The sequence below is a fragment of the Silene latifolia genome, chromosome Y, assembly GCF_048544455.1.
Source record: "Silene latifolia isolate original U9 population chromosome Y, ASM4854445v1, whole genome shotgun sequence".
In the NCBI taxonomy this organism is placed as follows: domain Eukaryota; kingdom Viridiplantae; phylum Streptophyta; class Magnoliopsida; order Caryophyllales; family Caryophyllaceae; genus Silene; species Silene latifolia.
The window spans coordinates 317760557-317901619 of NC_133538.1; the positions used below are offsets into that span (position 1 = coordinate 317760557).

Below are 141063 nucleotides of genomic sequence, written 5' to 3' on the forward strand. Positions count from 1 at the left end.
TCTTCATCATTGTCAGTCGATCGAGTAACATTGCCACTCGTTACTCGATCGACCAACTTCACCTTCCTGTTCACTCGATCGAGTAGGGAAACTACTCGATCGACTGTTTCTTCACCATTTCAACTCGATCGAACACCAAATTGATCGATCGAGTAATCGCTTGTCGTGAGTCCTTTTTCTTGACAAGACACTGCTTCACCACCTTGATCGATTTTTGCACTTCCGGTCCCTCATAAGAAAGACCGCTTCTCAATTCTATCAGGTTTACCGTCTCATGTGGATTCTTCTCATTTTGAGTCGGTAATTGACCCGGCTTTCTCGAGTATTGATTTGCAGCAAGTTGGGCAACTTGAGTCTCAAGTGCCTTATATGACGCGTTTTTCTTTGTTGATTTTGTTGATCATTCAAATTGCAATTGCTTCGATATGGCTTGCATCATGGACTTAAGCTCACCCATTTCACTCACCCCACTAGAAGATGATGTACCTTGGTTAGGAGGGTTGAAAGAAGGAGGCTTCTGATAGCCCTTTTGATTCTTGTGTGGAGGGATATACGGCTGATGCGGAGGGGCAGTGGGATTAAGTACATTCTGACTACTCCACCTCAAATTGGGGTGGACATTCGGCTCGTAGTAACTGTTGTTCTGCCTATAGTGTTGGAAGGCAGCGCATTGCTCAAAAGGACTTGGACAATGATCTGAGACATGCCCCTCTCCTCCACATCTTCTACGACGAAAGGACCGTCATCATAGCATTAACCTTTGATACATCCCTCCCTTGAAACTCCTCCTAGCTCATACTTGTCAAACCTTTCAAGAAGAGCTTCAAGTGCGCCGACAGAAGAAGATTCAGAAACTCTTCTTTGATTTCCTCTCGAGTTCCCATATTCAGCCTTATGGATGGCCAAATCATCTATGATCTTCCACCCTTTGGTTGCTCCCAAGTTTTCAGCGAATCGGCCATTGGCTGCAGCATCCAAAATAGCCCTCTAATCGTCGTACAGACCATTATAGAAATGATTGCACAAGCTCCATTTTTCGAAACCATGGTGCGGTATGGTACGCACTAGCTTCTTAAATCGAACCCATGCCTCGTGAAAGTTCTCGTCAGGACCTTGTTTGAAGCTCGTTATCTGAGCTCTAATGGCAATAGTCCTTGATGCGAAAAAATACTTCTTATAGAACGCTAAAGCCGGTGAATTCCGATCGGTTATGCCGTGAGCGGCTCGGTCCAAATCCTATACCACTCCCTCGCGATCGCGGAGTGAGAAGATGAACATGGTTTCTTTTATCGATCCGCATTGTCACGCCAGCAGTGGGGGTATGGAGCGCGAGTAATCAATAAAGGTCTCCATGTGCTTCGCTGCATCCTCGTTTGCAGCCCCACCGAATTGATTCTTCTCAACCATATTAAGGTAAGAAGGTTTCGGCTCGAATTTCCCCGGCATCCCCCGGTAGCTCGAACCCCTTGTAAAGATCCTCACTGTGGGTTCGAATGACTGGCAATGGTCGCTTCTTCGGCCATTTCGGGAAAGTCTGGAAAAATAACGGTTTTAACTGATGAGTGTGAGACTGGAGAAGAAGGTGGGTTATCCTCGAACAGTTCGTTCTCGTAATAGTTGGAACGAGAACTAGACTCTTCCTCTGACTGTTGGTCTTGAAATAATCTCCTCTTTACGTGCAAAGATCTTTTAATCTCGGGATCGAATGGTAGTAGTGGACCACCCCGCGACTGCGCATAAGAAGAAACTACAACAGAAAATAAGAATAGTCTAAGGAACGGGTGTCCCTTAGACTGAAAAGGACTAAAAATAAAGCAACTAATAAATTGAACAATTGCCTCCCCGGCAATGGCGCCAAAATTTGACACGGCTATCGCAACCCTATTAAAGATATAACCTAACGGTCTCAACTAAAATGTAGCGAGAGGCGGTCGAGTATCGAATCCACGGGAGGTAATGTAATTATAGTCATCTATTTCTAATCCTATGGTAACAATTGGGGGTCTGTTTGAAATTGGTTCTAAGCTACGAAGGTTGAAAAGAAGAGAAATAAAATAAAGAGCAGTAAAGAATAAAATACGATTAAACTATCAAGAAGAGAGGGACATGTCGGGATTTCGGTTCACTACGGTAGTCCAATAACTCAGCTGTAAATGACTCAGACGAACTAATGTGAGACGGATGTTAAAAGGTCCTTTCGGTCCACTTTCTATCCTAAAATACCACTAACTTAACTTTCGTCCTCATTAGGGTAGTTTACTGTTTATAGCAGGCCTATTTTAGTCCAATCTTTCGATCCAAGATTAATTTTAGCCAGATTAAAGGGTGACATAGAAGCGTGCACTCAACTACGTCGGTAATTACAGTTAAATTGCTATAGTGACAGAGTCTCGTGATCAATTCGTCTAATTCATCTACTAAATCGTCATCTTTCTACCGTAGATTCCCTAATCCCAACATGAAGGGAGTTTAGCTACTCATATCGGTAATTAAACTAACAGCAGATAAATTTCCAGCAGAAAACATAATGAATAAACAATAAATCGCAATAATGAAAATTAGGGCAGAGGAAAATAAGAACACAAATGAGAAATTAAAGCAACAAATCATTATTATTAATAAAAGGAGAGAAAGGATTACAATCAGTGCGAATCCGGCGTAAAGAACAACTGAATCCGATCAACAATAATCCCAAGGAAAAGTAACAGTGAAGGAAAGAAAAGCTACGTACTAAGGTTTTCAGTAAAAGACTTTGATAGATTAAAAAGTAATCCTAATTAGCCTAGTAATGTGCTTAAATAGCAAAAAGGAAATAATGTTTAGCGAGGTAACACAAAACACAGACTGATTAAAAGCCCATAATGATGAAAACCACTCGATCGAGTGGATTAAACCACTCGATCGACCAACTTCTCAGCAAAAGTTACTCGATCGACCAACAGGTTACTCGATCGAGGACTTGGTCTTGGTGCAGCTTACTCGATCGACTAGTAAACCTCTCGATCGACCAACAGGGGGTGTAGAAACCACTCGATCGACCAGTAAACTCCTCGATCGAGTGGTTATGTCTTCATTTCAGTTCACGTCTTCACCTAAGTGTCTCGAAATGCGTGCCGCGACGCTTCCAAATGCGTATCTCACTGGGACAATCCGTCTCCTCTAAATGCATGCAAAAGGACAAAAAGGAGTATGGTTCCACTACTTTCGCGATCATTCCTACAAAAAGGACAAAATACACCAAAGTAGCCAATTCGGGGCAAAATACCATAAAAACAGTATAGAAATGCATAGAAATACGTGCTGAAATAGGCTAGAAAGACTATACATTAAGCACGTATCATCCCTCTCCTTCTCTTAAATACTCTCCGCGTTAGTAGTCCTTGCTTAGTTGTTTAAAAGTCGTAGTTAGAGTTTGGTCATAGCTAGTGGAGTTATTATCCTTATTATAGAGTTTCGAACTAAAGATTTTTGGAAATGTTTTAATGTTTTCCACTGGTTTTAATGTCAATGAGTGGTAAAGCTCGTTATTGGAGACGTCCGATAATTGGTTTTCTCATTTGTTGGTGTAAAAATATATATTTTTATGTCTTTGATTTGGAATGTTGATGTTCTTGAACGGCCGACGAAGATATTCCGTTCCATTGAAAAGACACTTATATTTCATACATTCATATTCTGCAGATTTTGTTTACTTGATTTTAAAGAGATAGATCTACATATATACAATGTTCCTTCTTCTAAGTTTCGGGGACGAAACTTATTAAAAGGAGGGATGATTGTAACACCCCGTAAATTTGAAGACCTTTATTATATTTTAAGAGTAATATTTTAATCTATTTTAATTTAATATTAATTTATTTGAAATAAAATTTATTTGATAAAATATAACTTTATTTTATTTTGAAGAAATGTAATCATTTTTGATAGTTTAGAAATGTTTAAAAGTGATTTAAACTATATTTAAACCTTTTCCTTTGTTAAAATAGATTTCGGATAAAAGTCGTAAAATTGGGATTTTCCCATTTCTTACGGTCGTTGGGTAAAAGAGTTTGGATATTGGGCATATGAGTATTTAATCTTTTAGTAAAATCGTGTTTAAGAACTTTACTTTTCTCGGAAATCGCGTTCGACGAATATTTCTAATTTCCGTCGAAACGAACCAAAACGTAAACAAATGACCCATCTCCCCATGTCTTTGGCTGGCCACCTACCCTCCATTTGTCCCCTCTTCCAATTTTCATTTCCTCCATAACTCAATCTATCTCCTCATTCTCTCAAACACCAAAAACCCACTAAAAATCCTCCTTACAATCCCTAAATCCACCATAAATCCTTCATTTCTCCACCAATTTGCATAAAACTTATATATTTGGAATCCTCTTTTCATCCTTCATCTAATAGTAAGCTTTATTTTCATTTCCCCCAATTTTTTTTTAAGACACTTTTTTTTAGGGTTTCGAATTTAAGCTTAATAATTGTGTTTTTGTTGTTCTTATAGGTGAAGAATTTGAAGGTGAGTTAGGTGACTCATATGTTGTTGAAGATGAAGAGTACTTTTGGGTTTTAGAAGCTTTCTTAAGTTATTACTTGTCTCTTTGCTAGCTTAAGGTAACTATTCCGAGTTACTCGACGAATTAATGTCACATTAGTAGTTGTATTTGTTGTTTGTTGTTGTTTGTTGTTGTTTGAGACGATCTTGTTGATAAATGAATGAATGGAGTAAGATGAGTATGCTTATGTTTAATTTATGTTACCCATTTGTATATTATTGTTTGGAACAAATTTGGATGAGGAATTATGTGTTGTGACAAGTCCGTGTTTTGGCTGGAACGCGTCAGTACCAGACCGAGACGGTTTCCAATGTTTCCAAAAATATGACAGATTGAACGGCGTCGAAAAATTAGGTGGTTTAGCCACATGAATCACTCAATTCGGAGTCCGTATGAGTAAATGGCGTCGTTTTATCGATAAAATTTATAGAAAAGTTTACCCTTGTGTGAGACGGTTATTTATGCTATTTTATTATGCGAGAATTTTGTGGAATTAGTTATTTTGTAAGTTGGAATATATTTTCTTATGTTGATAGTCTTTCACATGATAGAAATTGGAATAGTGCATGAAAATGATATTGTAATGAATTTTGTGATTTGGGCCAAAGTAGGCCAAGACTCTGAGCTGGGCCAGATTGACCGAACGAGTTTGGTCAAATTAGGTTTAAACCGGTCAGCCTCGATTTGACCGATGACCCGTCGCGGGACTCGAGTCGAGGGTTTGTCTTTGAGGTGATATTGGTTGTCATTGGATGTTTTATGTTGATTCCTTGATATTTGTAATTATCATTCCACATGTTGGTTGTTGGATGTTTTGGATGCCTTATGCTTGAGTCTTGTTGCCTCTTTGCCATTTTAGCTTGTTCTCATGGATTATGGTACTAGTGGTTAGTTGGAATTTGGATTATTATTGATATTGGAGATATTGTTGGATTGTCAGCTAAATATGCTCTTGCGAAGCCTTTCATATGCTAGGGTGTGTATGATCATTTGTGTGTGCAAGTTTGGACTCTTTGCCCCTTTTTTTTGGTTAATTGGGTGTCCTACTTGTCTTGTGTGGTGTGGGCTAAAGTATTCAAGCTGGGACTAGGTCCTAGGTGAGTATTTCGGCCTTCATCATAGATAGGCCATTATAGTCTTTGACGAGTGTATGTTTGCGGCTTAATAGCCTTAGTGTCTTAGCTTGGTGGGTTTATATCCAAGTTAGGGCATGACCTCCTGACGTACTCGTAGAAGTATGTGGTCAGCTTAAGTACTAGCCAACCCTTTGGTGGACTCTTTAGGGGTACTCATGTGTGTGATCATGGGTCTTGGATGCGGTATTTTCCGCATGTCGCTAGGTCTGCGCAGGTTTAGGACTAGGGTGTTTACCTTACCTCGTGGTCTAGACTCGAGTTACAGAGTGACTATTGACCGTCCTAAGAACTTATGCCTGTCTCTAGATATATTGTCCTTTCTTGTTTGATGATTCTATGAATCATAGAAGTTGAGATGCAAGCCGGCTATGCTTGATAGAGTTTGGATTCCTGGATGTTATGTGATTCACATGATAGTGTAGTATGAGTCGGTCTAGTATTCACATGCTAGGACTATGTGTTGTTTTATTGTTGTTCACATGATAAGCACAATTGTCTAGCATCTATATACTAAGGCTATGTGTTATTCATATTCATATTTTTATGTTTACATGTTATATTAATTATGACATTTCGTGGCTGGGAGAACTCGGAGTTACTCCCCACTGACTGTGGCTTTCGTATTTGTATAAAATGCGATTGACAGGTAGGTGATGCATATATGGGGTACATGGACGAGCTAGAGAGCAAAGTAACCTTGGGACCTAGATTGGCTTTATTTTATTATGACCCTTAAACACTTTTTATGTTATATACTTTTTAGGGACATATGTCTCCCTTTATCATATTTGGGTTGTATAACTTTGTTTCGCGACTTTAGCGAAGTTTTGTTATGAGATTTATTTTAGACCTTGCATGTTTGACACCTTCCCATTTGGATACTTTTATAACAGGTTCAGGTTTTTAAAATTACAGGTTTTTACCCAAATGAACCTATTACAAACATATCCATGCAGTTTTATTCTAGAATTACGTGTTTATTTTTCCGCAATGAATGAGGGTGTCACAATCCCAAAGCAATGGTTCTACTCTTTAGAACACAAGAAGATCGCTACTTGGGAAGATGCCGCGATCGAGTTTGCTAAGCAATATGCGGATAATGCCGAGATCCAAGTTAACATGCGCACTCTAGAGGTTCTTACCCAAAATGACAAAGAAGGATTCACCGACTTCCTAAGTAGGTGGAGGAAGACTAGTACCCAACTAGTTGAACGCCCAGATGAGGCTACCCTTGTGGAGAAGTTTGTGGACAATCTCAAACCCATCTATGCCAATCATTTGAGATACCAAAACATCAAAACTTTCAAGGACTTAACCGTACTAGGAACAAGGATTGAAGATGACATCCGTAAAGGGCTCTTGTCCAAAATGGTAGGTCGAGGATATCAAGGCTCAACAAGTCGTTCATACGGCTCCACTAGCAAGACCGATGAAGTTAACCTTCTCGAGCCATCCAAGAAAAGTACCCCACCAAGGAAATTCTCAAATCTTGGGGACACTTACTCCAACGCTCTAAAAAGGTTAATGAAACAAGGCAAACTCCAACCCATAGGACCTACTCCCGAACCCGAAAAGAAATCCAAGTTCTGGGACGAGAACTCGTACTTTGAATACCATAGGGGCAGGGGGCATGACACAGAAAAATGCTACAAATTGAAAAATGTGCTTCAAGATATGATTGAATATGGTCGACTACCAATACCGCCGGGAGGTAAACCCAACAACACTCAGAACCCTCTTGGGATTCTAGTGATCACAAGTGAAGAATCTACCCTAGATTGTTCACACCTCATCTCTCCAATTGAATATGAGATCCACGCAATCGAGAATGAAGGGTTCTACTCTACTATCTCCCCTACCATTTACGACTTCATCACATGGGCAAGGAGTGTGGATAGGCAAGTTTGGGAATTGGAAAATGTGGTGACAAATTTACATAACCCCAACGCAACACCCAAAGAGCATGTGCCACTAATCTTCTCTCAAAATGCCACTATGCAAGAAATATTCGTCGTGGTTGATAAACTAGTCGACCAAATCACACGACTAGAAGACGAGATCATGAGAATGAGAGAAGTAACTACAATCAATGGAGTTTGGGCCGATGATGATGAGGATGAGTATCTCATTGAAAACTCCCTAGTCAAAGAAATAGTCCAAAATGGTGAAGACCAATATGTGGACCACCTAACTCGTTCGGGCCGTCCATATCAAAATACTACTCAAAACGGTCCAACCAACGTTGTCACACCAAATGATAACGAAGATAACTCCACCGATCACTTGCTCAAGCAATTACAGAAGACAAAGGCTGATCTTTCAGTCTAGCAACTAGTAGCAAGCTCTTTCCCACATCGCCAAGCTTTACTGCGAGCTTTGGCCAAGCTAGGTGTAGCACATAACTCCACACCCGAAGATGTAGTCAACTTGGTCTTCCAAGAATCACCAAAGCTAAGTAATCCTATTACTTTCTCAGACGAAGATTTGCCACCTTTTGGCGCTAGTCACAACTTGGCTCTTTATATCACCGTGATTTGTCTAAAGAAGAATGTGCCAATGACCTTGGTAGATGATGGCTCCGCGGTCAACGTCATACCCCTCAAAATGACATACAAATTAGGCATAAAAGAGTCGGATTGGACCCCTACCAATCAAGGTGTTCGCGCATATGATGGTACACGACGAAAGGTAGTAGGACTCGTTAACCTAACCATAGTCACAAGGCCAATCGAGCGAAAGGTTAACTTCCAAATAGTGGACATTGAAGCTTCCTTCAACATACTCCTAGGAAGACCTTGGATTCACGCTTCCAAAGCGGTAACATCAACCCTTCATCAAAAGATCAAAATCCCACTAAATGGCAAAGTGGTGACGATCACTTCGTCACCCATGAAGGCAATAATCGAAAAGAAGTCGAACAATCAAGTCCTTGCGGATCCAGTATATGAGTTTGGGGGCTTCCAAAGCATCAATGTCATAGAAAGTGAATTGGCACCCTTATACTACGATCCCTACTCCAACTTGGTGATTAACCACATACTCAAATCCCAGGGATACTTCCCAGGAATGCCTTTAAACCCTATCCGAAGAAACACCTTCGCGCCCTACAAGGAAGGCAACTCAAAAAGGATACCACTTGGACTAGGGTACAAACCCACTAAAGAGGAAGTTCTCGAGATGCTTGCTCAAGTTCAAAACCGTAAGTACGTAGGAGTCCAAATGCGACCCTATCTCCCTACCCTAAATGGGTACTTCGTTAAGGAAGGAAGTCTAGAACTCTTTCACGGATTTCCCGAGGCTTGCCATTATCTCGAAAGGAAGCTAGCCGGAATCGAGATCTTTCAAGATTGCTACTTCATCCCTCCAGAAACGGTTCCTACCGTCAAAACCCGTCAAGCACCTTGCTTAGACGAACAATCTGTTAGTCTATTGTTTAGAGAGGATCGATTCGTTAGAGCCGCGCAGGATGAGATCATTACCATGATACTTCAAGACGATCGCTTCAACCCTACCGCGTTAATCATAGAAACAAACGCGAGTCAGCAGAAAGGATGGAGAAAATCAATCAAGTGGACCAACAATCAAGGAAGACTCTTCAAGCTCACCACTGGAGAAGGAGAGATGTTCAAAGGAGAACCAGAAGACGATGAGTTCGAGTCAGAATCGGAGTCAGAGTCGGAGTCTAGAGAAGTCACTAAGGAGTCTCCTCCTGTCGTCATCCCCATTCCCTTTGTTTCTCCTAGCTTAGCCTCAAGTAGTAACAGTAGTTCGGGAAATGTCCCAACCACTGTCCCTTTAGCGCCACCGACCACGATCGATGGCTTCTTTGTTTCAACTTTTCTCAAACTTAAATATGAATAAATCAGGTTCTACTTACTCTTTGTGTTATCTTGAGTGCAATTCAGTTTACGATGATACTGAGGATGACCAAGACCCAGACTCAATTGAAATACCTCCCTACGTAGCCAAAGAAATACTACAGGAAGGGGAAGGGGGGCCAGTGATAGAGAATACCAAACCCATCAATGTAGGAACCGAACTAGAACCCCAAGAACTTAGGATAGGGACTACCTTGAGCTCTACCGAAAGGGCCGACTTCATAGACCTCCTACACGAATTCAAAGATGTTTTCGTGTGGTCCTACAAAGACATGCCAGGGAACGACAGGGATATCGCCGAGTATAGAATCCCAATTAAGCCAGGTTTCAAGCCTGTAAAACAGAAGCTTCGTCGAATGAGAACATAATGGGCTCTCAAGATTAAGGAAGAAGTCGATAAGCAATTCAAAGCCGGGTTCATCAAAGTTTTCGAGTATTCTGACTGGGTAGCCAACATAGTACCTGTACCCAAAAAGGATGGGAGAATACGTGTTTGTGTTGATTTTAGAGACTTAAACAAAGCAAGTCCTAAAGATGACTTCCCTCTACCGCACATCGACATATTAGTAGACAATACTGCAGACCACGCATTACTATCCTTTATGAATGGGTATGCGGGTTATAACCAAATCAAGATGGCCATAGAAGACATGCATAAGACCGTCTTTGTCACTCAATGGGGAAACTATTGCTATACGGTCATGCCGTTTGGGTTAATCAACGCTGGAGCTACATATCAACGCACCGCAACTACACTCTTACATGACATGATGCACAAAGAAGTTGAGGTATACGTAGACGACATGATTGTCAAGTCCAAGGATAGAGAGGGGCATATTGCGAACCTTCGCAAATTTTTCGCAAGGCTACGAAAGTACAACATGAGGCTCAATCCTCAGAAGTGCGCATTCGGAGTAACATCTGGCAAACTCCTGGGATACGTCGTTAGCCAACGAGGTATAGAAATAGACCCTTCCAAGATTAAGGCTCTGATCGAAATGCCACAACCTCAAACAGAAAAAGAAGTCAGAGGATTCCTAGGAAAAGTGCAATATATAAGTCGATTCATATCGAAACTCACCATAATTTGTGAGCCTATCTTCAAGAAGCTCAAGAAAACGGATCACACCATGTAGGATGATGATTGTCAAAAGGCATTTGATCGAATCAAGGAGATATTGGCTAAACCACCAGTGCTCATGCTACCTCAACGAGATCAACTTCTTGGTTTATATCTCACAGTAACCGAAACAGCCATGGGTGCCATGTTAGCTCAAACCGTAGGAAACGAAGAAAGGGCTATCTACTACCTTAGTAAGAAGTTCTTGGAGTACGAGTGCAAATACTCACAACTCGAAAAGACATGCCTCGCTCTTGTGTGGGCGACGAAGAAGCTACGCCATTACATGCTTAGCTACTCCGTCAAAATATACTCCAAAATGGATCCAGTCAAATACCTCTTCGAGAAACCCGTCCTCAACGGACGCCTAGCAAGGTGGACTTTGATGCTCTCCGAGTTCGACCTCAAATACGTGCCCCTGAAAGTTATAAAAGGGCGTGCCGTTGCCGAATTCTTTGCAGAAAATCCCATTAACGATGCACAAACGATAGACACTTGGTCATTTCCAGACGAGGATATACTCCAAACTCATGTAGAATCGTGGGACCTTTACTTTGATGAAGCATCAAACTTAAGAGGATTTGGAGTAGGAGCGTTGCTCATTTCTCCTGAAGGTGAGCATACACCAATATCTGTCAAACTCGACTTCGAGGTGACAAATAACGCGACAGAATATGAAGCTTGCCTCATTGGACTACAAGCGGCAGTGAGCTTGGGCATTAAAAACCTCCGAGTACATGGGGAGTCATCCCTGATCATCAATCAAGTTACGGGATCTTGGAAAATCCGAAGCGAAAGCCTAGCACCTTATCAAGCCAGAATAGACCAAGTTGCCCAATTCTTTGATCACGTGACCTATCTACACCTACCTCGGGAAGAAAATCAATTTGCGGATGCTCTTGCAAATCTCGCATCTTTGATTAATATGCCAGATGACATGGTGGAAATGCCTTTATGTATCGAGCGATGGTCAGAGCCAGCTTATGTCCACCAAATCACCGACGAAGAGAAAATCGCACAGGAACCCTGGTTCCAAGCAATCCTAAACTTTAAGCTCAATGGTACCTATCCACCCGATATGGACAAGAGGGGACAACATGCTATACGCCTACTAGCTGCCCAATACGTTCTCATGCAAGGAGAGTTATATAAAAGAACACCTCTTGGTGTAACCCTACGTTGCCTTGATCATTCACAGGCACGAAAAGTGATGGAAGAAGTCCACGATGGAGAATGAGGTCCTCACATGAGTGAGCCCATGATGGCAAAGAAAATCACACGTTTGGGGTATTATTGGACCACAATGGAATCCGATTGCATCAAGTATGTAAGACATTGCCACAATTGCCAAATCTTCGGGAATGTGCAACATGTCCCTCCTTCATTGCTCTACACGATGACATCTCCTTGGCCATTTTCTGCCTGGGGAATTGACATAATCGGGAAGATAACCCCAGCCGGAATAGGAGGTCACTGTTTCATCTTAGTAGCAATCGACTATTTCACCAAATGGGTAGAAGCGGCTTCCTACACTAGTCTTACGGCTAAGAACGTGGCAAAGTTCATACAAAACAACATCATCTGTCGATACGGTTGCCCACATGAGATCATTAGTGATAATGGATCACATTTCCAAGCTAAGACTGAGCAATTGCTAGCCAAGTACAAAATTAGGCATCACCACTCTTCGCCCTATAGACCACAGACTAATGGCGCGGTAGAGGCAGCAAACAAGAACATTGTCACAATTCTCAGGAAAATGATTGACAACTATCGAGATTGGCCAAGCAAGATACCCTTTGCTTTGTGGGGATATTATACATCTGTTAGGACGCCCACTGGGGCCACTCCTTTCTATTTGACCTACGACATGGAAGCTGTACAACCAGTCGAGCTAGAGATACCATCCTTGCGTATCTTACTCGAAAGTCAAATCCCGGAAGCTGATTGGAAGAGGGATAGATATGAAGAACTCATCCTCCTGGATGAACGTAGGCTACGCGCCCTGCATAACATCCAAACATATCAAGCACGTATCAAACGAGCCTTCAACAAAAGGGTTAAGCCAAGAAACATCAAGGAAGGAGACCTAGTGCTCAAATCGGTTAGAGCTCTTTTACCTGTTGACCCACGGGGAAAATTCAAACCTAATTGGGCCGGACCATTTCTAGTCAAATCCATACTTCCAGGGGGTGCGGTTAGAATCACAGACCTAGATGGGAATGAGTTTTCCAACCCGACAAACCTTGACCAACTAAAATGGTATTATGCCTAGAATAGGAACAAATACGCGCCTCGCATAACCTCACGTGTCGCTCTTGTGGCACTAAATAAACGGCCCCTGGCCAAGCCGAAATAAGCTAATGTCACTCTGCTCTTGCATTTTGACAAATTTGTCATCCTCATATCATCAAATAAACTAAACTGCACCTTCAGAGTAAGCAAAAGCTCATGCTTATTTTTCTAAAGTTCATTACAAGCTCTTGCTTAGAACAATTATTCTTTTACATTTACTCGAACTACGCGCAAGGGTTTGATTTCATTTTCTTAATGAATACGTAGGCAATCCTTCACAGGATACAACCCATTATTTTTAAATGTAAATAGAAGGACATTTGAATTGCATTTGGAATTCGACAAGAGTAATAAATAGAAAGTCACAACGGTTTCATAACCAATTAACCTTTTTTATTTCATTCATTTTCTAATAATAATACGCAACATAATAATAAAAAAAAATAAGTAATAGGCTAGGATTCTAAAAACCCCACCTTTTTATTACAACAAAAATAATAATAATAAATAATGATAAAGACTTGGGCTATTCCTCCATTTTCCCTTTGCCCTTGTCATTCTTGTAATACTTCTTGTCGCGACCTCGAGCCGGATGCTCCTGCGCCACTTCGGACCTAATCACCAACGGTCTTTCTCGAGGCCTAGACTTCCCGCTCTTGTCAATCACTGTATCCACGACAGTAGAGGTCTTCGGTTTCTTCGAAGGATGAACAACCCGAAACCCGGCTTCTTCCTTTCCCTCAGTCAAATGCTTCTCTTTCTCTTTTCCCACCTCGCGCACCTTGTAATCAATAGGCTCGCGCTTCCTCAATCTCTCGCGCTCTTCCGGAGTAGTAGCTTTCCTCCATCGCAGATAAGAATCTGACACCCATAAGGAATTAGTAGAAGAGTTCAAGAACCATACGTTTCTTTGGGCCCATTTAATGGCCCATTCCTTTCGGCTCTCTGTAGTAAGCGCCACGGCAGTCTGCGGGACGGTATCAAACTTTGGAATCGTCTGCTTTAGCCCAACCTGTCTCATCAGCCTTTCCGAGAAGATGCACACCATGAATTCCAAGCCAGGAATGCGCGCAGATCGAGTAGGATCCAGGGAAGATACTCCAGTGACAGATTTGAGGTGCCACCATGGTACAATCCACCTAATCAAGGGGCCATCATCGCTCTTCAGCTTGTTCTCCCAATAATTGCAGACTCGAGTGAAGTTCACCATGTACAGCCTAGACCTGATTGCAATCGAATGAGCATGATAAGAAGGAACATGAATTGGGGGCTCGATCAATCGGAGACGCTCCATATGCCAAACCTACCAAAAGCAGGTATTAGACATATATAAAAAAAAACGAAAAGAAAAAAAGACGAAAAAAATAAACGAAAAAAATAAAAGTTCTTTTACCTGCAGAATAACGAGACTTCCCAAGTAGGGTAGGTCACGGTTGGATTTCCTATTATCCAAGCACAACAGGATCTCTCCTAGACATAAACAAGCTGGCCTCCTGCGCAGCTCCATTTGCTGAACAAGGCCCAAAAGATGGGGATCACCTCTCAAGTCTTCATCAACATGCCATTGGAAGACATACACATGCAACAAGCAAAATCCAAATGCCCTTCGCCTCGCAACATAAGAAACGGTGGGGTCGGCCCTGTTAATGAATCGGTCAATGAAATCCAATATTCGCACTCCCTTCGAGGTCACTAAACGGTCCACCTCAAGTCTTGTTAACCCAAGCAAGTCTCTGAATTTGCTCTTATACCCTTGCGAAGTAGACGGAATGGCGGGCAAGTGTTCCGGATCCCACCCACCAATCGTGGCAATTTCTTCAGGAAATGGGCAAATGTCGCCTCCAGGGAAAGCAAAAACATTATAATTCGGGTCCCAATAATCAAGACAAGCATCCAAGAACGGTTTGACAACCTTGATAAGCTTCAAACTCAACAAATATCCAAGGTTATAGGCGCCCATGTCGTATTTCTCCATGTTGGAAAATTCGTTGGTCCATTCTTTAGACGAATCTCCAAAGTATTCATGATGAGTGATTATATTAAGAATTTTAGGTAATAAGACGAAGAAGAGACGGAAGAATTGTGCGAATAAAAGCTCTATCGACGTCTCTATTTATACTAAATTCTGTTTCCTAAAATCTGCCAGAACAGAAACACTTGGGAACAGGCGCAGCACTTGCTGCGCCTCTTCAAAGGGACGCAGCTCATGCTGCGCCTCTTCCGTAGCTAGGTTTCTGTGATTTTCCGCGTTGGAACTTTCCTAAATGCCTTGACAAATAATTTCTTATTCCTACGGGTTATTATTTTGGTAAATACGTGGAAGTTACCATATTTCGTGTTTCCTAACTCCGCGGGCACGCGTTTCGAGACGATATCAACATTTTCGTCATTTTGCCACACTTGTAGAATTCATTTTAGGAAATAATTTTCATTTGTAAATTAACTCATTTCAAAATTCATATATTTATTTCACTTATATATATTTATTTTATTTCTTTTTTAATCATTTCATTTCTAACTTATAGGTTTCTTTTTTTTTCTTTTTTTAGGGGTAACCCTCCCTACCATCCGGTCATTTCGGGCAAATTTTTTGCATTTTCGCATTTTCTCTTGCATTTTTTGCATTCTTTTGAGTCATTCGTTTTGCGCTAATTTAGGCCATATGTATATACAAGTGTATGTTTTGCGTAATTTCTATGTAAATTTCGGCAGCATGACGGCGTAAACCGTCATCTACCAAACCTGTTCAAAGCTAACCTGCAGATACAAGCAACGCAACCCAGCAGCAAAGGCACTCAGGCCATCATATATACAACATAAAGAGAAACATACAACAAACTGGGGGCTCGAGCCCCAAACAAAGTCCAAAATGTCCAAAATGAAGGTCCAAAATGTACAAATGTGCAAGATACAAACAACAACAAAACAAAACTACTGCCGGTCGTCCTCCAGCTCCGCAACTCTTGCCGCGAGAGCAGCAACCTCGGCGTCGCGAACCTCGAGCTCCCTCAACAAGCGAGCTGTCTCCTCCCGAGACTGAGCCAACTCTCGCTCTAGCTCACGGTCCCCCTGTAAACAACAAAATTGGCTCATGTCAATCATTTCAAGCAATTACAAGAGAAGTTTGGAAAATCAAGATTCAAAAATGAAATGGACACAAGGTTCGTACCTGACGACCTCGACCGCCGACAAGTGCCTCGAAGGCAGTAGCTCGCAGCCGGTTGGCCACCCTCCATAATGCCACAAACCGAGACGGCGCAACCTGCATTTTCAATAAGAAAGTTCTCAATAATTGAATAAGTTCAACCAAATGTGTTCTTACACAAAAATTATGCAAATTAGAGGCTCACCCTCCGAACCAGATGCTGCCAATCATCCAGGCCAGCATCCGTCACAACCACGTCAAAGTCACGTGGCTCGGAGATCGTCGTCCACCCGGTCACGTCAGTGTACTTGAGGGTCTCGGGGTACTCTGGGGGCTCGATGCCCGCCGCCTCAACCTCCTGCAAAGTAAAATATTTCTCATTAATCGATGATCTTTCATCTTATTCTCAAAATCAAATAAAGGAGAGTAAAGATTCTTACCACAACCGGCCAGTACGCCAACCTCCCGTAGAGGAACGTCGAGTAGTCCTCGCCAGGAAGCAGGAGGGCGTCACCACCAACACCAGCCAAGTCAGCCTCCCTCTCAACCTCAGAAGGCTCCCTGAACATCATCCTAGGAGGATCGATGGGAACCGTCAACACGTCCCGAGAGCACTGACGAGCCAAGCGCTCGCCCAAGTACCACACAGGACCCATCGACGTCCTCAATAGCAGCCGGCTCGATCTCCTAGGTCGAAGGACCTCAGCCACAAAAAGAGGTGCTTCAGCGTACTCCGCCCATGGCCTGGGCACCCACTGAGACATGACAAACAAGGAATCATTCTTATGATCGATTAAAGGCAATATAGAAGCAAATGAATATAAGTGAGATGCTCACGTTGTCCAGCTGAAGAGCGTTCACCTCCCGCCGGTAAACACCGTGAGAGGAACGCTTTCTCCTCGTCCTGCACATCACCCAATCCCTCACGACGGGATAAGCCCTCTCCAGCGGCCCCGTCCTCTTAGGCGAGAGGCTCGGAAAGTAGGAGTACACCCACGCCTGTAAAGCAAGATAGTCAATAACGATCTTTCGTAATTTGATAAAGAAAAGAATTGATTTTAGTCTCAATGAAGGTTCATACCTCCGGCGAGCGATCCGGTCGGCAACGGCACGGAGAAGTCCCCTTCTCCATCAACTCCCGACGAACCATGGCCCTCATGAAGCGAATGAGGACCGCAAAACCAGCAGTGACCCAGTCCCAACGCCCTAGGGAGCTCAAGTCAGAAAGGAAGGGAAGAAGCTTCGTCGAGAGCCTCTCTCCCTTGTCTCCGAGGTAGATCGAAGACAGAAACCACCAAAGCCACAACCGGGCCCTCTGCTCAGCAGTACAGGGAGGAGGAGCCGTCTCTCTCCCGTCAATCGTCACCAGCGCCGGGGTCTTCCCCGCAAAGTAGTCTCGGACATAGGAACTAGGCACCAAACCAGGCACTATAATAGCCTTCGGCGACAAGTTCCAGCCGATCAACCTCCTAGCCTCGGCCGAGTCCACCCTCATGGCGCTCTCGCCACTCCACGCCTCTCGGACCCACACGGCAGACCAGAAATCATGTCGTAGTCCTCCAGAGTGACTCCCACCTCACCGAAAGGCATGTGAAACATGGAAGTCGTGTCCCAGAATCGGTCCAAGAAAGCGCGGACTAAGCTAAGGTTAGCCCGCAGCTTCCTCTTCGCGATATCCCTCCACGCCTGCACCAAGGCACCAAACGCTCCACGCTCGATCATGGCGCGCTCCTCCGCCGACAGCCGCTGGTAGCATTCCATCGCCGTCGTGTAACCCGAGAAAGACCTGATGTTCCCGCCTCCTATTGTGATTTGAAACAAAAAGCTATCTTTAATTTTGAATGAAAATTGGAAAAGATATGAGCCAATGAAATGAATAAAAGAAGATGAGTGATGAGTAATGAATTCAAAATTACCAAGCTCTTCATCGTCCTGTAGGACAGGTGACCCTCTGCAGCCCAAAGCAGGTGGCTGCTCTCCCAGGTCTCAGCCCACGCGGGAGCTCCCCTCAGCTGACGACCTCCTCGTGGACGCCGTCCCCAGCAGCCATCACCGCAGCGGTAAAAGCCTGCTCCAAAGCCTCCTCGATAACAGCAGAGTCTATCTCCATGGGAGCCCTCCCAGAAGTAGAAGCCTCATCACCTGCAACATTAAAGTAATTTAGGCCGCGTCACGTGACGACAAGCCTGGATTAGGGGATTTTCGAGCCTTCGAAAGCCCTGAAATCACTCTTTTCGCGCCATCTTTGGCCATATTCTCACAAACCCGATCACTCATGTGGTAATTAGGGTCAAGTCAAGCCTAATTTGAAGCCTTGTCATGGGTTCGAGTCGAAATTTCGGCAGCATTTCGTTATAACGGCGATTATGCCCTAGAAAAGTGTCCTGAAAAAGCCGTCACGAACCAAAATTCCAAGATGGTAGGAAGTTTACCCATCATCCAAGGATCCCAAATATCAAGTTTCATCGCAAATGGGCAATCCTAAGGCTATTTTCGAAGCAATTTACGGTTTAGCTGTGAAACCGTCTCAAATTCGCCCAAATGCTCAAAAATCAACGAAAATTCGAAACAAATACATGGTTATGTTCCTTATACTACCAATTATCCGTTTCTAGTACCAATTTTACAAGGTAAATCCATTTGGGGGAAAAGCCCCAAATTTTCGAATTAATTGGGTTGAAAACCCTAATTTTTTCGATCCAAAAAGAGCAAATGCGGATGTTTAATGCAAGAATGGTATACATACCTCGATTAGTCAAATGCAAGCTTTTGGATCAAATCTTGGCGGAAATGGTAAAGATTTGAGAGAGAATTTGAGGGATTGTGTTTCGAACAAATGAACTAAAACCCTCTGTTTATCGCGTTTTTACGCAAAAAAGACACCCTCAGGAATAGACGCAGCAGGTGCTGCGCCTAGTCCAAGAGACGCAGCTCTTGCTGCGCCTCTTCCTTGTGTTCCCTCCATACGAGTTTTCAAAAATTCATTATGAGTTCGTTATTTGTGGGCCCATCTTTGGTGCGGCTCTTCCTCATTGCCATTTTTTATCTTTTTTGGCCCGTTTGGCGATTATCTTTCGTTCAGACCCACATTTCTAAGCCAACGGCAGACTATTACACGTTATTTATCGCTTCCAAGACTTTGCTTGTCACAACAAGCAGATATTCCTTCACAGGTGTTTCGACACGCCTTCATCATATTTCCCCAGCGAGAGTAAGCGGATAGACTATCCCTCTCGAGACATGGAGATTAGTTCCCGATTATGTTCCCCAACGAGAGTTCACGACCGATGGTCACTTCCTCTCGAGACATGGAGATCAACATCGACCCCGAATTCTTCCGAAGTTTGTTTGAAGCTGAACACAAACAGATTTCTCCCAGCAGTTCCAAACTGTGTCCTGCTGTCTTTCCTCAAAATCACCGTTTCCTTATAATTCTTCAGATACCCCTTTCAGGATCAACCTTCATGCCTTCAGACACCAAGTTATCTTCAGACCAAAGGGTTTTGCCGAAGCGTCTTCAGTCTCGTTTCGTCCAGAAGTCTCGGGTATGATCTCTTCTTATGGCTGGCGAGCCTCCTTACGTAGTCTAATGGACTTTAAACGACCCTCCCCGGAAGTCGATAGACTCTAAAATATTCCCGACGACAGGTCTTTGGTTCAGACCCCTTGAGCCGCCTCGCGTTGCCATAGTCGTCAGGTTGTAATCTTCGATTGACCTGATTGCTATACTTTGACTTTCGCCTTGTCCAAGCCTTAGTCAAAGTGGGGGCTCTGTAGATACCTCATTTACGCACCTCTCGCAAACCACCCGATGATGATTGGGCCGCATGTTTGGTACGCGGAACGATTTGTGACAGTTCGTAAGTTTATCGTCAAGTGATTTCTCAAACACTAATGTCTACCTCTTAGTTGTCATCTACGTGCCGATACGGTCGTTTTTACAGTAATTAGAGTACATTTGGAGTCCGGGCCTAAAACCGTCTTCATTTTCTGATAACCGTAAAATCCCGAGTCAGAATGTTCTGGAATGTTCCAGATATTTCTATTCCATATTTTATAAATATTTCACAATCTTTTATTCTTTGGTAAACAATTTCCCGTAATATTCATACAAAATATTAAGTAAAACCAAATTATCCCATTATTCCATAACTTAAACACGGAAATCTTTCTTCCGCAGGAGGAAACCACTTGGGAACAGACGCAGCAGGTGCTGCGCCTCTTCCCAGGTCCTTTTTTGCGTGTTTTTCGTATCTTTTTCATATCTTTCCGAGATTCACTTCCAAAGTCTCTCCGAAACCCTAATTCCTTCACGTGATTATTATAAATAGGAGCCTTGGCTCCTCATATTTCTCACGTGAGTGTCCGCCCTTCTCTTCTCCCTTTGCATTCTAGACCTTTGTTCTTACTTTTTGGCGTCTACGTGCTTGAACATTCGACCACATAAGCTCGGATCCTTCTGAGTACCAGCCTCGTTTGCATGACCGACCCATTTGACCAACTCCACCATAATCAACTTTAATCAATCTAATCATTTTCCTCTTACGAGGGCACTTTCGTCTACATTCGAGTCGAGCATCACTAATCGTAAACTTAGTTCTTCTCGTTTCGTCAAACATGTAAGTCTACGGGTGTAAATCTCTCTTTTATTTATTGTTATTTACCTTTTTGTATCATCATTAATGTAAGATTTATTTCGAAAATATCTTTTAAAACCGATTTCTAAAACCCCGTTTAAAATCTCTTTTACGGATTTCCAGAAGATAAACCGTCGAGAAAGGACGCAAAGAATCGCCGCGCCTCTTCGAAGGAGCGCAGTTCCTGCTGCGCCTCTTCGTGAGGCTGCCGCAGTTCCTGCTTCCTTTCTTCTTCCTTCGTCCTCTGTAAATTCGTTCGTTTTTGTTAGCTTCGTTTGTTTTCTTGTCAATTCTTTGTTACAATACCATCATAATTTCACATGTATATATTATTCATCATTAACACGTTTAATTCATCGTTAAACCCGACTTAAATCCCTTATAATCTCATATTTGTGGGTTTTTGTCATTAAATTCAATCCGGGTCGTAGGACTTCGATTTGTTCATATCAGGTTTCTGGGATTCGACCTTTGGTATATTTTCATCTATCTATTATGTTAATTCGTCATTAATTCATCATGTTTAGCTTATTTTGTTCACCCATGTCACTAATCAATCATTCATCCATATAAATAATTCGTTTGCATCCGTCTCATCCATGTTTTGTTGCATTTATGACCATTAATCACATGTAAATAACCTGTTAATCACTTTCATCCGAGTAAATATCATTAATTAATCATTAAATTCACCAATGAACATTAATGATTTGCAGTGCCGGCTTCACAGCCAGAACTCACCCTTGGAACAGACGCATCAACTGTTGCGCCTCTTCCAAAGGGTGCAGTCCTGCTGCGCCTGTTCCAGGATGAGTTCTGTCTCTGAACTTCCGTTGTTGTTTGACCTAGTTTAATTAGCTTGCGTATAATTGACTATTAACCGTATTATCGCCTACTGATTCATTCGCTAATTCCTTCTCTTATTCTTTTTCTCAAACTATCCATTTTAAAGGTATTTTTGACATAAATCGCTAAGCCCAAAGTAATTATTGTAATTTTCTTTATTGTAATTTTATTTATTGTATTTATCATATTTCTTGTATTATTTGTATGTCTTCACATGTAAATGAGCATTAAATTCTACTTCGACATTAATTGTATGTTAAATTACTTGTTCACCGACTTAGTCTAATTCTCACATGCTAGGATCAAAACTTGGATGTTGCATTGCATGCATATAATCGACGATATATCGAGTATAGATGATGTCCCTAATCATTAGTAGAGGCCGCTATCGAGGCGGGCGGGATTAGGTGTTCGATCAAAAGAGCTTCCTAATACGTACCCTCACCCCTTACTCCAGATCTCTGTGAACATCCGTATTCATTGGCATCCACGAGAGTCATTCTAGACATAGAATGCTAAGGGTAACGATTGCTTAGTGTTCATGTCACTACTTTGTGTCTTGACATGACACGAGGTATTCGAACGGTTCCAATTTCCCATAAAAATTGGTGGCGACTGATACGTGCCTAATGTATAGTCTTTTTAGCCTATTTCAGCACGTATTTCTATGCATATTTATACTGTTTTTATGGTATTTTGCCCCGAATTGGCTACTTTGGTGCATTTTGTCCTTTTTGTAGGAATGATCGCGAAAGTAGTAGATCCGTACTCTTTTTCGTCCTTTTTGCATGCATATAGATGAGGCAGGATTGTATGAGAGTGAGATACTGCATTTGGAAGCGTCGTGGCATGCATTACGAGGCACTTAGACGCAGACATGAGCTGAATTGGAGATGCAGTTACTCGATCGAGCAGTTTACTACTCGATCGAGTGGTTTTTGCTCCCTCTTATGATCGATCGAGTGATTTTTCACTCGACCCCTAGCCTGCACAAAGAGCTGTTGCTCGATCGAGCAGTTTTCCAGCCGATCGAGTAGTTGTTACTGAAGAGTTGGTCGATCGAGTGGTTTTAATCCACTCGATCGAGTGGTTTCGTTAGTTATGGGCTTTAAACAGCCCGTGAGTTGTTTTTTCTCGCTAAACTTATTTTGTTTGCTATTTAAGCACGCATTACTAGGTTAATCAGGATTATCTTTCATACTATCAAACTCTCTACTGTAAACTTAAGTACGTTGCTTTGTTTTTCTCTACTGTTACTTTTATTTCGGGATTGCTTCACTCGGATTTCATGTTCTTTATGCCGGATTCGCTTGGATTGTAATTCCTTTCTCCTTTTTATTAATAATAATCATTTGGTTGCTTTAATTTCTTGTTTGTGCTACTATTCCTTTTGCCCTAATTTTACTTATTGCAATTTATTGTTTATTCATTATGTTTTCGGCTGGGAATTTAATTGCTGTTAGTTTAATTAAGAATATGAGTAGCTAAACCCCTTTCATGTTGGGATTAGGGGATCTGCGGTAGAAATGTGACGATGTAGTGAATGAATTAGACGAATTAATTATGAGACCCTGTCACTATAGCAATTTAACTGTAATTTCCGATCTAGTTGAGTGCACGCTTCTATGTCACCCTTTAATCTGGCTAAAATTAATCATGGATCGAAAGATTGGACTAAATAGGCCTGCTATAAACAGTGGACTACCCTAATGAGGACGAAAGTTAATTTAGTGGTATTTTAGGATAGAAAGTGGACCGAAAGGACCTTTTAACATCCGTCTCACATCTAGTTAAATCCAATCATTTACAAATTTGAGTCACAGGACTACCGTAGTGAACCGAATTCCCGACATGTCCCTCTCTTCTTGATAGTTTAATCGTATTTTATTGCCTTTACTGCTCTTTATTTTACTTCTCTTTCTTTCAAACTTCGTAGTTTAGAACCAATTTCAAACAAACCCCCAATTGTTACCATAGGATTAGAATTAGACAGCTATAATTCCATTACCTCCCTGTGGATTCGATACTCGACTGCCTCTACTACATTTTAGTTGAGACCGTTAGGTTTTATCTTTGATATGATTGCGATAGCCGTGTCAAATTTTGGCGCCGTTGCCGGGGAGGCAATTGTTCAATTTATTAGTTGTTTTATTTTTAGTCCTTTTCCAGTTTAAGGAACACCCGTTCCTTAGACTATTCTTATATCCTGGTTGTAGTTTCCTCTTATGCGCAGGTCACAGGGCGGTGAATTATTGCCTTACAATCCTGAGCTTGAGAAATCTCTGCGCGAGTTGAGGCGATCACAAAGGGTATTACCGACAGAGGAAGAGCTAATTACTCTGTCAAGCTTTCACGAGAACGAGCTTTTCGAGGAAAATCCGCCTTCATCTCCAGTCTCCAATTCATCGACTGAGACAGTCACCTCTTCGGATTTTCTAGAAATGGCCGAAGAAGTAACCATTGCCAGTCATTCTGAACCGACAGCTGCAGATCTCTATAAGCGATTTGTACTACCGGGGGAGGCAAGAAAATTCGAGCCGAAGCCTGCTTATATCAACTTGATTGAGAGAAATCAATTCGGGGGAGCTGCAACTGAAGATGCAGCTCAGCACATGGAGACCTTTATTGATTACTGCTGCTCCATACCCCCTCCCACTGGCGTGACAGCGGATCAGATTAAAGAAACCATGTTTATTTTCTCACTCCGCGATGCTGCAAGGGAGTGGTATAGGGATTTGGACCGGGCTGCTCACGGTATCACTGACTGGAATTTACTGGCTTTAGCATTCTACAAGAAGTACTTTTCTGCATCAAAGACTATTGCCATTAGAGCTCAGATAACGAGCTTTAAGCAATGGCTCGACGAGAACTTTCACGAGGCATGGGTCCGTTTCAAGAAGTTGGTGCGAACCATTCCGCACCATGGGTTCGAAAAGTGGAGCTTGTGCAATCAGTTCTATAACGGGCTGTATGACGATCAGAGGGCTATTTTGGATGTTGCAGCTAATGGCCGGTTCGCTGAAAATCTAGGAGAGACTAAGGGGTGGAAGATCATAGATGATTTGGCCACCCATAAAGCTGAATATGGGAACTCGAGAGGAAATCAAAGAAGAGCTGTTGAATCTTCTTCTGCTGCTGCACTAGAGGCTCTCACGGCCCGATTTGATAAATATGAACTGGGAGGAGCCTCGAAGGGAGGAATTTACCATGTAAATGCCGTTACAGACGGTCCCTTCAGTTGTAAGAGATGTGAAGGAGAGGGGCATGTTTCAGACAACTGTCCCAATTCCTATGAGTCATGTGCTGCCTTCCAACACTACAGGCAGAACAACAGTTACTACGAGCCGAATGTCCATCCCAATTTGAGGTGGACTAGTCAGAATGTACTCAATCCCACTGCTCCTCCGAATCAGCAGCAGCCGTATATTCCTCCACACAAGAATCAACAGGGCTATCAGAAACCTCCTTCTTTCAACCCTCCTAACCAAGGTGCATCATCTTGAGTGAGCTAAAGTCTATGTTGCAGTCCATTTCGAAGCAATTGCAGCTAAATGATCAATAAAATCAACAGAAGGACGCGTCATTTAAGGCACTTGAGACTCAAGTTGCCTAACTTGCTGCAAATCAATCCTCCAGAAAGCAGGGTCATTTACCGACTCAAAATGAGAAGAACCCACATGAGACGGTAAACCTGATAGAATTGAGAAGCGGTCTTTCTTATGAGGGACCGGAAGTGCAAAAATCAGACCCTAGGGAAGCTATTACTGATGGTGAACAGTGTACTGTCGAGAAAAAAGGGCTCACGACAAAGCAGTTACTCGATCGGCTGAAGACTGGTGTTCGATCGAGCAGAATTGAGGATGATAGTGGTCGATCGAGTGATTTTTCCACTCGATCGAGTGAACAGGAGGAACAAACTGGTTGATCGAGTAGAATTTCTACTCGATCGAGTGAAGCAGATAATGAGGTTGGTCGATCGAGTGGAAAGTTTACTCGATCGACTGGTGTTGAAGAAGAAACTGCTCGACCGACTGAAGAAATTGGTCGATCGAGTAGTATTGATAACGGGAAGCTTATTCGAGAGCCTGCTAGTGCTCGTTAAAGCGAGAAATCACCGGAAAGACCTCGTTCGAGAGGTAAGAAGCGTCCAAAGGATACCGAACTTGCTCCGGAAGACACTTTGGAAGAGAGAAACAAGGGAGTCGAGATACCTATTACGGTTCCCTTCCCGAGGCGGCTGCAGAATACCAAAGTTAATCAACAGTTCGGCAAATTTGTCGAACTTTTGAAGAGCTTGGAAGTCACCATGCGGTTCACTGAATTGCTGACTAAGGTACCCTCTTATTTAAAGTTTATGAAGGAAATTTTAGCACGTAAGAGGACTATTAATGACAGTGAGACCGTAGCTTTGACTGAGGTAGGGTCAGCCCTATTTCAAAATAAGTTACCCCCTAAGCAATCAGACCCGGGTAGTTTTTCAATTCCGTGTCATATCGGTATGCATTTGATTGATAACGCGCTATGCGATTTAGGCGCTAGCGTAAGTGTCTTACCTTTGTCTCTGGCTACGAGACTTGGATTGACAAAGCTGAGTTGCACCAACATGACTGTTCAGATGGCCGACCGTAGTTTATCACGGCCATTAGGTGTAGTAGAAGACGTAGCTGTTCAGATCGGGAAGTTCTTTATTCCCGTTGATTTTGTTGTCTTAGACATCCCCGAAGATGCACACACCCCTATTATTTTAGGGAGACCATTTTTGTCTACTGCCCGTGCAGTGATAGACGTCGGGGGGAAGACTTTGACCTTTCAGGTAGGGGACGAGGAGCTGATTTTTCATCAGTCTAAGTTCCGGAGGGCTCCCCTGCAAGCTCAGCCTTGCAATGCCCTCTCTTATATTGACCCTATTATTGACACTCCAGATGGAAATTTGGAGAAATGTGCGGCTATTGTTAACCCTCTGCCTCAGACTGAGAGCAAAAAGGAGGAAAGTTCGTCTGTTTTCCATGTTGCAGGTACAGATGAAAGCTATAAAGGAGTTGTCAAAGGACGTTGTGCAACTGTTATCAATAAAACTGGAAGTAAGGATGCCAAAGAAGATGACAGAGGAGCAAGGACGAGTAAATTTCGAACCTACGTGGACTGGAACTACATTCCTCCTACTGTTGCAAATGGTAATTCAAGCTCATGGAAATTAAAGAGGTCGGTCAGTGTTGCTGAGGTGACGTCCTCCAGTCAGAAGCCCACAAAGGGGCTACTAAAATTTGATGAGAATTAAACGGGGAAATGCCCCGTGTAACACATTGTAATAGATAATTTATTTGAATTTCTTTCGAATTTGTTCTATTGCGTTTTAATTAGGACAAATAGTTTTAGACAATTTTTAGCATAGACGTAAGACTATAGACTGTGCTTTTGCGTATTTGGTATTTTGGGAAACTCTTGGATGTGTTTTTATGCAGGTTTGGGGAAGTTTCACGCAATTCAAGGAAGAAAAGACGAAAATTCAAGAGCCTACAAGAGGGAAGTCCTCGATCGAGTACTTTCTGCACTCGATCGAGTGAAAATATGGTCGATCGAGTAATTTATTTACTCGATCGAGTAAAGCAAAAAGAAGGATTGGTCGATCGAGTAACTTTTTACTCGACCAAGCAGCTGGACCATAAAAGGGCTCGATCGAGTGATTTAAAACCACTCGAACGAGTGAAATGAGCAATGGACACGGGAGTTTTCTATCTTAAACTCTTTATTTCATACTTCATTTCATTTCACCCTAATTTTCGTCTAACCCCTTCCCCTAATTGCGATTTAAACTCCCCCAAATCCCCATTTTCTTGCCCAAATCACCAAATCCGTCACCTACATTTCATTGCTTGCATATTAATCTTCAAAAGCCCCTTGATTTACCCTCTATTTGTGTCCATTATTGCGGTTTTAAAAGGGATTTAGGGTTTGCGGGTTTTTCGACTGAAATCCGCCATTGTTGCTTGTTTATTTGAGGATTATTTGCATTTGTAGGTTCATCATCATAAAGTAAGTGATTTCCATAACCTCTTGCATTTTAATTTCAATTACTTTGAATTTTATGAGGTGAAATTAAATTAGGGTTTCGAAAATCCATGTTTAGTCGAATTTCTCGACTTAATTGTGTTTGTATGCCTTAATTAGCTTGCCTGATGATCATATCCCAATTCCTCGCTGTTGTTGCTTGTTTAATTCGAAATTTGCGCAAGAATTCCGCGATTAGGGCTTCTAAGTCAAATTTTTCGACTGTCAGACGGTCTTTATGCTGCCATGCTTTGCTTAACTTCTTGCTTACTTACTTATTGCCGCGTTAATCGTTTTTCCGTCCCCTATCGCCATTACATGCTGTAAATTGTTGGGAATCCTGTACTGTGAGTCGGAATTTTCGACTGCTAGGAGTATTACATGCTTTCATATGCAGTTTCTCATGCTGTTTTTAGTCTCCATTAGCAGTCATTACATTGTCACATTATCACCATTCACGTACTGCTATTTCGAAATTTCTGAGGAATTGTTGGAAATTGTTGCTGTAGGTCGAAATTTTCGACTGATAGGGGAGTGTATATGGTTTCACATGCTACTTTTCTGTTGTTTTCGCCTCTGTTTACCATTGTTTTTCTCTCATACCCCCTCCCCTATGTTTTCAGGATGGAGTCGAGTACCTTACCTTCTGCCGCACCACCTCCAGGTCCACCTTTGAGCGAGTCGGTGGCCCCGCTTGTTGCCACTACCTCTGCCCTAGTCACCACTGCAGCTCCAGTTTTTCTTGTTTCAGCTGCGGGGACGGTTTCGCTCCGGCTAGCTCACCGGAAGCCCGATTCAGTTTGCCACTTCCACTTCCCCCCACCACGTGTACACCCGGCCTCTACTGCACCAGGATCGACTCACTGCGGGCCGCATCCGCCTTGAGCAAATTTAGTCCCTTACACAGTCCGAGAGCGGGCCGCTGCCTTGCGTTCCAGAGACGGACGTCGGGGTCGAAGACGGTCTAGAGCCACGCCAGCTCCTGTTGCCCCTACTCCAGCCCCAGTCACTTCCACAAATTGCACCGCTTCTACTTACTGAGACGGTCGAGTTCGAGGGGACACTTCCCTCGACTCTCACCCGGACTACCCGCAGGTATTATTCATCAATACTTTACACCGCGATAAATTTTATAACCTGCTGAAGTGTGAACATATGCCTTCCCGATTTTTAGACAAATCGGCATTAGAGAAACTCGGTATTTACGAGTCGATGCAGTACCTTGCTACGGGTCACGGGGATGCCTCGGCGTCATTACCATGAGGGGCCACACCTTCTTAGAGCCGAGCCTTGAGTTTCTCGGCTCTTTTACCTTCTCCCCAGTGACGCACATGAGACCGACCCCGACAATGTTCGGTCTCCTTCCTGGTTATTTAACCGACCTTCGATGCCTCGCGGCAGTTTGGTAGTTTACTTGACCTCACCTCCTCGGGCGTGAAATCAGACTCGAGGAAGGTTTACAAACAGGTTTGGCGGTGCTTGGCCTAGACCCGTTTCCAGGAGCGAAAGCTCCACCAGGTCCACCACCCCCCGTCCGTTGTTTTCTCAGACTCATGGGGAGCTCTATTTTCGGCCGAAAGGAGCCGAACAACATCACGAACCGCGAGCTCTCCATCCTGGGCGGTTACCTGAATGTCGATTGTGAGGGTCCTTTTACCTTCAACATTGCCTACCTCACCGCCCAGTACCTCCACGACCAGGGGAAGAAGGAGACGGGAACCATTGCCTGCGGTGGCATAGCCACCATTCTTGCCCATCGCCTTTTCCCCCGCCCGGCCACGTAACCTACGCACCTCACGGGAGAGAGGTTACTCGAGTCCGGATGCCATGCTCTCTCGATTGGCGACCCCGACCACAAGACTTGGAAGATTGACGGCTCCTTGTCCGTCGACTTACCCCCGCGACGCTCCCCCGTCTTGAGCCCTTACCTACAGTGGTAAAAGGCCACCGTCTGCATGCCTTGCCTCTACTTTACCTTTCACTCCAGCCTCTACCACCTACTGATGCACCATCCGCCAAGAAGCGGCGAGTTGAGACTGGAGAGGGGTCTACACCTGCAGGGAGTACCCAGCCTTCCACGGCTACTCCCGATCCGACCCCTACTCCCACTGTTACTACCACTCCCACTCCTGCCCCACCTCCCACTGACTAGACCCAGACTCAGACTGAGCCGGTCTTTCCGGCTACTTTTAGACCACCTCCTCCCTTTGTAGCGCCCGCGGTCCAGGACCATGGGGGCGCAGTTCTTTACTGGTCTGTTGATTGAGCTTGCGAGCGTCGGGCTCGTATGGAGAGGGACTTAGCTTTGACTCTACACCCTCCGTACGAGCACCACTTGAGACACAGACTGATCCCCGAGGGTTGGCCACACCCTTCCTTCTTCCGGTACCCAGCTGAGGGGTACCCGGTGTCAGAGGACGAGGAGGAGAGCGAGGACCCAAAGGTGGCGGTGGAGAGAGCTCGCGCTGAGGAGCGGGAGAGGAGAGAGGAGGAGAGAGACCCGTTGTACCGGGGGAAGGGAGATGGAGATGGCGACGACGACGACGAGTAGCTACTGGTCTACTCACTTCTCCAGTTTGTGGCTGGTTTGGGGAAGTTCGTGTTTTGTATGTTTTCTTACTCTTTTATTTTGTCTCCTTGATTTATTGCTTTTATTTTATTTATAGGTTGTATATTCCCGAGCCCCCATATTTCTGCTGGTGTATGCTGGAGGACAACGAGGGCGTTGTCCGTTTTGGTTTGGGGAGGGTATTGCATCCTTTTGAGTCTGCATCTGCATTTGTTTTGCATTCACGTTTACTTTTCAGCTTGCATTGTTCTTTATTTTCCATCAAAAATCCAAAAAAATTTCGAAAATTTCAAAAATTCAAAAAATTTCACGTTTATTTCTGCATATAGGTTGAGTCGGAACGGTAGATTCCCATGATTACAATGCACTATAACTTGTTAATTTACTTGAGCCTTGCACTTTATTGATAGTTTTTAGCTTTGTCATACGCATAATCTACGAATTTCTGTTCAAATATAAGCTGACTGTTTAGACTTGACCTATAAATTGGCAAACTACTTAAAAATTCTGAGTTTTTAGAGCCACAACTGGTGACATTCATGACCAGTTCATTAGGAATTTTGAGTAGTACTCCTTGCATAGCATGTTCATCTCATTTGCACATTTATAACATTCAATTTCTTGTCAAATGCACATATTCGGGTTTGTGGTTGGTGTCACATGCAGGGAGGGTCTTGCAAATTTCCCTTTCTTATTACTTTACACCCATTTAGCTCCACATAAGCCAAAATTGCCTTTTGACCCATTCGCTACATCCCAAACTGAGCCTGCCTAGTCAAGCTAGTTAGTATGTTCTTCTGCGGTATATTTTTCCTTTGCATTTTGGTCCGTGTTTCTTGTTTTGTTGTTGGTGTAAGTATAGAGGAAGAAAGAAAGAAAAAAAAAGAGTATTGAAAAAAAAAAGGAGAAAAACGTGAAAAAAAAAATGAAAAAAATGAGGAATTCACGTGTACAGTGAACAAAAAAAAGAAAAAGAAAGAAACAAAAAAAAAGAGATTGTGAAAATGAAAAAGAGTTGAGAAGATGTTCGAAGATGTACAATCGAAAAGGGTTGTTTGTTTCAGTTAGTTAATTCAGACGGTGTTTAAAAAAGGAAGATTTGTAACCGTCTAACTCCTCCGTTCTATCCCATATTTTTTGAGGAGATTGTGTTTTGAGTCTAGTGAGTTTTGTGCCAAACGAAGGGCACTTGTACTTAGTCTTTCAGTCAGTTGAGATCCGGATGGTTTCATTATGGTCCTGTTAGGAACTAGCTTGACGCTTTTACCTCCACATTTCCATAACTTATTTTGCCTTTTCTCACCTGAACCTCACTATTCCCATATTATTTGCAAACCCTCGGCTGTGACGGACATTATCGGTTGGAATTTGTGCATTAGTGCTTGAATTGTCTTTCATTTTTGTTGCATGCATGCTATGTAGGTCGCAGTTAGGTGAGTGACTGTCTTTTCTTATCTCTTTTACATATAACATTTGCCCTTTGTTTCATGAGAGAAGAGTGACCACGTGAGAGTCCATTTTTGTTGGTCTTGCAAGGTCGATAGGTCAGCTATATTTCTGAACAGCTCATAATTCGTTTGCGTATTGATTGTTTAGCTTTAACTGTTAATTTTTGTTGCATTAAATTGGTTCAAGTCGACAAGTTAAGCTAGCTCTGAGTTATCATTTCCGTTCCATTAGTTTAGTTTTGAGTTTACTCGAGGGCGAGTAAAGGTTCGGTTTGGGGAGATTTGATACGTGCCTAATGTATAGTCTTTTTAGCCTATTTTAGCACGTATTTCTATGCATAGTTATACTGTTTTTATGGTATTTTTCCCCGAATTGGCTACTTTGGTGCATTTTGTCCTTTTTGTAGGAATGATCGCGAAAGTAGTAGATCCGTACTCTTTCGTCCTTTTTGCATGCATTTAGAGGAGGCGGGATTGTATCAGAGTGAGATACTGCATTTGGAAGCGTCGTGGCACGCATTACGAGGCACTTAGACGCAGACATGAGCTGAATTGGAGATACAGTTACTCGATTGAGCAGTTTACTACTCGATCGAGTGGTTTTTGCTCCCTCTGATGATCGATCGAGTGATTTTTCACTCGACCCCTAGCCTGCACAAAGAGCTGTTGCTCGATCGAGCAGTTTTCCAGCCGATCGAGTAGTTGTTGCTGAAGAGTTGGTCGATCGAGTGGTTTTAATCCACTCGATCGAGTGGTTTCGTTAGTTATGGGCTTTAAACAGCCCGTGAGTTGTTTTTTCTCGCTAAACTTATTTTGTTTGCTATTTAAGCACGCATTACTAGGTTAATTAGGATTATCTTTCATACTATCAAACTCTCTACTGTAAACTTAAGTACGTTGCTTTGCTTTTCTCTACTTTTACTTTTATTTCGGGATTGCTTCACTCGGATTTCATGATCTTTACGCCGGATTCGCTTGGATTGTAATTCCTTTATCCTTTTTATTTATAATAATCATTTGGTTTCTTTAATTTCTTGTTTGTGCTACTATTCCTTTTGCCCTAATTTTCCTTATTGCGATTTATTGTTTATTCATTATGTTTTCTGCCGGGAATTTAATTGCTGTTAGTTTAATTAAGAATATGAGTAGCTAAACCCCTTTCATGTTGGGATTAGGGGATCTGCGGTAGAAATGTGACGATGTAGTGAATGAATTAGGCGAATTAATTATGAGACCCTGTCACTATAGCAATTTAACTGTAATTTCCGACCTAGTTGAGTGCACGCTTCTATGTCACCCTTTAATCTGGCTAAAATTAATCATGGATCGAAAGATTGGACTAAATAGGCCTGCTATAAACAGTGCACTACCCTAATGAGGACGAAAGTTAAGTTAGTGGTATTTTAGGATAGAAAGTGGGCCGAAAGGACCTTTTAACATCCGTCTCACATCTAGTTCGTCTGAATCATTTACAGCTGAGTCACAGGACTACCGTAGTGAACCGAATTCCCAACATGTCCCTCTCTTCTTGATAGTTTAATCGTATTTTATTGCCTTTACTGCTCTTTATTTTACTTCTCTTCCTTTCAAACTTCGTAGTTTAGAACCAATTTCAAACAAACCCCCAATTGTTACCATAGGATTAGAATTAGACAGCTATAATTACATTACCTCCCTGTGGATTCGATACTCGACTGCCTCTACTACATTTTAGTTGAGACCGTTAGGCTTTATCTTTGATAGGGTTGCGATAGCCGTGTCAGCGACTCCACAAAATGCAAACGCTTGTTCTCTCTCCCAAGCGCCCCCGTGGGCCCCATTGTCCACAGGCGGTTGTACAACCGCCACTATAAGTTACCTACGGTGGCGGATTTTAAACAAAACCGCCATTATAGGTTTATATAAAACGACGGTTGTTAGACAAAAACCGCCACTATAACTCATCTATAGTGGCGGTTATTGTTTGGAAAACCGCCACCATAGAGATTTCAGTAATATCATTGCACCACTACATGTTCTCTATAGCGACAGTTGTTTTAGCAGAACCGTCGTAAAAGGTTATAGCATAACGACGATTGTTGTTAAAAAACCGCCACCGTAATTAGGTATTTTTTTTTTAAAAAATTGCTACCCACAAAACATCCTATAAATATGACAATCTAAATATCTAAATGAACAAACAATACATACGAAAGAATGCAACCGCCAATTAACTACCAAAAACGAACCTTGCATATCATTCGGCACAACAATAATGTCGGGTATCCAAAAAATACATCCAAGTTTATAAATAATTACATACACATCATAGTTAATAGAATAATCAACATTACATATTCCCGAAACAGCTCTTTAACGCCCTTAATTCATCCTTCATCTCGTCAATTGACACTCTTAAATCTGCAATGATACATTTAACAAAACTAATGCTCCCTCCTAGTCTGAGTGTTGGTTCCCTTTCTTTTGGGCATCAAAATTAAGGAAATGAATTTGGACCACACAAAACACCCTACCCCACATGAAATTGAATTTGGACCACACAAAACTTACCAAAAAAGGAAAGAGGAACCAACACCCGACTAGCATGATAACGGAAAGAGGAACCAACACTCAGACTAGGAGGGAATAGTAAGAAAATCAAACTAAACATTATTAAGCCAACGTATAGGGAATTAGTAAAGCAAATTCAAGTAACTATGTCGACTAATGAGCCCGTTACTCCCGAAGAGGTTCAATCATAAGAAGCGGCAACAATTAGTAAAACAGAGGAACTGTTACATATTCGAAAGAGTGATCAAGATTAACCTTAATGTTAGGGTGAACAAACCTTTCTAGCAACAAGGATGCCATGACTCCAATCTGTATAGCATCCATCGCCTGCACCTAAGAGCATTAGAGGCCCAAAATAAGACTAGAAGTGGTTCAAGAAAGAAAAAATCCTAAACGAGTATAATATATGTTGAATTTTAAATTTCTCAATTTACTCGCACTTCCACAAAATATTGCCTTACACTCACCAACTGAAAACCTAAATATGCAACTGTCAAATATCAACAGCATACTATATCATACACAATATCAAAGCTTATTGATTGGACGCAATTGATTAAATGTAAATAAGCGGTATGTAAAGCTTTGATTTCATATTGGCTTACCACCCCAACTGTTGAAGTTCCAATCAATCCCAGAGATTTCACCCGACTTCAAAGCACTTTTGCGGACAACAAACTACAAAAAAAAAGACATTAATTAATTATATGTAGTTAGTGCTTAAGCATACCACGAGTTCATAAAAGAAACCTTCGTCATTTGAAATTTTCAATGGAAAAGGGTGAAAAGATAATGCTCACTAGTCCTGTATCACGAAATGAAGAATCATTCATAGACAACTTTACAGCCCTAATATTCAGGGGTAACTGGCTCTTTGCATTTTCCCACAGCATATTTCATACAGAATGATTTCATTGCACAACCAGGAATGGTACTTAGTATTTACCATTAAGATATTGCAAGAAGAGGTAAGAAATGTACCTGACCTGAGCTGGGGTAGCACAAACAATCACTCGTGGAATGCAACTACAACAAAAGGATCATTGAGATATTAACGGATTGGCTAAATGTTCCTCTAAAAAATACTGAAATTCTGCAGTGGAAGAGCAGGAACAAGATGAGGCTTCAGATAAGGGTCATAGGTGCTGCCATAAGTACTATTACAATTTACTACGTATTGAGGCAAAAAAAAAATAAGGGGAGGATGGATAAAAACATTAACAACCAGAGTGAGTGGCTTAGAAAATTTAAGAGGATGTTAAGATGAGGTGCAGGCCTCTTATACATCATCCTGTATCAGGAAAAGTAAAAGTTGAGTTACGGGTGAATAAAAGTCTGGATTCTATTGACTCCACAAACACATAATGTTGGTTTTGGCAAGCAAATCTCAAACTGAAGTTATGATCTAGTATGGTTGGATCCAGAGTTAGATGAGCACAGTAAATCATGTTACTAGCGTGTATCACAACATGACCAGAGACGATAATAACATAAATATTGATTAAAATAATTCAGTGAAGCCATGAATGAAAGGAACATAGAGCATATTGTGAATCCCAGTTGTAAAATATCTATTTACTCTCATATACAATTAGAAGCAATCATAATTGTATGAAAGCTTATAAAGCATCAACAATCAGAACGACAATAGCACGCGATACACCAGCAACTTACACCATAAACTAATAAAGAGTGAAAGGAGAGTCATGGGAAAGTCGTAATAACTGACACCATGATATCAAGTATAATGAGCACAAATTTAAAGAGAAAATCAGAATGTTTTTAATTAACAAATAAACACTTAAATCACAAATATACAACCAAAGATTATTCCATGTTCACATCAATTAATCCAACTCAAACAATAATCAACACATAAGATAATACTACATAGTAATTGGTCTTAGATATGTTTCAACAAACAGGTGCTGCACAGTCACAAATTAACATATACACCACGACCCATATGAAACCCGATAATGAAATGGAGATTACATTTAATGGGGTTAGATTGGGTGATGAAATTAGCTTGTGGAGATGGAAATTGAAGTGGAATTTGGTGATGATAAATCAATTGAAAGGGGTAGAAATTTACCTAGAATGTATTTAGATCTCCCAGGGAGATGAATATCGGTGGTCGACACTGATGGAGAAATTAACATTGCGGTGGTCGTCGTCTATGAGGAACCACGGTAGTCGAGTGGTCGAGAGGGTTAGGGTTGATAGTGTAAGAGCGATGGAGGTTGGAGGACTTCGTGACTTAAGGGTGAGCAGTGTCAGGGGTAGCTTGTTTTAAACGTATTTTGGGTAAATTAAATAGAACCGTCTGATTACTTTTCACTTCAATTTTAAATAAAACCGTCTCTAAATCCTTATAATTGCGGTTTTAAAGTAAAATCGCAACATCACTTTTCACGACGGTTGTAAATTAAACCACCACAAAAGCCCTATCATGACGGTTTTTAATAAAACCGCCACAAATAGTTTCTTTATTACGTCGGTTCTTAATTAAAACCGCCACAAATAGTTTCATTACTACGTCGGTTCTTAATTAAAACCGCCACCAATAATTTCTTAACTACTTTTTGTGTCGGTTTTTATTAGAACCGCCACTATAACAGCGTCGCGATAGGTGTTTTTTCTACTAGTGTAGTTTTACATTACCTTGTCTAATGTTTGGATGACATCTCTTTCCTAAAAAAAATAAGACCAACATAAACAAAACTGTTATAATGGAAGCAAGAAAGAACAAATAAAAGAACAATAAAGAGACAAACGCACAAATTTACGTGGTTCACTAACGGTGTGTTAGCTACGTCCACAGGGCATAAGGGAGAGAGTTTTATTGATATGTGAGGAGTTTTCAAATTACAGATTCAGATGGTATAATAAGCATGACTGCTAGGGAGAGTCTTAGAGAGTTTATATAATACTCTCTAAGACCTAATACAAAATGGCCTAATATAGCCGAAGATAGACCCCCGCATAGTCGTTTGAAGCGGCGACTAACAGAATCAAGGCATAAATCCAACAAATCTCCACCTTGACTTGATTTCTCTCACAAACAGACAGATGTACCAGATGCATTCCCATAAATGCCAGATGTACCAGAAAACTCTTTTCCCTTCCCCCTCGGACATTGCCCACAAGAGGACAATTACAGACTGCAGATATTTAGCAAGTCAAAACAATGTTGGAACTTGCTATGCAGAACTGGCTTGGTGAACATGTCAGCTGGGTTATCAGCAGTACCCACTTTGTTCACCTTAATCCTCTTCTCATTTCTCAGAAAGTGATATCTCACATCTATATGCTTAGTCCTCTCATGATGGACTTGATCTTTAGCCAAGCATATTGCACTAAGACAGTCACAGAATACAATAGCTTGCTCCTGATGTAGACCCAGATCACTAATCAGTCCTTTTAACCAGATACGCTATTTAACTGCTGCAGTCAAAGCCATATACTATGCTTCAGTAGTAGACAAAGTAACTGTAGGCTGCAATGTAGCCTTCCAACTGACGACTGAACCACCAAGAGTGAAACATAACCAGTCATTGATCGTCCACTGTCAACATCTCCTGCATAATCAGAATCTGAGTACCCTGACACAAGGCACTCTATATCACCTCCATAAATGAGACCAACATCAGATGTACCCTTAAGGTACCGGAAAATTCTCTTCACAGCTTGCCAATGCTCTTTACCTGGATCACCCATAAACCGGCTCACCACACTGACCGACTATGCTAGATCAGGTCTAGTGCAGACCATAGCATACATCAAGCTATCCACTGCACTAGAGTACGGAACTCGGGACATATACTCCCTTTCTTCAGCTGACTTGGGTGAGAAACCAACAGACAGATGTGTATTCGATGCACTAGGAGTATCTATGGATTTAGCAGTAGACATGCCAAACCTTGCTAGCACCTTCTGAATATAGCCTTTCTGAGATAAGAAAAACCTCTTCTTGCCCCTATCCCTGTAAATCTCCATTCCCAGAATTTTTCTTGCTGCACCCAAATCTTTCATCTCAAATTCAGCACTGAGAAGACCCATCAATTTCTGAACATCAGACTTGCTCTCTGTAGCTATTAACATATCGTCTACGTATAGGATCAGATAAATGAAAGACCCATTCTTCACCTTGTTGTAATAAACACAACAATCATACGGACTCCTATTGTAGCAAATCTCCAACATGTAGCTGTCGAACCTTTTATACCACTGCCTCGGAGACTGTTTTAGCCCATATAAGGACTTCTTCGGCTTACAAATATAGTCTTCTTTACCCGGAATCTGGAAACCGTCTGGCTGAGTCATGTATATCTCTTCTTCCAACTCTCCATGTAGGAAAGCTATCTTCACATCTAGCTGTTCGAGTTCTAAATCCTGATGTGCAACTATTGCTAGTAACACTCTGATGGAAGTATGTCGACCACTTTGAAAATATTTCATTGTAGTCTACCCCTCTTTCCCGATGAACCCACGAGCTACCAATCGAGCTTTATACCTTATACCCTCAGCAACAGTCTCTCCTTCTTTCTTCTTGAAGACCCATTTACAAGTAACAATCTTTCTCCCTTGAGGCTTCTTGGATAATTCCCAAGTGTGATTCTTTTGAAGTGACTCCATCTGTAATACCCCGTATTTTATTATCGATTGAGCGAGTTTTTATTATTTAATGGTAGCGTAAAGGTAATGGTAAAAGCGTAAAAGTAATTGATTAATTCATATCGTAAGATGAGTCGGGTTTATAGTTGAGTGGCATTTTTGGGTCAAGGTGTCATAGCCCATTTACCCACTTATTACCCACTTACCCATTTACCATCTTACCTCACCAAAACCCTAAATCAAACCCTAATGCTACTTTAAAACCCTATTCCCCCTCCCTACCGTCATTTTCACAATCACCAACATCAACCCCTTTTCTTTCACGTCTCAAACCTTCTATACAGCCAACGAGCGCACGCCGGTGAGTGTGGAGGGAGTAGGGTCTGCCGTGAGTCTAGGGAAGCCGTTGCTAGTGGTCGAGGGTGGTTGTATTGGCCGGAAAAGCACAGGTCGATGGCCGTCACAGGTAAGGTTCCCTGTTTTCATTTCTGTCACGCTGTTTTGATTTGAGTTGTGCGTCTTTTAGGGACTTTTGTAGCAGTCGTGGGGGTGTGGGATGTGTTGTTGGTGTTGAGTCGAGTCGGGTGGTGGTGGGTAGAGTGGTGGTCATCGCTGGTGGTGGTTGCAGTGGTGGTGTTTAGGTGTCGGGGTTGGTTGGGTGTTTTTGGTTGCATTTCAGACATAGGGTAAAGGGGTGGCACCACCGTGGACTCGGGGGAGGTCGAATCGGTGGTGCCACGTGTGTCAGGGTCACCTTGCGACGGTGGTGTCAAGGGTGGTGGTTGGTAAGCATGAGGGGTTGTGTCGTGGTGGCAGGCGAGTCAAAAAGGGGGGCTATTTGTGGCGTTTTGTGGCGGCTAGGTGTAAACAGGGGGTGTTGGTGGTGGTGGTTCTGACCGCCGGCGTGGGTCGACCACGTTGGTGGTGGTGGGAATTGACCAGGCCAGACCTGGTGTCAGGCCTGGTGGTCGACGGTGAGGACTGGTGGTTGTGGGTGAGAGTGTGACGGGTTGAAAGGGTGTGTGTGTGTGCGGGTGAGTTGGTGTTTTTGGGTAGTTCGTGTTACGATTCTATTTTTAGTAAGTCGCAAAATATATATATACATTTCTATTAATCCCATTATTTACACTATTTACGTTGTTAAGTCGATATTAAGTAGCGGTGACGGAATAATATATTTTAGTTTTTGAGTCGGGACTTTAGTTCGGGAAGGTTACTATTTTTAGTAACTTGTTATTTTTGGTAATTGCTATTTTGGGAACTTCCCATTTTAGGAAACTTTCTATTTTGGGTAACTTATATTTTTTTTTAGTAACTTCTAAATTGGGAAAGTTTCTACTTATAGTAACTCTTGTTTATGGGAACGGGAATAGTTAAGTGAATTAATTATGTTATATATATGTTTAGGTGGCGAGTTTCGGGTGGAGTACTTCTGATCTGCAGTTAGCTTATCACCGCTATTTGAGGTAGGGGAATACACTGGACTTGGTATAGTACTATGTGACTGGATTGACTAAATCGGTGATTTACATGTTATAATATGATTGTCTGATTTAATTCCGTTAAATCTCTTTTGAACTGTTTTATTATATTATTACATTGGAGTTGGTGGAGGTGGTGATGATGACGTTGTGATAAGGCCCAGGCGGGTTCTGCAGGACTTGCCCTGGTGTCCTCAGCTGCGAGCTGGCAGATCGGCTACGGTCGATATTTATAGTCTACCGGGGATCGTTATGGCTGGGTTGTCCGGGTTATAAGTTGTGATGGCGGTGGTGGTGATGGAGGAGCATGTGTTTTATGTTACTCATATCAGATTACCTACTCGCCTTCGTGGTCGACCCGTGTATTCGTGTACGCCCGTGATGATCCAATTATTGGGGAGCGATTGACAGGTATTCGAGACCGATGGGAGCTGGCCGGGAAGAGAGCTTGGATGACTGACTTAATGCCTAGCCCACCTTAGTCTTTTTAGTAGTTTTATCAGACTTATCTTTTGGTCGTATTTGGAGACTTTGTTTTAATTTCAGTTGTAACCTCACTATAAACATTATAATAAAGTCTTGTGTTTCTTTCCTTTGTTAACTACGCCTCGGGTTTCGAGATGGTAACACCATCATTTATCTGAGGAGTCCTAGTTCAGGCCCTTAAATAAATGGGGGTGTTACAAAGTGGTATCAGAGCCAACGATCCTCAGGCCTAAACCAATGAATCTAATGAATTTAGGAAGAGTCAAATAAAATGAACCCCGGGATAGAAATGTTAGGAGCACACTAAAGGTAAGGGATGAGTTAGGGGCCCCCTCACACCGAACCATTGGCCCTCTCGCTTTGACCCGGTACCTTGCGATCATATGAGAGAAAAAGGGTAGAGTAGGAAAGTTGTATGATATTGAACATGAAAACTATTTCACGATGTGATAAATCAGGCAAGGTGATATGTTGTTAGTATAAGTACCCATGTGTTTATTTGTGATTCGGAGGTAATAATTGGCATGATAATGAAGTAAGATATTTATATATATGATGCTTAAGATTTTAAGATGGATGTTATGTCTAGTGATATGCGGTTATGTGACCCCTGAACCATGTTAGCTAGATATGTAGGGTAGGAGATGATTAGAATTGACTAGTGTAGCTGATGTAATTCTAGTGTTGCAGGGAACATCTCTAACTCTCCTAATTCTTATAGACATGCCTCCGAGAAGGGATACCGCTGCTAATGACACCCAAGCAGAGTTGAATAGGCTCCGAGCTGAGAATGAGGCCTTAAAAGCCAAACGAATGGATCCGGGAAAGATGAGCACCATTGTGGCAAGGTATAATCCCACAATATTCACTGGAGAAGGGGAACCTCAATTGCTGGGAGAATGGTGTAGAGAATTCACCAACTGTTTGAGCCGATAGGATGTCCTAAGAGCTACGGGTGGATCAAGTCGCCCACTATCCGAGGGCCACAGCGGACTGGGAGTGGACCAGAATAAGGTGGAGATTCGACAGGTTGCTAGGGATCTTGAGACGGGACATGTGTCTTGGTTGGAATTCCAAGAGTTTCTGAAGAATAAGTTCATGCCCGAGTTCCAAAAAGCCAAACTACGGGAGGAGTTTGACACTTTCAAGATGACAAAGATATGACAAAGGAGGCTTATCATCGGAAATTTCGACGCTTATCCTCATACATTGATGACTTTGGGCAGAATGAAGCTATGTCAAGGCTATGAGGTTTGAGCGGGGGCTCACTATAGACATCAAGAAGAGGCTCACAGCAGCTCCACCCACTACATTCGGACATTTACTTGAGGGCTGGTGCTGGCCGAGAGACTCTCGGAATAGATCAAGGTCGATAAGAAAGGCAAGGCCGAGAAAAGGAAACTGGAGACCACAAGCGATAATCTTGGGGCAAAGAAGCGAGTTCGGGCAGATATGGTGGGTACTCCACTAACGGCCCCGGGGGTATGAGAGCTCGAGTGGAGGCGGCCGGGCACCGGCGGGGAGGTAGTTCTGCGGGGCTTACTTGTTTTGGCTGTGGAAAGACAGGACACAAGAGGTTTGAATGCCGATCATCCGGGGCGAATCGGTCCCGTGGATACAGGGCACCTATGTCTGGGTTCGGTGGCTCTCGTTCACGGGTCCTGGTATAGCGATTATCGCACACCTATGTCGGCTATGTGGGAGGTGCAAGGTCCGGAGCTAGTAACAAGCTTACCGGGGAAGCTACAACAACTACCGGAACCGTAACCAGCAGAGTCGGCCAGAGGGGGAGTACCAACTTTTAGAAGACTCGCAAATGAGGGGAACAAACAATGGGAGCAGCTTCTTCAAGTCGAGTGGGGCTAAGTCCGGTGGCAAGCTCTTTGCCATGGGCAAGGAGGCGACTAAGAATGACGCTCATGTGGTGACCGGTACATTTCTGTTAACTCTAAACCCACCTTTGTGTTATTTGATTCCGGAGCTACACATTCTTTTATATCTGCGGAACATGCCAGAGTCTTAAACCTTAAGTCATATGATAGGATTGTTGATTCGGTAGTGGTACCTTCGGGGGAGTCGGTGTCTTGTGATAGGGTCTACACTGGGGTACCAATCCAGATCGGAGAGGTTGTGTTTCACTGTGACCTTATAGAGTTTCCCTTGGGGGGTTTTGAGGTGATTCTGGGGATGGACTGGTTAGGGAAATACAAGGCTTTTATCGACTGCTATCAGAAGAAAATCTCTTTGAGGGGACCTAAGGGAACTAGGGTGTCTTATAAGGGGTATGTGGTCAAGCCAAGAGTCAAATTCATATCTGTTAACACCCTAAAGTCGAGTCTGAGGAAAGGGGATCAGTTAATCTTGTGCCAGATGTGGGATAGTGAGTCGGAGACCCCTAAGGTGTCTGAGATTCCAGTGGTGAGGGAGTTCGAGAGAGTATTTCCGGAGGACATTCTAGGGTTACCACCGAAAAGAGAAGTGGACTTTTCCATTGATCTGAAGCCAGGAACAGGGCCGATTTCTAAACCACCTTACCGTATGGGGCCGAAGGAGATGGAGGAATTGAAGAAGCAGTTGGATGAGCTAGCAGAGAAAGGTTACATACGGCCTAGCGTTTCACCTTGGGGAGCACCAGTGTTGTTTGTCAAGAAGAAAGATGGAAGCTTGAGACTTTGCGTGGATTACCGTGAGTTGAACAATGTGACCATCAAGAACCGTTATCCTTTGCCAAGGATCGATGATTTGTTCGATCAATTGAGTGGAGCCGGAGTTTTCTCTAAGATCGATCTGAGGTCGGGTTATCACTAGTTGAGAATTAAGAACGAGGATATACCTAAGACCGCTTTCAGAACAAGATATGGGCACTATGAGTTCGTGGTCATGCCATTCGGGTTGACTAATGCGCCAGCAGTGTTCATGGACTTGATGAATCGAGTGTTCAGTCCTTACCTGGACAAGTTCGTGGTTGTGTTCATCGATGATATCCTGGTATACTCCAAGAATGAGGAGGAACATGAGGAACATTTGAGGTTAGTCTTGAAAACCTTTGAGGAGAACCAGTTATATGCCAAGCTAAGCAAGTGCGAGTTCTGGTTGAAGAAAGTTGCTTTTCTGGGACATGTGATTTCCAAGGAAGGGGTGTCGGTTGATCCTAGTAAAATTGAGGCAGTGACAAGATGGCAGAGTCCTAAGAACGTGAGTGAGATCCGAAGCTTCTTGGGGCTAGCAGGTTATTATCGAAGATTTGTCAAGGACTTCTCAAAGATCGCAAAGCCATTGACGTCATTGATGCGGAAGGAGAACAGGTTTGTTTTGGATGAGAGTTATGAGGAGGCGTTTCTAACCCTCAAAGAACGACTTACTACAGCTCCTATCCTTGCTCTAAAAGATGGGAATGATAATTTCGAGGTGTATACTAATGCTTCCAACAAGGGTCTGGGGTGCGTATTGATGTAGAACGGGAAGGTAATCGCTTATGCTTCTCGACAACTGAAGACCTATGAGGAGAACTACCCTACTCATGATCTAGAGTTAGGGGCAGTGGTGTTTGCGCTCAAATTATGGCGACATTATCTTTATGGAGCTACCTTCAAAGTGTTTTCCGATCACAAGAGCTTAAAATACATCTACACACAAAAGGAGTTGAACATGAGACAGAGGAGATGGATCGAATTGATTGGCGACTATGACATGGAGATACTTTATCATGAGGGGAAAGCGAATGTCGTAGCGGATGCGTTGAGCAGGAAATCCATCCATGCTTTGAAAGCGAAAGGCGGATCTAGGGTGAGGTTGCATAATGAGCTGCGGGAGATGGAAATCCACATGATCCGGAGAGGAGAGACTCTTGGGGACTTGACCGTTGAGCCGGAGTTGTATGAGGAGATCAGAGAGTTACAGGAAGCCGATGCTAGAATTCGGAAGTGGCGCGACAAAGAGAACAGTGCGTGAAGTTTGGGGTTGACTCCAAGTTTGTTATCCATGCTGATGGTAGTCTGAGGTTTGGAGGACGGTGGTGTGTTCCGGATAATGAGGAGCTAAAGAGGAAGATTCTTACTGAGGCACATGCTACACCATACTCGGTTCATCCTGGGGGAGATAAGCTGTACAAGGATCTCAAGAAGACTTTTTGGTGGCCGAATATGAAGAGGGAAGTTGCTGAGTTCGTAGCTCGATGCTTGACGTGCCAGAGAGTGAAGGGGGAACATAAGAGACCGCAAGGGAAGGTTCAACCATTAGATGTGCCGGAGTGGAAGTGGGAGAGCATTTCTATGGATTTCATTGTGGGGTTGCCTCGAACTCAGAGAGGTAACAATATGATTTGGGTGATCGTAGATAGGCTAACCAAGTCGGCTCACTTTATCCCCATGAAGGATACTTGGAGTAAAGCTGAGTTGGCCAAGGCTTATGTTCAGTATGTGGTGAAGCTGCATGGTGTACGCAAGGACATCATTTCCGATAGAGACTCCAGGTTTCTATCCAAATTCTCGGCAGAGTTGCGATCATTAATGGGTACTCAGTTAAAGATGAGCACCGCTTTTCATCCAGCTACAGATGGCCAGACAGAGAGGACTATTCAGACACTCGAGGACATGTTGAGGGCTTGTGTTTTGGAGTTTGGAGGGACTTGGGAGGATAGACTGGGGTTGATTGAGTTTTCATACAATAACAGTTACCACGCTAGTATTGGGATGGCTCCATTTGAGGCTCTATATGGCAGGAAGTGTAGGAGTCCTGTGTGTTGGGATGATCGAGCTGATGCGGTAGTTTTGGGACCAGAGATGATTCAGGAGATGGTTGAACAGGTGCAGATCATTCGACAGAAGATGAGGGCTGCCCAGGACCGGCAGAAGAGCTATGCTGACGCTAGGAGAAGCGACATTTCCTTCCAGGTGGGAGAGAAGGTACTTCTTAGGGTGTCTCCGATTAAGGGAGTGATGAGGTTCGGGAAACGGGGAAAGTTGAGCCAGAAGTTTATTGGGCCATATGAGATCCTGGATAGAGTTGGAGAGGTGGCATATCGGCTAGCTCTACCACCAGCTTTAGCCAGGGTACATAATGTCTTCCATGTTTCTCAGTTGCGGAGATATTTGAGTGACCCTTCGCACATTTTGAGCCATGATGTGGTCGAGGTGGACGAGCAGTTGACCTACATCGAGACGCCTAAGGAGATCTTGGACAGGAAGGTTAGAAAGACCAGGCACGGAGAGACTGCTTTAGTGAAAGTGTTGTGGACTAATCATAAAGCAGAGGAGGCTACCTGGGAAACCGAGGCCGCGATGAGAGAGAGTTATCCACATCTGTTCACTTGAGGTAAGTTACGGGACGTAACTTTCTTTTTAGGAGGGTAGAATGTAACATTTCGTGTTTGTGTAGTCTAGTTGTGTGTTTGACTGTGTTAGTTATATGGGATGTCTTTATATTTTCGTATGACATGTTTGGTATGGGAGCGAACTTCGGGACGAAGTTCATTTTAAGGGGGGAAGACTGTAATACCCCGTATTTTATTATCGATTGAGCGAGTTTTTATTATTTAATGGTAGCGTAAAGGTAATGGTAAAAGCGTAAAAGTAATTGATTAATTCATATCGTAAGATGAGTCGGGTTTATAGTTGAGTGGCATTTTTGGGTCAAGGTGTCATAGCCCATTTACCCACTTATTACCCACTTACCCATTTACCATCTTACCTCACCAAAACCCTAAATCAAACCCTAATGCAACTTTAAAACCCTATTCCCCCTCCCTACCGTCATTTTCACAATCACCAACATCAACCCCTTTTCTTTCACGTCTCAAACCTTCTATACAGCCAACGAGCGCACGCCGGTGAGTGTGGAGGGAGTAGGGTCTGCCGTGAGTCTAGGGAAGCCATTGCTAGTGGTCGAGGGTGGTTGTATTAGCCGAAAAAGCACAGGTCAACGGCCGTCACAGGTAAGGTTCCCTGTTTTCATTTCTGTCACGCTGTTTTGATTTGAGTTGTGCGTCTTTTAGGGACTGTTGTAGCAGTCGTGGGGGTGTGGGGTGTGTTGTTGGTGTTGAGTCGAGTCGGGTGGTGGTGGGTAGAGTGGTGGTCGTCGCTGGTGGTGGTTGCAGTGGTGGTGTTTAGGTGTCGGGGTTGGTTGGGTGTTTTTCGTTGCATTTCAGACATAGGGTAAAGGGGTGGCACCACCGTGGACTCGGGGGAGGTCGAATCGGTGGTGCCACGTGTGTCAGGGTCACCTTGCGACGGTGGTGTCAAGGGTGGTGGTTGGTAAGCAGGAGGGGTTGTGTCGTGGTGGCAGGCGAGTCAAAAAGGGGGGCTGTTTGTGGCGTTTTGTGGCGGCTGGGTGTAAACAGGGGGTGTTGGTGGTGGTGGTTCTGACCGCCGGCGTGGGTCGACCACGTTGGTGGTGGTGGGAAGTGACCAGGCCAGACCTGGTGTCAGGCCTGGTGGTCGACGGTGAGGACTGGTGGTTGTGGGTGAGAGTGTGACGGGTTGAAAGGGGGTGTGTGTGTGCGGGTGAGTTGGTGTTTTTGGGTAGTTCGTGTTACGATTTCTATTTTTAGTAAGTCGCAAAATATATATATATATACATTTCTATTAATCCCATTATTTACACTATTTACGTTGTTAAGTCGATATTAAGTAGCGGTGACGGAATAATATATTTAAGTTTTTGAGTCGGGACTTTAGTTCGGGAAGGTTACTATTTTTAGTAACTTGCTATTTTTGGTAATTGCTATTTTGGGAACTTCCCATTTTAGGAAACTTTCTATTTTGGGTAACTTATATTTTTTTTTAGTAACTTCTAAATTGGGAAAGTTTCTACTTATAGTAACTCTTGTTTATGGGAACGGGAATAGTTAAGTGAATTAATTATGTTATATATATGTTTAGGTGGCGAGTTTCGGTGGAGTACTTCGATCTGCAGCTTAGCTTATCACCGCTATTTGAGGTAGGGAAATACACTGGACTTGGTATAGTACTATGTGACTGGATTGACTAAATCGGTGATTTACATGTTATAATATGATTGTCTCGATTTAATTCCGTTAAGTAAATCGTTGTTGAACTATTTTATTATATTATTACATTGGAGTTGGTGGAGGTGGTGATGATGACGTTGTGATAAGGCCCGGCGGGTTCTCGGGACTTGCCCCGATGTCCTCAATCGAGAGCCGCGGATCGGCTACGGTCGATATTAATAGTCTACCGGGGATCGGTATGGTCAAGGGTTGTCCGGGTTATGAGTTGTGATGGCGGTGGTGGTGATGGAGGAGCATGTGTTTTATGTTCTTTGTTATTGTATTACCTACTCGCCTTCGTGGTGACATCGTGTATTCGTATACGCCCGTGATGATCCAATTATTGGGGAGCGGTGATTGACGTATTTCGTAGGTCATGGGAGCTGGCCGGGAAGAGAGCTTGGATGACTGACTTAGTGCCTAGCCCACCTTAGTCTTTTTAGTAGTTTTATCAGACTTATCTTTTGGTCGTATTTGGAGACATTGTTTTAATTTCAGTTGTAACCTCACTATAAACATTATAATAAAGTATTGTGTTTCTTTCCTTTCTTAACTACTGCCTCGGGTTTCCGAGATGGTAACACCATCATTTATCTGAGGAGTCCTAGTTCAGGCCCTTAAATAAATGGGGGTGTTTCACCATCTCATCACCCATGGCAGCAAGCCATTGGGCAGATTCAGAACATGTAGCTGCTTCTTTGAAGTGGATGGCTCATGTAAGTTAGGATCCACCTCCTCAGCAACCTAAAGTGCATAACCCACCATATCTTCAAAACCAAGTCTATTCGGAGGCTTCCCAAAATTAGGCCTGATTGACCGCTCACGGGTCAAACTCTGCTGATTCGGAACTGGTAATGAAGAACCTGATGGCAAAGATTCGGATTCGGACTGTAGTGGTTGATCTTCTTCCTGTGGTACACTCTCATCAAGAGTGTCTTGTTGCTCCACCTGTTTATCAACACTACTACAACTACTACTATCTGATAAAATAAAAGACTTCACAGTAGGATTAACTATAGAATTTTCAAACAACATTTCTACCACTAGTATAAAAACATTGATTTGCGACTCTTCATTTGAGGCGTTTTTGCCATACAGCGGCAAATAAGAACTGAATTTAATTAATTTTTTTTAAATACGCAGGTTATTTGAGGCGTTTATTTAAAAAATGTCTCAAATCAATATATATATATATATATATATATATATATATATATATATATATATATATATATATATATATATAGTATTAGGATCATGTAAGTCCTCCTCTTACATGTGAGTCCATAAGTCTCATTGTGAGCCTTTGGATGGAGAAGATGAAGGGTTGAGATTGGAAGCAGGAAAAGGAGGATTAATGCATAATTAAACACTCCCCCTCTCTACTTTACTAATCTACACTAATCAATTATTAATCTACTATATAACATTTATTTTTCCACCTACTTCTCTCTCATTTTTTTTTTTTTTGGTGAAAATGTGAATATCATTAAAAGCAATCAAAATCCACCATACTTCTTTCCAACCTACAATCAGGCTAAGCTACTGAACCTATTACATTGATTTTTTGTAGCCAAGCCATACACTTCAATCTCCCCTTAGCAAAATCTCCTCTGTTCACTCTACATGTAACCAACTTCTGAACATTCTTCACAACACGAGTTGGTTGCGAAATGTACAGCTCCACTCTACACTTGTTCCTACATTCCCAAATGTGGTAAATAAGACCTGATATTGCTGCCATAACCACCTGCTTTTTCAGCAGAGAACAACATCTCCAACGAATGAGCCAAGCCAGCACATCTCCCTGCCACTGGATCTGTAACCACGCCTACAGTAGCAGCATGCACTGCAAGCTAAACGGGCATTCAAAAACCAGATGCCTGTGAGTTTCCAGTTGCAACCCACACAAGTAGCACAGTCCAGCAGTACAAATACCAAACTTATGCATCCTATCTTGAGTTAAGAACCGCTGTTGAACAAAAATCCAAGTACTAAAATTATGCTTGGGCACACAAACTCTATTCCAAACCATAGGAACCCAATCCTTCTTTTGATATGGACCAAGTAACCAAGTATAACCCTTCTGAATAGAGTAGTTGCCATCCCACGCACCATTCAAAAAACCAGGCTTAAGTAAATCCTTAATCTTATAGATTTGTCTCCATGTCTAGCTGGTATTCTGAGAAGGCTCATATAACCACCAATCACATCGCTTTATATAAATGTGACGTACCCATTGAACCCAGAGACTCTCCTTTTTACTATGAATCCACCACGCATATTTGCCAATTAGAGCAGCATTCCACAGATGACAATTAATTATACCCAAACCACCATGCTCCTTGGGTAAGCAGCGGGTCTCCCAAGCCACAGGAGGAGAATGCTTATACTCTGCACTCCCTGCCCATAAGTAATTTCTGCAGATACTCTCCACCTTGTGAAGCACTCCTTTTGGTAACAGGAAAATCCTAGCCCAATACACATGCATCTGAGTTAGGACAGCTTTAACCAACACTAGCCTCCCAGCATAGCTTAGGTGTTTAGCTCCCCATCCTCGAATCCTTGCTACAATCTTATCCACCACCCTACTGCAATCTGCAATACTCAGTCTTTTAGAAGAAATTGGCACACCCAAATATCTAAAAGGGAATTGCCCCAACTTAAACCCTGCAAGCCTGACAATTTTGGTAGCTAGATTGTCATTAACACCATTCAAATACACATCAGACTTAGTCTTATTCATGCATAATCCAGAAGCTTCAGAGAACGTCATAAAAGCTCTCAGCATAATAGTGACAGAAGGAATATCAGCTCTGCAGAATAATAAGAGATCATCTGCAAAGGCAAGGTGACTAAGCTTCAACCCCCTACAAAGAGAATGATATCTGAAATCAGGCTTCTCAGTAACAACCCTGAGAATCCTAGAAAAATACTCCAGGCAAAGAGTGAAAAACAAGGGAGACATAGGATCCCCTTGCTTCAACCCCCGTTTACCCTTAAAATACCCAAACTGTGACCCATTCAAAGAAATGGTGAATGAAGTTGTGGATACACACACCATAATCCACTGAATCATCTGCTCAGGGAACTCTAAGACAATCAACATATCCCTAAGAAAAGCCCACTCAATGGAGTCATAGGCTTTTTTGAGATCAATTTTAAGCATTGCCCTAGGTGTGCAAGTTTTCCTCCCATAAAGCCTCACTAAATCTTGACAAATAAGAATATTGTCAACAATCTCTCTATCTTTAATGAAGGCACTTTGATTCATGCTAACAATATCCATCAGAACTCCAGAAAGCCTGCTACAAATGATCTTGGAAATGCATTTGTATATGACATTACAGCAAGCAATGGGACGAAAGTCATGGACTGAGGAAGGACAATCCATCTTTGGAATAAGAGTGAGCACAGTGGCATTAACTTGCTGTAACAGTCTACCAGAACTAAAAAATTCCTTTACAGAATAAACCACATCACCTCCAATGATGTCATAAGCATCTCTGAAAAACCCAGCAGAGTAACCGTCTGGACCAAGAGCTTTCTCCACTGGAATAGAGAAGAGAGCTTCCCTAATCTCAGCATCAGTGACCTGCTTAACCATCCCTCTGACATGCTCAGAACTCACTACCCTGCCAGTTTTAACAACAGCTCTACATACAGGAGTAACCTTTGTAGAACTACCTAGCAAAGCCTGATAGTACTCTACAAAAGCTTGTTCAATGGTATTAACCTCAGTACAGTTCACCCCATGCATATCATTAATCTTAAGGACCTTATTCTGGGCACGTCTAGCTTTAATGGTACTATGAAAGTACCTAGTGTTATCATCAGCAAAATTGACCCACTGGGTTTTAGCTTTTTGAGCTAGGAAAAGAAGCCTGGCATCATCAAGCTCTTTGTAAGAGTCAGCTGCTATTCTCTCCTCATTTTGAAGTTGCACATTCCTAGGATCATTATGCAACTGATTTTGAATACTTTCCAGCAACATTTTAGCAACCAAGGCAGTGTTCTCAATGTCCCCATACCTTCCATTATTCAATTTTTTCAGAGGATGTTTCAGGTACTTAAGCATTTTGACCAACTGAAACATACAACACCCAGAAATAGGTTGTCTCCAAACATCATTGACAATGTTCTTAAACTCAGCATGCTTCCCCCACATATTAAAATACTTAAAGTTACCCTTCCTTCTCTCAATATTAGCTCCTAGCTCAATCAAGCAAGGACTATGATCATAAAGGCCCTCAGGCAGGAACGTAACAGACCCAGTATGACCAGTTAGAATCCACTAATCATTGGCCAATACCCTATCAATCCTACTGAATACCCTATCATCACCCTTCTGCTTATTGTTCCAGGTGAAGTAGGCACCAGTAGAGACTAAATCATACAAACCACACACATCCACACAATTCTGAAACCCCTTAACCTCAGCATCAGTCACCTGAGACCCAATTCTTTCATCCATATACAAAACATTATTAAAGTCTCCCATTACAAGCCAAGGTCCAGAGATATTACTTTTCATATCTATCAGAGAGTCCCAAAGAGCAGCTCTATCAGAGTCAGCATTACACCCATACACCAACGAGCATGTCCATCCAAACCCAGTCACCAAATTAGTAACCTGAGCATGTATGACCTGCAATTCCTTCTTAATGCACTGAACCAAAATCTGTGAAGAATCCCACAATAACCAAATTCTCCCACTATCCTTAATCTCACTATTATCAATTATTTGCCAGGGCCTACCAAACCCATCCTGAATTCTAGCTTTATTCTTTATTTTGACCCTGGTTTCAACCAGACCAAACAGGCCAATTTTATTGATATGCAAGAATCTCCTAATATCACCTTGCTTATTCCATTTATTAATACCTCGAACATTCCAAAATCCTATATTAACCATTTTGAATGATTGTTGTTCTCCCCTTCCCCATACTATTCAGTAGACTTTGCCTCAGGGATTGCTGTACAACTTCTAACACTGTAGGCCCCCCCTGACTGTTCCCCCTCCCAAATCTAGATAGACGATGGACCAAACTAGCTGGTGAAGCCATCTCCTTGCCTTTGAAGGGGATGGGGGTAAGCATCTCAGGAGGAGTAACCTGTGGCAGTACCACTGTCTCCTGCACAGACTCCACACAAGGAACAACCTGCACAGGAACAACAGCTGGTTGCACAACTGGTTTCACAGGAGCCTGAACTTTAGGCCTCCAAACTTTATGAGCAGGTTTCTTACGAACCTCATCTGCACGCTTCCTACACATAGCTGCATCATGTCCAATGCCAGTACATTGAGAGCACACAAGGGGTTTCCATTCATATGAAACTGCCTGCTTCTGTACCACATCTTTATCATCAATGAATTCTATCATATCAGGTAAATTATGTCCCATTTTCACTTCCACCATGAATCTAGCATATTCCAAGTATTCCTTCTTCTCGTGACGATCGATCGATTGATAGGAGTACCTATCATGCTAACAATCTTAGGTAAAGCTTTCCCCCAAAATTTAAGATCCAAATTATACAATATCACCCAAATTCGCACCAAATCAGGCTTATCCTTCACACATTTCACATCAGGTTGCCAATCTCTAATAATAAAAGGTTTATTATCAAAGAAAAGCTGTTCAGATTGAAGTACCGTATCCTTATCCTCTTGTTTAGCAAACCGAACAATACATACACCATTGTATTGAAAAGCAACTTTATCAATCGATAAATCCTTCCATACTCTTCTCACATAACCATCCATAACATGATTAGGAGGATTAGCACCCAAAACAAAGCAGAATACAGACGAAGACCAAAACTCAAGCTCACCTTGGACGTCCCCTGTTTCAATTTTAACGCGAGGTTGTTCCAATGGTGCTCCTGTTTTCGCGCCAACCGTTTCCCACTCCGTTTCAGTCGTAACAGTAATTTCAGGAACAACGCTCACCTCCTTGCTCAGATTGAACAAACGGAGGTCCGCTGTCTTAGAACTTTCAGCTGCACATGCAGTAGCAGCAATCTCTCGTAACTCTGTAATATGTGTCGTATTACTACTATTTTTGTGTTTATTAGTTGATGTACTAGTATTTTTGTGTTTTTGTGGAGTATTAGTATTATTTACATTTCGACGATTTCTCGCCATTGCTGAAGAAACTGCGAAAATGTAAGCTTTCTCTCTCTACTCGCTTTCTCTCTCTATAACCGAATATTAAAAAGCTTACTTCTCTCTCATTCACACAATTCATTTCTCTACTCCCTCTCTAAAAACCAAATTAATTCAAAACCCACATAATACTCTCATCCTAACAAAAAAAAAAAAAAAAAACAAATTAATTCACCAACCACCACCACCATCGACCTACCCATCAAGAGCCACCACCTCCCGACGCACCACCAACACCAGAACTACCCATCACGAGCCACCTCCTCGCCGCCCCTACAACCAGACCCACGCCCACCTACCCGCCTGCTGCCACCGACCACCCTTCCTTCCGCCTCCCTTCCTGCCCTGCCTACCGCCATCCACACCACCACTACTTCCTCCTGCCGCCACCGACACACCATTACCACCCTAACCATGGCCTTTTCTCTCCTCTTTCTTCTCCTCCTTTTTCGACTGTCAAGTTTCTTTTTTTTTTTTTTAATAAAAAATTAGTGTGATGGGGATGTTATTTGTTGTCGTTTTGTTTTTGTTTTTTTTTCCCTTTCTCCTCTTTCTTCTCCTCCTTTTTCGACTGTCAAGTTTCTTTCTTTTTTTTTTCTTTTTTTTTTTTAAAAAAAAAGAAGTGGGTTGGGGATGTTATTGTTGTGGTTTTTTTTTTCCTTTTGTTTTTCTCCTTCCTCTTTTTCCTTCTTTTTCTCCTTTTATTCTTCCTTCTTTTTTTCCTTACCCAGATCTGTTTTTTTTTTTATAAAAAAATAAGGTTTGATAGGTGGTGGTTGTTGGCTCGTTTATGTTTTATGTTTTTCATTTTCTTCAGATTTGGTGGTTTTTGATATCTCATTTCATTTTCTTCAGATTTGGTGGTTTCTTCATATTTGTGTTTGATTTGTTTTGATATTGGAAATTTGAATTTGTTTTTAAAAAAACAAATGAAAAACCTAGATCTATTTTTGAAAAGTTAAACCTAGATCTATTTTTTTCTGATTTTCTCTTTATTTGTTGATTTTTATGTTCTCCTAAAGTTATGATTTTATTAAAATTACACCATTAAAGTTACACTTTTCTCTATTAAAGTTACACTTATTAAAATTACAGTTTTCTCTATTAAAATTACATTTTTCTCTATTAACTTTAAACTTGTTAAAGTTACACTTTTCTTTCTTAAAATTACACTTTTTTCTATTAACATTACACTTTTTTCTGTTAAAATTACACTTTCTTCTGTTAAAATTACACTTTTCTCCATTAAAATTACACCTTTTTCTGTTAAAATTACACTTTTCTCCATTAAAATTGCACTTATTTCTGTTAAAATTACACTTTTTTTGTTGTTAGAATTACACTTTTTTCTGTTAAAATTACACTTTTCTCCATTAAAATTACACTTTCTGTTAAAATTATACTTTTTTCTGCTAGAATAACTCTTTTTTCGGCTAAAATTACACTTTTTCTGCTAGAATTACACTTACTTCTATTGGACTAATGTTACGCTCTCAATGGACTTGGTCATATTCTCATTGGACTAATGTTACACTCTCAATGGACTAAAATTACATTCTCAGTGGACTGAAATTATACTTTCCTGGACTAAAATTACACTTTTCTGGACTAAAATTACATTCTCCTTGACTAAAATAACAATCTCATTGGACTGAAATTACACTTACCTGGACTAAAATAACACTTTTTGTCGTTAAAATAATACTCGTAAAATGCTAAATTACAATAACTTCTGATAAAATTACAAAAATTCAAAATATTATTCGTTAAAATCACTCGAAAAAGACTGAAGTTAAACTTGTAAAAAGCAAAATTCTCGTAAATATTCCTTAAAATTACACTTTTTGCTGTTAGAATTACACTCGTAAAATCCTAAAATGTCGAAAACTTGTCTCGGAAAAAAAAAACGAAAAAAACCGAAACAGGAAAAATGTTAACAAAATTTTCATAAACTTTGAAGTATAAGACAAAAGGTGGTGTTAATTGTGTATGATAATGAATTAGTGAATGTAATACTAAAACTAGAGAGAGAAGTGAATTAATTAGTGTTAAGTGTGTTTCTTGCTTTCAATCTCAACCTTCCACCATGCATGATCCAAGGGTGGTGGAAAGGACTTATGGACTCAAAAGCATATGAAGGACTCATTTGAACTTTACACTATATATATATATATATACATATATATATATATATACATATATATATATATATATATATATATATATATATATATATATATATATATATATAGTGTGAAGTTCTCCTAAATCCCTTACATCTATTTAGTCCTTAAGTCCTTATAAGGGCTCTTGGATGAAGGGAATGAAGGATGAGATTACATCTCAATGGATGGCCACAAATCAATCTAGTCTAATTAGCACCTCATTGCAATTAAGTTACCCATTAATCCATTCATCCCTCATTATCACAAACTCCTTCCCTCTCTCTAAATCTCACAATCTCTCCTTTTTCTCTCTTCCTCTCATCACCAAACCACAAAAAAAAACCAACAAAAAAAACCAAAAACCAAAAACCAAAACAAACCAAAAACAAATATTTCAGAAAAACAAACCACCCTTCTCCGTACTCGCCTCCTCCACCACCGCACTAAACAACCATCACCCTACTCGCCTCCTCCACCACCGCACCATTCACGACCACCACCCTTCGTCCTCTGCGTCCTTCCTATCACCCGACATCTGGCGCACCACCCTTCGTCCTCTCCGTCCTTCCTATCACCCGACACCTAGCGCACCACTCAACAACCTCCTACACAACCACCCCCCTGTCGACACAACCGACCCACAACCACAACCAACCCACGACCACAACCAACCCATGACCACACTCCAGATCTGCCACCTGCCACCGTAAACCACCCGCCATTTGCTGTTTTAAAAAAAAAATTAAACCACCCGCCATTTGTTTTGGTTGTTTTGAGTATTGTTTTGTTTTGTTTTGAAATTTCAGTAAAAAAATTTGGTTGTGTTGAGTATTGTTTTGTTTTGTTTTGAAATTTCAGTAAAATTTCAGTATAATGTAAACCACCCGCCATTTGTTGTTTTGAGTCAAAAAATCGATCTGTTTGGGTTGTTATAATGTTTTGGTTGTTTTGAGTATTGTTGATAATTATTACCCGTGTAATGTTATAATAATTTCAGTATTTTTTTCGGTTTTTTATAATCTCATCTATTTTTTTCGCTTTTCAATTTATTATTTTAGATCTAGTATTGTTGATTTTTTTGCTAGCTTATACGGACTATATTTTTTCAGATTTATTATTTAAAATCTCGTCTTATTATTATATTGTCTTGTTTTATATTTTACAAATCACGCCTTGTTAATATCCGTCTTGTTAGTATATTAAAATTACACTTTTTTTTGTTAAAATTACATTTGTTTCTGTTACAATTATACTTTTGTCCGCTAAAATTACACTTTTTCCTATTAAAGTTACAATTACACTTTTTTTGGTTAAAATTACACTTATTGTTGTTACAATTACACTTATTTCTGTTATAATTACACTTTTTTTGGTTAAAATTACACTTATTGTTGTTATAATTACACTTTTTCCTATTAAAATTACACTTTTTTTTGTTAAAATTACACTTTTTCCTGCTAAAATTACAGTTTTTTCTGTTAAAATTACACTTTTTTTCGTTAAAATTACACTTTTTTGTTAAAATTACAGTTTTTTTCGTTAAAATTACACTTTTTTTCGTTAAAATTACACTTTTTTTCGTTAAAATTACACTTTTTTTCTGTTAAAATTACCCTTTTTTCTGTTAAAATTACACTTTTTTTCGTTAAAATTACACTTTTTCCAGTTAAAATTACACTTTTTTTCGTTAAAATTACCCTTTTTTTCGTCAAAATTACACTATTTTTGGTTAAAACTAAACTTTTTTTCGTTAAAATTACACTTTTTCCTGTTAAAGGTTATCCTCACAATGACTAAAGTTATACTCTTGGACTAACTAATTTCGACTAATTTGGACTATTTGGACTAATTTGGACAATTTGGACTAACTAATTTGGACTATTTGGACTAAAAATACACTATTTACGACTAAATTTGGACTAAAAATACAATTTTGGACTGAAAATAACACTATTTATGACTAAATTTGGACTAAAAATACACTATTTACGAATAAATTTGAATTTGTTTGAACTAATATAACACTATTTACGACTAAATTTAGAGTAGAAATAAACAATTTGGACTAAAGTTACCCAATTCATTTGTTTTGAGTCATTGAGATTGTGCAATTTCAATCATTGTCCACTAAAGTGTAAATTTAGTACATTGATAGTGTATATCTTTTATCGTTTTATGAGTGTAATTTTAGTCCATAAAAGTGTAATTTTAGTCCAAAAAAGTGTAATTTTAGTCCAAAAATGTGTAACTTTAATCCACAAATGTATAACTTTAGTCTATCAAAGTGGTAATTATGGTCCACGGAAGTGTAATTTTAGCCCATAAAAGTGTAATTTTAATCCAAATTTTATAACTATAGTCCAAATTTGTGTATCTTTAGTCCAAATTGTGTAATTTTAGTCCAAATTTGTGTAACTTCAGTCCAAATTGTTCTAGCTTTCGTCCAAAAGCGTACTTTAGTCATTGAGAGGGTAACCTTAGTAGAGATAAGTGTAACTTTCATAATAGAGATAAATGTAACTTTAATGAAGACAAGTGTAATTTTAACAGAAAAAAGTGTAATTTTAACGGGAAAAAGTGTAATTTTAACCGGAAAAGAAGTGTAATTTTAACGAAAAAATGTGTAATTTTAACGTTAAAAAGTATAATTTTAACAGAAAAAAGTGTAATTTTAACTTTAAAAAATGTAATTTTAACAGGAAAAAAACTGTGATTTAAACGGAAAAAAGTGTAATTTTAACGGAAAAAAGTGTAATTTTAACGGACAAAAGTGTAATTTTAACCAAAAAAGTGTAATTTTAACCGAACAAGTAAGTTTAATAGATCCTAAATCACACAATACCAAGACAAAATTTTAAATACGAAATTTGGCAAATATATATAACAAGACGGATATTAACAAAGTGATATCAATAAGAAAAAAGTAAAAAATGAGATTTCATAACTAATTGATTTAGTACTAAAATCACACTATAATTGATTAAGAATGTCAATAACCGGAAAAAAAAAACATCAAAATTGAAAAAAAAAAAAAAAACAAAACAAAAAAGGTCAAAACGGAAATGAAAAAAAAAACGGGTCAATGAAAATTGATCTATTTTAGTAGATCTAAGATTAAAATTAAAAAAAACTCACAAATTTAAAACAATATTATATAGCAAGACGATATAAAGAGGAAAAAAACAACAAAAAATATAAAAAGAACACCCAAACATCAAGTTTTAAAAAAAAAAAAAAAAAGGACCAATATAGGCTGCGATAATCAGATAGATATAGTTTAATTATAGCAATTGCATGTTATTCTAGATCTAAAGGGCATAATTGAATCGACTGATCTTGTGACCTTACATAATTTGATTAACCTTATAATTGACTAAATTATATCCCCGGATAATTGACTTAGTGAACCCGATCCCTGGACTTTTTAATGTTACTGAATACATCCGTTTATTTACATTGCAATTAGTTTATAGAAATCAAACAAACCCATCTTCAAGAAATTGTTACCCTTAAGACTCCTTAAATATTAACAAACTGAATAATTACCGCCTCCATGTGGATTGATACTTGTCTTGTCACTAGCTATTAGTTAGTAGTATCGTAGGTTTACTTTGATTTAGGTGATACGACTTTAGCTTATCAAATGTCTACTCCTATATGGCCTTAAACATGAAGATAGTTAAAGATGAGGAAGGTAAGTTGATTGATGAAACGACATATCGAGGTATGATCGGATTCTTACTTTATTTAACTGAGAGTAGACGTGACATAAAGTTTAGCGTATATATTTGTGCACAATTTCCATCATGCCATAAAGAATCACATAAGACCGCGGTTAAAAGGATCCTAAGGTATTTAATTGGTACATAAAAGTTATACCTTTGGTATACAATTGATTATAACTTTGATCTAAAAGGTTATTCAGATGCAGACTATGCAGGGTGTCAGTCGATAGAAAAAGTACATCCGGTATCGGAACTTTCGTTAGACCTTGTATTATATCTTGGGCCTCCAAAAAGCAAAATTCAGCGGCATTATCCACCGCAGAGAGTGAATACATTGCCACAGCTTTGGTACGTTCTCAACTTTTATGGCTTAAGCAACAATTACATGATTACGGTGTTACTTTTGGCTACATTCCGATTCATTGTGATAATACTAGCGCTATCATTTCTTCAAAATATCCAGCCCAATAATCCCGTACCAAACATATAGAAATTAGACACCATTTCTCACGCGACCATGTTGAAAAAGGGAATATAAAACTTGAATTTTGTAACTGTGAAACAATGGGCCGATATTTTCACTAAGCCTTTAGTTAGAGAACATTTTGAGACGTTACGATAGGAAATTGGTTTAATCGGTGGCACATAAAACTGTCAAAAATATTTATTTTCCTTATATGACTAGCTTGTTAAGACGAGATTGTATGACTGTGTCCGTATTTTTCGCTGGTAAATATAATTTTTTGTGACATGCATATTATATTATGAGATTGATGTATATGTTAATTGCTTTGCAAATTAATTACATTATATTATCTCATAACCTTTTTTTCAAAATTATTCATGTTTCACCCAAGTAGACAAATATTACTCCTACCCAAATAAAAAGTGATATAATTTATGTAAATTTTATCTTATGAGATAAAATTATGAGTTATCAATTCATCCTAGTCTACCTTAGTCACATACTTCCTCCATTCAGCTTCACTCTTCCTATTTTACTTTTGTACACTATTCACAATTGTGTATTCAATTTCGATTTTCTCTTGATACGTAAGTGGAAATATATTTATGTGAGATCTTGTTTGATTCGTCTTTACGAGTACATTAAAAATATCTAACTTTTATAATTTTTGCAAATACGTAGCTAATGATATTTAGCGCGTAAAACACGCGTTGACAAACTTGAAAAAGGAAAGTAGTAGAGTGGAGTTGAATGGCTGAAGTATTACTCTCCTTATCATATATAATATTAAAGCAGAAACCATCTGCCACATGTCATCGGTAGATGGCTTCTGCCACGTGTCATCTCCTTATTTCTTTTGCCAAGTTTAATCTAATAAGCTAATATTACTAACTAATAGTTAAACCATTAAGAAATGCATTACATAAATAATGTCAATAAAATGCAATATAAATGGTAGGAGATATGTAGAATGAAACAAATTTGTAAATTTTGAAAAACTTACCATAATCTCACTAGAATCACGACAAGATATCACAATAGTAGTATAAATTATATATTTAATATTTGTAATGATATTATGAAAAGAATATGAAGATACATGCTTTGATTTTGGATTTAGTTACCGCAAATTTTAGTTCCTATATTACATGTGCTCATCCCAATTTTCTACTCCGTATAACACTGATCATTTTTTAAGAAGAAGATGAACTTTCATGGTAACCATACAAATTCCATGACAAACGAGATTGTTCTTAACTTATATTTCGGTTTTGACCGTATTGCTTTAAGCAGTAAGTTAATAACTTTATTAATTTTAATTTACGTCAATATAATTTGTTTTAAAACTTTTCTTTTGTTATGTTAACTATTAATTTTACATAATTATTTATAAGTACATTTCATATCTTTTGCTGTTATCTTCCATTATTTTAGTAGATTCTTACATTTAAACATTTAGTTTGTTTCTTCTAAATCCTATGTTCATTATATCACACATAATAATATTAAGATGAATTGAATTATTATTTATGTTCTCACATTAAGTGCTACATCAATAGTATTGTATACGACTTTGTTATTTGTATAGAGTTACGAAAATTTTCAAGTCTACTGCTTTTGAAGTATTGTATTATCGTCATTAAGTTGTACAATGTGTGAGTTAATTCCTCTTATTGTAAAGTTCTTATTTGAAGGGTTGGATAAAATTGTGCAGTTTAATCCTTTTCAGATCATGATTATTGTTTTGGTACATTTAGATGGTGATTATTAAAGTTGTTATTTTAATGATGTTTTTTTTTATTTAATGCTATTATTTTTACTATGCATGATTTGTATTTATCTCTTAAATATAATTAACATAAATTATTACAGTCGCAACGAGTAGCATAGACAAACCTCCTGCTTACTAATGTCAGCTCTGGAGTCAGATGCTAGGGGACATCATTTCAGATATGGATAACCGAAGATTGTTATTTTAGTTTTAACAATATATGGCTTAAGAGTTTACGACGGGTTACTTCGTAATAATTTCACGAAAAAATAGTGTATTGTAAAGTCACATTATCTATAGGAAAGTGCGTACTAATTTTCCTAAGAGTTACTTATTTTGATGTAGTCATAACTTAATATGCAATAGTAAGTTTGAATTAAATTATTGTTTTAAGATATTTGAGTTATTAAAGGTAATTTTCAATTGTATAAAGTGCAAATCGATCGTATTGGGTTATTTATTAAACAATTAAACAGATAAAGTTCATATTGGCCGGATCGAGGCCGAGTTAGGCCAACATGTCTTTTAAACAAATTTTTAGCATACACAATTTTGTTTCTTTGTCCATCCTTATTGAATAGGGCCACTACTAACTAGATTATTACAGTAAAAAAGGTGTAAATTCTCACTTAAAAAGAAGGTTATTTATTAACTTGGATATAGTATACTATTTCACCTTAACCACCAAATTGACGTAAAACCTGTTAATGTATATATTTTGTTATTGTATTCAAAGTAAATTTAAACATTAGGAGGTAAATATGTAATGTTACAAACTATTGTCATACTCCATAGTAAATTATAAAGAATATTAAGAAGAGATGGTGGGGTGCCGTGTTTAGAAACTTTATAGTGAAGTGGGTCGATTGGATTAAATGACATTACGGAACGTTTAGATCGAGTGCGTCATTGTCAAAATCGAATATTCGTATTTCATAAATTACTATAATGAATAAGTTTGCTACTAATCATAATTAGTATTTGGCGACTTGAAAGGCAAATGATTGAGCGGTGTTAGCGAGAGATCGTGATATGGGAGGGGTCGCAATGGGTGAGGAGTCTCATAAGATTATGCGAAGGGTTATGGGTCATGTATGGGGTGGGGCTGCGATGATGGTGAGGCTGGGGGTACGAGAGATAGAAGATGATGGAGGCAAGGTGAGGTAGGATAGTTGGAAGACGTAGGATATATATTCTTGGGGAGTGGTTAGTTGTGTAGGGGCTGTTGAGACATGGGTTAGGATGAAAGTCGTGGTCCGAGGTGCACGTTGGGTGCGGTCACCGCTATGGTGGATGGTCTGCAGGTGGATCTCGAGGTAGTTGGTAAGTGATAACGAACGTTGTTTCCAGAAGTTCAGACAATGTGGTGGGAGAGAAAATGGGAAAGAAGGTAAAGAATTTAGAGAAGAAACAAGTGGGATAATATGATTAAAAAAAAGCGTATAACAATGAGTAAAATTAATTGTATATTGTGTAAATAAACATGTTATGAAATTTACAATAATTTTATATTTACTTTTCGGATTTCACCGCTTATAAATTAAAAAGTCGAGAAAAAAATTTAAATAGAGTACTTCGAATAAAAGGATGCAACATAAACTTATCAAAAGTGTATAGGTAAACAAAGTTAAGTTTTCTAAAATTTAGTTATTCACTATATCAAAAAATACATAAGTTGGTACTTTTAATAATATTTTTCGTTACCACCCGTGCAGTGCACGGGTTCAAAAACTAGTATTACTGCTATACGGCTTGTTATTCTCTTTCATGTTAAAACTACACTTCCTTTTCCTATCCTAATTAAAACCCAATCTCTACCTTCTTTAACCAAGTCTTTACCTCATATACTCACCATCATCAAATCTCCAATCTTTACCTTCAACATAAAAATTCACACAATCAACAATGTGTTCTCCTGCCAAACTAACCCCACAATCCAAGTCATCATCTTCTGCCTCCCATTCCATTGTTCCATGCCCAAATCCATCAAACTCGAACTCGATTGTCAACTTGTCGTCGTCTGTTTCTCAACCATCCGTCTCATATACCACATGAGCTCCCTACACCGTCCTACCACAAAGACTCCTACTGCCAAAATCGTAAGTAACAACGGTCAATCGAGCAAGAGTCGTAATTGGAAGAGAAAGAGGGATCTTGGTAAAGATGTTGTCGCTGATGTGAATGATAGTGATTAGGAGAACGTTGTTGCGGAGGGAATGTGTGACGGAGTTGTGCCAAGGCTACGGTTCAAATAGAAGATGATTACCGTAACTAGAGACGGAATTGATAAGGTAAAATTAACCACTCTAGCTGGGATTATCAAATCTCCATGGATCATTACGGGTCAAAGTTAGGGTCATAGTATAGATCAGTCTAAAGGGTAGATAAGGTCCTCTCGGATCGCTAATCACCCTAGAATGCTTCTAGTGAGCTCTTGCAAATTATCAAGGCATTCTAATGTTTGCAACAGGATTAATCCTTACCAGACTTTCGATCTTAAGTCGGAATTTACCAATTCAAAAACATAATCATGGCCATTAATCAATTACTCTCTAATTAAATGTTGAAGTTAATGATAAAAGACAAAAAAAATTAACCCATCTAATAACCCCAAATTATTCATATATCCCTAATTCCTAATGAATAATTTAGCTACTAATGGTTGGGATGATGATAATAACAATAATGGTAATAACGAGCGAATTCATGATTTGAACATAATAAAATCAGTTAAGCATAGACCAGTTTTAATACCCTGTATTTTAAGGCAAGGTTAATGGTTAGTCAAACGGTGAAAATATTAAAATGTATTTTCAAAAGTTATTTAATTAAGTATATTAATTAGAGAATTATATTGTGAGATGGAAATAAAATAATAAAATAATGAATGAGTCGGAATGTCGAGTTTGGCGTGGAAGGTAACCGTGTATGGCTCGTGTAAGACTAATGGTACGATGATACTAATACAAAATAATACTACAATAATAATAATTATATTGAAATAAGGAAGTTTCCTTCCGCCTACCTTATTACTACTATAAAAGCAAGGAAAGACCCATCAATAGACCTTATTCAATTCACAAACACAATAATTCACCAATAAAGGCTCACTTGGCATGAGAATAATTATTAAGGGAGTAATAGAGCTTAAATGAACTAGAAAATGGAGAAAAGTGATGGAGGATGGAGATAGAAATGGAGGAAGATAATGTAATAGTTTATCCATAAAATGGGTAATAATTACCCACCTCCCCCCTCAAGTAATGCATTACCTCCATATGGAGGTAATAATTCCTCCCTCGCCACCTCTTTCCACCCTCCACAACCACCACAAACCACCAATCTCCTTCCATTTCTTTTTAGTTTAGCCTCTATTACTCCCTTAATAATTACTCTCATTCCAAGCGAGTTCTAAAAGAGAGAGAAGAGATCTAAAGGGAGAAAATAAGGAGATTCATCTTGTATCATCGCCTCAAGGTAAGAAACCGTCTCATAATATAACTCATGCATTATTATTTCATTAAACTCGTAAATTAAAAACCGTAGGACTAAGCCATGATCGTGATTGCTACCGTCACCTGACCGGACCCACCCTTGACCGATGATTGACCGACTTAGGGTTGGTTTATGGGGTGTTAGTTGGGGTTGTTGTCGGGTTATGCCATGAGGGAGAAGACGGGTTTTTAACCTTTGTTTGTACTCGCCTTGGACCTGGGTTTGGTTGTATGGCTTGCTGGTGGTTGGTCGACCATGGTGGTGGCAGTGGGGTAGTTAAAGGCGACACCTTACACGGTGTTTGTTGGAATTTAGCAATTATTAGGGGTTATGTGTAGTTGGTTGTAAAACCGTGTTTAGCTAGCCATGGGACCATTGTGTCTTGACCTTGACTTAACCTAGGATGGGTGGGTGCTGGTGGGAGCACCGTGAGTCAAGGGAGATCACGGTGGTGGCCGCTAGTGGTGCGCGGTAACAGGTTTAATGGATGTTGAGTGTTGTTGGTTGTTGTTTGTGTTGTGTTGTAGGGTGCTAGGGCATAGCCTTAATAGGTCGTGGGTGATGGCTAGGTTGGTGTTTGGGGTAGGATTAGGTGCAAGGTGGTGGAGGCTAACGGTGTGTGTGAGGGTGGTGGTTGTCGGGACTGTAACTACGTGTTGAGGGCTGTTTTGGTGGGGGTTTTGTTCAAACGGTGTAACACGGTTGAAACTGTGTATGGTTGGGGGGAAGTGTGCGGGTTTTGAACATGGTTTGAAACGGGAATTGGTTGGTAATTGGGATTTGTTAAGACGGGTTTTGTTATTAATTATACGGAAAGATGTAATTAAAGTAATTGAATTATAATTAGTTTAATTTATTTAAATGAATTGATTAAGTTAGTAATTATAAATATTATTCCTATTAGGTGACAGATTTACGGAGGAATACTTTTAGTTAATTAATTGGATTGCTTGCTTTGCTGGATTGCTGAAAAGGTAGGATATCTACTCAACTGTATTTCTCTATGCTTATATCGTCTATTTGGCATGCTTAACTGATTGGTTGCAGCCTTTGGTTGAGTTACTGGTATTGGAATGTTCTTAAAGCTATATTATCATTGTTGTGATCATTGGCATGGCATATGCATATTGGTATCAGTTATTGTGATTTAGGCCTAGGCTGGTGCTGCATTTGCAGACTTGTCGCTAGTGTCCTCAGATTTATTCTTGTTTAAGGCCCAGGCTGGTTCTGCAGGCTTGTCTCTAGTGTCCTCAGGTCTATCCTGGTTTGCTCAACGATGGTTGAGGGTTTTCCCGATCCAGGTATTGGCGGGATGAATGGGTGTCTCGGGTGACAAGTGCTGTTGTATTGCATTTGCATATCTTGCATATTTATTATTGTGTTATACCGTTGTTTATTTATCCTAATCAACTGTTTGGTTGACAGTGTATTCGTTAAACACCTGTAATGAACCAATTATTGGGGAGTAGATTGACTAACAGGTACTTGAGTTGACTTAGATGGGAGCGCGGGCAGGCGTGAGGTTGGACAGACACTTAGAAATCTAGATCACTTAGCTTGGACAACTACTTTTGTTATTTTGTTTAATTTAGTTTTCGTTGCAGATGTATTTAATTACTTTACAGTTATTAAGTTTGAAACAATGTAATAAAGGCCTTTAATCGCTAAATTTATTTAAAGTACTGTGGATTTGTTTATCTCTATAATCACTACCTCGAGAAACTGAGATGGTAACACTTACATTTATTTAGGAATGGCTCGTAAAGGCTCTTAAATAAATGGAGGTGTTACAAAGTGGTATCAGAGCCGACGTTCCTGAGGCCTAAAACAAATGAACCCAGTGAATTTAGGACGTGTCTAATAAAATGAACCTGGGTTGAAACTGTTAGGAGCCCTCTTAGGCTTGGGATGAGAAATGGGGCCTCCTCACACCAAAGTTCTGGCCCTTTCACTTTCGAACCGGTCACCTTGAGAGAAATTGAACGAGTGGGGTAGTTAGAAAGTATTTTATATCTTAATGGTCAATTGTTTGTCTTAAGATAGACATTTATAACATTGTTGCAGGATGCGGATTGAGGTAAGTAATATGTGGTGATGTTTGGCCTAGGGTCGTGTGATATATGGTCCTATTATTGGAATTTTTGTAAATTGGATAATCATATGTATCAAGTGGTGAATTGAATTATTGAATTGAGTTTATATATATAAGCATGCATATGTTAATATCATGAGTTAAGTAATTTACATGAATGGATGTTATGTGAAGTAAAAACATCATGTCTACTCATATGCGGTTTATGTGATCCCAAAACCATGATTAATTGTACAAATTAATGATAAAAGTGATAGATTTTCTTTTTACGGATGGTGTATGTCACGGGGCTAGGCCGTGGGGGCGAAAGGTTATGTTGGTCGTGGATAAAGTTACCGTGGTTGGCTGGTCTTAGGTTAGACCAGTCAACCACATGTTGTTTTGTTGCAGGGATAAAATTTAAAAATCTTATGCCTAAATTCCTAAGCAGAAGCTTATATGTTTCATTTTATTTCTTATATCAAAATCATGCCTCTAAAGAAATCTACATCTACACCTACCACTATGTCTCAAGAGGAGATTGATCGTCTGATTGCTATGAATGAAGCTTTGACTGCTGGAGTAAAGTCAAAGGGGTCAGCTCAGGATCCAGCTAAGCTGAGTGCTTCTATTGCGAGGCACAACCCGATGAACTATGACCAATTAGGTGAACCATCTTTACTGGGAGATTGGCACAGGGAGTTTCACAACCTTTTCGAGCTGCTAAAGTGTCATGCGGAGCTGCAAGTAGATCAAGTTGTTTACTATTTGAGAGGGAAAGCTGGTTTGTGGTGGACTCGTAACAAGGAGGCCATAAGGAAAGCTAGTGAGGGGAATAATTCTCCTTATGTGAAGTGGCCGGGATTCAAGAAGGTGATGAGAGTTGTATTTGTTCTAGAGCATATCAGGAGGAAGATGAGGGCAAAATTTGATTCCTTTAAGATAACCGATGAGATGACAGTAGAGACTTATTATAACAGGTTTATGGAGTTGTCAGAATATCTAGTTGATTTGAATATTAGTGAAGAGATATTGGCACTCAGATTTGAAAAGGGATTAACAACTATCAAGAAGAGGCTGGGAGCTGGTCAGCCAAGTAACATGGATGATATTTATCAGTGAGTTGGGCATGATGAGAGGATTGTAAATATGTTGAAGGAGGAGAAAAAGGAGAAGGGTGAGAAAAGGAAGGGTGATGTCGCGGGTGAAGGAGGAAGCAAGAAGCAGAATGTCAATTAATTTCATAACTTTTTCTCAAACAGTGCACCGGCGGGGCCCTATAGCCATGGCAGTGGAGGCCGTTCAGGGCCGAGTGGAACAGGTGGATTAGCTTGTTTTTGATGTGGAAGGATGGGTCATAAAAAGGTGGATTGCAGAGTTAATTTGTCTAATCATGGAGGAGGATATGGAAATGGGAATCAAGGTTGAGGTTACCGTACTCTTACATCAGGCTATGGGAATAATCAAAGATCAGGAGGTTGGAGCAATCAGAGAAATTTCAACAATTATTCTAATCATAATCGCTTCAACTAACAACAACCAAGGCAATGGGAGTGAAAAATTTCAAAACATAATGAACAGTGGAAATCATCAGTATGGGTTAGCATCAGCTAGCCAAAGAGGAGCTAAGAGTAATGAGAAATTATTTATTATGGGGAAAGAAGCTGCAGAGGAGGATGCTCATGTTGTGACGGGTACTTTTCTTGTTAATTCTGAGCCTACCATTGTTTTATTTGATTCGGGGTCTACCCACTCTTTTATTTCTAGTGAGCATGCTAGAACTTTAAAATTAGAAGTATTTGATGAGATAAAAGACTTAGTTGATATACCACCGGCGGATTCTATACCTTGTAATCGTCTTTATAAAGATGTGTGTCAATGTAACACCCCCATATACCGAGGAGCCTTAACAAGACCTCCCCTAGCATATAAAGGCGTTACCATCTCGGTTACCCGAGACAAGTAATGATCAAAAGTCGATAAAAGAACATTTATAAATATTACAAGTGATTAAACCAAAACTACTGATACAGAAAATACAACTCGACAATCTTAGGTGAACTATCCTTTGACGTAATTTGTGAAAGACCCAGCCCTGTCAAGACTCCAGCCAACTTCCAAGACATCACCTGAAAGACCGATTGCTCACCATAAGGGTTTACGGCAGACACAACATAAACAAACAAGAGACAAAACCACACAAGGTCAGTAACTGAAGCAACACATTAACAACCACAGACACTACACAAGTACACAAAACACATACACACCACATCTTCGATCAATCACCGTCACCGAGTGTCCACTGGACCAGCCCTGCCAGTGGGGGACCACAACCATTTCCACCTAAGCCTCGCTCATCATACTGAGCGATAACCCTGTCCCATTAATGTGCACATCCCCTCCCGTGGCGGGTTCCAGGAGGGCGAAACTAGGGAGTGAAGCCACTCCCGCAAGTGACCCCACTCAGCAAAGGGTGCACCTCGAGAACCATAGATAATCATTCACAATCAGCTGCACCCCAACAACAACAAACGAAATAACACAACACCAACCGATTACCATAATCAATCAACTACACTGACACTACAATCAACACAACAACCGACACACTAAACAACCAACAGAAACTGAGTAGGCAAACCTACCTTTAGCCAACCGCATCGATTCCTTGATCAATCACATGTCATTAACCAAGCAAGCAAAACCCCTATACAAACAGTACAAACACCTATTACTATCGCAACCACCCTACAAGAAACAACAACGACAAAGATGATAATGATGACATACCTACGCATCGCATATCGGCGTCAAGACCGCTACCCGACTCAAGCTACCCCCAAGGCAAAAGCATCCTCAAAGGCTCCTATGGAAGGAATTATGGTGAAGGAAATGAGGTAGGGCGACATCTAGGTCTAAAGGTAGGAGGCAGAAATGATTTGTGATTCTATCAAAACACGATTATAAACCCTCACTGAAAAGACGCTACTCGATCGAGTACCCAAGCTACTCGATTGAGTAGCCTCGACTAGATCGAGTACCACTCGTCCCAAGGTCTATCACAACAGGAGACACCGCTTGTACGAATTCCCAAAGGCTACAACACGCCTCTAAGGTCGGTCAACATCGGTCAACGGGTCCTTAAAAGGACGGGTATTACAGTCTTCCCCCCTTAGAAATAACTTCGTCCCCGAAGTTCGACTCATCCTCCCCCAAACTACACCATAAGAGACCAAGGTCGACACCACCGTTTACCCGAAACAGGTCAACAACTCTCTAGAAGTATTATCCCACTACGTATGTCCGTCAAACATCATCATCGTCAATTGTCCAACACACACCACACACTCAAGTCTCGAAGAACCACTACTTGAATTACCGAACCCACAACATGCACCAACTCGACCATCGCTTACGCTACTACACCGAATTATGCAGACATACCTGAACGCAATTACCAGACTATGCTATCACTGGCCAACAATTACCAACACAAAACATGCAACATAGCGGTCCTATCATAGATTCACAACAATGTATGATTCATAGCCGCACAACGCAAAACTACTGATAACAACCCCGCTGCTGCTCATGACATCATATTCTCATGATAACATAACGAATGATTACTGAAAATAAGGTATAACGACATGCCATTTTGTTCGACAATTATTCACACTCACTCAATTATACAATTCCCACAACAAAACTATTAAAATAATTATAAACTCATACTTTAAATGTAACAAGATACTATAAAACATCACAAACATACTGCAAAACTGTGATAATTACGGCATTTTTCCTTTGCGACATTACTCTTCTCCTCTAAAAAGGAACTTCGTCCCCGAAGTTCACCATCAAACGACTTTTTGCCCCTTAACCCGACACCTATTACATTTTATTGATATTACTCATAAACCATCACTAACATCGATTCATATACACACGGTATTTTACTAATGGACACTATGCGATCACAACCCATACAAACGTAAACCATTGGAATTACACACTACTTCACGGACACATACATATATAGATATATCTTGTGACAAACTAGCAGCTTCTCAATAACTTTATATAATACAACCATACGGAAGAAGTGAGAGTATTAGAAACTTATTATTCGACCAAACCACGACAGACGGTACGTGCATGAAGTTTACATGGTAACACAAATGCTACTAAGACTGCGTGAATTGCTCAAGTCTCTATCCACACATGACATCCGACACCACATAACCATTACTCATACGCTATAGATATGTACATATGCAAATATGAACTTAACCAACATCACTCGCATGCCAAGTTTCCGCAACAATATGTGTCATTGTCCCGTCACACCTATATCTCACAAATTTCACTTATAACTCAAGCACAAGTCAAAACGTGACTAATAATGAGACTAAAACATGCTACGAACCATCAACAACCATGATTACTATCGAAACATCCAAAAATAAAAGGATTCAAACAATTTAAATCTCGAAAAGTGGCTGTAACAATGACACTCGATCGAGTTGGTCAGGCACTCGATTGAGCTGGCCCTACTCGATCGAGTATCTTAGCTACTCTATCGAGTAGCCCGAGATCAGAATACCCCTCAAATAGACACACCTGCAGCTACTCGATCCAGTGAGGGGCACTCGATCGAGGTTCTATAGGTCAAGAATTGCCCTGAAGTCCAAACACAAGCTATATAATCACATAACTATGAGTCGGGATGATAACCTGGCCACAAATCCTGTAACGCAAGTCCAGAAATAAGCAAGTATGGCCTTATGGCCACCGATACAAACCAAGTTCGAAAGAAAAGTACCAACCGAAACAACTAACATCCATTATAACCTACAAACATAACAGAAAGAAACGGAGTATCACTCCTGCTGCTGCTGCTCGTCCATCACGGCATCCTCATCTCCACCACCACCCGAAGTGCCTGCTCCTGACGCACCTATACCCGCATCACCACAGGCTCCAGCATCTGGTCTCACGTACCAAGGGGTCAAACCACCATAAGGGTACGCCTGAGGCTCTCCCCAAGTAGACATGTCCACCCCATAAGAGTGGAAAACCCCGCTGCTGTACCCGACTCCCCTCCACCAAACCGGATGAGGTCCCGAGGTCCCAATACCCTGAACATACTCCATCTCATGCAAGTTCCGGATCGTCAAGGTATAGGACACTCTCTCGGCCAAGTAGCTCTCACGCATCTCCGGGGTATCAAAAGAACGGTAACCAGGAAACGGATACTGTGGTGGTACCGGCTGTGGTGGCTGAGTCTCAGCCACTCTCTCTCGCACTCGGCGTGGCCCTCTCCCCATCTTAGGTCGATCCTCCTCAGCTCTCACGTTTTCCCTCTTCCTCGGCTCAGGCATGACTCGGAGGATCTGCAGGTCGATGAAATACGTCTGCCTCGCAAGACACACAGCCTCCTCCTCCTCCTCCTCCTCGTCAGAATCGGTAGATATAACTGCTGCGGGTAAAGGCTCTGTCGGTGGGAGGTGCTAGGAGCTGGTATCTTTATCCAACTCATGCCCCACACCCTCCATGCTAAACTGCCTTACTCCAAGGTTCTCAACCATTTCAGGTCGAGGAAGTAAGCTCTGTCCAAGGTAGGCACCGTGGTGGCTAAAGGGGTGTAAGCCGGAGAAGCCTCAAAGGAAGTTAGCTTCTCAGCTAACCGTGTGGTAATGGCACCACAACTCAGGATCCTAGCGTCAAACGAGGCCATCAAAGCTAGACTGGCACACACTATGGCGGGAGCACTAAAGGTCACTCTCTCAGTCCGCTCGGGGTTAAGGTACGCCATCAGAAGCATCAACTCATGTGAGTTCAACTTACTCACATCCGATCTCTCGTACAGAAGACACGACAAAGCACGAAGAAAGATCTTCAAAGTGACATGTTGCACATCATTGATCAACATGTTACTAGCAGTGGGAGTTGATTTCCCGGTGATACAAGGTATAAGACTGCAAACCCTCACACTCGGTCGATATGTCACGAAGGGCTCCCTTGGCAGGCTTAGCCAAGCCAAGGTGAGAAGCAAACAAGTCCATGGTCAAGACAAAGCTGGTATTCATGAGACGGAACTCCACCGTTTGTTCCACCGGCTCGTATTTAAACGAGCTCGTGAACTCGAGGGTCACAAAGGCATACGAATGATTTCGTAGGTGATATAGTCCGGTCAACCCCAAGGTCTCAAAGATGTGTCTGACATCAGTCTCAATACCCAGATCAGCCAAAAGGGTCGTGTCAATGCAGCGGGTTGATCTCATCTTACGAGACTGTAAAGCCACAAACCTTTTTCTTTGTGTGAAATCAACAAATACCACAGACGGGTACTCAGGTACAGCCGGGACTACCGGTCCACTCCCCTCCCCAATTTCGGGCTCAGAAGCCCTACCCCTCTTACTCTGTCTGGTCCTTACTGTCAGTCTCGGCATCTGTTTCAGCATACAATTTAAATATACCACCACATATACACTAAAACATACAAAAGCATACATGTTTGATCATAAAATAATCATCTAAGTACACACTATCACCAACAATCCAAAAATTACGAGTAAAATTCTCAATTCTTTGAAATCAGACGGTCTCTACAGCTTTAAAAATTTTGACATATTTAGCATGAATTAACTTAACCACTACTACTTTTAGGACTCCAACCTTCAAAACATCTTCACATGCAACCCAATTTCACAATAACATGAGACGAATTTCAGTTTGGGGCATTTTTAAGATGGAGTTTTTTTGACAAATGTTTGAGTGAAAATCGCAAAAATCAACCCTAAACATGACATATATAACATATACTACTCAATTTTCATCCTTCTACATACCATAGACAACCAAAAATCAATTCAATTTCTCAAACCCTAGAAATTTCGAGTCACATAACCCCCATTTTGATTCGATTTTTGCATAACTAACATCAATAATCAGCAAATTGAAGCAATTAGATCATATTACAACAATTACAAGCAAGATTTTATGCATATAGACCGGATTTCTCAACAAGCTTCAACTCTTATACATGCTTTTAATCAATTAAAACATAAAAAGAAGATGAATATTGTTAGCTTGATGAATTAGCAAGTAAAAAGGACAGATTAAGCAAGAGAAGCACCAAAAATCAAGCACCAAAATTACAAGAACAAGAGAACTTTGAGAGATATTAAGAATGTTAGGGTTTTTGGATGAATGAAGAATAAGAAAGAAAGAATTAGAGAAAAGAGTATAAAGATCCCGTGTTTCAGCGGTACTGTAGCAACTTACTCGATCGAGTAAGCAGGTTACTCGATCGAGTGGCCTCCACTCGATCGAGTTGGAGTTGCTCGATCGAGTTTTTCGTTGGCAGATCCAACTTTTCGATCTCATAACTCCTAAACTAGATCGAATGGGGTATACTCGGTAGGCACTCATACTCGGTCAAGGAAGGCTAGGTACATGATCGGAAATTATGAGCTTAACTAAAGGTTCCTGCAAAACAGCAACGCGTGTCGATTCTAAAATAAATTCGGAAATCGTCACAGATTATTATACTTATTCACAACGTATTAGTACTACACAAGTACAACGTATCAATTCTAACAAATATATTACTTCGTTCAACTCTCTCATTTCATTCTATAACAACCATTACGCAACCAAATGACTAAACTTTTAGCTTTGTCATGCATACTTTCAACACGTTTCTTTTACTCCTAATCATACAATTGTGACTACAACAAAATAACTTCTAATCATGCATTTGTAACTTCGACAATACAACTACTAATCATATCACTCTAAACATTAATCTAACATTTAACCTTTCTTTATCATCCACATTTACTAACAATTTAACCATGTCACAACAATTATCAACTAGCTTACTCAACTTAATTATGCCATATCACGGAAGCATTCAACCATTCATCTATCACATTTACCAAATTCTATTTTGATAACCATTACAACACATTCAAAACTTACTAATTATCATTATTACCACACACAAGACTCGCAAGTTCTTTAGATCAACCACTAATACTAACTATTTGGGAAAACATTACCATCACCACATCATACCCACTATCACGTACTATAAACGCTTCATCACTTCCACTACTTTCATACACATCTCTACCGAACCATATACTTTCACCATTTCCATCACCATCACACATACTAGCATCAACATAGACTTCAGCACAAACATTTCTAGCATAACCATTACACACATTAGGCACATACTTTCCGACTTGACATTCCCATACCCGGTGACTGGCTTAAGCATAATGGGGCCATGATTTTGAAATGAGGGCGCCTACTCACCCAAAATCTAGCATCAGCTGGGGCTCCTAATACACATACACCAGGTTCATTTTATTAGACCCACTACGTTCATTAGGCTCATTTGTTATAGGTTCCAAAATCGTCGCTCTCATACCACTTTGTAACACCCCCATATACCGAGGAGCCTTAACAAGACCTCCCCTAGCATATAAAGGCGTTACCATCTCGGTTACCCGAGGCAAGTAATGATCAAAAGTCGATAAAAGAACATTTATAAATATTACAAGTGATTAAACCAAAACTACTGATACAGAAATTACAACTCGACAGTCTTAGGTGAACTATCCTTTGACGTAACTTGTGAAAGACCCAGCCCTGTCAAGACTCCAACCAACTTCCAAGACATCACCTGAAAGACCGACTGCTCACCATAAGGGATCACGGCACACACAACAGAAACAAACAAGAGACAAAACAACACAAGGTCAGTAACTGAGGCAACACATCAAAAACCACAAACACTACACAAGTACACAAAACACATACACACCACATCTTCGATCAATCACCGTCACCGACTGACCACTGGACCAGCCCTGTCAGTGGGGGACCGCAGCCGTTCCCACCTAAGACCCGCTCACCATACATAGCGATAACCCTGTCCAATTGATGTGCACATCCCCTCCCGTGGCGGGTTCCACGGAGGGCGAAACTAGGGCGTGAAGCCACTCCCGCAAGTGACCCCACTCAGCCGAGGACGCACCTCGAGAACCCTAGATAATCATTCACAGTGAGCTGCACCCCAACAACAACAAACGAAACAACACAACACCAACCGATTACCATAATAAATCAACCACACTGACACAACAACCGACACACTAAATAACCAACAGAAACTGAGTAGGCGAACCTACCTTTAGCCAACCGCAGCGATTCCTTGATCAATCACATGACATCAACCTAGCAAGCAAAACCCCTATACAAACAGTACAAACACCTATTACTATCGCTACCACCCTACAAGAAACAACAACGACAAAGATGATGATGATGATGACATACCTACGCATTGCATATCGGCGTCAAGACCGCTACCCGACTCAAGCAACCTACCCCCAAGGCACAAGTATCCTCAAAGGCTCCCATGGAAGGAATTATGGTGAAGGAAATGAGGTAAGGCGACATCTAGGTCTAAAGGAAGGTTGCGGAAATGATTTGCGATTCTATAAAAACACGATTATAAACTCTCACTGAAAATACGCTACCCGATCGTGTAACCAACTCACTCGATCGAGTGGCCCCTACTCGATCTAGTGGCCCCTACTCGATCGAGTACCCAAGCTACTCGATCGAGTAGCCTCGACTAGATCGAGTACCACTTGTCCCAAGGTCTATCACAACACGAGACACCACTTATATGAATTCCCAAAGGCTACAACACGCCTCTAAGGTTGGTCAACGCCGGTCAACGGGTCCCTAAAAGGACGTGTATTACAGTCAAAATTGGGGAAATTGTCTTTCTTACCAACTTGATTAAGTTTCCCTTGGGAGATTTTGAGGTAATCTTAGAAATGGATTGGTTGGGTAAATATAAAGCTTTTATAGACTGTCATCAAAAGAAGGTCACCTTGAGTGGACCTAAGGGAGTAAAAGTGTCTTATAAGGGATTTGTGGTTAAACCTAAAATAAAACTTATTTCAACAATTACCTAAAAATCTTATCTCTGGTGTCCAGAGCTGTATCCTGGTTTGCTCAACAACGGTTGAGGGTTTTCCCCGAGCCAGGGATTGGCGGAATGAATGGGTGTCTTGGGTGATAAGCGATGTTATATTGCATTTGCATATCTTGCATATTTATTATTGTATTGTACCATTGTTTATATATCCTACTCAACCGTTTGGTTGACAGTGTATTTGTTAAACACCTGTGATTAACCAATTATTGGGAAACAGATTGACTGACTGGTACTTGAGTTGGCTTAGATGGGAGCACGGGCAAGCGTGAGGCTGGACGGCCACTTAGAAGTCTAGATCACTTAGCTTGGACAATTACTTTTGTTACTTTGTTTAATTTAGTTTCCGCTGCAGATGTATTTAATTATTTACAGTTATTAAGTTTAGAACAATGTAATAAAAGCCTTTACTCGCTAAATTTATTTAAAGTACTGTGGATTCGTTTATCTTTGTAATCACTACCTCAGGAAACTAAGATGGTAACACTTACATTTATCTAGGAATGCCTAGTAAAGGCTCTTAAATAAGAGGCCTGTAAAATGTCGTCAACGTTTTATAACAAATCATCGACGCTTTTCATAAAAAAGACGCCTCCTACCCTTCCTCTCCCTCTCTCTACCCTATTTTCTCCCAAACAAACAACACTTAAAAAAAATCGTTGTTCTAACAATTGAAGAACTACACGAGCAATCCACATCAACCAAACAACGATTCAATGTCAAACAACGAGCAATCCACATCAAACAATAACAACGATTATGAGGTAAGTAATTACACAATCTATTTTCATTTCAATCAAATTAGTATGATTATTGAATTACATGTTAAGTTGATATGAATCCAATTAGTATATATATTGAAATACATGTTAAGTCTTCATAGAAATAGTATATTGAATTACCTTGTGAATAGAATTAGGATGAATGGAACACAACACATCCAATAGCCATCGAAAATCTTTGTTTGTCGTCAATTGGGACGTGTACATTCATTGTCCCTCATGGACAGGGACGTGAACAATCAACGTCTGTCCTGGACAGGGACAATGAATGTCTACGTCCATTATGGAAGGGGACGATGAATTTCTACGTCCTCCATGGGCAGACGTTGAATTTCAACGTCCAGTGTGGGTTGGGACGTGCACTGTTCACGTCCATTGTGGGGAGGGACGTGTACTATTCACGTCTGTCCTGGTGATGGACGTGAATATTCATTGTCCGCTCATGGTTCGGACTATTAAATTGGATTTTCATCATTTTATTTAGTTTTTTTTCGTAAATTTAAGTCGTTATACATATTTTAGCATCTAATCATTATTAATTTTGCGTGTTAACTGATTCATTTGAGGTGTTTGGTGTAAACGGTGTTAATTACAACCACCTATTTGAGATGGTAACATGTTTTGCGAGTCGAGATGAGGCGTTTTACGGGGCTCAGAAAATAGCTTTTGATAACGGGTTTGCCTTAGTAAAAGCATTAAATGGGTCCAAAAATCGTAAACAACCCGAGTTGCAAGGCTCATACTTTCGTTGTTCAAAGTACGGCCGAACCAGAAAGAAGATCGATCCCGATATTCCCGAGAAGCCTAAGAAGAAAGGGACATCTAAGTGTGAGTGTTTGTTTCGCGTTCGAGCCGTGGAGAACCGGGCTAATGATATAAATGGGAAGGAGTTGATTGTTTGGAACATTTTGACCTCGGAGGAAGGTGGATATCACAACCACCAAGTAGCAAAGTACAAAGATGGTGATAGGCATTTTGCGGGTTTGGATGCCGAAGAGAAAGAGTTCGTGACGCAACAAGTCCGGGCATCGATTCCCCCGAGAGATATTAAAAATGGTCTTCATCAAAGAACTCCTGATAAAACCCAACCTACAAGCGCCCAATTTATATCGAGGCAAACAAGGTTCGGCGTGAAATTAGAGGAACACGGAATACCGCTCAAAAAATGTTGGCTCTAGCCGTTGCTGCTAAGTATGTGAAATGACACAAATCAGATCCCGAGACAAAGGAGCTCAGTCATGTTTTTATGGCTCATCCAGAAGCCGTTAAACTCTTCCGTGCTAATCCGCATGCGGTTCTTATTGACTCGACGTACACGACCAATGTTTACAAAATTGCTCTTAGTGAGGTTGTTGGTGTAACACCGTGTGGGTCTTCCTTCTTAATTGTTGCGGTGCTCCTTCCGTCAGAGTCAGAAAACGATTATGGGTGGATGTTGATGAGATTAGGGGAGCTACTCAGTTGTACGGGTTCATCTATTCCTGCCTTTGTCACTGATCGGGAGATGAGTTTGATCGCCGCTTTTGAGTTCCTTTATCCGAGCACTCCTCACCTTTTGTGTGCTGTGTCGTTGGCACATTAACCGTGCTATGGAGGAACAAGCACTCTCAATGGAGAAATTGATGTGGTACAAAGATATCATAATGCACAGTAAAGAAAGCGGTTGGTACCGCGTGATCAATGCATCCACCATTGATAAGTTTAGGAGCGCTTGGGAATCTTTTAGTGAAAAGTGGGAAGGGTTGGCGATTTATGTGATCAATATATGGGGTAAATACAGGAAGAAGTTCGTGAGCTGCTATACAAACCAATACTTACATCTTGGAAACACGGCCACTTCCCGGGTCGGGTCCTCCCATTCACTTTTAAAAGCTTGGTTGAAGAGTGCTAACCTAAACCTTGACACTATGTGGTCCCGTATTCATTCCATGCTTGAAGCGCAACACTCGAAGATTAGATATGAGCTAGAGGTTTCGAGGAGTAGGCCGCGAAATGGAGATCCTGTATTTTCATTGTTGCAAGGAAATGTGTCTATCAATGCCATTGAGATAATGGAAGAAGAGATTAAGAGAGGGATAAAGCTCGGGAATGTGTTGGAAGACCATTGTGGATGTGTGCTAAGGGTTACTCATGGGTTACCTTGTGCTTGTACATTGATCCATTTGCAAAGAACGGGTAAGAGGGTCCATTTTGAAGATGTTCACGCTTATTGGAGGACCTTGGGGTACGATAATGTCCAAACAATACCCAAGACCGATAATGATGAGTTGGAGGAGCTTATTGCGGAAGCTAGAGTTAGTGACCCGGCTAAGAAACGGGTAATCATTGAGAAAATGCGAGATGGTCATCACCCGGAAGACGAGGAAATTTTACCACCTCCTGTTAGAGAAAACCCCAAAGGGAGACCGAGGGGTTCTACTACTCGGAACAAGTCGGGATTTGAGCATGCAAAGAGGAAGGATGCGAAAGTTTCTACTCCTGCGACGACATTTGTTCAACATACGATGGGTGATTTTGATCAATGACCGGTTAGTGAACCGTTGGAGTCCGGCTACACTAAGGGACTTTTGTCAAATTGGACAAAAAAGTATGCGGTCCCTGAAGATGTACGGGATTTCTTTGATGGTTGGGTAGATGTCGGTAATGATGGTCATTGTGGTTATCGGGTAGTCTCGCATGCTGCGCGAGGTCGGTAAAGTGACCATTTAGTCATGAGAGATTGGTGTATTAGGGAGATTAAGGCATACGAGGTCTATAAGGAATTTTTTTATGATAGTTGTGCGTTGCCTACAGGTTTGACCAGATACCACGAGACATTGAGACGGATCAAGTTTACCGGCAGTGGAGGATGTGGGAGTCACCATTGGATGTACGGGGAATATTTGTTTGTCTTTGCATCGTTGTTTAACTGGACTATTTGTGTCATCACCCAATATAAAGTTGGAGAATCTCGTAGTTGGCAATGTAGCACATACTTACCCCTAAGGCCCACAACCCAAGTGTCGAGGCCATACGGTGTTTTATGGATCGTAAATTACCATCTCCATTGGATGAGATTGCATTGTCGAGTACCATCGAGAGATGCACCGATGCCACCGATCGATCCTTTCTGGCTAGGGTCACGAGACCCTTCGGTTGCACCATATGCTGATTTGTACAAGACAAACATCTAGAAATGGCATACGTTGATGGGAACTACACCTAAAGTTTTTGGCAAAAGACGGCGTTCCACACCGACCAACCTCGGCTCTGAAGAACGGCTCCTTCTCCTCCACCAATCTCCGCATATTGCCACTTCCTGTCCACGGTAGGCTGTCTATAGATCTGTGAGAAATGATGACTAATAGCTCGGGATAACTCGGGCTCCTCGGTGAAAGGGAGTGAGCGAAACTGAGTACGGCATGTAGGGTGGTAGAAGTGTGTGTTGGAGTATGTGTCCTCGACAAGAATGCGTTCACGCGTTTAAATCTCATGATGAGAAAACATGAGGGAAAGTTATACTTTATGGTCAACTGATCCACATTTATCGGTAATGGTTGGCTGACTAGAGTTTGACATTACTGTCGTGTGACGGTGGTGATCAGTTGATCCCTTAAGGTCATACCTTTAGCGTAACACTCTCAATCGATAAATTAATTAATTGTATGATGATACGAGTTAATTAATCCTTTTATTTAGATGATGTCTTTATTGTTTATGAGACAATTATTATTAGAATGAATAATGTATTATAATTACAAGATGTTGTGAATTATAATTAAATGGTCCATTTTAAGTATATTAAGTCATATATTGTTATTTATGTCATTGCAAGTGATTTATTTTATGTAATGATTTTAATATGTTAAAAATGCATTACATGAACATATGTCTAATAACATGTCACATATGTCACATCTACAATTGACAAAATAACAAAGTTAAAATGGAACACCATTTTATAAATGGAGAACCGGTTTCTCTATATAGTGGGAGACAATATTGCTTTTGTCTTAATTGTTTAAGACAACCTAATTATGATTAGGTTTAGGCATACAAACCTATTTTTCCTTGTGAAGAACAATTTGTAGAAATTAGAAGCATGCATTGGCCTTGGGTAAACCAAGGTACCGGCACCCCTCTCTCCCCCTTCACCTTATGAGAATTGTTTTCACAATTTTATTCATTCTAATCAAAAACATTTTATTTTGGTTCTCTAACATGATTTTTGAGAGAGAAAGAAAAATAAAAACATCATTCTAAAATACTAATATTAAGATCTAATTACTAGTAGTAGTAATAATTTATATTAGTAAAATTTAAAGGAACATCTACTAATTTCTAGTAATAAAATTAGTAAATGTATTGAGAGAGATTACCTTGGTACAATCCTTGGGGAGAGATTCTACAATTGAATCTTGTTCATCCATAAGGAAAGCTCAAGAACTAGGTAAGGTAGGTGACCTTACTAGTGCCCATATTGCCGAAACATCAAATGTAAGGAACTGTTTTTCTTTACTCATGTAATTGTTTTGCATGCATAAGATCTTGAATTAATTTTATGACTAAATTAATTATTCACATATTAAATATGTAAATAAATGAGATTAATGAATCCCTTCAAGTGGTATCAGAGCAAGATTTGTTGTATGCAAAATCGGGATTGTTTTTCCGAGTTACTTAGTTAACAAATAAAACTTGTTATGTAGGATTTATGAAGATAAATGCCACGAAAATTTTGCATGATAAATATTCTGGTCCAAAATTGACTTTAGGTCATTTTTGAAGATTTATGGTATTTTGTTGCTCTTTAATATGTTTTTGGTATTTTTATTACATTTTATTGATTAAAATGTCTCTTAAATTACTAAAATTAGTTAAACTTCGATTCTGCCCATGAAATTTTTATATGATGTCACATGTTATATTTACACATTTTATGTAAATTTTCAAATGAAATAGTTTTATTATGCATTATTTATGATTTTTAGATGTAAAAATCACATAAATAGTGACTATTTTAGCCAAAAATAGCTAAAGTAAATTTTATGGCTTGAAATTTTTTTCTAATGTTGTATATGTGATATGATCATCAGACCTAAAGTTTCATGTCAAATTTCGTTTAATTTGGATGGTTATTAATTTTTATGTGATATAAATTAATAAATAGCAACTTTAATAGTCATAATTGTAAATTCGAATTGTGAGCTTAAAAATTTATCATTTCCAGGTTCTAGAAACTTTTTAAGAATTTTCAAAAATTTTAATTTTGATTTATAGCATATTTTTATAATTAATTTGGAATTAATGGGTTAAAAGTTATGTTTAATATGATTTATTTGTGAAATAAATTGAAATAATCTAAAGACAAATTTTTATTAAAATATTGGGATGTTGAGAATTTTCCAGAATATACAAAATTATGATTTTAATTTTTCCAATTTTTATGACTTTTTGGGAATTATTTCCTTATTATTATGAATGATAGTGATTAAAGAGCAATTATATAATATCAAGTTGAATTTTTGTCAAATGTTTTGTGAAGACTAAATTTTAAGTCCTAAGAAGGTTCAGGTAATTAACTTGGACATAGATTTGATTTATGTAATATTGTGTGATTTTAAAAGGTTAAGTGTCACACTAATCCACAAAACCGGAACGAATGTACGATATTAGCTTAAATAAGGTGATTTAGCACATCACATGACATGTTACACATATATATTAATGCTGCATTTTTGGTATGATTGTCATATTTTATTTTATATAATTTTGAATTATGTAATTTGTACTTAGTATGGCCTTAGTTTTTAATTGGTATTTCCCGAAATGAATGGGGATATCAATTCGGTTGTAATTAATGTGATCTCGTATGACTTTTATTTTATTTAGTTTAGTTTTTTTTTATATTGTATAAAGTAGAAAAGCTATGTAATTTATTTATTCCGGAGTTCCTTGAAGACGGTGCCATTTGAAAAGGTGGTCCGACAAAGACGGTGTTACCTTGAAGTGCGTGCAAAATGAAGTTCAAGGGACCAAAGGAGTTGGTTTCCGAATTTATAAATAGTTTATTTGATTTACTATTTTAGGAAGGCCATACTAGGATTTTATCTTTATGCTTTGCATTTGTTTTATATGTTTGCATGCATAGCCAAATCGCCATAACTTCACATGCATATTTTTTTATCGAGTCATCGACCGTGTCAATTATAATTATCGTAGTTCACCGCTTTAGTTCACTTAAAAAGTGATAGATAATAAATTGACAAAGACCTCTCACTAAATAATAATTGAGAATTAGCCTTACCAAATAGTAGAAACCATGAGTCCCAATATCATGAGGAAGTAGGCTCGGCTCACCAGGGTGCTAAACTTGTTACGTTGGGTAAGTGGGTAGTAAAATATTATTACATCGAAATTTGGATTGAGCTCAACGGAAGTATTGGTGACCGTAGTCACATGTGTTCCGGGCTAAAGATAAATATTAGAGTAATTTTATCGATCGAGAGTTCTAGAAGTAGAATCGATTAAAGAGTTAGTCCACCGAGTTATATTGATAAGGGATGAATCGGCTCACCGTGCCCGAGGTAATATGAATTTGGATCTCGGGATCATTTATAATAGTTGGGTGGAGGTCACTATATAAATGTTTAAAACTTTTTTAAAATGTTTGCAAATATGATTAAAATGACAAATGTTAATATTTCCTTTACCTCCATGTTTGTAGTTTATAAATCGCAATGGATTCTACCAAAGCAACAAGACCTATTACTATTGAGTCTTGTCATAACTTATTTGACGATATTTGCTCCAACAACAATTTCAATACAACTAGAGAGCTTCATTTTGGGATCGGTTCCGATGGAAACCTTAATTTCGTTACTTCCTTCATTCCACCTACTATGACTAGATCTTTTGTGAATGTGTATCGGGAAGACCATCTCACTAAATCTATGGGATACTTATCTTTGGAAGAAAGGGATATCGAAACTAGTGGGAGTCCTAGCAAGCAAGCTCTTGCCACTAAAGGAAAATGGTTCAAAAGGAAAGGAAAGAAAGGTAGAAAATTCAACAATGGAAACAAGATGGCTAGTGGGACTACCAAAGGAGCCAAAGTTGATGATGAATGCCATTATTGTCATGGCATGGGACAGTGGATGAGGAATTGCCCCATATATTTGGGATGGACTTGTTATTCCACTTGGTAAAATTCCTTCTAAAATTTATGTTATTGATGTAAATTTTACTTCCACCACAACGTGGGTTAAGATACCGGTTGCGGTTCTCACCTTTGTAATCATTTACAGGGGCTAAGAAACATGGAAAAGCTGAGTATGGGCGATTTGGATCTCCAACTTGGGAATGGAGCTAGAGTAGCGGCCACCTCCAAGGGAACTTATGTACTTGTTTTGGAAAATGGATTTGAGTTGTATTTGCATAATTGCTTTTATGTACCTTCTCTTTCTAAGAACATTATTTCAATTGTTATGTTAGACATATAGGGTTTTAATTTTGCCATTAAAAACAATTGTTGTATTATTACTAGAAATGAGTTGGTTATAGGCCGAGGCTCTTCTATTAATGGCATTTATGTTCTAGAAACTTCAAATCCAAGTAAAGACATCTATAACATAGAATCCAAGAGACTCAAATCAAGTGATCCAAATGAATCGTACATTTGGCATTGTCGATTAGGTTATATTAACGAGAATCGCATAAAAAGATTAGTCTCAACTAATGTCATCAAACCGTTTGATTTCCAATCATATGGTATATGCGAATCTTGCCTCCTAGGAAAAATGACTCGTAATCCTTTTAGTGGTAAAAGGACTCGAGCTAGTGAACTATTGGGACTTATACATACCGATGTATGTGGACCAATGACTCTCACCGCTAGGCATAATTATGACTACTTCATTACCTTCACCGATGATTTAAGTAGATATGGGTATATCTACTTAATAAAGTACAAGAGTGAAGCTTTTGAGAAATTTAAAGAATTTCAAAATGAAGTAGAAAATCAATTGAACAAGAAGATAAAAGCACTACGATCCGATCGTGTTGGAGAGTACCTTAGTAATGAATTTGATTCACACTTGAAAAGTTGTGGAATTGTGTCACAACTCACTCCATCCGGTACACCACAACTTAATGGTATTTCTGAAAAGAGAAATCGAACTCTACTAGATATGGTTCGATCTATGATGAGTCAAACCGAGTTACCCGACTCGTTTTTGGGATTTGCAATCCAAACCGCAATCAAATCATTGAACAATAGTCCGACCAAAGCAACCGAAAAGACTCCATATGAGATATGGAAGGGAAGGGTTCCAAATATATCCTATATGAAGAATTGGGGATGTGAAGCTTACGTCAAAATAAAAACCGACAACAAGCTTGCCCCACGATCCAAAAAATGCATCTTTGTAGGTTATCCCACAAACTCCCGAGGCTATTACTTCTACAAACCTGATGAAAACAAAGTGTTTGTGTCTAGTGAGGCTGTCTTCTTAGAAAGCGAGTTTATTTCTAAGAGACATAGTGGGAGAAATTTTGAACTTGATGAAATTCAAGAGCCACAAACCGAAATAGAGACGCAAGAAGATGTTCCTTCGTCGTCTAATTCGGTTATCATTTCTCAACCGAGGATGTCGGGTCGAGTTTCTCGACATCCTGATAGATATGTTGGAGTTATCCAAGAGGATGGGAGTCTTGATGTGTTACTTCTTGAAAGTGACGAACCCGCCACCTACAAAGCCGCAATCTCTAGTCCAAATTCAGCTTTATGGCTTGAAGCCATGAGATCCGAAATGAGTTCTATGCATGAAAATCAAGTTTAGAACTTGGTGGATTTGCCTGAAGGGGCAAGACCTCTTCAATGCAAATGGATCTTTAAGGTAAAGAATGACATAGAAGGACATGGTGATGTCTACAAGGCTAGACTAGTGGCAAAAGGTTTTACTCAAGTTCATGGTCTTCACTATGACAAAACGTTTGCCCCTGTAGCCATGCTGATATCCATTCGGATACTGTTAGCGATTGCCGCATTTTATGACTATGAAATATGGCAAATGGATGTCAAGACCGCTTTTCTAAATGGGCATTTAGAAGAGGAGGTGTACATGATACAACCTGAAGGTTTTGTAGATCCTAAAAATCCTAACAAAGTATGCAAGCTTAAGAGATCCATCTATGGTCTTAAGCAAGTATCAAGAAGCTGGAATCATCAATTTAATCATGTAATAAAAGAAAATGGTTTTACTCGAAGTGTTGAGGAACCATGTTTATACATGAAGTTCAGTGGGAGCAATGTTGTGTTCCTAATATTGTATGTGGATGACATACTACTTATTGGAAATGATGTTCCCATGTTGTCCTCCGTCAAAAGGTGGCTTGAAAATCATTTCCAAATGAAGGATTTAGGAGAAGCACAACGCATATTAGGTATCCGGATCCATAGAGATAGACCCAAAAGGATATTGTCATTAAGTCAAGAATCTTATATTGACAACATTATTCGACGCTTCAACATGGACCAGTCTAAGAGAGGCTTGATTCCTATGGGAAGTGGGATAATTTTGAGCAAGTCTCAATCGCCCTCCGAACCCGAAGATGTTGAACGCATGAAGTTGATTCCCTATGCTTCCGCTGTTGGATCAATCATGTATGCCATGATATGCACTCGTCTAGATGTCTCATATGCTTTAAGTATGACAAGTAGATATCAAGAGAATCCAGGTAAGAGTCATTGGATAGATGTTAAGAATATCCTGAAGTACTTGCGAAGGACTAAGGATTCTATCTTAGTGTTTGGAGGAGACTCCAAGATATGTGTTAAGGGTTACACAGACTCGAACTTTCAAACAGACAGAGATGACATGAAATCACAAGGTGGATTTGTGTATATACTCAATGGTGGTGCCGTTAGCTGGAGAAGCTTCAAGGAAGCTGTGATTGCGGATTCTACTACGGAGGCTGAGTACGTTGCAGCATCAGAAGCTACCAAGGAAGCTGTATGGATTAGGCAATTCGTGGAAGGGATAAAGTAGTTCCTACCGCCAAGGATCTCATTACTCTCTATTGTGACAACAATAGAACCATCTTCCAAGCTAGAGAGCGAAAGTCTAGTAATAGATCTAGACATGTACTCAGAAAATTTCATATTATTAGAGATTTTATTGAAAGAAAGGAAATTTCGATTTGTAAGGTTGGGACGGGTGATAACTTAGCTGATCTGCTCACCAAGCCTTTATCGCAGGCTAAACACGATGGACATGTTATATCCATGGGGCTTAAACGTATGCCCAGTTTGTACTAGACTATTTGATACGAAATAAAATGTTGTTTTATTTGTTCATATAGAATAATCGCATTTGTCTTTTAAATTTTAATTTTTATTACTTTGTCATATCCAAATGGGTTGTTGAGACAATTTTGAACCCCATTAAAGTGAACTAGATTGACATAGTAATCGCCCATAGTTACTTACATGAGGTGACATCTCGAAGTAACTAGAGTGTGATGCGATTGATGGTAAGTTCAAGTGCCATAGAGCCATAAGAGATGACTAGTCGATCACATAGGCAGACTGTATGGGACACTCTGTCGGGCTTATGACCGCTTATAGAGTTCTGACAATTTTTATAGCCTAGTCGTGGCGAGAGCTACTATGGTATTCTCATGAGTTGATTCTTTGACTAATGACTGTTCGCCTAAGATGGCACAGTATTAGAGTGACTTTGATTTATGTCCCGCGACCTTCGTAATTGGGGTCTAATGGGCATGTTTTGGGTCATGATGAGTTGTGGCTGATCGAAGGGAAGAGTGCAACAGGAATTGTCCATCCCCGTCAGGGTTATCTTATATCTTAAGGCCACTCGAGGAGCAATCAACGGGAAATACGTAGCCACGCTCGGAAGGTATCTATGGTAGATAATTCCGGTCAGACAGTTATTCTCCAGCTCGAGAAAACCACTCATGATATGATCAAATGCAAGTACGACATGCAAGACACCTTGCATTTAGTGGGAGATAGTAATAGGACAAGAGAATTGGTGACGCACACTTATCTCGGACAAGTGGGAGATTGTTGGAGTATGTGTCCTCGACAATAATGCGTTCACGCGTTTAAATCTCATGATGAGAATACATGAGGGAAATTTATACTTTATTGTCAACTGATCCACATTTATCGGTAAGGGTTGGCTGACTAGAGTTTGACATTACTGTCGTGTGATGGTGGTGATCAGTTGATCCCTTAAGGTCATACCTTTAGGGTAACACTCTCAATCGATAAATTAATTAATTTTATGATAATACGAGTTAATTAATCCTTTTATTTAGATGATGTTTTTATTGTTTATGAAACAATTATTATTAGAATGAATAATGTATTATAATTACAAGATGTTGTGAGTTATAATTAAATGGTCCATTTTAAGTATATTAAGTCATATATTGTTATTTATGTCATTGCAAGTGATTTATTTTATGTAATGATTTTAATATGTTAAAAATGCATTACATGAACATATGTCTAATAACATGTCACATATGTCACATCTACAATTGACAAAATAACAAAGTTAAAATGGAACACCATTTTATAAATGGAGAACCGGTTTCTCCATATAGTGGGAGACAATATTGCTTTTGTCTTAATTGTTTAAGACAACCTAATTATGATTAGGTTTAGGCATGCAACCCTTTTTTTCCTTGTGAAGAACAATTTGTAGAAATTAGAAGCATGCATTGGCCTTGGGTAAACCAAGGTGCCGGCACCCCTCTCTCCCCCTTCACCTTATGAGAATTGTTTTCACAATTTTATTCATTCTAATCAAAAACATTTTATTTTGGTTCTCTAACATGATTTTTGAGAGAGAAAGAAAAATAAAAACATCATTCTAAAATACTAATATTAAGATCTAATTACTAGTAGCAGTAATAATATATATTAGTAAAATTTAATGGAACATCTACTAATTTCTAGTAATAAAATTAGTAAATGTATTGAGAGAGATTACCTTGGTACAATCCTTGGGGAGAGATTCTACAATTGAATCTTGTTCATCCATAAATAAAGCTCAAGAACTAGGTAAGGTAGGTGACCTTACTAGTGCCCATATTGCCGAAACATCAAATGTAAGGAACTATTTTTCTTTACTCTTGTAATTGTTTTGCATGCATAAGATCTTGAATTAATTTTATGACTAAATTAATTATTCACATATTCAATATGTAAACAAATGAGATTAATGAATCCCTTCAGTGTGGGTCAGAAATCTTCTTATACCAAACCATGTAGCGCGGATCACTCTGAAAAGGCATCAAAGCCCGGTCAAACCGCTCTCTCAAAACTATCTCGGCATCACTCAAACCCCACTCCAAATCAGAAGTATCTTCATAAGACAACCTATAACCCAAGGCCGGATTAGCCGGACGATACTCAATAGTCGGGAACCGCATAGCTGCCGGGATAACCTGAACATACCCGTACTGACGGAGACACCTATCAGGCTGGTACGGCTCTACTATATCCAGAAATCTAATCAGGCCCGAGTAGAGCGAAATACTGCAAGCCCTGTGAAGACTAACACCATGAGGGAGCCATGTCACGTGTCCGCCCTAAGCCCGTCCAACCACTGCCAGTGCTACTCCAACAACCGAACATCTCCCCTAAACCTAGGAACCCGTGACCAAGCCTCGACAAGTGGTCTCCCCTCGACATATTATCCGGAGTGTGGTCGGAACATGGGAAAGTACTCATATATCCAAGCCTGAAGCAACGGTAAAAAACCGCTAACACTCTGACCCTCCCTACGCGAAGCCATCCCCAAATGTCGATACAAGTAGGCCAATGTCACGGACCCCCAAGCATACTTGCCTATATCACTCAACTGATCAAACAACGGCAACATACGGGCAATAAGCCTATCACCGAACTTGTCCGTAAACAAATTCTATCATACCAACAACATCATGTAAGCCCTCAGCGAGTCATGCTGGTTACCCGTCTCCGCAAGCTCTATCAATTTATTAACCGTCACTCCACCACCCTTCTAAAACGGTAGTTTCACCTCTTTCAGAGGCACACCAAAAAAATGCAGCCACCTTCCCCTTCATACCGATTTCCTCACTCGTAGGACCCTCCTCCATAACCCTCATGCCATCCACTCGTATCCCAAGGATCTTCTCAACATCGTGCAACAAGATCGTAATCTCACCAAACGACATATGAAAAGTGTTGGTGTCGGGCTGCCTCCTCTCTACAAAAGCGCTAATGAGGTTCTCATCCAAACCGGTCGTCAAAGAACGCCTCAAATGATCAAGGCCACTCTTACTAACTCTCTCAGTAACACCATCACGGACCTTCATCTTACTTATCTTCTCTAGAGCACCCGACCTCTCGTAACACGTGATCCACGATCTCATTCCCTGACCGATCCAACTACCATAAGTTACGTGGCCACCAAAGCTACATAAGACGCTAAGGACACTCGGACCACCCTCAACCGGACCTGTAAGACGCCAAGATACATCCGAAGTCTTGGTCTTCTTCCTCCCCGTGCTACTAGATGAACCATCACCAAGTGGCACATATCGACCTCTACCATCCCGTACCACCTTCTTAGGTGGTAGTGCGGCGGCCTCCTCGTCAAGAAAACGAGAGTCATCCTCCTCCTCCGCCTCCTCCTCCTCCTCCTCCTCCTCATCATCATCATCATCATCATCATCATCATGATCATCCTCATCATGCTCAACCACATAGTCAAAATGCTCCTCCTCCTCAACATCAGAATCAGCTACTGTCTCCCTAAAAAACGCAGTCGGTAAATCAATCTCGGTCATAACGGGCTCGGGAGTAGCGTCGAGGGTAGCGTCGGGAGTAAGGTCGGGAGAAGGGCGGATTTTGATGCCCTTACCCCTACCCCTACCTCCCCGACCACGACGTGGAGCTAACGGTAAGGGGATACGCCGCTTAGATCCTGTCACTCTTCGATCTTTCGTACGACCTAATAAAGTCATAATGTAATCTTCGTTGTTCGACATCTGCATTTACGAGATTAAAACGTTAGATAAATAAAAATAAACAAGTTTTCATACAAAACTTATATAAAAAAATTTACTTTTAATACAAATAAATTCAAAATTACATAAAATTAACAACTTTTAATACAAAAGAAATATAAATTACACATTTAAATAAAAAATTAAAAACTTTTAATACAAAATAAATATAAATTTAACCATTACAAATAAAAATTATCAACTTTTAATACAAAAGAAATATAAATTACCCATTTAAATACAAAATTAACAACTTTTAATACAAAAAAATATAAATTACACATTTAAATACGAAGTTAACAACTTTTAATACAAAAAAAAGTTTTTAACCATTAAAATTGAAAATATACTGTTAAAACGAAATAAATAGGTCCGAACCATGGACGGACATTGAATTTCAATGTCCGTCCATGGTCAAGACATTGAGTTTCAACGTCTAAGACTAGGGAAGACGTTGAAACTCAACGTCCATACCCATCTTAGACGGCTACTGTTCACGCCGATACCCCAACAGATGTTGAAGTTCAACGTCTCAACCTACGACAGACGTTGAACTTCAACGTCCATGCCCATATCAGACGTTGAACTTCAACATCCCTACCCATCTTAGACGTTGAAGTTCAATGTCCCTCCCCCTGTAAAACGCCCTTCCTCCATCCTTAACAAACCCGAAAACTACGTCAACAAATCAATCGACAACAAATACAACAACAAATCCATCGAAAACAACAACAAATCCATCGACAACAAACAACACTAACAATAACAACCCAACAACAACAACAAATCCGACAATAATAAGCCTATTTGCGAAATTGAAACGAGCAAATAACAAGAATGAAGAAGAATAACGAAATTGAAACGAGGATTAATTCAAATCAGGACAAACATACATTACTAGCCTAATTAAAATCAAATTATACAACTAAAACTAAACTAATTGAAAAAAATGACTTACTTGATAAAAAACAAGGAGAATGAGAAGTGGTTGGTGCTGCTGTGTCGTCCGTGGTGTCGTTGCGGTGGTGTTGGAGGTGTTGCGGTGGTGGCGGTAGTGATGTAGTGGCGGATGTGGTGCTGTGGTGCGGCGGGGTTGTAAGGGAGATTTAGAGAGTGAAAGAGAGAAAGGGAGGAGTGAATAAGAGAGAGTAAGGGTATGTGCGTCTTTTTTTTTTTGAAAATCGTCGACAATTTGTTATAAAACGTCGTCGACGATTTGTTACATAAGTAATGAATAAGGGAGAGAAAATATGTAAATAAAAATTTCAAATAAAGATAAACAATGGTTAATTGCAATTACCAAAATCTGAAAAGAGCCAGGAAAAGGTTACAAAATGCTAGTTCAAGTGATGAAAAAAAACATTCAACGTAATAGTAGTGTTTAGAGTAGTAAAAGAGATAACTTAATTATTCTAGTAAAGTTTTCTTGTCCAAAACCAAGTATAATTGAGTATAGATAGGCTTCTAATCATAACAAAAAACCATCCAAAAGAACACCCCATTCAATCGACCACTAAGCACCCAATCGATCGGCTATTGAAGTCAATCGTTCAACCAGTATCAGCACCAATCGACTAATCTTCTTCCCTTGCTCCACAAACCACCATTCACGACCAATGGTTGACATTTATACCTTGTAAGTCGACTAAACTTCAAAGACCAAACTTCCTTGCTCCACTACAGATCCCAAAAGGGACGATTTCCAAGCTTAAGTTGCACCAACGGTAGGGTCGGAATCTCATTTCACCTATCGATGGCATGATTTGGTTTGCATTCATACATTTGGACAAATAACCTGCAAAAGTCACAGCATATATCCAAAGTAACAAACGCGGGGGAGATAATAGTGAAAAGACATCTAAAATTCATAAAAAAATGTGTGCTAAAATAGACGAATAAGCGCATATAAAAGACACGCATCAAACCTCCCCAAACCAAACCCTTGCTTGTCCCCAAGTAAGAAATAAATCAAATACAAAGTGGGGGACAAGTGAAGAGGTATACAACTCAGAGTTACACTCAAATAGCAAATATGAAAAAAATCGATAGCAATGCTAGAGAAACGGATTCTAAAGTGGTAAAGGATCGAAATCGATTGCAAAATGAGTATATGACTCCTAACCTACAACTCCCCTAAACACAACACATTAGTCATTATTCTTTCAATTTGACACACATCATCATTTTTTTATTTTTCTTCTTTAGTTTTCGCGTGTTCTCCTTTTTTTTTTCGTCTTGTTTTTTTCAAACTTTAATTTTTGAACACGGGAGTCTTAAATTTTTCCAAATAATTGGAAATCAGCAGTTCCAATTAGGCACCATCTGAAACCAACATCTTTAAAAACACACCCGAATAAGATATCATAACAGAGCAATGCACTGCTTTTCTACATCGACTAGCATGGCTAGGGTAAGCTATTTTGCCCAAGTAGGTATTTTTGTGCAAGTCTAATCTACCTACCTTATTCTAAATGTCCCCAAGACTGTTTACTGTTCATATGAATATGAACAGTACTAAACGACGCGTTTTGAGTTGCTTTCCTTTTTGGTCTTTTTTTTTTTGTCAGTTCCTCCGTCCTTTTTCACTTTTCCCTTTCTTCCTCTCTACTTTCCCCTTGCTTTCCTCTCCATCACCTCCTTTCACAAACGCCTTTTACATTTACTTATCTTCAAAAAAAATAAACAGGGTGTTGATGGCAGATTAATCGAGAATGCAAAGAGTATCATCGGACATTGGTTATTTCCTAAACCCTAATTTTAATTTTATCACTTTATTACTGATAATTTTATTTCATAATCCAGTAATTCCTCAATTTTATTTATTATACTCTCATTCTCAAAGAAGAAAATGAGGTGGTTTTGGTGGCAAGATTAAACCATTGTTGTAAAACATTCAAGCTTTTTGTTGTATTTATCCATCAAGGTTAGACATGGATGAACCACCAACTTCAATGTTGCTTGTGTTTGAAGTTTATTTTTGGGTTGATAAATTAGTTTATTTGTAGATGGCGAATAAATTTAGGTTTCGTTGCTAATGGGGTTTAATTTGTCTCAACTATTCAAATTTGCTAACTCTAACTTTTGGAATCTGACATTAAAACTATAGGAATTTGATTGGTCAAAACTTAAAATCGATATCAAAAAATTTCGGGTATAGGGATTATCGTTTTTCGGGAGGATAGAGTAGAAGTGGAGGAAGTGTATTGGAATCATAATTCGATTTTCTGGTGTGTCATTCTGTTGAATTGGAGCAAGCTAAGTATGCTAATTTATCATTTTTTCTTTGTTAGTGAGTTGACTGCCGCCATCTTGTGGTTGCAATATGTAAGATGTGGCGATACATACTGAAACCGTCTTCCATCTACAGAAGACTAAAGATTTGTTCAGACTTGGTATGATCAAGCTCAATTTGATGAACTCTTTCTTAATAGTTTGACTTTTGTAGCATACTAGAACACTCAAGTGTTACTGAAAGATTCTCATAAATAGCGAGATTGTTCTTGTTGTTTACATTCTTCCGTTTAGTTGGTGCTTTGTTTCCCTTTCCCATAACTCAGAGTACATTTTTTTCATTGATATTATCATTTTAGGGTTACACTTATTGATTCGTCAATGCAGGGCATCACAAATCTTTAATCCCCTCCGCTCCAGTTATTCATGCCAGGTAAACTCCCTCTCCCCACATCCTAATTCATCCCTCTAATTTTCTCTCACTTTTTCCTTAATTACTTATTGTAGTAATCTTATTAGCCTAAACTAACCTAAAACTTTGATTTTTTTGTATTTTAGAATAGTGTGGCAAATTGGTATACTCCATTGCAGCTGGGCTTCAATTGGAACACAAGGAGAGAAATAAATCAGTTGAAAATAATGTGTGTTACCACCATCGTCTTTTGTTGCGGTTTCTTTACCTCTTTCCTTTACTTCGCTGATTTTTATCAGTAGTTGATGATAGTATGAAATATCATATATATCTCTCAGTCTACTGTGATCATGACTTGTGATTTCTAATTTATTTCTTTTAATAGGAATTAAGAAAGTCTGAGTTTGATTTTACTGGGTTAATTGTGTATTGAGTTGTTGATTAGGGTTTAGTCTTGTATGGATTTGTTGCAAGCTGGAATTTTTGTTCAGAAAAGTGATGCAAATGGGTTCGTATTAGTGGCGGAGCTAGGATTCAAAGTTGGTAGGGTGTAGTAGGGGGTAAAAGTGAATTGGAAATAAATGTGTGATAAGAGTAATTTAGAAAGGAACAATGAAAAATCTAACTAAGAGATTGGTATTTTAGATTGTCGGTGTGGTGGTTAGACGAGCTGAACATTGAATGTAGGATGGGGAACACAAGAAGTTGTGTTATTGTTGAATTTATGCTGTGTAAATATGTGGGCAGGTTGGCGAAGAAATTCAGACCAGACAAGAAGAGAATTGAGCATTTACCATTGCTAAATTTGGCAAAAAAGACAATTTGTACGTAACTGCGTATGATCTGGTCCTTAATTAGTAAGCTTATTGTATCCTTTTATCTCTAACAAAAGAGTAAATCCTTTTATCTCTAACAACAGAGTCAAGCGGAGTCAGTTGGCATGAGTTTAATGTTATTTCGTTTTGCCAGATACCTGTAGGCTGTAGTGATTAATCTTCGGCCTAGAGGGGGAAAGGGAAGTGCTCCATGGTGGAATTATTGGAGTGGAGGAATAACGAACACAATTGGACCTGCAATGGGGATCAAATCCTTGAAGTACATTAGTTATCCTGATCAAGGTATTTGCTTTGTTATATCTCACTATATTAGTGACTGAACATGGAAATTAAAGGCAATATATTAATCTATAAAATTTCGATAATAGCTTAACCATTAGACCAGACAAAAGAAAAATGAATCCCATAAGAATAACCATGGTTTTCTTGCTGTAGCTTTACCTATTGATGAATCATTAAGTGTAATTCTGCAGGTTAACGGGCCAAAGATTAACACACCATAAAGGTACTTATCTATATGCACATTGCACACATTTATGTTGCCTTCTTGTATCTATATGTGTAATAATCTTAAATGGGTATATCTTGTACATGGTCAGGTTTTGAGAACTTGAAGGATTTTCCTTTTCCATTATGACTGGCTATTTTTGTTGAAGAAAATCGCTTCAGAGAACCAAAGCTGTTAGATGCACAGCAGCATGCTATCTCTAGAGGGTTGGTTGTCCCCAAAGGCCCAAACACCTTCCTCATACAAAGGTACTGCTCAATTTTTTTTTCTTCTAATTATTCGAATAATGCTCTTTTTGGGGTTTAAAAATGACGAAGTAAAGCAAATGACCTGCCAAATAAATTGTGTGAATCCCTGGTATTGTGAAGTACGAGTGCGTCAATGTAATATGCAAGTCGGCAGTACATTTTTTATTACGAGTCATCCGGAATCAACTTCTCCGTGTGTATCCAGACCCCCTTACCTTGTCATGAGCTAAGCTCCTTTGTTGTGAGATTACGAAGTCTTATAAAAATACTTAAAAATCGGTGATGCAACTTCTTAGTGCCGTAGTGGATTATATCGGATAGTTGGCAAAAGAAACTTAGTGTTAAAAAGCGTGCGATTAAGGGCAAAGGCCTAGGTTGTTGATATGAAAATAGGAATGAAAGAAAAACGAGGGGGATCGAGGGGAGAGAAATAGAGGCAAAGGAAGGGGAGACAATCTTAGTAAGAGAGCATCACCTTCTCAGTTTTTCTACGCTGGACGGATTTTGGTTAGATTTGCACAACGCAAGGCAAATTCCGTGAATCACCAAGCTGATTTTGAATTTATATGTATATGTAGGTTTGAGGTGTAATGTTCCATTGATCCTTGTATTTGCAGGTGTATTCTTTTGACATCACATAACTGACTTGTCCAAACACAGTAAAAATAAGTTATGTGTTTGGAGTTTGGACAAGTCAGTTTGATGTGTTTGGACAAGTCTCTATGTAGAAAAACAAAAGGAAGATGAAGAAGACAGTATAAATAATAAGAATGAAAAAAGGAAAATAAGAGAATAGTAATATAGTATGATGGGGAAGAGGTGATATTTGAGAAAAAGTTAGTATAACAAAGTTTGCTAATCAATTTTAAATCCATTTATCAATGATTCCATCAATAATTCCTTCTTTGCCTGATGTATGATTTGTAGTGTCTTCTTGTATCAATATTTTCTTCATATGCCATCTGCAGCTTGTCAATTAATTTGGATGAGTCCATGTCCTGTAGGCTGATCTATTGTTGTTTTCAAATTAAAATCATTGAACTAAAGGCTGGAAAAGCATTGAACTCCAAAAAAGCAGAAATACGCGTTCAGTTCAAAGATGTTCCTGGGGATATATTCAGATGTAACTATGTAAGTAATCATTTACTTGTATATTATACTACCGTTAGGACTTAGGTTCCAAATTATTTTAGGAAGGAGGTTTTGTTGTTGTAAGAGGGTGTTGGATTTCTGTTTATTTCTTGCTTCAGTAGCTGGTGCTCGAAGGCACCCTTACACATGACATTCTAATGTGATGTAATGCAAGTTCTAGCTCGCCTATAGTCAATTTGTTTGTGTTTTAGTTCGCTTATTAGGACTATAGTGAGGTAGTTAGAATATGTGAAGACTTAGTAGAAAACAATTAAAAAAAGCAAATCAGGTGCTTGCCATAACTGTGAACTACGGATAATAGGGATGGAGTTGTGTTAAATGAGTCGGCTTTTTGAAGAAAAGAGTAATGAGAATCTCTTTTCTGTTTCGAACTTGAGTGTTGGGGGTGTGGCAGTGTTGTGATACCAATATGACTCACTTTGCTTTAATCTTTAGATGGTAGTTTTTTTCTTTCTTGTTGCTCCTTCTCTTGTATTTATTTGGATTACCAATTTGTTACTATTTGAGGTACCTTATTGCACCTTTCTTGCTGGACCTTGGTAGTCCCTTGGCTTTTTAGCACTGGGAAGGACGGGAGGGAAGTTCTAGGTAGTAACCGTTTGTGATACTTGCCACCTATGACTCTTCTGTAGTTAAAAATTTTCGTTGATCGCTTATTTCCTTAATTTCTTTGATCAAAATACTTTGAGAGAACCTACATCAGTGGATGTTGTCTCTGGCCTGTATCTGCCCCATAAAGGAAAAAAGGAAGGGAAAAGAAAAACATGAATATTTAGCTTATTGCTAAGTACTTCGTTCTTACTGGTTTTCCCTTGCTTTCAGGTAAGAAGCAAGGAAGAAATGAATTTGTAACACGGCTACAGCCCTCAGAGGCGATTTACATGAAGCTAACGGTATGTAAATGGTACATGTCTTTATTGCGTATGTAGTCCACCAAATTAGTTGTCATGTTTAATTCTGTTATTTGTTTTGTTGTTTGCTATATTGTACGAAATACTAAACTTTCAATGTTGCAATTCTCTTTTCTCCGATGTCCGTCTTTTGGAGGTTTTTAAGAAATATATTTGACCCAAATTTTTGTGAAAGATTATCTCAGGTTCCTCTTAATGACAAATGTGAACTTTGTTGTTAAAATATTAACTTTCTATATTTTGCATTATATTTACCATCAAAGGTTACAAACTCTGAAAACTCGGATCTTAAAAAGTCAAACACGAAGATTATATTAAAAACAGACTGAGAAAAGAACATGAGACTCAAAAAAAAAAGTGAGATTATTACGGGAATATCATTGCTTTGTGCCTGTCGTCTTTGAGTTACTTGTGTAGTTGTGTTGTGCTTTTAATATAGAAACATAAATCTCCAGTTGTCCTGAAGTGGGCTTTTTTATATGCACAATAATGCATTTTACGTTACTTTTACGCGTTTTTTTTATTTACCCTTATTTTTCCTATTTATACATACGTTGAACTGTTTTTCAGAGGGTTTTCATTTGTCTGGCTTATACCGTTACGTTCACCTGAATTCACAATACTTGGTGTTGGAAATTATGGGAGGTCGATATGTGAGAGAAGATTGGGGCCTACAACTATACGATGCGCAAATGCTTATATAAGTCGGCCACATAAATTCTATAGTCAAATAAGAATACCTGAGAATTTCGTAAATTTAATAGTATGATGGGGAAGAGGTGGGATTTCCTAAAGTAGGATAATTTAGAAGTACAGAGTAAAGTAATAGGGATTTGAGAAAAAAACTTGGTATAACAAAGTTCGCTAATCAGTTTTATGTCTTTTTATCAACGATTCCATCAATAATTTCTCCGCTGGCTAATCAGTTATGGGTCATGTAAGATTTGTAGTGTCTTTCTGTATGTGTATGTACTCACATTTTCATGTGTCAGAATCGAGGAGTAGAATAAAATAATTTCAGTCTTTTGACTTAGATGTTGGGAAGGATTTTCATTTTGGCGAGTATGGATTATTGTTGGTGGAGGTGTCTGATATCTGAATTTGGTTAGCTATCTCTGTCTCTTTGTTAATAATGTTGTGTGGTTAAGAGTTGTTACTGTGTGGTTCAGAGTCACCATTATTGAATCAGATGTTCTGAAGCATTTCCATTTTTTATGCATGGATCATTGTTGATGGAGGTGGCTGGCTTTTGTAGTTTGGGCAGTTACGATTTTTTTCTCTGCGAATCCCTATAATTATTGTTCTTATTCTTACGAAATTGTTGAGAGTAATTGTTTTAGGTGTAGGGTTTAAGGATAGAAGAAAGAACAAAGTCCATAATTTGTTTAGTGGAATCAAGAAAAGGCAGAAACTGTGCAAAATGGCGATGTTGGCTATATCCGCGACTGTGATGATTACGACGAAGATGATGATCAACATTTAGTTATTTTCGCTTTCATCGTGTCTATATGAGTGTTCCGGGTGTGATTTTGGACCTCTTTTATTTTATTCGCTGTAATATCAGATATATTAGTCTCTGTTGGGCTTCCGTTTTCCTTGCGTTGATAATGTAGCATCTCACTACCTGGCTACCTGATATCACACCTTATATATTTGTTTTCAAAGGCTGAAAAAATTAATGCCTTCAACTTATTGCCCGAGTTAATCTCATCATCGATGTTCCTGATATGTTGAGGTGTTCTTCAGTTAACATAGTAACCTCTCTGACCTTCACCATTTTATTTGTAGCTGAGTGTCGTTCTTGATAATAAAATGCCAGTTCATGCCAATAGTTCTTGAAAGTAGCGCCGTTCACCGATTGTTGTGATTATGCTAAAATAAAAAGCAAAGTAACCATCAAACTTGTTGATACGTCTGTCGTATACCTATAAAAAATAAACTAACTAAACTAACTATATAGCTAGGGAAGTCCGTCTATTTGGTCACAAAGAGGGGGGGGGGGGGAGGGGGTTTGAATTGTTTTATAAACTAAAGGTTTAAAGAAAGAGAAGTAGAGAAAAGAGCAGTAAAACCTGGAAAATAGATTCAAACTATCAAATAGAGAGAGGTCATGTCAGGAATTCGGTTCACTACGGTAGTCCAGTGACTCAACTGTAAACAACTTAGACAGATTAATGCGAGAGAAAGGTCCTTTCGGTCCACTTTCTATCCTAAATTACCACTAACTTAACTTTCATCCTTGTCAGGGTAGTTTACTGTTCATAGCAGGCCTATTTAGTCCAATCATTCGATCTAGGTTTAATTTTAGCCAGATTAAAAGGGTAACTCATAAGCATGCACTCAACTAAGTCGGTAAAATACAATGAAATTGCTATGGTGACAGAATCTCACAATTAATTCATCTAACCTATTTACTACATCGTCACATTTCTATCGTAGATCCCCTAATCCCAACATGAAAGAAGTTTAGCTACTCATATTGCTATTAATACTATCAAAACTAACAGCAGATAAATAACCAGCATTCAACATATTAAAACGATGATTAAAATGCATAAAAAGTAAATTAGGGCAAAGGAATAAACGAAGTAAAACAAAAGATTAAAGCAAACAAACGATTGATTATTATTAAGAGAAAAGGAAGAGATTACAATCGTGCGAATCCGGCGTAAAGAACAATCAAATCCGAGCGAAATAAATCCCAAAGTCAAGTTACAGTGAAGGAGAAAGTAGTACGCAGTCTTGAATGAAAGATAAACTTGATAGTGGAAAATTAGATAAAAGCTAAGTAATGAATAGATGCTAATGACCTAGCTAATGCGTGCTTAAATAGGAAAATAACTAAGTTTATCGAAATAAAACAACTCACGGGCTAAGTAAAGCCCATGAAAACAGAAACCACTCAATCGAGTGGAATAAAACCACTCGATCGAGCAAAACTCAGCATAATCTACTCGATCGAGTAGAATAATCACTCGATCGAGTAACCCCTCTTTATAGCACTTCTGGATCGAGTAGAAAAGCACTCGATCGACCAACTGGGGCCATGAAACCACTCGATCGAGTGGTAAAACTACTCGATCGAGTCTTGTGTCTTCAATTCAGCTCGTAATCCATGCCTTCACGCTTCCCAATGCAGTATCTCACTCAGGAAAATTCCGTCTCCTCTAAATGCATGCAAAAAGGACAAAAAATGGTACGATTCCACTACTTTCGCGTTCATTTCTACAAAATGGAATAAACGAACCAAAGTAGCCAATTCGGGGCATAATACTGTATAAACAGTACAAAAAATGCATAGAAATACGTGTTGAAATAGGCTAAAAAGACTATACAATATGCACGTATCAAATATCCCCAAACCGAACTTTTACTCGTCCTCGAGTAAACTAAAATGCAACTAATGGAACGGAAATGAAAACTCAGAGCTAGCTTAACTTGTCTACTTGAACCAATTTAATGCAATAAAAACAAACAGTTATAGCTAAGCAATCAATACGCAAACGAGTTATAAGCTGTTCAGAAATATAGCCAACCTATCGACCTCGCAAGACCAACAAAATCAGACTCTCTCGTGGTCACTCTTCTCTCATGAAGCAAAGGGTGAATGTTATATGTAAAAGAGAGAAGGAAAGACAGTCACTCACCTAACTGCGACCTACATAGCATGTATGCAACGAAAATGAAAGACAATTCAAGTACTAATGCACACATTCCTACCAATAATGTCCGTCACAGCCGAGGGCTTACAAATAATATGGGAATAGTGAGGTTCAGGTGAGAAAAGGCAAAACAAGTTATGGTAATGTGGAGGTAAAAGCGTCAAGCTAGTTCCTAAACAGGACCATATAAGACCATCCGAATCTCAACTGACTGAAAACTAAGCACAAGTGCCCTTCATTTGGCACACAGCTAGGGATGGCAGTGGGTCGGGGACCCGACTCAGACCCTGAGGGTCGGACCTTAATGGGTCGGATATGGGTCTCATTTTTTCAGACCCAATGGGTATGGGTCGGGTATGGGTCTTAAGAAAATATTTCGGGTCCGGGTCCGGGTCTAAGTTATGAGAGCCATACCCGACCCTTAGACCCTTTATTAAAAAAAAAAAAAAAAACAAAAAATCAAAATCACAACTTTTCTGAATTCATAATAGTAGACCGTAGAAACCCAACTAAAGTCTCATTCTCTTCCCTCATCCCATAAAGTGATAAACCCAACCAAACTCTTCTGACAATACCACCACTTCACCACTGACACAAGAAAACCACCACCACAACACTGATACGCGAATGACAATCACCTCTCTAATAGGCGGCGACCGATTACCACCATTAACGACAGATTAATAAACTCATAATATTAAAGTAGTATGAATTTTTTTTTTAATATTATAAACTCCATAGCTGTTAATCTTGTTACTAAAGTGGCTGAAATTCGGACCGGCGGGTAGACCCAGACCCTACCCTTACCCATAGGGTCCGGGTATGGGTCCTCAAATTTTAGACCCTTCGGGTCTGGGTCGGGTACGGGTCCAAAGGGAAAATATCGTGTCCGGGTCCGAGTCTAGGCGGACCCTACCCAAACCCTACCCATTGCCATCCCTACACACAGCTCACTAAACTCAACACAATCTCCTCAAAAATATGGAATAAGAATGGAGGAGTCAGACGGTCACAAACTTTCCTTTTTTAAACACTGTCTAAATGCATCAAAACAAATGAAACTCTTTTTTTTCAACTTTTTCTTTTCTTTCTTGACGTGAATCAGCTTCCTCTTTTTTCTACATTTTTCATTTTTTTTTCTTTTCTTTTTCTTTCACCTTTTTTTTTCTTTTTCAATTCTTTTTTTTCCTTTTCCTCCCTCCTCTATTTACACCAACTCCATACAAATAAATACGGGCCAAACTGCAGATGGAAAATCATACCACAAAAGACATACTAAAACTAGCTTGACTAGGCAGGCTTAATTTTGAATGTACCTAATGGGCCAAAAAGGCAAGTTTTGGCTAAAGTGGAGCAAAATGGGTGAAAAATATAAGAAAAGGGGAAATTTTGCAAGCACCTCCCTGCATGTGACACCAACCACAAACCCGAATATGTGCATTTGACAAGAAATTAAATGTCATAAAAGTGCAAAAATGATGAACATGCTATGCAAGGAGTACTACTCTCAATTCCTAATTAACCGGTCATGAATGTAACTAGTTATGGGCTCTAAAACTCAGAATTTTTGGAGTAGTTTGCCAATTTATCAGGTCAAGTTTAAACAGTCAGCTATATTTGAACAGAAACTCGTAGATTATGCGTATGACAAAGTTAATAACTATCAGCAGAAGTGCAAGGCTCAAGTGAAATGACAAGTTATAGTGCAGTGTCATCACGAAAATTTACCGTTCCGACTCAACCTATATGCAAAAATAAACGTGAATAATTTTGGATTTTTTGAAATTTTCTAATTTTTTTAATTTTTTGATTTTTTTATGAAATAAATAAACAATGCAAGCTAAAATAAATAAACGTGAATGCAAAACAAATGCAAATGCAGACTCAAAAGGATGCAATACCCTCCCCAAACCGAAACGAACAACGCCCTCATTGTCCTCCAGCATACACCAGCAGATATATACAGAGGAACAGGAGTATACAACCAATAAAGAATAAAAACAATGAAATAAAAAGGAGACAAAAATGAAAGAGTAAAATTTACATACAAAACACGAACTTCCCCAAACCAGCCAGAAAACTGGGGAAATGAGTAGACCAGTAGCTACTCATCAGCCTCCTCGTCACGGATGTCCTCCACCCTGAACTCCGGATCCGCCTCCTCCTCTCTCCTCCTCCTCTCCTCAGCTCGAGCTCTCTCAGCTGCAACCGCAGGGTCCTCGTCCTCCTCCTCCTCAGAAGACTCCGGGTACTCCTCAGCTGGGTACCAGTAAAAGGAGGGGTGTGGCCAACCCTCTGGGATCGGACGGTGTCGCCTCAAGTGGTACTCGTACAGAGGGTGCAAGGTAAGAGTTAAGTCCCTCTCCATACGAGCCTGTCGCTTTGCAATCTCAAGCAAAAAACCGTCATGGCGCCCTTGGTCCATGACCGCGGACGCCACAAAGGGTGGAGGTGGTACGAAAGTAGCCGGAAAAACCGGTTGTGCCTGTGTCTGGTCGGTGGGTGTAGGAGTTGGAGTAGGAGTAGGGGTCGGGATGGGAGTAGCCATGGAAGGCTGGGTACTCCCTGAAGGTGTGGACCCCTCTCCAGTCTCAAGTCTACGCCGCTTCTTGGTGGCGGGTAAAGTGGGAGGTGGTCGGAGTGGAAGGTGGTAGTCCGGTGGAGGTGGCAGTCGGTCGCCCCTAGCGACAGTAGGCAAAGGGGCTAGACGGGAGAGAGTGTCACAGGGTAGGTCTACAGACAAGGAACCGTCTATCTTCCATGTCTGGTAGTCTGGGGTCAGCCAATGCTGAGAAAGCATGACATCCAGACTCAGAAACCTCTCTCCCTCGAGGTACTGCAAGTCACGAGGCCAGACGGGGAAGAGGGAACGGGCAAGAATGGTGGCTATGCCACCGCAGGCAATAGATCCCGTCTCCTTCAGCCCCTGGGCCTGAAAGTACTGGGCGGTCAAGTAGGCAATGTTAAGGGTAAAAGGACAATCACAGTCAACGTTCAGGTAACCACCCAGGATGGAGAGCTCAGTGTTTGTGATATTGTTCGGCTCCTTTCGGCTGAAGATGGTGCTCCCCATTAACCTAAGATAGTAACGGGCAGGGGGAAGGTGGACCTGTGCGAGCCTTCGCTCGGGAAAGGTGGTCTGGGCCAAGGTCCTCCAAAGCTGACGGATGACCCTCCTAGGGGTGGTAGCGTCGCCCGTAGAGGAAAGGCCAAGTCTGCGACCAAACTCCTCCAAAGTCATCGGAAAAGTCTGGTTGAACAACCGGAAAGACACTGAAGAAGTAGTAGGGGCAGCATCGTGTGCCCCGGAGGAGAAGGTGAAGGATCTGAGGAACTCAAGACTCAGCTCCAGAAAGGTACGGCCGCTCATAGTGATGAGTCCGGCCATCCCCGTGCCCCGTAGAAGCTCACAAACTGACTCGTAGATGCCGAGTCTCTCAAGTGCCGGTTTATCTAAAAACCGGGAAGGTACAAACTCACAACCTAGGAGGTGATAAAACCTCTTACGATGTATGACTTTAATAAAAATTACCTGCGTGTAGTCTGGGTGAGAGTCGAGGGAGTTATCCCCTCGAACAGTGACCTCGGCATAAGGAGAAACAGCTGAAGTGGAGGGAGCGACAGAAGTAGAGGTAGCAGGAGCTGGTGTAGAACGGGAACGTCCACGACCTCTAGAAACCGAAATAGAAGCCCGTCCAGTGACGGTGCGAGAAACTAGGGCCGCTCTAAAGGCAGCTACAACTGCAGGTGAGTCCGCCACAGGTGTAAAAACAAATGGGGCCGGAGTAGAGTCTCGTGGGCTCGCTGTGGCCACCATCGACGAAGAAAGACTAGCAAAGAGTGCTAGCGGTGGTGGTGGCCGTAATCGAAGTGGCAGCGAAACAGAGCTAGCGGTGCTAGGCGGCGCAAAGACAATGACTCGCAGCGGAAACTAGGAACACAGGGGCTGCGGTACTAACAGAAGTGGAGGCGGTGGTAACAGCAAGGACCACCGTCTCAGTTAGGGATGGACTAATGGTCTGGCTAGTAGGGGGCAGTGAGCTAGACTCCATCATGTATACCAAGGGCAGGGGATTTTATAAGAAAAACAACGGCTTACAGCAAGAAAACCAGCATGGTAACAGCATGACAAATCCCAAATAGTCGAGAAAATTCGACTTCAGCCCGAGAAATTCCCAATTTTCCTCAAAATTTTCGAATTAAAGCATGTAAACAGCGATAGGGGCGGGATAGCAAGTATCAACAACAGAAATTAAACAACAACTGAAGTAAATTAAACATGAAAGCATGAAAACCCAGTATGACAGTCGAAAACCCAATATGACAATCGAAAATTTCGACTGTAAAGACCCTTAGATGCAAATCTCGCGCAAAACTCGAATTTAAACATGTTTAAGCAATGAGGAAAGGGTATTGATCATCAAGTAAGACAAAGAAGGGCAAGCAACTACAGTGTAAGTCGAAAAACTCGACTAGGCAAGCAATTTCGAAGCCCTAATTCCAATTTACCTCATAAAAATGCAAAAAAGATGAAATTAAAATGCAATGAGATGTAGGAATCACTTACTTGATGAGAATGAACCTACAAATTGCAATTAATCTTCAAATAACAAGCAAAAATGACGATTTTTTTGATCGAAAACCGCAAACCCTAAACCAGCTAATAAACCGAGAAAAATAGCACAAATCAAGGGGGAAACAAGGGGTTTTGAATGATTAATTAGCAAAGAACAAGATGTAGGTGACGGATTTGGTATGAGGGCAAGAAATATGAGGATTTGGGGATTCTTTAGTCGCAAATAGGGGAGTTGGACGAAAAAATTGGGGAAGAATGAAAATAGAACAAAAAACAAAGAAGTTAAGGAGAAACTCCCTGCGTCCCTTGCGTTTTCACTCGATCGAGTGGTTTATAACTGCTCGATCGAGGACTTCATGAATCCAGCTACTCGATCGAGTAGAAATTCACTCGATCGAGAACTCCCCATTTGTACTTTACTCGATCGACTAAACTGGAAGCACTCGATCGGCCACATTTCACTCGATCGAGTACAAAAAGTACTCGATCGAGCTCTTTTTCTCGTGTAAGCTCTTTAATTCGTCATTCTTCCTTTGAACTTGCGTAAAAATTCCCCAAACCTGCATAAAAACACGTGCAAAAATATCCCAAAATACCAAATACGCAAAGTAACAGTCTATAGTCTTAAATCTACGCTAAAAATTGTCTAAATTCTAATTGTCCTAATTAAAGCAATAAAAGAAATTCAACGAAAAATTAAAAATTATTTATACAAGATGGTACACGGGGCATTTCCCTGCTCACTTCCCAAAGCAATGCAGTACCCCACGGAGGCTCCTGACTGGAAGACGTCACCTCAGCAACATTGATCGTCCTCTTCAGCTTCCATGAGCTTGAACTTGAATCATTCGGAGGAGAATAGTTCACATCCACATATGCTCGAACTTTTCTCACCCTCGCTCCTTTCTCACCGGGTACGTAACACCGTCACTCCCAACTTGACCGACATTAATTGCATAATGCCCTTTGACACTCCTTCATTGTTTTCTTCTTTCTGCAAAGAAGGAAAACAGACAAACTTTCCTCCTTTTTGCTCTCAATCTGAGGCGGAGGGGTAACATTAGCAGCACAATACTCCAAATTTTCATTTGGAGTGTCAATAATAGGGTCAATAGAAGAGAGAGCATTGCAAGGCTGAGCTTGCATGGGAGCCCTCCGGAACTTAGACTGATGGAATATCAGCTCCCCGTCCCCAACCTGAAAGGTCAATGTCTTGCCCCCGACGTCTATTACTGCTCGGGCGGTAGATAAAAATGGTCTCCCTAAAATAATAGGGGTATGTGCATCTTCGGGGATGTCAAGTACAACGAAATCAATGGGAATAAAAAACCTCCTGATCTTAACAGGTACGTCTTCTATTACACCTAGTGGCCGTGATATGCTACGGTCGGCCATCTGGACATTCATGTTGGTGCAATTAAACTTTGTCAAACCAAGTCTCTTAGCCAGAGACAACGGTATGACACAAACGCTAGCGCCTAAATCGTATAACGCGTTATCAATCAAGTGGGTACCGATATGACACGGAATGGAAAAACTACCCGAGTCTGACTGTTTGGGAGGTAACTTGTTCTGAACTAGGGCCGTCCCCACCTCAGTCAAGGCTACGGTCTCATTATCACTAATATGCCTCTTACGCGATAAAATTTCTTTCATAAATTTAAGGTAAGAGGGTACCTGTGTCCGCAGTTCGGCGAATGGTACAGTGACCTGCAAGCTTCTCAGGATTTCGGCAAATTTTCCGAATTGTTGATTAGCTTTAGTATTCTGCAGACGGCTCGGGAAGGGAACCGTAATGGGTATCTCGAGTCCCTTCTTTCTCTCTTCCAATGTGTCAGCCGGATCAAGCTCTGTATCCTTTGGACGCTTCTTTCCTCTCGAACGAGGTCTTTCAGGCGATTTATCATTTAATCGAGCACTAGCAGGCTCTCGATCAAGCTGTCTGTCATCCATACTACTCGATCGACCAAAATTCCCATTCGATCGAGTAGTAACTTCAATAGTATCACTCGATCGAGTAGAAAAATCACTCGATCGAGCAGTTGGCTTTTCCTGTTCACTCGATCAAGTAGAAAATCCACTCGATCGAGTACTTTCTTCATCCAATCTACTCGATCGACCTCCAGAAACTAGTCGATCGAGTACTTTCTTAGCCGTCAGCTCATTTCCTTTGTCAGAACATTGTTCATCAACTATTACTTCCTTCCTCGGGTCTGATTTCAACACTTCTGATCCCTCATATGAACGATTGCTTCTCAAATTGATTAAATTTACCGTCTCATGTAGATTTTTGTCAGTTTGTGACGGTAAATGACCCGGTTTCCTGGTAGATTGGTTCGCGGCTAATTGGGCAACTTGAGTTTCAAGGGCCTTGATGGATGCATCTTTCTGTTGATCACTCAATTGCCACTGCTTTGTAAAAGACTGCAGCATAGTCTTTAGCTCACCAATCTCACTCACCCCTCCAGAAGATGATGCTCCATGAATGGGAGGAGGGAAGGAAAGAGGCTTCCGAAAGCCTTGTTGATTCTTATGTGGAGGAACATACGGCTGCTACTGGTGTGGAGGAGGAGTAGGATTGAGCACATTTTAAGTAGTCCACCTCAAATTGGGATGGACTGCCCCTTGGTTGTTGTAATAGGAACCCCCTCCTTGCCTATATTGTTGAAAGGCAAGGACTTGTTCCTTCTCCATAAGACAGCCAACAGCAGTGTGACCATTATTGCTCCCACACCTCTCACATGTGACGGTCTCCCCTCAAGGAAGCACATGGACCGTCTGAGGCTCCCCAGCAGAATGTAACTCCAACTTGTCAAATCTAGCATTCATGGCTTCTAGCTGAGCCACAACCTGCTTATGAACTGCATGAACTGTTCTAATACCATCCCTCGGGTTTCCATACTCAGCACTATGATTTGCCATCTCTTCAATAAGGGCTCATCCCTTATCATCGTCGGTATTTTCCTGGAATCTCCCATTAGATGACGCATCAAGTATGGCTCTGTGGTAATAATACAGCCCATTGTAGAACTGGTTAGATATAAACCATGGGTCAAAACCATGGTGAGGAATAGAGCTCACCAATTTCTTGAATCGGGACCACGCCTCATATAAAGTCTCATCAGGAGCCTGCTTGAACCTGGTAATCTTGGCCCTCAGCTGATTGGTGCGCTGTGGAGGGAAATATCTCTTGTAAAAGGCAAGAGCAAGAGACTCCCAATCTGTAACTCCTGCACTGTGCGGTCCAAATCGCCGACCACTCCCTGGCTGAGTCGGTCAAAGAGAAAGGGAACAAAACCTCCTTAATCTTGTCTTGAGTTACCCCCTTTGTGGCGGGGATAGTAGAACAGTAGTCTGTAAAGACCTCCACGTGCTTCCTTGGGTCTTCACCTGCCACACCTCTATACAGATTTCTTTCTACCGGATTGATGTAGGAAGGACGAATGTCAAATGTATTCTCATCCTCAGTCTGGAGATTGAAACCCTTTGGAATTGAGGATGCTTTAGGTACCGAATAACTGGAAAGTTTTGGCATCTTTACTTGTTGATCGACAAAATTAGGAATGTCTTCTGCGAAAAGAGAATGATGTAGCTCTGGCTCGAAAGTACTCAAGTCTTCCTTTCGTGATTTTTTCTGCAGACGGAGTCTATGCCTGAATAGTCTCTCTGGCTCTGAATCAGCTGAAACTAACTCAAACCTGTCTGACCTGGGCATAAACAACACTGAAAGAAAATAAATAAGAACTGCCTCAAGGAATAAAAAAAAAATTCCTGAGACGGATAAAATAAACGAAACAAAGACAGATAGGGCAATTGCCTCCCCGGCAACAACGCCAAAATTTGATACGTATGTCGTATACCTATCAAAAATAAACTAACTAAATTAACTATATAGCTAGGGAAGTCAGGTCGATCTCCTCGGGGAGGCAAGATATCTGTAGAAGTCCGTCTATTTGGTCACAAATGGGGGGGGGGGTTGTTTGAATTGTTTTCTAAACTAAAGGTTTAAAGAAAGAGAAGTAGAGAAAAGAGTAGTAAAAGCAGGAAAATAGATTCAAGCTATCAAATAGAGAGAGGTCATGTCAGGAATTTGGTTCACTACGGTAGTCCAGTGACTCAACTGTAAACAACTTAGACAGATTAATACGAGACGGATATGGAAAGGTCCTTTCGGTCCACTTTCTATCCTAAATTACCACTAACTTAACTTTCATCGTCGTCATGGTAGTCTACTGTTCATAGCAGGCCTATTTAGTCCAATCTTTCGATCTAGGATTAATTTTAGCCAGATTAAAAGGGTGACTCAGAAGCGTGCACTCAACTAAGTCGGTAAAATACAATTAAATTGCTATGTTGACATAATCTCACAATTAGTTCATCTAACCTATTTACTACATCGTCACATTTCTACCGTAGATCCCCTAATCCCAACATGAAAGAAGTTTAGCTACTCATATTGCTATTAATACTATCAAAACTAACAGGAGATAAATAACCAGCATTCAACATATTAAAACGATGATTAAAATGCATAAAAAGTAAATTAGGGCAAAGGAATAAACGAAGTGAAACAAAAGATTAAAGCAAACAAATGATTGATTATTATTAAGAGAAGAGGAAGAGATTACGATCGTGCGGATCCGGCGTAAAGAACAATCAAATCCGAGCGAAATAAATCCCAAAGTAAAGTTACAGTGAAGGAGAAAGTAGTACGCAGTCTTGAATGAAAGATAAACTTGATAGTGGAAAATTAGATAAAAGCTAAGTAATGAATAGATGCTAATAACCTAGCTAATGCGTGCTTAAATAGGAAAATAACTAAGTTTATCGAAATAAAACAACTCACGGGCTAAGTAAAGCCTATGAAAACAAAAACCACTCGATCGAGTGGAATAAAACCACTCGATCGAGCAAAACTCAGCATAATTTACTCGATCGAGTAGAATAATCACTCGATCGAGTAACCCCTCTTTATAGCTGTTGAACCATATAGTTTATATGTTTATGTTTTGATGATGTCAAGGTGTTTTACATTCTATATACTTGTTGCGTGTAATCGCTTGTTAAGTATTTTAGAACTAATCTATTACGAGCAACAAAGAAGATTGTGACAAATTGCGTGAGAAGTTCAAGCCTTCGTTCAAGATCAAACAATTCAAGATTCATTCAAGAACTATGTGAAGACGAAGTTCGTCTAAAGATTAATCAAGCTTGGATTATGACGTAGCCTATACTCGAAGATGTCCTTGAAGATTAGAATAGTATAGGTGATTATCTCGTAATGGTAATCAAGAATGAGGTTCTTGGATTAGTAAAGTTATAGCTTTGCAGCTATAACACTACTAGTAAAAGAGCTCAATGTTATAGCTCTTCTACTATAACATTGAAATGCTGAGTTTTTATACACGACTTATAAATGTTTGGAAAATTGTTTTTTAATTGTTTAAAGTTTGTTTTAAATGTTTTAATGAAAATATTTATATATTAAAGCCCGGTTTAGTGAGGAGTCCGGTTTTATAGTAAACGTTAATTGGTAGTCATGATAGATCAACTTATGAGTTGGACTTTGCTACTAATTAGGGTTTCTATATAGCCTCTCTTGAAACCTAAGTTCTAATTATATGTTAAGACTAGGGTTTGCACGAGTCACGAGGCACATGAGCCGTGACATCTCGTGTTACCTAGGTTATATTAGGTAAAGATTTTATTCCATAATAATATCTTTACATATCTTATATATCTTACTTAATATATTTATTTATGGTTAAAGATATTCTTGTTTTAGGAAATCTTATCATAATCTTAGAATTTATAGTAAATATAATATTTGGAAATATTATATTCTATCTCTTTGAATATTCTTTATTATCTTTTTAGGGCTTTTAGGGAAGAGATGGTATGAAGATATGATTTGTTTCTATATCTTATTATTTCGGCTATTAGAGTTTGACAAAACCGTGTAGCCTACTCTTTCTCCTCCTATAAATACTTTGCTATTTACAACATCTAAAGTAGTGAGCTTAAGCATAAAAATTGATTTTAATTTTACAAAGCAAACCGTGTGTTTTAAGCAGAAAAACCGATTTGCTATTTTGAAAGGTCGTGTGTCATAAAACTCGCATACTCGTTCTTTATTTATCGTTATAAGATAAGAGTGCTTACTTGATTTCTTAACTTGTTCATTAACGTGAACCTTTGTTAGAATCAATAGTGCTTTCTTATTAGCGTAAGTTAGTCACTCGAGTATTTAACGGTACTCATTGAGTTACAGCTAGAGTTAGTTGTATGAGTTGGGTCAGTAAATTTGTAATCCGTAGAAAGGTACTAAATTTATTAATCGAGAATAGTGGGCGTAGGTTTCGACTTGTGAAAATGAACCACTTCAAAACCCTGTGTCTCTTCGTTCTTTCGTTTGTTTCTCTTATTACGTTTACCTTCATTAGTTGATTAGTTAAAGTTTAATCAATAAACTTTAAATAATCAATTACATATACATTATCGAAAAAGCTTTCAAAAAGTTTTAAATCCTCAATTAACCCCCCCCCCCCTCTTGAGTATTTTGGATCAATAGACTCTTCAATTGGTATCAGAGCCTCGTGCTCTTGATTGGCTAACCGCAAAGAGGCTGATCTATCTTGTTTTTCATTTATCTTATCGTTTTATATTCCGCTGCCTATCACGTGATAAATGGATTCCAAATATCTCAAGTGTCCCGTCTTTGATGGGAAGAATTATGGATTGTGGAAAAACATGATGACTCACTATGTGAAAGGACATGATTGGGAGTGCTGGAGGATTATTCAAAACGGACCACACAAAATTCTTGTGGCATCCGAGGAAGGCACTACCTATGAAAAGAAAGAAGAGGACTATGTCGAGGCCGACTACAAGAAGGCCGAAAAAAACTCCAAAGCAATAAGTCTTCTGCAAAAGGGAATGACTTCTACCGAGTTTGATCGGTTCTCTTCATGTTCCACGGCCAAGGAGATATGGGATGGGCTCGAATTAGCTTATGAAGGTACTTCCATTGTTAGGAAGCACCGAATTGATTTGCTTATGCAAAAATATGAGCTATTCATCATGGAGCCTAATGAGTCCTTAGATAGTATGTCCGCAAGGTTTTCAAGTATAATAAATGAATTAAAAAACCTAGGTAGGAAATTCTGTACCGAGGACATTGCTAGAAAGGTTCTTAGGAGCCTTACTAAGAAGTGGCGTGCTAAGGTCACTGCAATGGAGGAATTACGAGATCTTGAAACCCTATCTTATCAAGAACTCATTGGTGCTCTCATGGCCCATGAAATTACTCTTAACAAAGATGATGCTGAACCAAGTCGCAATAAGAGTATGACCTTAAAGAGCGAAGAAGTTGAATCTGAACTAGAGGATGAAACTGTCTTGTTTGCACGACGCTTTAAAAATAAGATATTTCGAAATAAACAAACAAAATCATCCTATAACAACAATAACAACAAGTCATTCAACAAAAAGGTTAATGACTCAAAGTCGTCTTTCGCAAATAGAGGTTGCTTCAAGTGTGGAGAATCTGGTCATATGATCAAGGATTGTCCAACATGGGAGAAGATAAAGGACAAGAAGAAACGTGAGAAGACAAAGAGAGAATTCAAACAAGTTATGATGGCTTCGTGTTAGGGAGACCTTGACTCAGAAGATGACGAGGAATCTGAAGACGACGAAGTAGCAAACCTTTGTCTTAGCAGTGTTAGTCTTGACCTAATCTCCGACAGTGACGATGAGAGCACAAACTCTCATTCAAACTATTGCCTTCTTGGAGAATCAGACGAAGACGACGATGAAGAGGTAAGTTATCTTGAGCTTAAAAAACGTGTTAGGAAATTGTCTAAAAGTCCTTTAATTGAATTCTTTGAACAATCTCTTGATAAGAGTCACGAACAGGATTTGGAATTGAATGATCTGAAGGAACAGATTCTCGAAATCGCGGAAGAGAATCATACTCTCAAGACTAAAGCTAAGAAGTTGAAATCTAAAGTTATAGCTGAGAAACCTACAACATTAGATTCTACTATGTCTGGAAAGAAGGAATTAGAGTCCAAAGTTATAGCTAATGAAGCTATAACTTCCGACCTAAAGCTTAACATCAAACACCTTCAAGCCAAAGTTATAGCTAATGAAGCTATAACCTTAGAACTTAGAAAAGTCAAGGAACTTCTGGAAACTAAGGTCACATCTAATGAAGAAGTGATCTTAGACCAAAAGAAAGAGATAGATTCTCTTTTAAAGCAATTGAAGGAATCTAAGACTGATATTATCAATGTTAAGAAACAATACACTGATGTTGTGTTTATTCTTAACAAACGATTCCAAGACTTTCGTGATAACTTTAAAAAGGACAATGATGTAGATCACATAAAATGTCAAGAGGAAATTAAAACCCTAAAAGACCTTCTTCTACACGCTAGAAAGGTCTATGACAAAAGTCCTAAATTTCCTAACCGAACAATCTGATAATAATATGAAGATGGGGTTAGGACATGAGTGCTACAGCCGTAGAGATCACTCTAAATGCAAATAAACACCTTCGGATTTTGATTTTAGAAAAAGGAAGTATGCTGATCTTCCCGAATACATGATTTGCAATTACTGTGGTCATACGGGTCATATCCAAATCAATTGTGTCAAAAAGGCTAATGATTTACGAAAAAAATGCCGAACATGCCAAAACTGTTGACACAGTTGTCGAGGATAAGGAAACCCCCACTAACGAACCTAACGAAGAAAGGAATAATAAATTTCGTTGGTTCTATGACATGGCCTTTGACTACTCTAAGAAACCTAGCACTTCACATAACCCTTGTCAATCTCAACCTAGTAAATCTATTCACAAGGGAAATAGTCAAGAGAGACCTAGAGAAAACCCTAACCCTAGAACTCCTCCCAAGCTAAACAAACCAAGGGTTAGAAAAACGGTCATTAGACAAGTTTGGATTCGAAAGGACTTAGTTTATAGAGTAACTAATCTTAAGGGACCCAACTTAGCTTGGGTACCTAAAAACTGTATCTAATCCTTTATGCAGGAAGAAGTGAAAGAAAATAATCAATGGTATCTTGACAGTGGATGCTCAAGACACATGACCGGAGATAAGACTCTATTTCTTTCACTTAAGCCCTTCAATGGAGGAAAAGTAACGTTCGGGGACAACAAAAAGGGAAAATTTATTGGCGTTGGCAAAATCGGAATCTCTAAGTCTCATGCAATCAGTGACGTTTACCTTGTGGATGGTCTAAAACATAATTTGCTAAGCATATCTCAACTATGCGACAAAGGTAACAAAGTAGTTTTTCATACTGATAGTTGTCGCATTATTATTGAAGGAACTAGCAATGTTATTCTTGAAGGCCACAGAAAAAGGAATGTTTATATGGTAGATTTAAATGCTGTGCCTACTAACTCTTTTTCGTGCATGAAAGTTACACTTGATGATCCTTGTCTATGGCATAAACGTTTTGGTCACATTAGCTCACTAACTTTGAATAAACTCAAGAAGTGGGACTTGGTTGAATGGTTACCTAAGATCAAGTTCGACCAAGAAAAGATGTGTGATACGTGTGCAAGGTGTAAGCAAGTAAGATCATCATTCAAACCAAAAAGAGTAGTAAGCACAAATCAAGCCTTGGAATTAGTGCACATGGATTTATGTGGACCAATGAAGGTAAGGAGTAGAGGAGGATCCAGGTACGTCTTTGTTCTTGTAGACGACTACTCAACGTATGTATGGCCTATCTTTTTTCACTCAAAAGATGAAACTTTTGATGAATTTGATTGTCTTATGAAACGTGTTCAAAACAAATATAAGACTAATCTCGTATCTATTCGTACAGATCATGGCACCGAATTTTACAACCAAACCTTTATAGAATATTGTAGAGTTAATGGTGTAGGACATAACTTTTCTGCACCAAGAACTCCTCAACAAAACGGTGTCGTTGAACGTATGAACAGAACTTTAGAAGATATGACACGTACAATGCTTCTGTGTAGTGGTTTACCTCGTAACTTTTGGGCTGAAGCCGTTAGTACTTCTTGCTACATCCATAAACGTGCTATGATCCGACCTATCCTTAAGAAAACCCCCTATGAACTCCTTAGAGGTCGAAAACCCAATATCTCCCATCTTCGCTGTTTTAGGAGTAAATGTTTTGTACATAATAACGGTAAAAACCGTTTAAGTAAATTCGACCCTAGGAGTGATGAGGCGATTTTTATAGGATATTCAGATCATAGCAAGGCTTACAAGGTCTTCAATAAGAGAACTCTTTGTATTGAAGAAACTGTCCACGTTATCTTTGATGAAGATAACGTGTTCGATAAGCCTTTACAGGATGAGGAAGAAGACTTGGATGAACCCGACTTTCGTCTCTCAAGAGACGATCCCCCGGATTTGGAGTTAGAGGATAATGAGATTGAGGGAATAAACGATGAACTTGATCGTTCCTCAAACGATAAAAAGGAGAAAAACAAAGTTATAGTTGATGATACTATAACATTGACTCAAGATAAGAACTCCCAAACCAATGTTATAGATGATGTTACTGTAACATTGAATCCAAATCAAGGCATAGAGTCCGAGGTTATAATCGGCTCAAATACAACACCTGGATTGGATTCAGGGGGAACTTCCTCTAATTCCGAACCAAATGAAGTCGGGACAAGCTCAAATAACGATGAAGAACCAAGTACCTCAACAAAATGGAAATACAAGAGCTCACACCCCATGGATAATATTCTTGGGAATATTAAGAAAGGTGTTCAAACAAGACGCTCCTTAAACAACTTCTTCTCTTTCTACTCTTTCCTATCCATGATCGAACCAAATAACATCAATGAAGCTCTTGCTGAATCAGATTGGATTATAGCTATGCAAGAAGAGCTACAACAGTTCGAAAGAAACAAGGCTTGGTATTTAGTTCCTAGACCAAAAGATCGTTTGGAACTAGGTGGGTCTTCAAAAACAAATTAGATGATGCCGGAGTCATTGTCAAAAACAAGGCAAGGTTGGTGGTCCAAGGGTATAATCAACAAGAAGGAATAAATTATGACGAGACGTTTGCACCTGTTGCTCGCCTTGAAGCTATTAGACTTCTGATAGCATTTGCCGCACACAAGGGAATTGAGCTCTTCCAAATGGATGTCAAGACGGCATTCTTGAACGGTTATCTACAAGAGGAAGTCTTCGTTGAACAGCCCCGTGGTTTTAAGAATATCAAATTTGAGGATCACGTGTTCAAATTGGATAAAGCCCTCTATGGATTAAAGCAAGCACCTGGGGCATGGTACGATCAATTATCTAAGTTTCTACTTGACAGTGGATTCAGTAGAGGATCCATCGACAAAACCCTATTTTTAAAAACTGAGGGTTCTGACCTTTTGGTTGTTCAAATATACGTCGATGATATTATCTTTGGATCGACCAACCGAAGCCTATGAAAATATTTTTCTGAGTTGAGGACCTCCGAGTTCGAAATGAGTATGATGGGAGAATTGAAAGTCTTCCTAGGTTTGCAAATACAACAATCTGAGGAAGGCATTAAAATCCATCAACAGAAATATATTAAAGAATTAATTCGGAAATTCGGGATGGAAAGCTCTCATTGTAACACCCCCATACTCCAAGTGCTCTACCAGGACCACTCAGGTATAAGGATACTACCATCTCGGTTACCCGAGGCATGATAATCATAAGACAATAACGAAACAACATTTAATAGTATAACTTTAGTGAAAAGTACAAATCAAGCCAAATCCCAAAATACGGGTACAAGTTCTCAAACCAACTGTATAATCAACTAAATGTAAAGTTTACTAAATGACTAAGCTACAGCGGAAGACTTCTATCATCTGATAGTGGCACACCCCAGTAATCCCATGTGACTCAACTCAAACCTGCTCAATTACTGCTCACCATCCCCGAATGGATCACCACAGGTTTTACAAACAACAACACGGGGTCAGTACTAATCACACAATCTATATATATATCAATAATACGATAAACAGATATCTCACACCGTCACACACACAATCACATCAGTCCCATCAATCTCAATCACCGACTGTCCACTGGACCATCCCTGCCAGTGAGGGACCGCAGCCGTACCCACCTAATCCCCGCTCCTCATAATGAGCGATAACCCTGTCCATTAATGTGCACATCCCCTTCCGTGGCGGGTTCCACGAAGGGCGAAACTAGGGCGTGAAGCTACTTCCGCAAGTGACCCCACTCAGCCGAGGACACGCCTCGAGAACCAGAGATAAACAATCACAATCAATAAACAGTCACAATACAATTACTATATTATTCAATCAACCACAACACATCAACATCACATTATGGGAGTAATACTGAGTAGGAAATCCTACCTGGAAAGCACAACTATCAGACGGTCTCAACAGCTGTATCAAAAAGCCTCTTTTACAAAACCTCCTCCTATAATACAAACACATAAACACTACCAAATCACAATCTACACAAAACCCCCAAATTCCCATATTAGGGTTTAAACAACTTAAAGGAAATACCATAAAAACGGTACATAGGTCTTACCCTCGACGCAAGGATCTCAACGGTATAACGAACGATGAAAACCGACCTTCCAAACTCCGGGATTTGCTAACAATGCGATTAAATTGAAGAACGTACTTTTCTTTCTCTCTTGATAGTAATTTAGGTTTTGAAAAGTGTTTAGAACAATGACGGAAAAGATTATATACCTTAATCGCATAATTAACAAAACCCGAGAAATAACTCCCCGTAAACCGGCTACTCGATCGAGTAGCTAAGGTACTCGATCGAGTGCCCCCTTACTCGATCGAGTATCCCAGTTACTCGATCGAGTACCCAACAGGTCAGAAACTATTTTAAAATGCAACTCACCCTTACTCGACAGAGTAAGGCCTACTCGATAGAGTACTCAGAGACTCATAAATACGGAGTATTACAGTCTTCCCTCCTTAAAAGGAACTTCGTCCCCGAAGTTCAAACCACCGCAAAACAAAGATACACCCACAACACTCCCGACTCAACAACCAAAACAAAACTCAACATAAAACATGTTACTAACCCAAACTCATCCCGACAACCATACCGACACAACATACAAAAGGGTACAAAAACTCTTAAAAACTCTTCGCGATCATCTCCTACCCCCTTAAAAGAAACAAGGTTACGTCCCCGTAACCATACATACCTGATCAAAAAGGAAAGGGTAACGCTCTTTCATAGCTTCCTCTTGTTCCCATGTAGCTTCCTCGGTCTCGTGGTTAGACCAAAGGATCTTAAGCAACACTGTCTCACCACTCCTAGTCTTCCTAACCTTTCGGTCAAGAATCTGCTTAGGCACCTCAAGATATGATAAGGACTCATCTAGCTCTAAGCTCTCTGCCTCTAACACATGTGACGGATCACTCACATACTTCCGCAGCTGCGATACATGAAACAACTTATGCACTCTCTTTAACGCAGCTGGTAAAGCCAGACGATACGCAACTTCCCCAACTCGCTCTAAGATCTCATAAGGCCCGATAAACTTCTGACTCAGCTTGCCTTTTTTCCCAAATCTCATTACCCCACGCATAGGAGACACTTTCAGAAGAACCTTGTCCCCAACTCCGAAACTCTATATCTCGGCGATGTAGATCTGCGCATAGCTCTTTTGCCTATCCCGAGCCGCTCTCATCCATTTCCCGATCATCTTAATCTTTTCAACCATCTCATGTACCATCTCTGGTCCTAAAACCACCGCCTCGGACTATCGTCCCAACAAATCGGACTCCTACATCTCCTCCCATACAAAGCCTCAAACGGTGCCATACCAATACTAGTGTGGTAGTGTTGTTGTAAGAAAACTCTATCAAATCCAACCTCTGTTCCCAGCTACCACCGAAGTCCATCACACAAGCTCGTAACATATCCTCAAGAGTTTTGATCGTTCTCTCTGTCTGACCGTCTGTCGCAGGATGAAATGCTGTACTCATCTTCAAAGTTGTTCCCAACGATTCCTGCAACTCTTTCCAAAACCTTGATATAAATCTCGCATCTCTGTCAGACACTATGTCCTTAGGGACTCCATTTAACTTAAGCACGTTCTTTCGATAGGCCATAGCCAATTGTGCTTTAGTCCATGTATCTTTCATTGGAACAAAGTGAGCTGACTTTGTCAGTCGATCCACTATTACCCAAATCATGTTGTTACCCTGTTGACTCTTTGGCAAACCCACGATAAAATCCATAGAAATGGACTCCCACTTCCACTCAGGTACCTCTAAAGACTGAATCTTACCTTGTGGTCGTCGCTGTTCCCCTTTAACTCTCTGGCATGTCAAACAACGGGCCACAAACTCTGCTATTTCTTTCTTCATCCTAGGCCACCAAAACGTGTTCTTCAAATCCTTGTATAGCTTGTCACCACCTGGATGTACTGAATATGGTGTACAATGTGCCTCTGTCATGATTGTCTTTTTCAGCTCCTCATCATTAGGGACACACCACCTACCATCGAACCTCAAACTACCATCTGTGTGAATGGAGAATCGAGACACTGTCCTTTTCTCTACTCCAGCTCTCCACTCAACCATCTTAGGATCCAAAACCTGTTTACCACAAATATCCTCGTAAAGATCAGGCTGTACTGTCAAATCTCCCACAGCATCTCCTCTCTGCATCATATGTATACCAAACTTCGCTACCTCATCTCTCAACCTCATCAAAGATAGAGCTGTACACAAATAATGTACACTCTTCCTACTCAAAGCATCCGCAACAACATTGGCCTTCCCTTCATGGTAGATAATTTCCATGTCATAGTCGCCAATCAGCTCCATCCACCTCCTCTGTCTCATGTTCAACTCCTTTTGAGTGAAAATATACTTGAGACTCTTGTGATCAGAAAATACCTTAAAGATTGCTCCATAAAGGTAATGTCTCCATATCTTGAGAGCAAACACCACTACACCCAACTCTAGATCATGAGTAGGGTAGTTCTCCTCATAAGGCTTCAATTGCCTAGAAGCATAGGCAATAACTTTACCGTTCTGCATCAACACACATCCCAACCCATTCTTTGAGGCATCTGTATAAACCTCAAAGTTCTCGATCCCTTCAGGCAATGCTAAGATAGGAGCTGTGGTCAAACGCTCCTTTAATTTTTGGAACGCCGTCTCACAACTCTCATCCCAACGAAACCTGTTCTCTTTTCTCATCAACGCTGTTATAGGTCTAGCTATCTTGGAGAAATCTTTCACAAACCGTCTGTAGTACCCAGCTAAACCCAGAAAACTCCTGATATCAGTAGCATTCTTTGGTGATTCCCACTTTGTCACTTCCTCAATCTTCGCCGGATCCATAGCTACTCCCTCCTTAAAGATCACATGCCCCAGAAAAGCAACTTCCTCTAACCAGAACTCGCACTTGGACAGTTTAGCATACAACTCATGCTCCCTCAAAGTCTGCAACATAATCCTCAGATGCTCCTCATGCTCCTCCTTAGTCTTGGATTAGACTAAGATGTCATCGATAAACACCACCACAAACTTATCCAAAAACTGTCTGAAGATCCTATTCATCAAATCTATAAACACTGTCGGTGCATTAGATAACCCAAACGACATCACCACATACTCATAATGGCCATACCTCGACGTGAAAGCTGTCTTTGGTATGTCCACCTCTCTAATATTTACCTAATGGTACCCCGACCTCAAATCAATCTTGGAAAAGACTGATGCGCCACTCAACTGATCAAACAAGTCATCTATCCTTGGCAAAGGATACTTGTTCTTCACTGTCACTCGGTTCAGCTCTCTATAGTCTATGCACAACCTCAAACTCCCATCTTTCTTCTTCACAAAAAGGACTGGTGCTCCCCACGGCGATACACTTGGTCTAATGTATCCCTTCTCTATCAGATCATCTAACTGCTTCCTAAGCTCCTCCATCTCCTTAGGACCCATCCGGTACGGTGCCTTAGAGATTGGCCCCGTCCCCGTCCCCGGTTTCAACTCAACTGTGAAATTTATCTCTCTCTTCGGTGGCAACCCCGGAATCTCCTCCGGAAACACATCCTCAAACTCTCCCACTACTGGTATCTGATCAACCGTCGGACTCTCTATCCGGTCATCTCTCACATGGTACAAGATCAAAGGACATCCCTTCCTCGGATAAGACTTCAAAGTAACAGCTGCAATCAACTTAACTTTGGGTTTGACCAGAAACCCAAGATAAGACACACTAACACCCTTAGGACTTCTTAAAGACACTTTCTTTTGATGACAGTCTATCTTAGCTTTATACTTTCCCAACCAATCCATCCCAACTATCATCTCAAAACCGCTAAAAGGAATCTCTAGTAAGCCTACAGGTAGATCAACTTGCCCAACTATCATAGGTACATCCCTATATAACCTCCCACATGTTACAGACTCACCCGAAGGTATAAAAACTTCCTCACTAACAGACTCATATACCCTCAAACCCAACCGTTTAACATGACTCGAAGATACAAATGACTGAGACGCCCCCGAATCAAACAAAACAAAGGTATGAATACCATTAACAAGAAAAGTACCGGTGATAACGTGTGCATCATCTTCAGCTGCTTTCTTCTCCATCATGAACAAACTTTCCATTGGTCTTCCGTCCACCTCCCCGGACAGTCTTTGGTGATGTGGTCGGCTTAGCACCCGACCCTTGATTGTTGTTGTTGTTCGTCGGTGGTTTCTGATAAGAATTACCGCCGTTGCGGTTACCTCCACTCTGATAGCTCTGACTTCTCCGGTTTGCCCATGATCCAGTCGGTCTATTGCTCGCATAGCTCTGCCCAGGTCTCTGGAAAGTTCCAGGTGCACTTGTGCACTCATGCCTCTTGTGGCCTACACCACCACAACTATAGCGGGTCACTCCCCAACTACCACTAACACATCCACGACCACGCCCAAAGGAAGCCCCGGCACTGAATCCTGACCCAGAAGAAAACCACTTAGCTTGATTGTGGTTGCCTTTCTTGTGACTAGATTGGCCTCCACCCTCACTCTCAGCCTTTCTTTTCTCACTCACTCTCTCCTGAGCCATCTCCACCAACCTCTAAGCTCTCCCAACCCTCTCATAAGCTTCCTTAACATCAGTAAGGACTCCCACGGGTAACTTGTCCATGATATTAGGGGTCAACCCCCTCTCAAACCTCAGCGCTAGATTCTCCTCACTCAAACCCATATCCTCAGCATACCTAGACTTCTCATTAAACTGCCTGTAGTACTCGGCCACAGACATGTCAGATGTCGTCTTAAACCCATCGAACTCCTTTCTCAACTTACTCCTCACATGCTCCGGTACGAACTCTTTTCTCATAGCCTTACGAAACTCTTCCCAAGGTATAGCAGGTAAACCTTGGTTCGCATACAACTCCTTAGCACTCACCTTCACCGTATCCCACCACTTGCCAGCTGCCTCCCTCAGGTAGAACGCAGCTTGTTCTACTCTCATCTCATCAGGACAGTGAACCAAATCTAGTATGTTCTCCATCTCTCTATGCCAGTTATCAAGAAGGTTAGGCTCCCCAACCCCCTTGTACTCTTTCGGGTTAAACCTCGCTATATAGAGGCTGATTTTAGAGTGATCAACCACCTTCTCCTTATCCTTATCCTTATCCTTATCCTTTCCCACAGTCTTTAAGGCCTCCGTAGAGCATCCTGATGCTCCAACATCTTAACGATATTATCTATGCTCATAAGCTCAGCTCTCGCATACAAAGCATTCTTCTTGGGCGGCATCTTGAAACTATATTAGAAAAGGGGTGGATATAAACATACGTACCAAGACCTCAAAACACGAAAGCAAACTGCCCAGGACATACTCGATCGAGTTCCCTAACCTACTCGATCGAGTAGCAGGCTACTCGATCGAGTGCCCATCATACTCGATCGAGTGCCCCGACTCCAGACCCAAAACAGACCTTCTGACCTCTAACATACTCGACCGAGTAGCCCGGCTACTCGATCGAGTGACCCCCTACTCGATCGAGTGCCCGAGGTACTCGATCGAGTGCCCAAAAACACGATTCTGGATTCAAATTCGTCAAATACCCACCCGATCAAGTCAGTCCCACTCGATCGAGTCATGCAAACTCAAAAACGCTACCCGCATGTTATATCATACTCCAACATTATAAACAACTTTATAAATCCCAACATTATATCATAACTAAGCATATAATGTTACACAACTTTTCATACAATCAACGAAATAACTCTATCATGTTATTAAACGCCACATAGTAAACATGCATCATGCTTCTCATTCCAACAACAGTTCTATATATCTCATCAATCTTTCTTTCACATTCTCAGCTTTCTACTCCCATCATCCAACAATTACACATACTTCATCACATCCATACACAAGCTGACAAACAACGCATACGACCTCGACATACACCCCCCATGTGACCGGTTCAAAATTGTAGGGCAAGTTCGCGACTTCAGGACGTCTCCCAAGCCTTTGCATTAGCTCTTACAACCTTTACACCGGGTTCATTTTAATTGACTCCCTATATTCAATAGATTCATTGGTTACAGGTTTCAGGATCGTCGCTCTGATACCATTTGTAACACCCCCATACTCCAAGTGCCTTACCAGGACCACTCAGGTATAAGGATACTACCATCTCGGTTACCCGAGGCATGATAATCATAAGACAATAACGAAACAACATTTAATAGTATAACTTTAGTAAAAAGTACAAATCAAGCCAAATCCCAAAATACGGGTACAAGTTCTCAAACCAACTGTCTAATCAACTAAATGTAAAGTTTACTAAACGACTAAGCTACGCGAATACTTCCATCATCCGACGTGGCGCACCCCCAATCCCATGTGACTCACTCAAACCCGCTCAATTATCGCTCACCATCCCCGAACGGATCACCGCAGTTTTACAAACAACAACACGGGGTCGGGTAAATAATCACACAATCTATATATATATCAACAATACGATAAAATGATATCTCACACCGTTACACACACAATCACATCAGTCCCATCAATCTCAATCACCGACCGTCCACGGACCATCCCACCCGATGAGGACCGCAGCCGTACCCACCTAATCCCCGCTCCTCATAATGAGCGATAACCCTGTCCATTAATGTGCACATCCCCTTCCGTGGCGGGTTCCACGAAGGGCGAAACTAGGGTGTGAAGCCACTCCCGCAAGTGACCCCACTCAGCCGAGGACACGCCTCGAGAACCAGAGACAAATAATCACAATCAACAAACCGTCACAATACAATTACTATATTATTCAATCAACCACAACACATCAACATCACATTATGGGACTAATACGAGTAGGAAATCCTACCCGGAAAGCACAACTATCGACGGTCTCAACAAATTGTATCAAAAAGCCTCTTCTACAAAACCTCCTCCTATCATACAAACACATAAACACTACCAAATCACAATCTACACAAAACCTCCAAATTCCCATATTAGGGTTTAAACAACATAAAGGAAATACCATAAAAACGGTACATAGGTCTTACCCTCGACGCAAGGATCTCAACGGTATAACAAACGATGAAAACCGACCTTCCAAACTCCGGGATTTGCTAACAATGCGATTAAAGTGAAGAACGTACTTTTCTTTCTCTCTTGACAGTAATTTAGGTTTTGAAAAGTGTTTAGAACAATGACGGAAAAGATTATGTACCTTAATCGCATAATTAACAAAACCCGAGAAATAACTCCTCAGAACCGCTACTCGATCGAGTAGCTAAGGTACTCGATCGAGTGCCCCCTTACTCGATCGAGTATCCCAGTTACTCGATCGAGTACCCAATAGGTCAGAAACTATTTTAAAACGCAACTCACCCTTACTCGACAGAGTAAGGCCTACTCGATACAGTACTCAGAGACTCATAAATACGGAGTATTACAGTCTTCCCTCCTTAAAAAGAACTTCGTCCCTGAAGTTCAAACCACCACAAAACAAAGATACACCCACAACACTCCCGACTCAACAACAAAAACAAAACTCAACATAAAACATGTTACTAACCCAAACTCATCCCGACAACCATACAGAGACAACATACAAAAGGGTACAAAAACTCTTAAAAACCCAAGCTCGTTTGACCGTCTTGATGCCTTAGAGCATCGTACTAGAGCCGACTACGTGAACCCGTACCGTACCCGAAATATTTGATCTCCCTGCCTTACCATCATTTGCCCTTACCTTAATTAGCTTTCTTTTTATTTCTTTTAATGGTGTGTTAAACAAACTTCTTATCCGGCCCATTTTGGCAATGCGCTTGTGGTTATGGCCCAAGTGTTTCATTAGACATGTGTTCATTCGGCCCATTTTGGCTTTAAACATGTTTAATTCTTAGTTTGTATGCTAATTATCTTTTGGATGCTTATAGTCTTTGCGTGTTATTCCTATTTCCTATGACGTTTTATCTCTTGTCTCGTCTTATATTATTCTAGTCATTTTTGATTTGTTCTTAGCTTTTCGATGATGTCAAGAGAGGGAAAGAACGTCTATAGAACGCATCTACCTAAGCTTGCTCCTTGTCAAGACCAATTGTCTCTTAAAGTCCTTAAGTTTCCGTTTCTGAAAAATTGTCTTGATCTTGCGTTAATCTTTATTATCAAAATAACGGTATTATATTGAGGGGGAACTTTTGACTTAGTCACAATTTTAGGAGACTTGCCATCATCAAAAAGAGGGAATTTGTTGAACCATATAGTTTATATGTTTACGTTTTGATGATGTCAAGGTGTTTTACATTCTATATACATGTTGCGTGTAATCATTTGTTTTGTATTTTAGAACTAATCTATTACGAGCAACAAAGAAGATTGTGACAAATTGCGTGAGAAGTTCAAGCCTACGTTCAAGATCAAACAATTCAAGATTCATTCAAGAACTATGTGAAGACGAAGTTCGTCTAAAGATTAATCAAGCTTGGATTATGACGTAGCCTATACTCGAAGATGTCCTTGAAGATTAGAATAGTATATGTGATTATCTCGTAATGGTAATCAAGAATGAGGTTCTTGGATTAGTAAAGTTATAGCTTTGCAGCTATAACACTACTAGCAAAAGAGCTCAATGTTATAGCTCTTCTACTATAACATTGAAATGCTGAGTTTTTATACACGACTTATAATTGTTTCGAAAATTGGTTTTTAATTGTTTAAAGTTTGTTTTAAATGTTTTAATGAAAGTATTTATATATTAAAGCCCGGTTTAGTGAGGAGTCCGGTTTTATAGTAAACGGTAATTGGTAGTCATGATGGATCAACTTATGAGTTGGACTTTGCTACTAAATAGGGTTTCTATATAGCCTCTCTTGAAACCTAAGTTCTAATTATATGTTAAGACTAGGGTTTGCACGAGTCACGAGGCACATGAGCTGTGACATCTCGTGTTACCTAGGGTATATTAGGTAAAGATTTTATTCCATAATAATATCTTTACATATCTTATATATCTTACTTAATATATTTATTTATGGTTAAAGATATTCTTGTTTTAGGAAATCTTATCATAAGCTTAGAATTTATAGTAAAGATTATATTTGGAAAGATTATATTCTATTTCTTTGAATATTGTTTATTATCTTTTGAGGGCTTTTAGGGAAGAGATAATAAGAAGATATGATATGTTTCTATATCTTATTATTTCGGCTATTAGAGTTTGACAAAACCGTGTAGCCTACTCTTTCTCCTCCTATAAATACTTTGCTATTTACAACATCTAAAGTAGTGACTTTAAGCATAAAAATTGATTTTAATTTTACAAAGCAAACCGTGTGTTTTAAGCAGAAAAACCGATTTGCTATTTTTAAAGGTCGTGTGTCATAAAACTCGCTTACTCGTTCTTCATTTATCGTTATAAGATAATAGTGCTTAGTTGATTTCTTAACTTGTTCATTAACGTGAACCTTTGTTAGAATCAATAGTGCTTTCTTATTAGCGTAAGTTAGTCACTCGAGTATTTAACGGTACTCATTGAGTTACAGCTAGAGTTAGTTGTACGAGTTGGGTTAGTAAATTTGTAATCCGTAGAAAGGTACTAAATTTATTAATCGAGAATAGTGGATGTAGGTTTCGACTTGTGAAACTGAACCACTTCAAAACCCTGTGTCTCTTCGTTCTTTCGTTTGTTTCGCTTATTACGTTTACCTACATTAGTTGATTAGTTAAAGTTTAATCAATAAACTTTAAATAATCAATTACATATACATTATCGAAAAAGCTTTCAAAAAGTTTTAAATCCTCAATTCACCCCCCTCCCCCCTCTTGAGTATTTTGGATCAATAGACTCTTCAATAGCACTTCTGGATCGAGTAGAGAAGAACTCGATCGACCAACTGGGGCCATGAAAACCACTCGATCGAGTCTTCTGTCTTCAATTCAGCTCAAATCCACGCCCGACTACCTCGTAATCCGTGCCTTCATGCTTCCCAATGCAGTATCTCACTCAGGAAAATCCCGTCTCCTCTAAATGCATGCAAAAAGGACAAAAAAGGGTACGATCCACTACATTCGCATTCATTTCTACAAAGTGGACAAAACGAACCATAATAGCCAATTCGGGGCATAATACTATATAAACAATACAAAAAATGCATAGAAATACGTGCTGAAATAGGCTAAAAAGACTATACAATATGCACGTATCACTTGTGCACTATAGACAACAATCGTATAATATGCATAAGCACAAAAATGCCTTGCCTTATTATAGAACAGTGATCTTCCCTGCTAACCGCAATGACCATTGACATCATGGGCAATCAAAGTAACAAAACTAATAATGTGGTCAGGAAGCCGCACTTTATGCGTGAATTGATACTGATCCAAATAAACGAGTCACAATATCTTGGGGTATCACGCGCAACGCGCGCGATACAACAACTAGTAAAAATAAAGGTGAAAAGGGTAGACAAGATGTTAGAAGGCAAACAATAAATGTCACAATACAATGACAATTATCAACAAGAATAGGGGGTAAATGCCACACTTGAGCATTTTGATACGACACACTACAAGAAGAGACCTAGTCACATATCCTAGCATGGGGACGGGGTATAGATGTACCCATCACAGGAGGCTCTAATTCCTCACATTTAAGTAGGTTTTCAACATAAGTCGAGTCTATTCGTTCAGTAGTAATCGGCCAAAAAACTCGAAAAATGCTATTTGATTACACACAAAAAAGTGTCAACATTACACAAGATAAGACAAGCTTACAAGGGTACGAAATGCAATATCATCATTGTTGTAAACCTACCTCGAAAATACTAAAGACTCAAAATAAATGAAAATGTGTTTTTGTATTTTTGATTGGTTTTTCAATGTTGAAGAGTATATGGATCCTTCAAGTACTAATATTACACAAAAATAAAAACAATCGATAAATAAATTTGCACTCCGGATTTTTGAAGTGGTTCAGCTTCTCACTCCGAAACCTACGTCCACTATTCTCCATTAATTATTTTGGTACCTTTTCATGGAATAATCAAACCCTCTTACAGCTAACTATAGTCGTAACTGTAAGTATCGCTAAACACTCGACTTCCTCTCGTTATAAAGAAAATAGTAAGTATATCTCACAAATTGTTCACACAACTGAACAAATATGAGATAAATCTATGACCACTATTCTCCTATTTATACTCATGAAACGTAGTTGTATTCACGTTCAACCAAACTCTTATTTCGTTGTTTGTGACAATTACTCACTTGCATGCAAATTCTTATCCAAGAGATATTTTATTCATGAACACTTTATCACATGTAACAACTCATAAGTTGTACGTTAAATCCAAGGCATCAAGAGTAAATATCCTATTATGAGAACTTTAGTCAAACATAGTTCTTAATTTGTGATAAAAAAAAAAAAATAAGCGGCTACCAACATGAGTTGTACATATTAGGATTTTAGGCCCATTAGGGCTGACTATCATCTAGGGTTTTGTTTTAGCAGAATTTTCCCTGAATGGGTCCGGCTTGATTAAAGAATAATTTGGGTATCTAGTTCTATAAGTTTGGAATATTGTAAATGAATAACAAGGAAAGACTAAGTATAAAGAATAATGTTTATATTATTTAGATAAGCTGAATACAAATTTGTTTAAGCAATTGGATACTCGGAAAATAATGAAAGATAAATAGTGAAGTAGTTCAACACTGATGAATAATGAATACCATTACCAATCCCAGATTACAATATTTATAGTCATACAAATATGAACGTTGTATTGATCTCCAACGTCCTTCTGTTTTGTCGGAGTTGTTACCGGATTAATAGGGCACATTCCCTATTAATTCGGTTGACTCGTTCTCCTCTTGCACGTCTAGGTTCATGGGTGATATAGTCTCATAGTTAGACTTGGTCTTCCTTGAGAATAGGACATGAACATTTATCTTTATATAACCGTTTTGCTTTTCTCTTGACCTTAATCCTACTGCTTATGTGTCTTTGCCAGGCTATTCCGTGCTTACCATCAGGCCTTCCTTCTGGGATTAAGTAGCCTATTCATCTTGTAATACTCTTCATCTACCAAATAATGGTTAGATTTGTCCGGTCTCTGTTTGCCTTAATCAGCCTTGTAAGGTCAGGCTAGGATAGAGTCAGACCAGGCTAAACTTGGCCTAACAATTGCCCCTTGACATTTTGCCCGTGCTGGATCAGGCCAGGGGTGAGAGGTCAACTTTACCGGGTTAAACAGTAAAAAGAATTATATATGCTCAATGACTCTTAGACTCCTAGTTACCGTTAAACACTATAACGGCTAATTTGTATGATGTCACGCTGACAGTTTTGTGTTTTCTAGGGTTTTTTCACTGTTATCCTCCTTCTATAAATACGGTATTTGGGATGAGATTGTTCTTCACCGAATTTCTTCCACTTTTCTTGCTAAACTTTCTCTAAAATTCTCCCCTATTTCCCAGGAGTTTCATTCTGCTAACTTATAAAATAAAGTTCCGTCACAATAAACTAAATAACAAAGGATATGGGAGCCAAAAAGCGTCCTGCACCTCGAAAAGCCGTTGCTTGAACTCAAACCCAAAGACGTCCAGGAGGAGGAGGTGATGGAAGTTGATCCTCCTGCTCGTGCTGTAGCTTTTAAATATCAGGATTCTATTTTTACTGCCCTTCAATCTCTGGATACTTACTTTCCTGAAGAAAACTTATTGAAAACAAACTATGATAGGGTTTTAAGGGAGAAGAAAATAATTCCTGATTCGACTGAGGTATGGATTCCTGAGTCTTGTCCAGTCAGAGCTAACTGGGTGTCACCTGGTTGGTTCTGTATTTTTGAATGGGCGTTCAAAGCAGGCTGTAAGTTACCCTTTACTCCTTTGATGATTGACACCATTCGTGCTATGGAAGTATCACTTTTTCAAATTATGCCCATGGTTTGGAAACTTGTTCATTCCATTGAAAATTTATGTGCTAAACACAACCTTGTAATTACTATTAATGATGTCAAGGCAATATATCATATGAAAAATCCTGTTGACGGTCATTTTAATTTGAGAATCAAGTCGAAAATGTCTCCATTAATTACTAACCTGGACTCTGGAGATGATAAAAGCTGGGCAAAGACTTTCATGTTTGTCCGGACTGAGAGCCTGGGGTCAGGCTTTGATTACCTGAGATATCCCCCTCTTGAAAGTGGTAGGTTTCCTGTACTATTAATTTGCAATTTATATTGAATGAAAGTAGGATATATAAGTCTTACCTGTATATTTTTGTTTTTGTAATGTTTGTAGCTCCTGATTGGAACCATGATCCTCTTGATGAGGAGGCTGTTGCAAGGATAGACGCTTTCCTTTCTATTCCTGAGGAAGAGAGGACCTGGCCTGCCAGTCTGGGCAGGGAATTATTGCCCCGGTATATGAAGACCAAGCTGAGTGGGGTCAGAGTACCCAAAGGCAAGCCTAGCTCCACTGCTCTTTCCTGTATGTTTTCTATATGTCTTTATGTTAATTGTTGTCTTCTTATCGCTTTTTATCTGATATTTATGTATACTCTTTATATATCCAGTATTCAGGTCTTCTGCAAAAGATTTAAAGGCTGGGGTGGCTAGGATTGCTGAACAGTCCAAGAGCCAGGAGGCTAGTTGGAGTGACAAGACGCTTGATATTTTGGTTTTTGATGTCCAGCCTCCCCAAGAACCGCCCAGGCTAGTATCTCCAGAGGTCGTTCAGGCTTCTAAGAGGAGAAGGGAAGATGTTATTCTCGAAGAAGAAGAGGGAGAGAAAGAGCCTATTCAGGCTCAACCAATCAGGAGTATCAGGCAAGTGTCTGCTAGGATTGACGATATGGATGCTGCCCGGGCACGGATAGATGAATTCTCTTCAAAAATGGGCGGCCAGCTTTTGTCTGCTAATACCCTTGAGTCGTCTACTAAAGTGGTTTCTATTCTGACTTCTCTTGTGACAAAGGCTGCTGAACTTGTTTCTCAGGCTAAGGAGGTTAGTTGTAAAGGGATGTTTTAATTGTTCAAGTGTTCTTTGTGTTGCTTTATATTGGGCTGATTAATTTTGTTTCTTGTAGGGATTGGATGTCGGGTTGGCTACTGCTTGTCAGTTCAGGTATGCCCAGGCCAGGGTTTCTACTCTGGAAGAAAAACTGGATAAGGTTAACCGTGAGCTGCACACATCCAGGGGTAATGAAGTAGTACTTCAATCTCAGCTGGCGACAGCTAGAGAGGCATCCAGGGCTGCTATAGTTTGTGAGGTGGCTGCAAAAAATGCTGAGAAGGCTGTCAGGCAAGAGTTAGAGGCTGTAAGGGAGGAGTTGGCTGCTGAGAAGCAGGCTATGCAAAATCAGCTGAGGAAAAATGAAGAGCTTGGTGCTGAGAAGGAACTAGTGGAGGCACGGCTTGCTTGATCTTTGCCGCCGACTTCTTTGGGAAAGGCCGGGTTGATGCTATGAGGGATCCGGATTCTGATCGGGCTAATTGGGACCCGGACCATGATGAGGCAGCTTTGGACGCCCAGTATCCTGATTTGGCCAATATGGGTCAAGAAGATGAGGCGGATTCTCCTCCTTCCAAGGGGAAATCTGGTGATCAGGAAATGGTGAATGGTTGTGAGTCGGTTACTGGTGAGAAACCTACTTAGTTTGGAGTTTTTTTCTTTTTGTTTTGGCCCATCCAGGGGAGGTGTTCCTGGAATGAATATTTAGGTATTTTTTGGCACATCCAGGGGGAAAGTCCCTGAAATGGATAATTAGGTTTGTGGCAAGGCCAGCTATTTTGGATAAATAAATATTTGGTCTTTGTTGGTTCCTTTTTGTGTTTTGATAAGGCACTTTTGTAGTATTGGATGTCTTACTGGATCTGGCCAGTTATTCGACTGGATCGGGCCGTTTCTTATCTTTTTATCTGCCATTTATTGTGTTATGGGTGGGGTTGTTGCCTGTTTGGAGGGCTTATGTCCCCTGCCTGTCTGGAGGGCTTATGACCCATCTATGTTATACAATCCAGGAATAGATTTTCCAGGTTTGTATGTTAAGTTGAGCTCAGTATTTTAAGGCCTGTTTTTGCAACTGAAAGTTGGGTATCAGTTGGATATTGGTGGGGGTGGCCCCCAATCTTTAAGATTTGTTTTAAGTAAAGTGCAGTATATAAAAAAAGTATTGAAGATTCTACTTGGTAAAAAGAAATATGAGAATATTGACAAGTACTTGGGCACATCATTGAAGAAATTATATAAAGCATTTATTCATATAATGGCAAGTATCATACATGTAGTTTCATATCAAGCCAGGCAAGAAATGTCAAGGTGAAAATTATACCTGGACTTGGAGATATATTTTATATGTGAAATAGTTTTAAGTGTGCAATATTCCAAGCTCTTGGGATCATTTCGCCGTCCAGGGTTTCTAACCTATAAGCTCCCTGGCCGACTATTGAGTCAATCAGTAGGGACCTTCCCGAGGTTGGGGCCAATTTGCCAAAGATTCTTTTCTTTTGTGTTTTGGAAGACTTTCCCGAGGACCAGATCTCCTACCCCGAATACCCCGGCTTTGACAGTCTTGTTGTAGCTTTTCGAACTCTTTTATCCGATATGTCTTGCCAATCTAATGTCTTTGGCCGCATCTCTTAGCTCTTCTGTTAAGTCCAGGCTGTCCTCCATTAAAGGTATATTGCTTGTTATTGTGTTCAGGCGTGCATCCGGTGATGGAATGTCGACCTCGGCCGGATTATCGCTTCACATCCATAGACCAAGGAGTAGGGGTTTGGCCTGTGGATGTTTTAGGCGTGGTTCTATCGGCCCCAGAGGACTAGGGGAGCTCTTCACCCATCCGCCTTTCCTTCTTTCTAGCTTCTTCTTTATGCAAATGATTACTACTTTGTTACTTTGGATTCTTTGTGACCGTTAGCTTTTGGATATCCTGGCGTGGAGGTTACCAGGTTGATGTTCCATTGAGCACAGAAGGCTGCTGTTCTTTTTCCCACGAATTGCGTGCCATTGTCACATACTATTTCAGAGGGGATGCCATATCTACATATGATGTTGTGTTTGATGAATGGTATGACATCCTTTTCCTTAACTTGCCTGTATGAATCAGCTTCTATCCACTTGGAGAAGTAATCAGTCATTGCTAGCATGAAAACTTTTTGTCCGGGTGCTTGAGGTAGTTTCCCTACTATATCCATCCATGCCCCACTTCATAAATGGCCAGGGTGCGGATATGGAATGTAGTTCCTCTGATGGCTGATGGATATATGGTCCGTGAATCTGACAAGCTTTACATTTAGAGCTAAATTCCAGGCAATCGGCCCTCAAGGTGGGCCAATAATAACCTGTTCTGAGTACTTTGCTTGCCAGGCTTCTTCCACCTTTATGATTTCCACAAGATCCTTCATGGATTTCGATAATATCTGCTCGACTTCTTGTGGCTCCAGGTATCTGAGGTATGGCCCAGCCTACGATTTCTTAAAAAGCACCTTGTTAATAATAGTATATGAAGCAGCTTTTATTTTTAGTGCTCTGGCATCTTGCTTATTTAGGGGGAGGATTCCCTGTTGTAGCCAGTCATAGTAAGGTTTTGTCCAAGAATTGGCAACGTAAATTGGGAAACTTTCATCTTGTTTATTTATTGCAGGTTCTAATAAATGTACGATGGGTATTTTGTCGAAGTCAAGGGGACTGAAGTTGGATCCTAGGCCGGCTAGAGCATCGGCCTGGTATTCAAGTCCCTGGGAATTTGGTCAATATTAAAATTGCGGAATTTTGATTTTAAAATTTGAACAATTTCCAAATAAAGCATCATTTTTGAGTCTTTTGCAGTATATATTCCATTTACTTAGTTGGAAATAAGAAGGGAATCAGTACGTACCTTTAGGTTTTGTACACCAAGGTCAATACATACCTTTAATCTAGCTATTAGGGCTTCATATTCTGCCTCATTGTTGGCAGCTTCAAATGCACAGCTTATAGCCTGTACTATCTTATCCCCCTGTGGCGATTTTAGTACTACCCCCAGGCATGTGCCCCTCATGTTGGCTGCACCATCGACAAATAGGGTCCATTATAGGTCTGTTTGGTCGCTGGTCAGTTTATTTACTTCTTTTATTAGGTCGGGTTCTAGGGTTGAACTAAAATCAGCCACAAAGTCTGCTAGTGCTTGTGACTTAATTGCTGTCCTTGGTTCAAATGTTATGTTGTATGTGCTTAGCTGGACTAACCATTTGCACATTCGTCCGGACAATTCTGGCTTCCTAAGTACAGACTTGATAGGAAGATTGGTTCTGACTATTATAGGGTGGCTTTCAAAGTATGGTCTTAATTTTGTGCAACTCATAATTAAAGCTAAAACATATTTTTCAAGCAGGCCATACCGATCTCTCGCATCCAGACTTTTACTTACGTAATAGACGGGTGTTGTTGTCCGTCCGCTTCTTTGACCAAGACCGCACCGACAAAGTAGTTTCTGTGGACCGACAGTGTATACTTCGGGGTTCATCTTTGACTGGTTTTGCAAGCAAGGGAGGAGAGGATATATATGTTTTCAGGTCTTCAAAGGCAGCCTGATGATTAGGGGTTCATTGAAAGTCCTTGTTCTTCCTTAGCAAATTATAGAATGATTTGCACCTTTCTGACGATCTTGAAATGAACCTGTTCAGGGCCGCTATTCTTCCAGTCAGTTTTTGTATGTCTTTGACCGTCTTTGGTGGTTCTAGTTCCAGGATAGCTTTGATCTGTTCAGGGCTGGCTTCTATTCCTCTTTTTGTCACCATATAGCCCAGGAATTTGCCTACTGAGATTCCAAAATGGCATTTTTGTGGGTTGAGCTTCATATTGAATTTCTCCAGTATTTGAAAGGCTATTTCCAAGTCTTTGACGTGGTCTTCTGCCTTTTTTGACTTGACTACCATGTCATCTATGTAGACTTCCATGGTATCTTCTATTTGGTCTTTGAACATCATGTTGACTATCCTTTGATAGGTTGCACCTGCATTCTTTAATCCAAAGGGTATAGCAGTATAACAATATATACCTCTCTCAGTAATGAAAGCTGTGCTTTCCTGATCTGTAGGGTGCATCTTTATTTGATTGAATCCGCTGGAGGCATCCATGAATGTTAACATTTTGTGGCCTGCAGTGGCATCCACCATTGCATCGATGTGTGGCAGGGGAAATGGATCTTTTGGGCAGGCTTTGTTTAGGTCGGTGTAGTCTACACAGACTCTCCATTTGCCGTTTTTCTTTGGGACGACTACTACATTTGCAAGCCAGTCAGGGTACATTACTTCCCTGATCATTCCCATGTCCAGTAGCTTGTCAACTTCTTGGTTGATGATTTCATGCCTCTCTGCAGTGAATTTCTTCTCTTTTGCTGTACAGGCTTAAATGATTTGTCAATATTCAACTTATGAGTTATAACATCAGCATCTATACCAGTCATATCAAAATGTGACCAAGCAAAACAGGACATTTTAGTTTTGAGAAAGCTGACCAGATTGGGTCTGACCGAGTCTGGTGCATCTGACCCTACAAGTACTTTCCTGTCAGGGAATTCTGGGTCCAACATGACCTCTCCTGTTTCCATCTGTGATTGTGCAATATACTCTTCCCTGACAGGTGACTTTAATTGCTATGCAAGGGACTTACCTGACTTTGAGGGTTTCAAAGCCTGAGTGTAACATTCCTGAGCCGTCCTCTGTTCTCCCCTGATGGTGGTTATCCCCCATTCGGTTGGTATCTTCACACATTGATGGTATGTTGATGGGATTGCTTTGACATTGTGGATCCATGGTCTGCCCAGGATTACATTATATGAGGATAGGCAATCCATTACTCCAAATCTTTCATATGAAGCCACGCCTTCCACATAGGTTGGCAGGCTGATTTCTCCCAGGGTGTTCTTTGTTTCTCCGCTGAATCCAACCAGGACGCTGGATTTCTTGATGATCTTTCCTTCATCTATCTTCATAGCTTTGAGGACGTCAAGCATCACCAGATTGATTGAACTGCCTCCGTCTATCAGGATTCTTGATACCTTAGCTGTGCCAATTTGCATGGTGATTACCAAGCTGTCATGGTGTAGATCCGATATTCCCTACAGGTCCGAGTCATCAAAAGTAATAGCAGGCAATGACTTGGACCTTGAAGGGGGCTGAAGTCTGGATTCCCTGAATATTCTTTTGGCAGCTGAGCTGGTCAGACCACAGATTTCTGATCCTCCATTTATGAACTTAACTTCATAGATGGGGGGAGGAGGAGGAGGATCTCTGTCGTTCCCTGAATCTCTCTTGTTTTGTCCTTCATCTTTGTTCTTTGGCTGCTGGATTAAGTCCTTCAAAAAGCCTTTCTTTAGGAGATATGCCACCTGTTTCCTGAGTTGGATGCATTCTTCTGTGGTGTGCCCGATGTCCTGATGGAAGTCACACCATCTTGTTGGGTCTTTCCTGGGGTTGTCGGATTTCTTGGGCCATCTGACTGTATCTCCCAGGCTTTCCAGGCGTTTGATTAATCCTGCAGTATTAATAGAGAAGTTATATTCAGGAATAGTTGGAAGGCTAGAAAGGTTACCTTTGTGCTCTTGTGCCATGTTGACTTGGATCGTTCGGGCTGGAATAGGGTGTCTTGATCCGGGGTTGCCTCCTTTCTGGTAGGAGCTTTTCCTGTTAGTGTGTCCATAGCCTTGATTTCCTCCGGATGAGTTCGTCCTGAAGTTGAGATCTTCCTCCAATCTGACATGCTCTAAGGCGATGGATTGAACAGTGGCAAAGGTTGGGCATGCTTTCTTGGTCAAGTCTGCATAGATGTCACTGTCAAGCAAAGACTCCTTGCACGAAGGCTTCTACCGTTTCTTTCATCACACCTGGGAATGGCCACCTTCTCTTTGAAAAATCTTACCAGGAATTCTTTGAGAGATTCTTTAGGAAGTTGTTTTACCCTGAACAGGTTACTGGGTCTCTTGGCCATATCTTTGCTGCTTGCGAATTGTTGATTGAAGGCATTGATCAATTCTGCAAAAATCTTGATGCCTCCATATGGGAGATTAATGAACCATTGTAATGCTGCTCCGGTCAGGGTTGTACCAAAGCCTTTACACATGCAGACCTGCCTGAGTTCACGGGGTATTGAGGCAGCTAGCATCTTCTGTTTGAATATAGCAACGTGATTTTGTGAATCAGAGGTTCCATCATAAGTTCTCATGGATGGGACGGTGAATTTCTTGGGGAGATCAATCTTTGCAATTTCATCTGCAAAGGGTGAGTCAAAAAAGTCACAATTTCTACTTCACCACGTGGTCCGCACTCCGGGTATATTTTCTATTTTGTTGTGGAGTTTTTGAATTTCCTGAAGCATAGCCATCATTATTGCTGCTTCAGTCTTGTTTGTTTCATCATTGAAAATGATTGGGGTCCCGGATAATGTATCCTTCTCTGGGGTTCCAAAATTGGAAAAGCCAATGTTTT

The 141063-nt window shown here is 40.2% G+C and overlaps 2 protein-coding genes and 2 long non-coding RNA genes across 11 annotated transcripts; 3 read left to right on the forward strand and 1 right to left on the reverse strand.

Moving 5' to 3' along the window:
* Positions 1-33852: 33852 nt before the first annotated feature.
* Positions 33853-35376, reverse strand: LOC141629825 (uncharacterized). Of its 2 annotated transcripts, none has more exons than XR_012537363.1 (4): positions 35204-35376; positions 34828-34900; positions 34500-34555; positions 33853-34072 (listed from the first exon to the last, which is right to left on the reverse strand). It is a non-coding gene; the product is annotated as an uncharacterized LOC141629825 (long non-coding RNA). The 2 variants fall into 2 exon arrangements; XR_012537362.1 differs by having other exon boundaries at positions 34478-34555.
* Positions 35377-63920: 28544 nt separating this feature from the next.
* LOC141633827 (uncharacterized) lies at positions 63921-78133 on the forward strand. 2 transcript variants are annotated; one of them, XR_012538577.1, is made up of 3 exons: positions 63921-64399; positions 66508-66577; positions 77925-78133. XR_012538577.1 is itself a non-coding variant. In XM_074446221.1 (2 exons), the coding sequence occupies exon 2, from the start codon at positions 68134-68136 to the stop codon at positions 68794-68796; it is 663 nt and encodes a 220-aa protein (XP_074302322.1). In that variant the 5' UTR covers positions 63921-64399; positions 66508-68133; the 3' UTR covers positions 68797-72148. The 2 variants fall into 2 exon arrangements, 1 of the variants encoding a protein (XP_074302322.1); XM_074446221.1 differs by lacking the exon at positions 77925-78133 and having other exon boundaries at positions 66508-72148.
* Positions 78134-79094: 961 nt separating this feature from the next.
* LOC141631252 (protein FAR1-RELATED SEQUENCE 2-like) lies at positions 79095-80068 on the forward strand. The gene is made up of 2 exons (XM_074443948.1): positions 79095-79542; positions 79701-80068. Exons 1-2 carry the CDS (start codon positions 79095-79097, stop codon positions 80066-80068), a joined length of 816 nt encoding a protein of 271 aa, XP_074300049.1.
* A 15023-nt stretch (positions 80069-95091) lies between these two features.
* Positions 95092-101518, forward strand: LOC141633829 (uncharacterized). Of its 6 annotated transcripts, none has more exons than XR_012538581.1 (11): positions 95092-95268; positions 95823-95924; positions 96151-96196; positions 96322-96404; positions 96923-97032; positions 97145-97293; positions 97485-97516; positions 97611-97767; positions 98736-98898; positions 99742-99812; positions 101171-101518. It is a non-coding gene; the product is annotated as an uncharacterized LOC141633829 (long non-coding RNA). The 6 variants fall into 6 exon arrangements; XR_012538582.1 differs by having other exon boundaries at positions 95093-95268; positions 98772-98898; XR_012538583.1 differs by having other exon boundaries at positions 95093-95268; positions 98815-98898; positions 101159-101518.
* The last annotated feature ends 39545 nt before the right edge of the window (positions 101519-141063 follow it).

Coding starts and splice junctions, on each gene's coding strand:
- LOC141633827 (XM_074446221.1), top strand. CDS start 68,134: ATGTTTCATTTTATTTCTTATATCAAAATCATGCCTCTAAAGAAATCT.
- LOC141631252 (XM_074443948.1), top strand. CDS start 79,095: ATGGTAACATGTTTTGCGAGTCGAGATGAGGCGTTTTACGGGGCTCAG. Junction 79,543..79,700: donor CCCGAGAGATATTAAAAATG/GTCTTCATCAAA, acceptor GACACAAATCAG/ATCCCGAGACAAAGGAGCTC.